At 40.4% G+C, this 120,814-nt stretch overlaps 2 protein-coding genes across 5 annotated transcripts; one reads left to right on the top strand and one right to left on the bottom strand.

Annotated features, from left to right (window-relative positions):
• Nucleotides 1-15,906: 15,906 nt before the first annotated feature.
• LOC139627587 (cortexin domain-containing 1 protein) lies at nt 15,907-16,349 on the bottom strand. The gene has a single exon (XM_071488470.1). It carries the CDS (start codon nt 16,285-16,287, stop codon nt 16,105-16,107), a length of 183 nt encoding a protein of 60 aa, XP_071344571.1. The 5' UTR covers nt 16,288-16,349; the 3' UTR covers nt 15,907-16,104.
• Nucleotides 16,350-46,545: 30,196 nt separating this feature from the next.
• Nucleotides 46,546-112,808, top strand: arnt2 (aryl-hydrocarbon receptor nuclear translocator 2). 4 transcript variants are annotated; one of them, XM_071489629.1, is made up of 20 exons: nt 46,561-46,875; nt 54,227-54,338; nt 58,721-58,768; nt 61,750-61,797; nt 62,997-63,210; nt 64,401-64,614; nt 70,837-70,939; nt 77,278-77,343; nt 79,145-79,230; nt 86,459-86,535; nt 87,000-87,134; nt 88,936-89,010; nt 90,701-90,852; nt 97,384-97,459; nt 97,882-98,005; nt 98,237-98,339; nt 98,619-98,757; nt 100,792-100,942; nt 109,471-109,616; nt 109,759-112,808. In XM_071489629.1, the coding sequence occupies exons 1-20, from the start codon at nt 46,845-46,847 to the stop codon at nt 109,855-109,857; spliced, it is 2,199 nt and encodes a 732-aa protein (XP_071345730.1). In that variant the 5' UTR covers nt 46,561-46,844; the 3' UTR covers nt 109,858-112,808. The 4 variants fall into 4 exon arrangements, with proteins under 4 accessions (XP_071345733.1, XP_071345734.1, XP_071345730.1 ...); XM_071489631.1 differs by having other exon boundaries at nt 46,566-46,629; XM_071489632.1 differs by lacking the exon at nt 61,750-61,797 and having other exon boundaries at nt 46,546-46,875.
• Nucleotides 112,809-120,814: the final 8,006 nt, after the last annotated feature.

The following is a 120,814-nucleotide window of genomic DNA, read 5'->3' as shown; positions in this document are numbered from 1 at the left end:
AATTTGATTCACATTTTTCTGTAAAACCCTTTTTTCACCAAAATTTGTGGGTATAAGCAGGTTTTTTTTTAAACCCACTAAAGATGCGATTAACACCTTTTACACTGCTAAGTTTGCTGGACTCTGCACACACAATGTCACCACATGCAGTTACAGAGCACACATGCAGAAACAGGGGAGAAAGAGTGAGCCACTAGCCACCATGCAAACTGGAAAAATGGATCCATCATGTATCATCCCCAGGTGCTCCGGCAAGTGTCAGAACCTCCATGTGAGAGGCTTCAGTAGGTGATTGAGTGTTACTTTGGGGCTGCAGCTCACTCCTTCATCCCTGAGTGCAGTGTAGATGCAGTGTGTGTCTGGTGTGACAGCAGCATGCTGGGCAGCTGACAGGTCAGCTTCAGGTCAGTGTCCGTGCTCTGAAACACCTCAGCACACAGGAAGGGAACAGGACTTAGCATGTTCACACAGGTGTTGTGTTTACATCAATTCTGATCAGAGCTGGAGCCAGTAAATACCCACCTCTACTGCAGAGTCCTGTACATTTGAACTATATTTAACAGGCAGAAACCTAAACAGACAGACTTACAACAGATGAGACAAACACAAAAGTAAAGAGACAAAAAAAGAGAGTGAGAGCAACATAAAGACTGAGAGGGATACTACAGCTAAACAAAATGGACATGGCTCTTGAAAGTGGGTTTGTTTTATTTTTTTTCTTTAAATACAAATATAAGGGATATTGAATTGTCACTTTTGGAGGACCTGTTGAGAGAAAAAAATGAATATTTAGACATAAACACTCTGTATTTTGCACCAGTTTTCTCTTCATCTCTGCTGCCAGATTGGGTGGTTTTCCACCATTCTGGCCCGATGATGGTTGTATTGTGCAGAGTAAAATGGGCTTGACCGGAGTTAGCAGCTACACAAAGAGTGAGATTCAGAAAAGGACAATACAGCAATAAATACAATATGAGGACATATATTAGTTTTTCTTCCTTCACTGAATCTTTCTGTGATAAAATCCTGTTGATCCAAGCTGATCACACAGACTTAGAGGACTTAAATTAATATATTATGTTACCCAGCATGCATCACTTCTACTGTCACCACAATTACAGACACAGATACAAAAGCTTATAAGCCTATTATCTGCAGCAATTGTGCCCAAGGGAGAAGATAATGCTTAAAGAAAATTATTTACTGTAACCTTTTCTATTGTCGCTATAATGTGGTTTCCAACAGGAGTCGGTCAGACTAATCTGCATGTTGAAAAATAACACTAAAGGGGTACCAAATGCATTAACAAGTGACGCCAAGGGCTCCAGACCAAGGAGTCTGCACTTGACAGAAAGTGAAACAAAAGTGTGACGTGAAGAGAAGGTACGAGTGCTATAAATGTAGCTTCAGCGTCCTGTTACCTGCTGGTCCAAGCCTAATCGATGGTGTGAGCGGTGGATTGAGGAGAAATCCAGAGTGAGGATTGCTTAGGGCGCAGATCTGCTGGTGTAGGAGCAACTTAAAAATGCCAACTAATTAGCAAATATTGATTTCCATTAATGTAACAGCAGAGACCTAGTGGTAAGTGAACTGTGACATATATACTGAATTATTCTAATCTACAGTACCAGTGTATATGGGCAGCAGCAGGATGGATTTAGATCACAGGTAGAAAACAGCATTTGTTTACTCTTGCTACTTTGTTACTTAAGGAAAAAAATGTATTGACTGAAAGCTGACATTAGCTCAAAGCTGACCTTTACTTTCAGAATGAAATATAAGTAAAGTATTAATGAATAAATTAACTAGAGAGCAGAGCGTTCATGTGTGTTTGTGTGAAAGTGTATTTTATCTGGAATCTATTGTTTTCATTGGGGGAAAATGAGGAGAGGGCAAATAGGACTGCCTGAATGCAATTCACACAACAAACTACTACACCACCTCAACTGAAGTCATGTGGTTTCCAAGAAAGTGACAGACTGCTGCAGAGAAATGAGCGACAGTAGAAATAGAGGCGTGGTGATTAGTTGAGGCTCTTTGATGAAAAATGAACCACAGCTGGTAGATTATTAATCAGTGGAAGCAGTTGATTCTCTAACCAGGCTGACAGTCTGTGGAAATTACACTTTCACTCAACAAAGCCTCATTTCCAAATGGTAGTGGCAGCTTTCTGTGCTGCTGTTTTTGATAGATCAGCCTAAAAGGCTTCAAATGAAACTTTCTCTCCTCTTTCTATATTATCACATTTTGTCTGCAGTTGTTTTGCACACCACACACTGCTGATATACTTCAGTGTTCATTCACGTTCTGCTGCTGTAATTACTACTTAAAGGCTGCATGAAAATTATGAGGGGGGAGATGGGGTAAGAAAAGGGGGGTGGTATTATAATCTTTATTTTGTCTGATGGTGAAGTAGTTTGACTCTTGGAGAGCAGAGAAGTTCTTTTTTTTTTTTTCCATCCTCTGTGTGTGTGTGTGTGTGTGTGTGTGTGTGGGTGGGTGGATGCAGCTTCTCATTCCTGGCTTCCCTCCACACCTGCAGCTAATGTTCTCACCAGGCTCCAGCTCAGGAACCCTGGCTACTCTCCACCCATCTCCAGATTGTTCAGTCCACTAAGCGGTAGCTCTGCTCTTGGCTGCTCTCGTCTCTTGAGTAAAACTTTGTGTTTATCAGTTGTTTACCTCAAGCTCATGTTCTACCCGGTGTCTCCTTGTGTCCAGAATACCAGTACCTGCCTTCAGTCAGGCTACGCTGCCAACACTGCTGCAGCTGCAAACCTCCCTGCCTTCATCTCCAGCTGGTCTCTACCCCCTCACCGCCTCTGTGAGCCACTCCAGCCACCAGCTTCCCCTTTGCCTTTTCACATTAAAATATACCTTAAACCATCTCCACCTTGTCTGTCTGCTTCTGGGTCCAAACTCTAAACTAACAGAATCGTAACACATCCCATAGTTTTACATTATTTTAGCCTCCTTTGGTCTGTAGTCAGTAGCTGCATAAATAGGTGCAAGGCACCTTTTACTTCACATAGGTGCACTTTTCCATATGCTGGACAACAGTCTCTACTGTCTCTATCAGGGTTTTGCTCATATGTATGATTCACTGGTGGTGCCGCTGTTTAAGATCTTATATGTGACTTATGTCCATGTAAAAGTTTTTCCTTAGTTGCTGTGATGCAATTCACACATATGAAGCATCATTCTCACAGTTCTCAAAACAGTTAATGCATTTTTCATAACACTAACTCCCCTGTGCAAAAGCCACTACAACAATCAAAACCTTATTCACATGTGTTAAAACAAAACAAGTCAGTCAATCACTTCAACATTTCATTCTGAGACAGGGAAAACTCTCTTGGCATGTTACACACAGGCCCGACAGGCTTCAGCTGTGATGTCCCCACAGCCAGCAACCAGTGCCTCCAGCAGTAACATCTGATTATGGGGCTGGTGATCGTACACCTTCCATCTCCAAGCAGAGAGGAATTCCTCAACTGGGTTGAGGAATGGTGAGTTGGTGGGTTTCAAACTGTTCCCTCACACGGTTGGAGTGGTGAAAACCTACACTGTCCCAAATCCCCACATTATATTGCTTGTTGGCCTTCACCCCCCCTTCATTCTCTGAAGTGAGGGCAGTGTAGAGCCAATCCAAGCGGTGAAGGAAGTCTGTGCTACCGACCTGTACATTCTGATTCCTTAGCTCTTCTCTTCGGTGTTCCTCCTAAATGGAACACAGCTGTTTTGTTGAAACACCATGCTTTTTCAGGACCCAGTTTATGGTGGAGAAACTCAAAATGACAAGGTTTTGAAAATTTTCATTGTCATCTACAACAACTCTCTGGATCTCTTTAGGTTATTATTTTCTAATCAATAATTATCTTATTATTTTATCTCACCATGTCCACAACTGCTATCTGCTGCACGTGTCAGAGGTGGGCCTGTCCCACCAGAATGAGGCAGTGGTGCTACTCTTGCAATACAAGAGTATGAAGTATGTCTATAATGTCTATAGTAGTGAACACAATGGCAGTTTGTACAAACATGATGAGAGATGCTGATGTATGTGGAGAAATGATGAACTAGTTTGAGAACTGCATTAATGTTGTAAGAATGAGGTTAAGAACTGCAAAGTGTCTAAAAATGACAAGACCTATATTATGTATGTTGTTGAGTTATGCTCTTACATTATGCCAAATTTTTCAAGCAATTTTCAAACCTAGAGAAATTAGTGATTTTATCCATTATAACTGTATGTTTCATTTCATTATGATGTTGGTGACATCATAGCACCTATGCACATGTGTTGGCTCACAATGGACTTTTATCGTTTTGATTGCGAGACACCTAGTGGCAGAAGTTACATACTGTGCATTTAAGGTTAAATTGGAGTACATGATCAAACCAGTTGTACCAGTTTAAAACATTGTTTATTGTGTTGTTTATTGTGACATGTTGTGGGAAGGGTGTTGTGTTTTTTTTTCTTACAGTAAGAGAAAGGTTTAAAGAAGACACTGATACCCCAGAGTCCTCCACATCACCCTAATCATTTTTGCTCAGTCTCCTAGATATATAGTTCAGCATTTTTCTTTACAAAATGAAGGTTAGAAGGTCAATACCACTCTCATGTCAGTGTGATAAGTACAGAGCTTGAGGCAGGACGTAGTCAGCTGAGGTTAGCATAAAGACTGGAAGTTTACTGTCTACAAACCCATGAAAATACCAAAATCAACAATGGCTAGTTCGCCTCTCAGTACTTTCTGACTTCTTTATGTCTGTGTCTCAAGCCCACTGGCTCCTACAGATTAGGAAGTAGGAGTGTAAATGTGTAAAAACTGATCACCAATATATTGTGTACATTTTAAGAAAGGCTCAGTGATTTCTAAAAGCAGTTGGTCACTGTAGATTTTAGCAAGCACTCATATTTGTTGAGTATTTTCTGTGGTGGACTATAACACGTGGAGCTCCGGCATGGACTCAAATTAGGGTCCAAAAGATTTTCAGCTTGCGAAGTGATGCTCAGAAATAATAAACATTATAATAATAAGAGTTTGTAGTTGTAAATCAAACTTTGTGAGCCTGTAAAATAAGGAGATATTGAAGTTCATACATATATAGAAAGATTAGTATTTGTAAATAAAAAAGAGACTGAATAAAATCTGTGAACTAATGATGTCAGTGTTGAGGTCACACTGTAAAACACTGTGAAATAAGAAGTGCCTTTGTCATATCCAGGCACAGATACAAAGGAGAAAACTGTGTGTAGTACTCAAAGTCCAATCAGAGTCCACTAAGAGGCATATGCCTCCCATACCTTCATCTCTGCTGGAGATCCTGAGAGAGGAAGGCTGACGGTGCAGCCTCTTCTGTGACCCAAGTGGGTTTGATACACACACAGCACATTAAATGGCTACCATTATTTTCGAGGAGCGCTGACTCTGTGGTGGGCACGGAGCTGATGCAGCAGAGAGACGGACCCTGGAGAAACTGCAGTCCATATAGGAGCACACCCACCACCCTCTGTACAACACTTTCACCAAGCACCAAGATTGACGGACTGACTGCCCTTTGCATTTATATCCATCCATGCACAAATGCACTATCTCTATGTGTGGTAGCACTTACTGCTGTGCAGTATATTTGTCTATTAAATTATTTACACCTACTTTTTACTGTGTTCCTTACCTCCTTATATTGTGTTTTCGTTCTATTTATGTGGTGGGTAGTACATTTTATATATGTCCAAGCTACTGGAATTTCCCTCAGGACTATCTTGTCTGTCTGTCTCTCTGTCTGTCTCACCCAAAGAGCCAGATATTTTACTCAGGGGTTGGTAGAAACCAAAAACTAGATAAAACAGAGTGACAGTAGATTTAGATACCACAGATGGACACTGATATAGCTACAAATGAATGATGATGTTGTTTCTAGTGGACAGAAGGCTGTGACCAGGTTTCACTTGTTTTGTGGTCAGATTGTGTCACAGGCTGTGGTTGTTCCTAGTGGTGACTAGAGGGGTGGAGTGGCACAGGAGAACACACACTAAATAAAAGTCCACCACACACACATCCTCCCTGACAGTTTCTGCAGGACAGAGTAAAGCCAATCCTCCTCTTCTTGGCTGCTGCTCTAGGTATAACTGCCCTGAGAGAAACACGCTGTTAACTGGACTTATGTTAGATGTGTAGTTAAGAATTATTTTTTATGCCCACATTTCATGTTTCTGTCTCTCCCAAATTGCCAATAAATGTGGAAGCTATGTGGAGCTCTCTACTCTCAGGAGGAAAACATGGTTAATGTGGTTGTTGATCAGAGGCCAGTCAGGTAAAACAGCCCATAATTGATCAACTCTTCAGATGAAATTAATTGATTTTGATGTTCTTCAGTTTAAATGATGTGTTACAATCTTCTCTATTAGTGTTGGCACAGACATCTTCGATTTCCTGTCTCAGCAACTTGACAGAAAAATGTGAAACAAAAAACTCATTTACTCACAAACAACAAAATGACTCTGAGACTATCAAACATTCTTACACAGGCTTCACAAGCAAAGAAAAACAGCAAAAACACAAATTGACTTAACTAAAACAACATCTTTCAGTGTGTGAATTATCAGAAATGATCTGAAATGTGTCAAAAAGAATAAGAGAGAGGAGAAAAGAGAAGCTGTAGTAGCAGGAATTTTCCTAAGTGACTCACCAAAAAGCTGGGGCTCTGCTGACTGCTGGTTAACCCTAACCCTGCTGACCATCACTGTCAGCTGTTATTGTGAACACTGGTAATGCAGCTGTGGTGCAACTGGTTCATTAGCATATATCTGAATCAGGCAGACACTGGTCACATCATCCACTGGGAAGCGACTCTGACCATTTTATTTTGTGGAACCACTTTTCTTCTGAAAATCTTGGTGTCATGATGTGTGCTTCCCGCCCACTGACACATCTGAACCCAGCTGTGTCATCATCTCAGTCTGCATATATACCCACTGTTGTCAGCAGTTCATTTTCAGTTGGTCTGTGTCTGTTCCCTCCTGTTTCTCAGTGGATTTGCCGCCTGTGTGTGGGTTATCTGTTTCTATCCCTTTCTGCACCTGAGTGCAGCTAGAGATGTTCTCATACCTTTTTTTTCTTACCAGTACTGATTCTGATATCTGAACTTAATCAGAATTAAAGCCTTGCATCCTGTATAGAATAAAAAAAAAGAAAAAAGAATGAATTAACAAAAACAACAATATATAAAAACAACAATCAGCGCAATACATACAGTACATACAACACATACACAAATAAACAAATGTACACAAGCTAACACTGCATCATTGTAGTTCTCAGGGAGCAGTGAAAGAACAGAAGCCAGAGGACACCTCATCACCTCCACAGCTACCTACAGGCAAAATCACATTTTGTTTTGAAAGCTGATGGAATAAAAGACTCATTGATCTGTTTGTCAGCACTCGAGAGGTAAAACTTTTGTAATTTAACTCACTCTATGAAGGTGCTGTGAAACCACAACAAAGACCAGTGCTGTCTATGTGGGTCTGATTTGATACAGATTGCAAAGATCATTTAAATTTACACCAGTGATGGAACATATTCACTTTTTTTTCATAATGCAGTTTTTATTTTTTGCTCTGAGATAAGCAAGACAGCAGATCATCACAGAAAATGTTAGAGCTGACTTACAGTAATTAAGGAAGTATAGGACACTTTCACAGAAGACTTGTCAACGTTAAATCTTCTGAGCTTCCTGAAGATGAACATCTCTTTGGTCTTGGACACATTCAGGCTTCACAGCAGCTGTCAGACTCCTCTACCACTGGGCCATGACTCTGGTGGCATTGTGCAGAAGGCTGATTATCACTGAGTCACCTACAAACCTAACATAACTTGATGGAAGGACACAGCCCTGAGTAGACCCTGTGGAAGCAGTCTTTAGAAAAAAGTTTATTTTGTTATAAAACTGAAACCTGAAATTAACTATTTTATTTTGAAAAGAAATAGGATAAAATAACATTTCATACTAAGCTGAGTTTTGTTTTGTTTTTTTCAATTAGTTGGATTATTCTACAAATTAACAACAGTTGTACTTATTCATATGATAATTATTTTACTAATGTCTTATTTGTTTGCTTAATGTTGAAAATTTCCCTGTACACTGTTGTCTAAAACACCTAAACTTTCAGCCAACCAGTATATATACCTAAAACTGAAAAAAAACTCTATATGACATGAACATGACAATGAGCTGTAGTTCCAACCAACAAAAAGTTAGTTAATACTCTGACAGTTGATTTGTTCCAAAACTGACAGTACATCATTTTTGACCTGTCCATGACTTTCTCCATAAATGTGAATACTTGATTTTTTAATACACTTGCAGTGTAGTAAGAGACAACAACAACAAGCAGGTACAAAGATTAGCACAAGGTGTGAAATACTCACTTGTGCAAAATTTGCAGCAAGATGTAAATGTCACTCACACAGCTAGACGCATACTGAATACTGGAAACGGTGCCCTGTCCCCCTGAAAGCATACTCAACATGAGGCAGGCCGACCTTTTCATAGAAACAGGGCTGAAGCAAACAGAGCACAAAGCCAAGGTTAAAGGCAGCAGAGACACAATTTAACAGCCAAAGCAAATTAAATCACTGTTTTACATTCTCATAATATAGTGCTGGCTTCATTATAATACTGTATGTATGTTGACCTTGACCTTCAAAGCCCTGTGGATGGTTGAATGTGCAGGATATACCCTTGACTCTAAGCTCAACTAGAGAGTTTCATCTCTGTACCATTTAGCCTATTACGTGAGACAGACGTTGATGAAATTGGCCTTGGGGCTGGCACATGGTCCCCCATGGATTAGCACTGAATGAAATTTCATCAGGCTTTTGGTGTGACCCAATTACATGTTCAAACTAATGTGAGATTAGTTTCATTTGTGTTCAATTAGAAAGCACACAAAAGACAGGTACTTTTGACAGTTCTGTCATTCACATTTGTCTTTATTGCACTGCAGTCCAGTCTTTTTTGAATATGAAGGACCTCAAGGATAAAAAAAAAAAAAAAAAAAAAATCACTCATTCACAGGAGGCTGCTTTGGGCTGCTATAGGCCTCACATCCACTGAATCCAGCTGTTTCATGGTTACAATGCAGTTACAACACGGCTATGATGCTGCTCAGTCATGGCTCCACTGTGGTCACTTAAAGTGCTTCAGGAAAGGAATGTTTGTTCATGTAGATGCTGTCTGGCTGTATTTTATTCAGTTTAACAACCTGACTTCCTTTAACAAAAAACACATTAGCTGTGTCCCAATTCAGAGGTCGCATCCTTTGGAGGCTGCATTTGAAGGCCAAGAAATGTGTCCTCCTTTTCTTATCCCTATCTATTTATCTACCTTTCCTATTCCTATCCTATCCCAAGATTTTTGCGCTCTGGTAATGAAAATAATATGGCAGCAAACAGTGGCAACAGAGAGCCTGAGGATTACACTATAAATGTAAGTATTGGGTTTCAGCTCTGTTTAACAGATAACGGCAACTGTTAAAAGGCAAAGGGCCTTAAAACCTCAAGCTTTTGTTAGAAAAAAAGTTACGTGTTATAAAGGTTGCTGGGCGACAGGAGTGACGCTTTGTAATGCAACGGTTAGAGTGGGCACAGCTAATGACGCAAAGCAGAAATCCTCCGTTGACCGACTCATTTTGGTTTGATCTTCACAGTCTGCGTTGGGTAGATCACGTCTCCTGAAGGATGTGGCACCTGAACTGAGACACAGCTATTGTGTGAGACGTGTTGCCCTGTATTAAATGCTGGCATCTCCTCTATCTTGTTTAATCAACCCTGACACCTGATACAGCACTCAGGATTTGGAGGTCTGCACGTTGCTACTGTTTTCTTTGTTTACTGCCACTGACTGAGTGGAAAAGTGTGAAGCCTCCAGCAGAGTATGAATGGAGCTGTTTGGGTGCCTGTATGTTCACCTCTGTGAAGGGACGTCCTTGTTGAAAACAGGGACCCACTCAAAAAAACATTGCTCCATAAGATAACTATTAGACAAATACTCCACATGGGACCTCTAAGAAGATCCTTTTGAGCCTCTAACTTTCTGTGACCACTCATTTTAAATGTCAATAAGCTACATTTACTTTGATTTTGTCAGCCAAGGTTGATATTAAACTAATGATCTGAGTCTGGAAGTGACTGTATTATGTAGTATTAAGGAACTGTGATCAAACTACTGGTTGAATTCCAAGATCTGAGATCAGAAACAGAAAAATGTGTAAAACTAAAACAACTAAATGGTGAGTTCAGCTGTATTCTAAACTCAGTGATGACACACAGTGAGCAGGGTATGACTGGTTTAATCAGCTGACATTCAGCAGACAAGGCTGGCTGTCTCACTCCTTACTACATGTTGGATATGATGCAATTTGTTTTTGTTTGACAAAGAAGAGGACAAAGAAATAAAGAACATGTAGGAGCAGGAAAACTGTTTCCCACCATCCCTCTTTTTTCCTTCTCTCTCTTCTCTCTTCTCCTCATCCCTCAGTAGTAGTAGCAGTACTAGTATACTGGTTTTACGGTATAGATGTCGAGACAAAGTCAGCAAAGGAAGTGCATCATATATTAATTGTAAGTCAACTGCCAGTAAATATGGGCATTCATGTACATTCACACTGAATTTCAGACTTTAGAGATTCAAGCTGCTCCAGAAAAAATACAACTGCAGCTTAAAAACAGTGGAGCGGCATAAGACGCCAGAAAATGATACAGCCATGTACAGTGGGCAATGGCCATTAATCCTCAGTCCTCTTCACTCCATGGTACTGCCTCATTGTTATACAGCATATTGAACAGAAGGTTATTTTATAACCTCCACTCAGTTTGTACATCCAGCTTGTCAGTAAACTGCTGACTTCCACACTGACCCCTGCCACCAACTTCAGAAGTAACCAGTGCAGCTCTTTAACCCTTATGCCTTAAGAGAAGCATAATGTGATTTCCCCCCTCCAAAAAAGTTTATTTGTCCAAGGAATCTCAGATAAAGGGACTAGGGAGCTGATGTAGAACCCAGTACTGTGCAAGATGGCTCTTGTGTGTGGTGTACTGTAAGCATAGGCACTTCATATCATGCAACTGACAGTCATTTCATAGATGATAAATGCTTTCTGTGCAGACACTTAAGTCAAAGACAAATTCAATTAACAGCAACAGGAACACCTCAGCTTGTTCTGTACTAATGGCTGAGACAGGCGAAGCAAACAAGGTGGATTTATGAACAGAAGCAGGGGTGTCTCGTTGTAATAGTTCATACTGCCTGTTTAGCAGCTTTGGAGAGGACATGCTGAGGCAATAACACATCATGACTGATGTAGCAGTCATGATGTGACTGCTACTGTAAAAACTAAATGGCTATAGTTTGTCTGAGCATTAATGCTCAGTAGATATACTCATACACTGAATCGCAAACAAATACAAGTCAATCCTGTACAAAAGTAACAATTCTTTAGAAAACATACAAAATCTGCTAGTGTGGCTTACAATAAAATCAATAGACAAAGGCCTCCCTCCAATTTATTGACATCTTGTTTGATTTAAAGGAAGGAACATTCCAGTGAGTTGGTATTTCATGTCAAGAAAGTTTGGGAATTTGCAAGAGACATGAAGAAATGAGAGAATGGCCAAGACTGAAGCAGCAGAGGCTCATATAGGTAAATCTCCAAAAACCCAGGATCCTACGCAGGTCACAGAAGTGGGCTGAAATGAGGTTCACACTGAAGAAGTGCAACATTACCTGACTCAGCATCATGTGGTGCAGTTCACTCAATGTGTCTAGACAGAGAAGGTAATTATTTATAAAAAATAAAACATACAGCCTGTGCCTGTGCGTTAAGTAAACAAAAGACTAATTATGATTCATAGAACAGTACATCATCAAACAGACTTTGAATTGCTCTGTTTCTTATTATTATTAAATCATTAGAATTTCTGATGGAACAAGAGCAGAAGACGAAGCTATACAATATCCTGTTCAGACTGGTTCTATTTTATACTTCGCTATTGATTTAACCCCTTCGTGGCTCCGCCTTGGGGGCGTTTGCAGCCGCGAGTACAGCTGTCAGAGATGGTTTGGGCTGCTTTTTAGCCAGGAGACATCATAGGTTTAACATGTTCTGCAGAGGGTGCACAGAGCAAGTTCCACTGAGGACCCACTGCAGACAGAGTTTGATGTTCTGTCCTCTGAGCCACTGGAGGAGGCAGACCTGGATTTAGTGACGAGGGCAAATATGCTAATTGGATTTTCAATCCACAGGAGCTATGAGGCTATGGCTCAAATCCCCCAGTGGGCCAGTGGGGGTCAAGGCCTTGTTTAGGGGAGTGTCAGTACAGGATTTTGAGGAGTTTGGCTGCTTCTTGGTCTTCCTCTTCTAACTTTGTGCAGTCATAGCTCAGGGACGTGTGTCTCATTGAATGCTTGGGGTGCTGTCTGAGGGGGGATTATGCTCTGCCTGGTGTAACAGGTGAGGTGTGCTCAGGATCCCTAGACGGGTGGTGTCTGAGCTGGAGAACCAGGCTGCTTTTATTTTTTCGTTTTTTTTTTCAACACGGTCATGGGTTGACATTAATGTCAGGGTGGGGGGGGTACATCAATCCCTGCTGTCCCTCGCCTTCAGTGTGAACCAATAATGAAACTCATTAGAGGGTGGCGCACATACTCATAGAGATACATCCAGTAACTACTATATTCCTGCTGTCTTGCGCCTACCACTTATTCAACGCAGTCAGAGCACGTCCAGGAACACAAAATGAAATTACTGATTTCATGTACCTGGACACTTCTTTGAGACAATGAAGCAGCGACATTCATTAACAGCTGCAAAGTGCTTCAGGTTGGGGTGGAAGGTTGAAGAAGGTCCACACCAGAGGTGTAACAAAAGCATTAGGAAAGATGTGGTTTTAGTTAAATATAAATAAACACTTTTTCTTCAGTTAATTTTGAACTTTTTTGTTTTAAAGCAGACCACAACCTTTTACCTGACTTTAACTATGTGCTAAGTGCCTAAACATAACTATTAAATGTCATTTCTGTTGCAAAAACAATGGCACAGTCAGGGCGGCCCGATGGCGGAGTGGTTAGGGCGTGTACTACATGAGCGGATGCTCTTAACAGGTGTGGGCTGGTTTGACTCCTGACTGGCCCGACTCTTTCCTCCGGTCATTCCCCCTCTCTCTCTACCCCTTTTCTGTCACTCTCTACTGTCCTGTCAATAAAGGCAAAAAATGCCCCAAAATATCTTGGAAAACAATGGAAAAGTCCTGTAAATGTACAGGATCCACAAAATGAAATTTGTAGTGCTTAACTCGTGCTGACTGTCAAGAAAGAAATGTCTGTGTACAAAAACCAATCAATTACATTTTGTGTAACTGGACACAAACTGACATTAGACAGCCTCACAGAACCACAGTGAGCCATGCAGCCTGATCTACTGGGCCGCATTATGGCTCTCTGTTCCTCTCACTCCGACATTCAGCATTATTGTTAAAGGATTAACATTAATATTATCCACCTTCTTCTCTGAGGGGAAAAGCCAACAATATCCTTCCTCCTGCACATCATGATCATGTTTTGATTCAGAGTGTGCACAGAGAAGAGGGGCTGTTCACAGCATGGAGTCATCGATGGCCCATTGCCAATTTGTTTGTGTGTGTGAAAGAGAGAGAGTGCAATATCTGACTATCTAAGGCCACATCCACACTACTGTGTTTTCGCTTTAAAATTGCATTTTAAAATGAAAATGATCCACGTCCAGAGGAGCGTTTTATCTCATTATCAGAAACGATTTGTGTCCATACTAACACATCTGAAAACACATAAGTATGTGGCCATTCATGGACACTGGGCATGTGTGCACTAGTGTAAACAGGAAGCTGACTGTCTACTCTCAGGTGTACTCAACTGATTAGTTGCAGAAAATACCATAAACGAGGAAAGCAAAGGCAGTTGTAGTGTTAACATGTGGGATTTCAATGAACAACAGCTGCAACAAGACCTGTAAAACTTGTAATTCATGTTTTCACTACTGGTAGCCGAGGCTGATAAGACCCAGTCAGGGAGCAACAGAACCCCAGAGTTAAATCAGGGCCAGCAGCGTTTCCAAAAGGCTCTGTTTTTGAGACTTGTAAACTCCAGAGTAGTATGGACAGAGGGTGAAAACAAAATACATGTGCTTTAAAATGAAAACGTAGTAGTGTGGACGTAGCCTAAGCCACTGCACCATTTTCACAAAAGCAGCGGGGGGGTAGGGTATCACATGACAAGATGTTTTCAACTCATGTCTATATATAATATACATTTTATTACCAGTGATATAAGTCTGTAAGTGAATTGTTGAAGGGTCAAATATAAAGCTTTGCATGACCTTTGCATCGACCCACCCCCCCCCCAAGGGCCTCGGGCGGTTTTGTTGCCCAGAGTGAGCTGCTCTGCCGTCGCCATCTTGGCAGTGTCTGACTCTGCCTAACTACCATCTAATCCAAAAAATGGGCAAAGATGCAGGGCATGTATGGAAGCTGAGACTTCAGTGCATATCGGTTTGTAGCAAGCATCTGCTCACTCACCTGTCACTCAAAGCAGCCATGCCCCCAATTAAGCAAAGGCGTTACTAAAATATAAACAGGTGAGTTATATAAAAATTAATTATTAATATTATTTTCCATTATAGGATGATTCTGGTTTATCACAACTTGGGTCATATTTTCATAGTGTTTGCCACAATTTCTATTGGTAATCATAACAGTAGCTGAGATCTGGGAACACAACAACACAACAAAGTCTAACTTGACAATAACATGACAAACATGAGCAGTCAGGTTTTAAACAGGCGAAGCAGTTTTAGGCAGTTTCAGCCAGATTATCTAAACCACTAAGGTGAATACAGTAGTATAGGTCAAAGCCAAATCAGTCTGTCAATGGGTGTTTATACTTGCTGACAGTTACAGACATTTGAGGGATAATTCAGTTTATTCTTTTTTGTGATTTGCAATATTCTCAGACCTCAGTACTTTACCTGGTGACTATGCTAATATCACCAAGCAGAATGACAAAACTACAAAGATATAATTGTAATGAACTGGAATTAGACTTCAAGTTAATATACTAACTGATGCCAACAATCTGAGACTGTGGATGAGATATTTCTCTTAAACTTTTTTTTTTCATGAGAGGTTTTCTCAATATGGAACATTGGTACTTTTTGTTCATTTTACAGTCTTGTGCAAGTTATAAAAGCAAATCCTGATTCTACTGCCCCAAAACTTCTCTTCTTCATGTTCATCCTCTGCTAATTTGTCATTGCAGTCTGCAGATATAAAGGGAAAGTGCGGTCAGTCAAGGATGGCATCCATTCGCCATTACTGATTGTTAGTCCAACAGGAATGTAAGGCAGCCCTTGGGCTCCTGAGGACATCTCTAGGTAGATAGAAAAAGCCAAGCTTATGTGCTTTACTCTGTAGTTGTAATAGTGTCACTCCATCAGCAGTTTAGTGGGCAGACAGAATCCCAGCAGCTCCATATTCAGACCTGAATTCTATGTATTTCTCTACTGTGAACAAAAAAATACCACAGAGGGTTTTTCTGCCTTTACCATGGCAGAATGCTCTTGGGTCATATCAAGAAGAACCATATCAATCTGGAAGACATAAAACCATTTCAGAAAGTATCAGACATGGTTCTTCAGACTTGTACTATTGCTGAGCCATTTTATAACGTGTATTCAAACTAAAGACGTTCTATACCAGAGAAGACATGCACTCTTAAGTGCTTCTTCATCATTTTAGAATTATTGAAATGGTCCAAGGTGGTACTATTAAAGACAAATATTAAATATGTATTTTGATTTACCAGGTTGTTTGCTTGTTTGTCTTTTTTCATTTTGGAAACAAAATAGATTGTGGAGTCATTAAGGTTTCATACAGCATCACTGCCTCACTACAGACCCATTGAAGAACCATCCTTTTTCTGGGTGGAGACTTTGGCTGTTCTGTTGTGTATGGTTGCCTGGAGGAGTACACATATACATGGTATGCATATGTACGTTTGGGTATGTCAGTCGTCCAGGTGCTGTTCTTCCCATGTGGAGGTTGGGATTGCACTGTAGGGGTCCATGATCACCTTGGCACAGCGGATGATCATGGCCACCAGCAGCAGGCAGAGGAAGGCGATGCAGGCCAGAGTCAGGCCCTGGTCCACGTCCACGAAGGCTGGCTCCGCTGTGCCCTCCACCTCCATAACTTCTGTTGTCTGCTGCTGCTGTCCTCAGACACACCCACACACCTTGCGATCATCCTGAAGATCCTACTGGAGATACACAGAGAGAGGAAGAGGAGGGATGGTTTAAGTCATATATAAAAGAGAGAGATGTGACAGGACAGGGATTAAAGCCATGACATGAAATTTCCAAAATGCCCGAGGCCACATTCACATCAGCAACTTGTTTGTTGTTTTTCTGTTCCCTCTACTATGACTAATGGTTTCCAATCAGAGTGTGTGAGAGGAACAGCAGCCTTCTGTAATCAATCTGCTTCCACCATTCTGGGCTCTGTATTTGCTGTTTCCCACATCCTGAAAAATATGTTAGAATGAAATGTTTTTTCTTCTTAGCATGAGAGTGAGGAGATGTACTGCAAAGTCAAATTTAGCAGCAAAATAAATGCATACAATATGCTAGTAGCACTTACAGGTGTCCCACCCTACCTGGCACACCTTCAGTCTCACTGCAGTGTGTTTGTGCAGTGTGACAGTATAATGTTGGTAGAAAGCGCTCAGCTAACACAGAGCTTTCCAAAGATAAACCCACTACACCACTGTGCTCCTTGTAGGAGTCGCAGTATTTTTGATTGAATCACACCAACAGGGCCAGCCCTGGTCTGTCACTGGGTGTGTCACTGGCTGACTCACTGATCAATTTACAGTACGGGTCAACTGAAGGCCATGAGACTGATTAATGAAGTTATTCCATTGGTTGGCCTGTTGAGAGTTGGAGTTTTTCCATAGGTCATTCCTCTTCAAAATGATTTGGTGTGATCCTTAGGACAAACCTAGCTATTTTCCATAGAGGAGAAGAGTCGCCAGCATCACCCATGTGTTTGAGGACACGCCTTTCCTCCACAGACACACCTCTTTATGCTGACCACATGGCAGCAGCTTGGTAGTGGCTGCTGGTTAACGTAGTTTTAATGGGCCACGTTTCAGTCACTTTTTTTTACTTGTTTCGTTGTATGACAACAGAAACAGCTTCATTGGGAATTCAGTCGTATTTAAATACTGTATGTGTGAGCACAAAGAGCAGGAGAGATGCAAAAGACTGAGACCAGCTGACACTAAAGGCTGAATGTAAATAGCCCATGAATGGATGGGAGAAGAATATAGAAGCAGGCAGGGATTAACCTGAGAGGTTCTCTGAATTCCAATACATTTCCATTTGAATAAAAATGCTTTTTTTGGAACCATAACATGCTAATTTGATCTGGTTGTTAACTGTATTTAAAATTACTGACAGAAAAAGATAAATGTGACACTTACTGAACCATGTACACTTAGACAAAATATCTAATTAAGCATGTCCTTGAAATAGCGGTGTGACTTAACAATCCCAACTCAAGAGTCACTTTTTGTGTCACCTTCAACCATATCACATGGTCTGAAAGCCTCAGGAAGACTACGTGTGTGTGCTGTTATCCCCATTTAACCCAAAGCTACAAAGACAAAAAATTCTTGGAGAGAGGGGGAAATGGGATGTAGTAAAGAGGAAGCCAAAATAAAATGAAACAGTCTTCACAACTGAGTTGCCAAGGCTAGAAGTATGGGCTGACAGGGCCTCAGAGAGGGGCAGCTAGAGGAGAACGATCAGGCCAGTTCTCTACACCCAGCTGTCTGCCTCTCCTTTCTGCCCCTCCTCTAAGTACAGCCATTCAGAGTACCTGCTATGAATATATATATATACATATATATATATATGTATATATATATAGTGAAATAATCAGTCAACACCATGACTGAGTGTTTCCACCTTGAACTGCAGTGAACCAATGACAGTCTCATAAAAACTGATTCAGACAGCCAGGGATTCATACCTCATAGAACCTAAGGAACCAATCCTGTCAACTTGTGAAGATGGGGGGTGGGGCTAAATAAACCTGAAACCTTCTCAGTACAGAGAGTGAGAGTCTGAATTAGCACAACCACTAACAAAGAGCAAAAACAAATAAAAGATGCTAACTACGCTAACCGCTCTGATCTCTCTGATGTTTCCTCCTCTAACCATCTTCATACTCTCTGCTCGTTCACCTGTCAACCCAGCAGTGGTGGGCGGGGTCTGATCCAGATTTCTCAGTGAGGAAGTAAATGTAGCATACAGCCCCAGTTTCATCTTTTATGTGAGTAAACCATGTTGGACAAAATATCAATCATAGAGTATTTTTATATAGTTTAAAATATGGCTGGAAGTTTAATGTGTTGTTAAATGTTGCTCTCATACATTTATTTAACCCATGAAAAGCACTTTGAATTGCATCTGTGTTGGAAAGATGTTACATGCAATTAAATGTGTTTTACCTCGGGAGGTGAAACTCAGAGCCAGGGGCTGGATGTCCCTTGGTCTTCTTCTTACTTCTGCCACTAATCAACTAGGTTTTCTTCCCCTCAACTGTCCCCTCTGTTAATGGTGGAGATGATAGTGGGAGAGTAGGGTTGGTGGTGGGTGGCACAGGAGGTGCTTAAAACTCCAGAAGCCTCATTTATCAAAACACACACGGAGCAAATTCTAAATCTGTGTGTAGGAACAAGTCGATTGGTATTTCTCAAGATTTTGCACAATGATCAGTCTTACCTGCTCTATCTGCTCTGCATGTATTAGCTGATTTACACAGCAAAACACATTGTTAATGCGAAACATGGAAAACCACACATCTCTGAAAGTCCTTGATGTGCAGTTATTTGTTATAGACAAAGATAGCAGACAAGTTAAGGTTGAGATACTACAGCATAAGGAAAGATCCAACAGTGTTCTCAGATGTTGGGAAGTTTCCCAGCATGCACTAGACTTATGTATATGCGCAAAGTGTTTTCCTGCATCATTACTGGCAGAATTATTTCCTCCACTTCCACACTTCGTTAGTTGCCATACAAGTGGATACTGCGAGGGAATGTGGTGAGACTCACAAGTGGGGTTGCCACCTTCTACGAGAAGACATTTTTCACAGCACACAGAGCTTGTTGGTCTACTGCTCATTGATAAACTTCTCCAATCCAGTTGTAGGTTATGATTAGTTTGGTTTTACTTGACATTACATTATTCACAGCAGGGGATATGGGACAAATTATCTTCAAATACAGGATGTGTGGCTCCCTACTGTGCTGTTGTGCCTGTTTGAAAGAGATGAAGTTGAGAAGGTTGTTAGCACTCTAAAATATAGAGTAATGCCAAACTATCCTCTTGTCCAGTGGCTGATAACCTGAGATCACCTCAGTAACATATAAAAATCAGTTCAGCTTAGGTGGTTACTGTTGGACACATACACAGTGTTTTGTCCAAAGATAAATATAGATACAGTATAGGGACTGATGATTGACAGGTTAATCAAATAAAAGATTTGCAATTGACATAATAAATATCTGGCACAGTATCACTTCAATACAATGCACTGATTACAAATTACTTCTTATTTGCTTTTTAATGTTTAACTTTATAACAGTTTAAAATTAAAAGAAAATATATGATAGATATATTTATTATTATTTATGAATCAATTTATGTGTCATTAATACCTAAACATAACAATGCAGATACTTACTCAACTAAATGTTAAAGACAGATCTGCAACACAAACTTACTGATCCATTACTTGGGAAACAACAAAAAATAAAGGGCATGAATTTTTTTCCAAATAACAACAGTTGACAGTAGAGTTGGAGTTTGTGTGTCTACCACTGGGACATACCTCATCAGGAGGGGCTCTGTGTAAATGTATGGTTCCTGAGTGCAGAAATGAGAGTCCACATGGATTAAGCATGAACCTGTGTGTTTTGGTGGTGTTGGTGGTAGGACTGGAGGAGACTGTAGAGGACTGCAGAAGAAGAATGGTAACATCCATTAAGTCAGCAAATGCCCCAATCAACATGTGTTTACATTTAACTGATGAAGTCCTCTAGTGGCCAATCAGTCCACACTTAGTGACCAATGATGAAAATGGGGCGGGACATATTTTTTAAATTTTTCTTACAGATTTATGAAAAATCAAAAAGTGAAATATGTTGTTTATAAAAGTATGCAGACACTGAATCCTGTGAATTTCAGTGGCACCTCAGTAAACTGGCGTCTTCAGGTCTCTCTACAGATGTCCCACAGGTTTTAAGTCTGACTGTGCGTAAGGGGCCCAGCCAAGCCAAAGCCCAGAGACTTGTCCTGGAGCTGCTCCAGTGATATCTTGGCTGTTTGCATCAGGTAATTGTTGTGCTGCAGGGTGAACCATCAATCACCATGTATATTTACAAGTCAATATGATGATGTTGAGAAATGCGATGCATTTATAATTAATTTTATACAATCATGTGGTTAAATTAAACTTCACTTTCACCTGCTACAACATTAAAATGCTGGTTACACATCAGTGCATCAGTGATCATTCATTTATCACTGTAATATATAATAATGTATCACTGACAGGAGTTATGGTGCTGAATAAAGAATAAATGACTTTTGATACTTTTAGTAAATTTTGTGATGATACTTTTCTGTGTGTGGACCTGGATTAAGTAGTGAATACTTCTTTAGCATAGGAACAAATAGGAACAATATATATGCATTATGTCTCAATAACCTACAGTATCATGGCTATAGCAATCATGGGCCCTCTTAGTGAGGGGGACAGGCATTTGCGGCCTGACATCATCTCATCTAACTCTGGATAAGATAATAATATTTCTAGTTATTGAGTTCAGTTTCAATTTTCAGTTTTACTTGTACAGCGTCAAATCATACAATACATTATCTCAATGCACTTTACAGAGTAAGGTTAAGACCTCACAATATTGCAGAGAGAAACAGCTCCCACAATGAACAGCACTTGGCAGCCGTGGGGAGGAAAACTGAACAGCTCCATTACAATAATTTTTGCTTCTTATTGTGTCATATTTTACTGTGCCTCAAGCTGTTTGAATACAAAATTACACTTCAGTAACTTAGAAGCAGATGCAGTTGAGAGCACCCCTTGCTTTTTGAAGTTATAGTTGGCCTAGTTCAGAGGCTACAGCACAAGCAAAATGTGATTCAGTGTCAGCATACGATTGACAGCCTTGTAAATGTGCTGATGCATGAATCCAAACTGAGGTGAAGTGGAAAGTCAGTTTGTTGGTGAAAGCTGGAGAGGAATGAGAGAGAGAAGTGGTGACGTTGTGTGTGTTGTCACTTCAGTTGCAATATATGGTGACACCCAACCAATAGCTTCCTATAATTGACTGGAGTGATTAATAAGCTGCAATCATGGTGAGTGCTTTACCTGACACACACACACACACACACACACACAGATTCAGTGATAAAGCCCCTTCCAAGTGGAGGATGGAAAGTGTGTCAGATAGACAGAGGGACATGACTTGAAATAAAGGCTGACTTTGGGAATGCACAGCTGTGGAACTGTTTGTCAAATCAAGCCTATAGAAGCTGAAAGAGAATTCACATTCTGGACTAATTCAAGTAACAAAAAGCACTTGTTATACTGTTTATAATATTATTGTCTTATCTCTTTAATGCATTAAAGCTCCTCTCCAGACATGTAAAAATACTCTGCTATGATTAATTTTTTTTTTTTTGGAGCTGGAAGAACATCCGCTCTTATTTCCTATTTGAGAAATCTGGATCGGGCCTTGTCGCTGCTCGCTCCAGGTTGACCGGTGAAAGAGCAGAGAGAATCAAAATAGGAGAAAACATCAGAGACTAATTTACTTGTTTGAGCCTCAGTCAGGCCCAGAGTCAGATGTTTGTGTGTGTGTGTTGTGTCCAAAATTTGTTTGTTATGTTGTAACTGGCAGTGGCTGACACAGTGTTAGTGGTTATGGTAATGCAAATTCTGACTCTCTGTACTGACAAGGTTTTGGGTTTATTTTGCCCCACCCTCCATCCCCAAAAGTTGATTGGTGGATTGGTTCCTAATGTTATATGACATATGAATCCCTGGGTGACTGAAAATGTTTTTATGAGAGACTGCAGGTCCAAGGTGGAAATGCTCAGTCATGGTGTTATGAGTATGAAATAGCTGTTATTTATATTGTATTATAAAAACATCATGTGGACATGTTAACAAGGTTAAACACTTGATTTGCATGGGGGGGGGGGGGGGGGGGGGGGGGGCTTCAACATGTAGCAGAGTGTAATTTTAGCTGGTCAAGCTGAAGTTACTTTTCTGCTTCACAAGCTGTGGTTGCTTATAGGCAATCAACCAAACCAAACCATTACAAACAAGGACAGACTTTTAAATTAAATTTAAATTATATACAATAACTGAAATAAACCAAATAAATAAAAATGTATTCAAATAAAATAATAAAACTAAACTAAATAAGTAAGTAAATATTTCTATTCAACTATTTACACATTCAGACCTACAGGAAAGTAGTTCCCAGTTTACTTAAGCTGTAAAGCGTTTGTTCTATGAGGTGACAGTGTCAGCTACTTGGTCGTTGTACAATCCCAATATCATTTCTGGTGTCATTGGTATACATTTATATATTTATATTATCTTATTTATATATAATATGGTTCACTGTGGAGCACAGTGCCGCACCTCCCTGAAGCTAGACACTGTTCAGTGTCTAGACTGTTTGCAAAGTAGTTTGACAAATGTTTCTGTTCTGTTCTATGAAAAACTAAAAGCAGAAAATGCCCAGTTCTGCAAAAGTGTTGAGGGTTTGGAATGGACCTTATATAACATGAACTCTAGTCTGGAGAAATGCAAACTGGATAGTGAGTGGGATGGAAGTCCACCACAGTCAGACTCCTGTGGGTGCTGCAGTAATCTGCCCCCTCCCCCCTCTGGTTCTCTTGCGATCCACAGGGGTGAAAATTTGTGGTGAGCACTCCCATTCATCACAGCCCATCTGCCAGCCCCAGGAGAGGGGAGGAAATAAAGGGGAGGAAGAAATCAGGGAGATGCACATGGCAGAAAGGCTTAGAGGGGAAAGATTGAAAAATAAGTGAAAAGCAATGGAAAGTGAAATGTGGAACTATTCCCCCCTCTGCCTTAGACTACTGATGAGAACAGAGGGGGAACTGAGGAGAGTAAGACTGACAACAGCTGACCTGATGGTCCTGGGTTTATATAGCAGCAAAGTCTTAATGAACCCAAATAAAAACATGAATCTAATAGAAACTATACATAAACAGAACATCAGTGTTTCTCTTTTGTTATATGTGGTAGTTTTCTTACTTTGCAGTATTTTTCTAAATGCTGTAAATGTGCTGTGTTCTCTTCAATGATTTGTGTTTTTTGTCTTTTGCATGTGTTCTCAGTGCCACTGCAAAAAAAAAAAAAAAAAAGTTACAGTGCAGTTCTTGGTCTGTTGCATGAATGTGTCACACCAATCCACCACCGGCCCCTCCACACCTTTAATTTCCTCCTCCCCCTCTATGTGGGGTAAAGGTACTTTTCACCAGCATTAACGCAGGATGTAAATCGCTGGGTGCTGAATCATCCAATATAAATGCCTGGATACTGGTTACTAATGCTATATTAGATCATACATGGGTATACATGGCTGTTTCTTTGTCATCACAGTATTTAGAATGCAAAAATTTGCTTTCTTCATGTGTTTTCTTCTTGAATTCTTTTGAATTACCAGCATCAAGGAATAACAGCTCTCAGTTGTGCAAATGGAGATCTTTGGCTCTTCGGTTTTGGTGTTGGGATTTGTTGGCAATACGAAACATGTTGGATATGTAACATGACATCTGGCAACCGATTTCAGAGAGTGTGTCAGAGTTTATGTTTTCTAAGAGGCAAGATGTGAGATGGAGTTGCTGCCATGGGGTGGAGTTGGATTTTCAGCCTGCATTGGAAAATGAGGAGTGACCCCTCAGTCCTGACTCCTATCCTTTAGCTTTTGTTACTTACATTGACTGATTTTATTTTGTTCAAGGCCTAATGTCATTTAATGCACTCAAATCCTTATTCAAAAGTCTGAAACCAATTTTCAAGTGGTCTATAAGTTGCAGCAGTTAATCAGAGCATTACTGTGATTTTACTACTTTACTATTTTACTATAAGTATGGTGGGACATGTGTGAATGTGAATAATATAGTAGGAGGCGCAGTGGTGAGAGCCCACATCTGCTGTATTTGCCACATTCACTGACTCTTCATTGTGTTGAGTCGAGGCAGATGGGAGAAAGGGAGGAGAGAAAAGCCCTAAGCAGAACTGGTGTCACTGTCCCTGTGCCCCCCTTTCTTGCCCACACTGTGTTTGCTCTGCACTCCAGGGATCGTCAGAGCCGGCCTTTAGCTCTCTCACTATTTTCCATAGGCTGAGTACAGCTGAAGTGGGAGCTGGGGAAGAAAATGACAAAGCCAGCCCTGTGATTCCCACAAATGAGTCTTCAGTGGAAAGGCTACAGTACTTCAGTCCAGCAGGAGTTCAGAGTAGATAATAGACCTACAGGGAGGTCTGCAGCTCTACAGCCTCCCACTGCCTCAGGCTCTGATAAGTTTCATTAAAATCACAGGTACCGATCCCCACTGGAATAAATGGAATAATAATAATAATAATAATAATGATCCAATCTTGCAGGATTTGGTTTCTCATAAAACAGTCAGCCAATTAGAAGAGAGACTCAGCCTCTCTTCTAAAATATGGGACCTTTAATAGGAAATTCCTGTTCATTAAAACTTGGGTCTTTTTCTTGCAGTTCTGGCCATCGATCAAGTTGGTAATAATCATACACATACACAGAGTTAATAGCTGAGATCTGGGAACATGGTGAGTCTGATGTGTCCTGAAACAAACAGCCAGATGATCAGATAGACTGGAAACAAAGCTCCAGGTTAATCAAACTCATTTGAAAGAGACAACAAAGGTAAATAGTAAAATTATAGTAAAATTATTGGCAGAAATTGGTGTATTATGTTCTATTAGATCTGGCTGCTGTGGACAACAAATTTAATTTGTTTTCCCAAAATATCCTCTCATAGTAACTAGACCCTAATCGATTTTTAGTTTTTGTAAACACTCAACATTATGAACGGATGTTTTTTCTTCAATATGAGAAATATATTATTCACTCCTACTAGGGTCTGCAGGATGTTAGCACTGGGTTGCAGTAGAGGAGGATGTTCCTAACATTTGGTTCAACAGTAATCTAGCCAGCACTGGAGTGGGGCGTACTCTTCTCTACTTCCATCACTGTCACATTTACAGTGATGGAAATAGCTCTGTGGGCCAAGGAAAAAATAGTGCAGTGATTCACCTGACAAAATGTGAGTAGTCTCGAGGTCTTCTCAACTGATGACTCATATTTATTCATTGCTGTTGACTAAAAGTCATCAAATTGATAAATACTCCCTCTAAAAATACTGAGATTAGCTTGAAAACATCCACCATCCACCAAATATTTTCATTTCAGTGAAAAGTGGACAAATTTTCCCATGAAAGCAGAAAACTGGATGGCAGTGTGAAGTTGTATGGTGTTGTCAGGACAGTGTGGATGAAACTGTTGCACAGTCTGGGTGGATCTTTGCACACTGAAGGAGCTGACTCAGAAGATTTCTTTCCAAATTGCATTTAAATTGATTTTTTGGTCTTGAAGGAAGGTGTGACTGAACAATAGTTAATAAGGGCACAAAAACCCATTTGTTGCTTTGTAACAGGTCTATGGCCATGGCTAAAACCAGAGACAGCTCAGCCAGTGGAGTGTTCAGTCAGTCTGGTGTGACTGTCAATCACTTACTGCCTGACTGAAATTACATTTTTGCAAGCAGCAACCTATGGGGCTGAAAAATGAAGCCAACATTGAAGTGACAAAGGCTGCAGTTCCTCTAATGACCACCAGAGTCAACAGTGAGTCAGTCCCCATAGACTCCCATGTTCAAATGTCCAACTTTACAGCAGAAATAAACATGTTAACAGCCTGGGACAAAAACTGGTTTGGTCTCTAGAGCTAATTTCCTCCTTCATGACAACTGTATGGCATGAATTTTATATATCGCACCTGTTTACATTTTATTAAGGCTTCTGCATAATTGAGGGTGGGGTGCTTTGAGTGACAGGTGGGAGAGCATATGTTTGCCTGTCTCTGCTCTCTTTGCCCATTTTTGGATTAGTCAGGTGCTTCAAAACTGCTCTGCAGAACCTTGTGGGTGACGTCACAGAGGCTACGTCCATCTTTATTTACAGTCTATGTATTTTAGCCTCTGTCATGGTTGGTCAGGCCCGTGAAGAATGTCATGTCAAGACTATGTATTATGAGGAGGTTACAGCTAAAATGTCTCCAAAACTAATTTCACACCTGTTTGGTTTTTGGAGGAATCTGGGTCAAACATCACTGATATCTGAGAGCAGAGGGGTAGAGTGGTGTGTGTGTGTGTGTGTGTGTGTGTGTGTGTGTGTGTGCGTGTGTGTGTGCAGTTCCTGATAATCCTGATGCTTCGGTCTGTCGAGTTTGATATGAGAGTTGTTCATCTGTAAAAGTCCTCTGTGTGTGTGTGTGTGTGTTTGTGTGTGTGTGTGTGTGTGTGTGTGTATGTGTGTGTGTGTGTGTAATGCAACCTAATTTCCTTTTTTTAATTATTGCAAAACATCACATAATATATATATATATATATAAATTGACATTAAAAAATGTTAGACTTTAAAAAGATGAGGAAGTCAGATCATGTCAAAGAAAATGTAATAAGTCTAGCATGACGTTTATGTAACTCAGTATGGGTCAAGAAGAGAAAAAAAAGATGGGTGGGGCCTTAGAAAAATTAAAAATTAGTAATATTAATAGTAATATTTGCCTTTATCAAATTGTAGGCATATAAATAACTATAATATAAATTGTAGGAAACAATAGATGAGTAAATAAGAATGAACAGGTTTATCAGTCAGGTCCTAAACCAGCTGCTGGGGGAACCAGAGTACAGTTCCTACTGTCAGAGCTAGTTCATAAGTTGTCTGACCACATAAAAAATGAAAATTGTGTATCGTTATTTTGAATGGCCACACAGATGAAATGAAAAGCTGGCCATCATAGAGAAAGGGGAGCTGCAGGATGATTTGAATACTGGGACGATGGCACATTTTCACCTGGAAGACATTCTGTGCTGCTCTTAGCTGTTCAAATGAAAAGGGAAACAAATGGTTATGTAACACGTGAAAAAGGAGAGTTAGAGAAAGCTGTTCAGATCAAGCTTACCTTCTCACCTCCACGCAGCTAGCCTGTCACGATGTGAAGTGGGTGTGAATGTCAGACTGTCAGTTATAAAAAGTTAAACAGATGGTTGGACAGAAAAGTGAGGAGGGAAGGGCTTGCAGACGCTGGTAGCCAGCAGCAGCTCCCTCTGGGCAGGTCAAAAATAAACTGCTGCCACCTTGTGCTCCAGGACATGGCCCAGTTTGAACAAAGATCTATGTGGTGCAACAGCAGCGTGGAGGACTGCTGAGCTACTTAGACTGGACCAGTCCAACTCCTGCAACCAACAAACACACGGAGCAGTTTGAGAGAGAGAGAGAGAGAGAGAGAGAGAGAGAGAGCACAGCCTGGCCACTGAGACTGGTTGGTGGCACAATCTTCCCCACACATAGTCATACAGTGCTTACTTCTACTCAAAGAGGCAATTTATGGTTCAGTCCTGCACAAGGACACTTGAACATGAACCCCCGACCTTCTGATTAGTGGGTGACTCGCTCTACCTCCTGAGCCACAGCTGCCCCACCATGTGTGTAAACCAGATACAACCTGCTGCTAAACACAAGGCTGTGAAATAAAAGTGAACACATACCTGCTCTTAGAGGAGGCCACATTCATGTCTGTATATGCTATAATTACAATTTCATATTTAGAGTCTTACCCTTTCTTGGAGGAACGCAGTGACTGAGAAGGAGCATAAGGCTGAATGATTGAGTCCAAGTAGACAGACAGTTTGCAAGATTAGGCCATATCTAGGAAGAGAAGGGGTGGTCAACACTGATGTTCTACAAAGTGATCGGGTCTTAGCGAGCACTGATGCAAGACCCCTAAACAAATACCAGGACAGCAGTGTTCACTTGTGCCATGATCACTGATTTGTTGTTTTGGACTCTGTAGCAATTTAATAACTTTGCCTTCTACCTTTTTACCCATAAGATAAAACGTGAACCACCCATGTCAGCAGTACACAGGGCAACAGACATAACGGGCACATAACAGGCTACAACCTCCATCACTGCCAGACTCATGGGAGGATGCTGCATTACATGGGTGATATGGAGTCAGGTCAAAAAGCGTGTTAGTGTGAAACTGAGTCATGTTTCCAAATTTCCTGCAGTAGTTTAACATGGATTCAAATATTATTGGAACTTCATGACTCAGAAAATGTAAAGTGCCTCACTGCAACAACATAGATTTATACAGAGCTTAAGTCCTGCAATGTTCATGACAAAACAATGATATTTATGAGTCCATATGATTTTCCCTCTATTCAGTTCCACTGCATCAGTGCACAAAAAGACTTGACTGTCTTTCAAAAAGTGCTTTTACATCCAGAGGACACACAAAAATACACACGCACACACACACACACACACACACACACACACAGTACAGCACAGTGTTGTGTGCATACAGAGAGACATTGTGACATGCAGCGTAAACAGTGGGTACTGTCACTAAACTTTGATCTTGATTTGGTCAGAATGACTCATCCAGTGACACACACACACACACACACACACACACACACATACCCACACACACACACACACAGACGGTGGGGTAGAACACTGACCACATACGCCCTTCATCAGGTCAAACCTGCAGGAACAATTTAAGCATTTCCAGTAAAACCTTGATAAAATAATCCTCTGTATGATTAAATACAAGCGGTGAATGTAATAAATATGTGGTACAGTTTTCTCTAACATGGTCAGAACTCCTCACACAGTCAGACAGAAGGCTGACTGTGACTACATCCACACCACTACATTTTTCAAGCCCAAGTGTTACTGACCTTGTTGTCTTTGCTAGTAGCTGTTGTGCAGTTAAATCCTGCATTTTAATGCTATAACTTTCTTCACTCTTCTTCGTTCGTAGTAATTCTGCAACTGCAGTGTAGACAATCTGCTTCCTGTGTACACCAGCTTGTGCATGGTACGTGATGGTCATGTATGTGTGTGTTTTCAGGTGTGTTCATATGGACGGAGATCGTTTCTGATACGGAGCTGAAACAGTCGCCTGTGAGTCATTTTTCACATAAAATTACAGCAGCCTGGAGAGCTCAACACATTGCAAACAATCACAACACGACAGAAGTGTTTGCAGAGGGGGGCACCTCTGGAAACCAACCACTGGTTTGAGTCTGTGTGTGGCTCTTTGCAGCCTGTCATCCTCTCTCTCCCTGACTTCCCTGTCACTATCAGAATAAATACCTTTTAAAAAGTGATGAACCTGTATAGGCCGAGGAATTAACTTCAAATGGCACAAATCATTGTTTATTTCGTTGTGTTGTGAGTATTTGCAGTGTGTTTGTGTACTTGGTTGTGTTGTGAGTATGTTCAAATGCTGAGACACTGTTTTCAAAACTGTTAGAAACAATAATTAGAATTCCAAACACAGCTGAAGCTGAAGGCCTACTTTTCTCAGTTGTCCTGTGTTTAGTCACTTTACCAGACAAAGGGAGGCGGCATCAAAATATTTGTTTGGATTTATATAGCAGTCTTACCTGTAATTTTAAATATTACAGTATATTTCTCATATTCATGCTTGGAAGAATCTTTTTCAGACCCCCCCTAAAGTGGACCATACCATTTCTTAACCTTGACCTTAGTTGAATGTCTCCTCTACCTGCCCCACTCCATCAGTGGCTAACAGGGCTTAAATTAGTCATAGTTGAGCTCTGTCTCCTCGAACATCATACCATCATATCACACTGTATAATAGTATATGAGCTCTAACAGTGTCAACAGCACCATGTGACACTCAGTCAAATCAACCCTGATCGGTTTAATGTCACTGACAGCGCACAGACAGACAGGCAGACAGGCAGACAGACAGACAGACACACAGATAGACAGACAGACAGACAGACAGACAGGCAGAGAGGCAGACAGACAGGCACAGACACAGACAAACACACAGACAGACACACACACACACACAGGCAGACAGACAGACAGACACAGACACAGACAAACACACAGACAGACAGACAGACAGGCAGACAGACAGGCAGGCAAACACAGACACAGACACAGACACAGACACAGACACAGACACAGACACAGACACAGACACAGACAGACAGACAGACAGACAGACAGACACAGACACAGACACAGACAAACACACAGACAGACACAGACAGACAGACAGACAGACAAACACAGACAGGCAGACAGACAGGCACAGACACAGACAAACACAGACAGACAGACAGACAGGCAGACAGACAGAGACAGGCAAACAGGCAAACACAGAATGGCAGACAGACAGACAGACAGACACAGACACAGACACAGACACAGACACAGACACAGACAGGCACAGGCACAGGCACAGGCACAAGCACACAGACAGACAGACAGACAGACAGACAGAGCAGCAGCAAGTTCTTCAGACCATCAGAGCAAAGTGAGAAATATCCACAGATCTGTTGTTGTCATTTATTCCCATGATGCTCCTCTTACATCGTGCACAACAGGCAGGTGTGTGAGTGAGTTACTATGGTTACACCAACACTCGGTGTCTCTGTCGCTGTTTGTATACGTTTACAAAAGTCATGATACATTGTGCCTCTGTAAAATGATATCACTGAAATCTAGTTATATAATGTTAGATTTGTATTATATCAAAATTACATTAATTAAATTAAAACCCTGTTGACCCTCCTTATTGTTGTTGTATAATTCGCACTCTGATCAATGGCACACATTTCCTTATCATCCCTTAGTGATAATTACATTGAAAAACTCAGCATTTTGAAATATATTGATTGTTATGTGTTTTACATTGGGATCCAAAGGTTCCCTCCCACATCGGGGAGAGGAGGAATATTTTCTAATGTGCAGGAAATTGCCATTGTAGACATGGTTATTAGCAACAATGCACTAAAATGCAGGAAACTGAAGACAGAGTGTTGGCAGGCAAGATCACTTTTGGGAACGTGAACACAGAGAGAGAGTCAGAGAGCCAGAGCCCTACAGAAACATGAACTAAGGATTAAAACAGTTGTACACTGTACTCTTTGAGAGTGAAAGATGTCCAGGTCACAAAATACCCAAACAACCAACCAGCTGGAACATACACAGCTATGCATAACATGAAGTACTGTAAAACTGTGGATTTCGTGTCTGTTAGAGAGTCATGGAGATGGAGCCAGACACACTGCACAAACAGTCATCTTTGTGAATGAAGCTGGATTCAACCTGGGAAAGACACACCACAGGGGAAGAAATGTGATTGGACAGAGAACAACTGTGGATGTCCCAGCCCAGAGAGGAGCTAACATCACAATACGAACAACATTGTCCAGTGATGGTTTGCTGCTACATAAACCACTCACTGGCTCCTGCAACACAGAGAGGCTCTTTTCTTGTCTGGCTGCCCTGTGCCAGCAGAGAAGTTGAGGGGCAAGAGACTCCCCTACCATCGTCACTGTGTGGGATGATGCTCCATCACTCAGCTGCAGTCACACACTGGTTTGCTGCACGTCCCAGTACTTTTCCTGCCTCCATACTCTCTCTTCCTAAACCTTCCAGGTGGGAGGTTTATGTGTTTTCACACTGGTCTCAATGCCTTGTCCACTTTTTCAAAACAATTAACACATTCACCATATCAGTAGACTCTGTAAACTAAAGTGTGTATACTTTTGCATTGCTTTGATACAAAGGGCTTTTAATATAATAATTCATGAATACCTCTCTCAGTCACCACCAGCAAAATCCTGTACCGCCACAGCAGACCCTGAACAAAATGGTTCACTTTCTGTTCTAAACCAAACAAACTGGGAACATGCTGCATTTTGAAAGTCCAATGAAACCAAGATCCAACATGCGGATGGTGGTCCACTGTGGTGACCCCTCTCAGGAGCAGCCAAAAGATAACACTTTGTTAATAAATGTCTGATTCAGAAACGTGAGTGAGTTGACCTGCATCAACTGTCAATGGCTCATAAATTCAGGAAGCTGATAAAAAAGTGTGATTTCATACTTCATTTGTTCTAAAGGGCACCTTTGACAGCTAAATCAATCAAAGTACATTTAATTTACCCTCTTAAACACATTTATAATATTTAACATCAGCACAGTGTGATTCCAAACCACAATATTTATATTTATTTTATAAGATATTTATAAGAACAATGCTCTGATCCTAGTCAGCTCTTGGTCTTCCTCTCCTTTGCAAAACATGTGTGTCTAGATGACTTTGCAGTTTGGAGTCAGTGTGCAGCCATTACTCTTATCATCAGTCCTTTTTTCCAATATAATGACCTATTGCACTTTTTAGCCATAGGCGAGCTAAGCAGCTGCCCAGATTGCCACTGTGTGGAAAGATGCCAAAGGCCTCAGTTATACTCAGCTGCAGATGTGTACACAGACAGCTGCATGCACCACAGATGTGTAGCTCCACTCCAAAGTGGGTGAGTTTTCTGTATGAATGTTTATGGGTGAGAAAACCATAGACCTCAGTTGAAATCAAACTGTGTGGAAATGTGGAGCTGCAGAATTTCAAATATACTGTCTATGTTAATAAATAATTTAAAATAAACTGACCACACTGTGTAGGTTTGCAGTGATTTTGACTTAAAGCTGGGGTAGGCAATAAAAAATTTGCATCATCACCTTTCAGCAAATTGTGATTCAAATGGTCTGAGAACAAACTGCATGTCTGCAACTGCTCTTGGCTCTTAATTTTAAAATTCTAGAAAATCTAGCTTTTGATGAGAGACAGATGCAGATGATTGTGCAGGTCCCTTCAGCTGGACTTGTGGACAGGAAACAGGCTGCTCACTTCCTGTAATATCTCAATGTGTTGTAGGTAGATTGACCATGAAAGCAGGCAATGAGTGGCTGTGTTGAATGTTGCTAATAGTTTAGCTTACTGCTAACCGTAGCCAAAGGGTCACGCCTGCAGCTGTGTTGCCTATGTATATAAGTTGCGTACATATGAGGGGAGAGCTGCAGGAGGCCAGGTGATTTTCAAGTTCTGGCTTGTTTTTGTTTTTTTTTATTTCTGACTACAGGTAACACTGCCTCTTCTGCAACTTACTCTGCAACACCACTGCTGCTGTTATAGTACTTGTGTTATATTCATACATATATTTATACACACATCAGAGGAAGAGACAGCACTCAGTTTTACACTTCAAATTCATTCATTCAAATTCATTTCTATGCTAATGTAGTCTAATCTTTTAGTCAGTGCACAGCAGGTCAGCTTCACTTGGGTTAACATTAACAGAGCCTTTTTTACCAAATTACACACCGTTCTCTTTTGGAAACTTTCAAGGAATTAAAAGGAAATAACAGACCCATAAAACTAGAAGAGCACTCAGGGAATGCAGACTTCCACCAATGTCCGCCAATGTCAAACAACATACTCCAGGCTTCAGAGAAGAAAATTCTATTTATATTAAATGATCTGGAGCTGTCTTCAGTTGATTAGTTTCTTCTCCTCCACCACGTTTGGTGCATATTGGTTGAGTACTTTTTGCATAATCCTGCTGACAAATAAACAGATGAGCAAAAACCTCCTTGGTGGATATCCTGCACAGCCTCTCCACAGTGTAACAGTTTTGTCTTCATTTGCACAGTTTTGCACACACTGTATATTGAGGTATTTTGTTTTACCTTCTTATTCATTGTGTTATGGGATTTGTATCAATAAAATGTCTATCTATCTGTCTATCTATCTATCTATCTATCTATCTATCTATCTGTCTGTCTGTCTGTCTGTCTGTCTGTCTGTCTGTCTGTCTGTCTGTCTGTCTGTCTGTCTGTCCGTCCGTCTGTCTGTCTGAAGTCAAATGTTATTGATGGCGTCCAAGAAGAAAGCTATTGCCAAAGAACATGAAACGAAGCCTGATGAAGACTGACAGCACAGTGTTTGGATCAGATGGGGTCCATCATGTTTAGTGTGGACCAGGCCAGAACTACAGTACCACAGTGCCAACTGTGAAACATGAACAAGGTTGGAGTTTACTGATATGAGCTGCATGAGTGCAACAGTTATAAGGGAGATTATATTTATAGATGACACTATGAGTGCAAGTTTGTTTACCCAATTACTGAATGAACATGTGACTCCGAGTGTGAAGAAGCTTGGCAGGAGAGGAATTTTCCAACACAACAATGATCCCAAACAAAGAAGAAAAAAGAGAAAACTATAACCTGTCCCCACACAGAAATCTAAAATTGCACCTTTGGACAAGTGGAAGACTGGTATCATCCACATACAGGACGACTGAATCTGTCATCCAAAGCAAATATACAAAACATTTTTTTTTTTTTAATAAAATAAAACAAAAGACAGTAGTCTCACTTATGAAGGGTGTGCTGACATTTGTTTCATTTTGCTCTTTAATAATAATATATTAATATATTATATTAACACTCAGGCATATGTATCAAGTGTGAAATGAAGGTAAGACTATGCATTCCTCCACTCCAGCTTGTTGTGTATGCACATCTCTAATGTTTTTAGGGAACTGACAACACACAGTGTGAAACTAACATTCAGACACATTTACTCCTATGACTGTTTTGCACAGCACAAACAAACAGGCCTTATTGGAAACACTAACATATTCACATGTAAGCAATTAAATAAGTGGGAATAAAAGTATGTGCATAAGGATGCAAGGCACACCCTAATAACGATGGCTGCTTTGACCTTATTAGAGGACACAGCAAATGACAGAAGTAGAGGGAAACAGATATTTACAGACCACACCAATTTTTCAGCCGACAATGATGACTGACTTATCAGCCACTTGGAACTGCCCGCTGAGTTGGTCAAGCTTTGGAGTGAGTCACGGTGTGGAGTCATGTAGCGTCTGTTCCCTTATAAGTGCAGACCACGTTGGGATTCACGGCAACAAGGGCATTTCAGACAGAACTGGCAGACCGGCCAGGTCTTTCTCAGTAACCCATGAGCTGCACAGGACCATCCGTAAGTCAGCCAGGTATATAAAGTTCCATACCACATGGTTGACCAGGCTATTGACTGCACACACACTGTTGTAAATCAAAGTCACTCCCAGACTGTGTACATTTTTTTTAAATACAGGAGAGCAAGTGGTATTTGTAACATTACTGAACAAAATGCTAATAAAGGGATAAAAGGAAATGTATTTCTATTGTATTTCTGTTGGGATTAAATTATGCTAATACATTTTAAAATTTGTAATTCACTTTTGGTTTGCAAAAGAATTATCTGCAAAGCTATCATTGAGAGGTAAAAATATGAGTTCCTTTTCTTGAATAATGGAAGAATGCTAATTATGAATAAGTAATTTGCTTTTGGTTTTCAAAAGAGTGGTCTGCAGAGCTATTTCTGAGGGTTAAGTATGAAGATTTTTTTTTCCTTTTGATGAGTAGCCTAAATTGATAAGAATGTAGGTCTGTTCAGTCAGTCACTACTTAATACATAGAATGTTGACAGTTTTTTTGTTTGTTTGTTTGTTTTTTGCTGTCTATATTGTTTATATTTATTATATTATGTGTGATGACTTAATAAAAGATACTTCAACAAAAATGCATCTCAGTGGACACAAGGAAAGAGGAACTGGAGCCGTAGCTTTTTTCATCATGTAGCAACACGCCTTCCATTTCCACTGTTGTGGAAGCAGGTTTCCTGTTGTATTAATAATACTGTATGATTTGTGACACTGAAGATTATGCAAACTACCTGTGGAAACAGAGATGGCACCAACAGCAGCTCTAAAATTATTGTTTATTGAAAGTATTATGTGTGTAGAATCTCAATCATATATGAATCATTGTGAACACTCTTTGTAATGTCATTTATTTTTTCTTTGTAAGCCAAAAGGCTTTTCATCCTTTACTCTTTACTCCTGATTGTAAAGTGGCACATTCTGAAATTAACAGCAACATTTCACATTTACCTGCAAACAATGTTAAAAAAAAAAGTTGTGTAAAATTTTTCCAGATTTATAGTAATATTTCTGAATGTTGTCATACTTATTTTTCATTAGAAATAATAATAATACTTTAATGTTAATGTTAAATCTGAATATTTAACATACATCTAAATGTTAAATATAAATGTTGAATCTAAATCTTAGATCTAAATGCAGATATAAATACTGAATTTAAATTAAGTGTTATATATTAAATCTAAATGTTAAATATAAATCTAGCTAATATGCAAATGCACACTGCCAGTCAGTGGAAGTACCAAAATGAAAACTTGATCCAGCACCAGCACGGTCAATCCAGGCTCACATCACTTTACAAAGTATGTCATCATTGCTCCCATTAAGAATGATATTTACTGGTTAAAAATCACTGCAGGGACATAGAGTGAATCCATGTGGTCTCTAGGAAAAGTTAGGATGTGTCAGCTTTAGGAGGTTTCTCTGATCACTTCATTATCTCCTCTCATTTGTCTCTTCACTTGGAGCCCATCTGACAAAGGCCCTGCTACAGAATGTGCATTTAGTTAAATTTACTGAGTATCCATCCACAGCCAGCCTGGGGTTTCAGATAAGTCACCACACTGTGTGAAAACCAGCAGAGACAAAGTGCACTGAGATAAGAATCTGAAAATAAAACTGCTGGATTTGTTGAGGTGGTTCTTGGACAATAAAAAATAGATGAATAATGACAATGTAAAGATTCTCTGCAAAAACTTTAAAGAATAGTTCAGGATTAATTGTTTTCCTGTCATCACCAGATTAATTGCTGAGATCTGGGAAAACAATAACATAGTCCAACAGGTAAAGACACGTGAGCAGTCAGACAGTCAGACAGGTTGAAAACAAACCTCAAGGTCAGGCAGACTTACAACAAAGAGAAAACAAAGTAAATTGTAACAGTATTATCCAAACTGTCTGCTGCAAACTCACCTCCTGCTCCAACTTTGACCAACTAATAGCTGAATTTTGAACAAAATTTATGCTGATCTCAAGATGAAGAAATGCCAGAATTTGGACATACAGCCACCATCCTGCACAGGGCTTCATACATGCATGCAACATAGCCAACAAAGGTGCAGCTGTGAGCCTTTGGCTACAGTTAGCAGTAAGGGACATGCACACACATCTGCATTTGTAGAACAGCCAATAGGGATGCTCTCTCTTTCTCTTTGATTGGTCAGAGTTTCCTGTTACAGGCTAGATTTTCTATAGCCCGAAAACAGAGGAGGTGCAGACGTCCAGTTTGCTCTCAGACCACTTGAATACAATATACTAAAATGTGATTATGGAATTTTTGCCCACTGACACAAAAACATGACTGTCTAACTCAGCTATGGTTTAGTTCCTCTTGACTAACATGCTGTATATAAAACCTTTTGGTGCATATTTCTTTACTGTATTCATCCATTCAGTTAAAATGAATTACATTTTTTAACTAAGGAGAGGTTGTTGGTCAGTGGTTGTTTAGGTTTGTTTTGTTTTTTTTCCTTTGCCCTGGCCACACCATGGGAGACAGTAGTCTTTATACACTGATCTGTGAATAAGCTCCTCAGCAACCTCCGATTGGCTCTTTCACTGTTCCCTAGTTTTTATGTTAATACATAGGATGATGCAGATTGAGATTCATATATTGCAGTGATCTCAGGAGGCAGTACAAGATGCTCATCCTATATCCCTCCACATTGTTTTACCTAATCCTGCTGCAGTCTTTACGTTAATTTGATAGCATTTGTGCCATATTCAAAATGCTACACAAATGTTATTTGTTATGTTATTTATAGTTACCGGTAAGAATGTTGTATGTAAACGTGACCAGGGTGCTTATTCAGACATAAGACTGACATGTTGACCCTAATCTGAAGTGTGTTATAAGTATTATGAATTGTCACATAGTGGAGTGGTAGTAATTTGCGCTGTCGCCTCACAGGGAGAAGGTTCTGGCTGTGAACCTGCCGGCTGCCTGGTGCCTTTGTGTGTGGAGTTTGTATGTTCTCCTTGTGCCTGTGTGGGTTTCCTCTGGGTACTCTGACTTGATCCCACAATTCAAAGACTTGCAGGTTAGGTTAATAAGCGTATGAATGTGAACATGTTGTTTGTCTCTCTATGTCAGACATGTGATAGACTAGCGTCCTGTCCCTCCCTGTCCCTCGACCCATGTCAGCTGGAAATGGTTCGTAACCATAAAGGATTAAGCAGTATAACAAATTAATAAATGGTACCGAGCCACTAGGAGAGCATAATATAAAGAAAACTATCCATTCTGACTCCCAGTCTCTTTCTACCTTTCTAACCTGCCTGCTGAAACCAGAAAGTTTCCTTTAAGAAAGGTTTGACTGAAGCAGATCATTTTTGAAGTGTAAAAAGATATTTAATGATGCTGCACAGAGAGGAAAATTTAAGTGCAGACACTGCACTGATAAAACTGCAGGATTCAAACTCTCCCATTCAGAATGGATTGTGCCTGTTTTTACATTTGCTTCAGTCATCTTTTTCTCTAAGCTGTCCCATGGAAGGTAAGTGAAGTTCAGCTCTGCTCTGCATCACATCAGAAATCTGCTCTTTGTCTGCTGGATGTCTCAACTGTTTGCTAATATGTGAACCATAACAATTTTATAAGATAATAATATGGCAATACTGCCCCACATAATGGGCCTATAAATACACTTTTAAAAATCATATCTTTTTTAAATTAATCTAATTTTAAGCAAAGGGAGTCAGATTAGAGAACCATGGGTTGTTTTGGAAGGTGGTGACGGCATCTTTTCATTTAGTTTGGAGGATTTGTTGATTTTCTGTATCGGCTGAAGGTGATGCTGCAACAATTAGCTTTTTTTACTGGCTTTTTAAGAAGCAGAACCCCCGCAAAGCAGCCGGTCCTGACTCTGTCTCTCCATCATCCCTGAAGCACTGTGCTGATCAGCTGTCTCCAGTGTTCACAGACATCTTCAACACCTCACTGGAGACCTGCCACGTGCCAGCCTGCTTCAAATCCTCCACCATCATCCCTGTCCCCAAAAAACCAAGGCCCACAGGACTAAATGACTATAGACCCATTGCCCTGACCTCTGTGGTCATGAAATCATTTGAGCGCCTTGTCCTGTCCCATCTCAAATCCATCACTGACCCACTCCTGGACCCCCTGCAGTTCGCCTACAGAGCCAACAGGTCTGTAGATGACGCCGTCAACATGGCTCTCCACTTCATCCTCCAGCACCTGGACTCCTCAGGGACCTATGCCAGGATCCTGTTTGTGGACTTCAGCTCTGCCTTCAACACCATCATCCCGGCTCTGCTGCAGGACAAGCTCTCCCAGCTGAGCGTGCCTGACTCCACCTGCAGGTGGATCACCGACTTCCTGTCTGACAGGAGGCAGCACGTGAAGCTAGGAAAGCACGTGTCTGACTCCCAGACCATCAGCACTGGAGCCCCGCAAGGCTGCGTTCTTTCTCCTCTGCTCTTCTCCCTGTACACCAACACCTGCACCTCCAGCCATCAGTCTGTCATGCTCCTGAAGTTTGCAGACGACACCACTCTCATTGGACTCATCTCTGATGGCGATGAGTCTGCCTACAGGTGGGAGACTGAGCGTCTGGTGACCTGGTGCAGGCAGAACAACCTAGAGCTAAACGCTCTGAAGACAGTGGAAATGATAGTGGACTTCAGGAAGAGAGCAGCCCCACCCACCCCCATCTCCCTGTGTGACTCCCCCGTGGCTACCGTGGAGCATTTTCGCTTCTTGGGAAGTACTCAAGTAGTCAATTACAGACAGATAATTAAATGTCAGCCATTTTGATAACTGGTGAATTGATCAAGTCATTTATCAAAGGCAAATGCCAATGCTCCTTTCAGCTTCTCCAGTGTGAGAATATTTTGTTTGTCTCTGTTAGTGAATATTTGGAGGGGTTGGACTGGTCAGACAAAACAAGACAAGTGAACACATCACCAGGGCTCCAGGACATTGTAATGGGCATATTGTGACATATATCTGACACCCTTTAGAATAAATCAACTAATGTATAATGAAAACAATCATTAGCTACAGCTCTAAACGGATGTATAACATCCTTTTTATTACTATATAAACTAATCACTCTCCTTAGAGAATATAATGTGTTTCTGATGTCCCAGTGGTGCTGCGCAATCACACGAGGTTGCCTGTGAAACCACCTCCCTGTGTTCCACAGTCTTGGAACATTTGACTGATCCAATCTGGGATTTAATGTTGTCTCTGGCACAAGTAAACTCAGCCCAGAAAAATCACTTACAGTTCGTATCTATGCAACTGATTCCACACTCCACTGCACAAATTTAATTACCTCAGAACACAACTGAACCTTATACACACTTGTCAAACCTCTTAGATGTCTGCTGGAAAATACTCACACAGACACTTCAGAACATTACTGACTGTTATCATTCAGCACAGCCTGTATCACGTCATCCACTAACAAATGGAAAACTGTTGCCTGTGTAATGCAGAGAAAGACAAAGAGCCAGCAGCCAGAGAGAGGAATCTGAGGGCTTCTTACCTGCTTCCCTTACATCCTGCGCGGCTGCTGAAGGTTGGACAGCTCTCGGTCTGCACTGAGGAACCGCTACGAAATAGAGGGAGGAGAGGGAGAGGGAGGGAGAGAGGTGAGGAGTCGAGGGAGCGTGGTCAGTTAATGGAAAGGCTGGATAGAGGGGAGGCAGATGGGAAGAAGGGGGCAGATGGATGGAGAGCGGAGGGGAAAGAGTCACTGCTGCCTGCTGCATCCCCTCTTGCATACTGAGCCCCACAAACTAAGCAGAGCAGAGTGCTGCACTCATCCCTGCTCCTGCTCCACTCTCACTCCCTGTGTGTGCAGCTGACTGTGTATTTTATGGGAAAGATGCAGCAAGTGTGTATGGCATCATATCTGCTGAACTGTTAACTGGGGCTGTGAGATACCCCAGTTAAGGATGTGTGTGTGGGCTTGTGTCTTTGTAGCATAGAGAGATATTCAAACCAGATGTCGTGCACCATTGCTTCTACAAGGATGTATTTGGCATTTCAGTTTTGGATAAAGGTTAGAATTAAGATTGGGCTTGGTCAGGGGAGAAATTAATAAACATAAAGGAATAAAGTCTGGTGATATTCTACCTTTTTTCTTATTGTCAACAAATCCCATAAAAAGACCAAAACCAAAAATGAATGGATCCCACTAACAAGGTTTTTGTTTGTGAATGTGATATATCTCATTCTTCTGTGCCACAACACTGTTGCACTGGGCGACACGTTCTTTCATTATCATGAACACACACACTGTCGTTGATTTTGGGTCAAACCTCAAACAGAACCAGAGCTGCTTCAGCTCAGACATGTTCTCAGGTTGTCTGGTGTGAGCTGGTTAATGGCGTACACATATGTAATCTATGTACATATATTGAATCTCCATGTATGGAATATATGTACATATGAAATAAAAACGTAAAAATGTAATGTAAAAATATGTATAATATATAAAAACCAGAAAAATCTGAAATTGGAACAATTTCATATACTGACATATATTTCGTGTCCATACAAATATCTATGTTTATGTATGTATGTTCATATTGTAGATATATGTTACATAAATACATATCCATCGCCTGTCAATATACTTTATATTGATATAATTTACAGTACAGTCCAAAAGTCTGAGACCACTTTCCCAGTAATTTTTTAAAATTGGAAAAACATATATAAGCATACAGAATTTTTATATGTATGTTGTTTTAATAAACATAGTATATATAAATTAAATATATATCATTAACATATATGGTTGCAACATGTTGTAACATAAAACAATTCATCATATAAATATTTTTCAACATATGTTCATATACAAATTTTACTATGGGTATTTCATATATGTAACAAACATATATCTTCATATATCCAGAAGATGTATATATGTGATAATAATATATCCCCTTACATGTGACATTTATGGAAACTTCACGATATATGGACATTTTGATATATGGACATTTATATCATATAATAGATTTCTGTACTTCTTCTGGCCTCTGACTGTGTCACTCCACAAGGTGGATTTTCTTTGTCTGAAGTCAGTCTGTAGTAGATTTACTTTGATGTTTAGGGTCATTATCCTGCTGCATCAGCCAACTTCTACAGAGTTCAGCAGGTGGAGGCACCCTGTGAGAGACCTTGATAAACTTGAGAATGAATTTCCCCTTCAGTGACGTTGAGCTGTCCAGGCCCAGATGCGGGAAAAGCCCCAAATCATGTTGCCCTCCACAGAACTTCACCATTTGGTTTACTTTTTCATGCTGGTATGCACAGAAGCACTCTGTCCGGAGAGGCAAACCAGAAAAATGCTTGGGGTCCAAAGGGGAAAATTTGCCCCTTATATTGGCACATTTTGCAATGACAATTACATACACCCTCAAACCTCCCATAAAAATACCAGACAGTGCACTGCTGTTGCCTCAAAACCTCCCTAAGTAGAGGCCTAATGACGTGTGCTGTAGCTAGCGTCTTTCCATTGTATGTGATGCTTTCAGAGAACATCTGTAAATTGTCTTAAGGCGTCTGCATACTGGGGTCAGGGGTGGGGTTCAGGGGTCTTTGGGACTTTTTTGCCTGGGGCCCCACAGAGTATTGGATTGCCACTGGGTATGCAGTGTCTTTGTTTACACCATACATAGTGCTGCATGTTCTCTCTAAACAATTCAAGCTTAGTTTCATTAATACACAAACTTTTTTCCAGTAGCGGGTTAACAGAAAACTACCATATAAACTCTATAAGGATAAGCGGTATGGCCAATGGATGGATGGATGGATTTTGATGAATAAAAAAATGAAAATGGCATGAACACGCAAGACACATTTATACACAAATGCAGGATATACCAAAGAGTTCACAGCTGCCTCTGTATCTGTATTAAATCCAAAACGTTTTACCATATTATGCAATTAGCCATTTCACCATTTAACCAATTCCATAAGGGTGATAACCAACCACAAACCTTTATAACACACCACAAACTTCAGCCTCTATGTAGAACCAAATCGGCTCTCCTACATGTCCTTTTATATTTTACACAGGCAGCCCATACATATCATTTAAAATGGGGGGAGCAAAGCTTCCTTTCTTTGTGTCATCTTGTACAGAAAACTTATTACTAAACAATGCTGTGAGTTCCTCTACAGAAAATATTGAATGAGAATCTCTTAAATAATAAGACTATTTAACTATGAATGCCGGCATTTTCTTTATCAAAATAAAATCTTGAATGATTGACATTTTTTGTGTTATTTTTTAATGTGATCAGATCATGTTTGTGAGAGGAAACCGGAGTACAGGGAGTAAAAAAAAAGACAGACATGGGGAGAACAGACAAACTCACAGAAAGAAGAGAGGAAGAAGTTGCTGGTTTCTTCTTTCTGTGAGGTTGCAGTCCTGAGCCCCTGTGTTGCCCTGAAGGGGGGGAGGGGACGGGAGAAGAGTGGGGGCAGAGGGTGAGGATGTTAGGGAGGATAAGGAGAGAGGAGAGAGAGAACAGGAGGAAGGAGAACATGGGGGTTAGGAGCAGAGGTACAAGTTACCTTGGGAGGTCGGAGGGAGAGCTGCTCCCGCCAGTTCTCCCAAAGAGCTGGAGGATTCATCTTCATGAAGATTTCCTCTTAGGTTTCTTTGAGCCTCCTTCACCTGCTTTTCCACATCCATAAATCTGCAGCCTTCAGGTGGGAGGTTTCCTACCTGTGCTCAGCCAGGAGACAAGATCAGTGCTCCTCCCGCTGGTGACGTGACAGTTTCAGGTTGTATTCAGCCTGGGCCAGCGTGAGCTGGACCCTCCCTAGCGAGGCAGGTCTCAGCCTCCTCCATCTTCTGGGTTTCAGCTCTGAGAGCTTCCTCCAGCTCTTGTATTTTTCTGGCAGCGTTTTTTTTTAGTTGGACAGCTCATCGTCGACGAACGACCCCCTCAGTTATTTCACATTTCACCTGGTAAATCTCCTGGATGGGAACACTGTTCTTCCTCCAGAGCTGATATTTTCTTGTCCTTCTCACCCATGGTCCGAGCTCTCAGGTATCTGAAGAGAGCTTGTTCGGTCATATCCAAATCCATACCAGGTTGTATTCTTCTTTCTGTGAGGCTGAAGGATTGGGTCTGACCTCAGTCTGGTCTTCACTTGTATCTCTCTTGCTCTTCTCCTGTCCCTCTTCTTTTGCTCTGTTAATGGAGCACTCTGGGTTGCAGAAAAATTGAGCTGCAGTCAGGGTGCAGATTTTTTTGGTTGCATTAGTGGTAGTAACATATCGTGAACATATAGTATAGGTTTATAATGAATACTGCCCTGTGTAATTTCATGAATATTTATACTGTACCTCAGGTTCTGTGCAAAGGCACTGGTCTTAACTGGAATAAATCAGACATAAGACCATATTGTAAGCGGTCACTGCCCACCCTCCACCCTTGCAGGATTTGGTTTCTCTAAATGTTTACCTGATATCTGCTATACATTTTTTTGACCACTCAGAAATCCAATCAGGGGAGAGGCTCAAAGCCTCTCTACTGATTGGTTCACTGACCTGTTGTTACTAGAGCTCCTGAGAGAAGCCTGAGAGAGGGGACGTAAAACTACACTGAGATGGTTTTTGGGTCTTAAAACCACAAATGTATCATCTGATGGAGATCAACACAACACACAAATAAAATACAGAAGAAGTGTGAAGTACGGGACCTTTAAAACATAAGCCTAACAAGTGTCAGTTGTAACTCTTTCTAAATAATCTAATAAAATTCTTCACAAAACCTTTCATGTGTTTCAAAGAGGAAACTCTGTTCAATAGAATCAAAGACTTTGGCTTCATCCAACAAAAAACCTATTGTTTGATAAACTGAGTCAAATACAAAGTATTTCCTAAAGTATCACCTAATATTATCAGAGCTGTAACGATTTGGGTTAAAGATGGACTGGTTCATGTGGATTATGCTTCTAATGATCTTTGTCATACAGTTTGCAAGAACCCTTGCCACAAACTTTTGGTCACATTTAAGAAGAGAAATAGTCTGATTACCAGTAGGATCCAACGCATCTTTCCCTTTTTTACAGATGAACGATATAACCACAGTGTGCCTTGAATGCCATAAGGACCCAGTTTTAAATGCACCATTACACCTCAAGCAATAAAGAGCTTCCAATAATATCTTCAGATGTTTTCTGAAAATTGTCTAACCCAGTGGCATGCTTTCAGTCACCCAAGAGATCTTGTTTCTTTTTTTCTATTGGTGCCTCCAAGAGGTCTCTATCACCGTTGGAGAGTTGATGAAGTTTAAAATCAGCAAATAAAGCTGTCAAACACAGGAGTGCTATAGAATGATCAAAACCTTTACTTATCTGACCTGGTTTTTTTTGCCCGTTTCCTGGTATGTTAAAGTAGTTCAAAATGGGTCACACTCTGCTTTCTTATGAGACAATTTATTTAGTTGGTAATGATCTTATTCGGCATGGACCTGGCTTTTATTTGAAAGTATAAAGTTTCATCTATTTTAATTTTGTTGTGTCATTTAGCTGATTTCTAATTAGCTGGATTCATCTTAAGTATATTTGAGTAAATCTACAGTGTTGGAGCATGATCCGAGATCTATCTATATTTCCTCCAGGATATTGTGGCAGACAGAATAATCCAGTAATGATGGAGCAATAATTGAATCCATGTCTGGATTAAAAAGAAGGTTCTTGTGTAACCACTATTGGTTATGTATAAACAGGAGTTTGGTCTGGTTCGTGATATGATTATGTTGATTATTTTATCGTTGAGTATGTTTCACATTCATCAGACTTTGCCATAATAGAATTCTAGCCCTATTTTCTAATAAATCACCCTTTATAAAGGGCAAATTGTAAGTTTTTTTTTTTTTTTTTTTGGGGGGGGGGGGGGGGGGGCAGCTCACCAGCAGAGGACAAGAGAGTGGTCCACAACTGGACAGCTCGGTGGAAGGGGGAGGTGTGCAGTGGATTGAGAAGAGTATTATAAAGTTATATCGAAACACAAACAACTTAGAAAGCAACGTTAACTTTAAACACTGTGCAGCGTTACATTCAAAACGCCACAAATATTTGCATTACATTCATCAACGCACCAGTCGCCCTGTACAACATTAATTTATTCAAGCGACCCTAAAATCTCGCGGTGCTACCATTCAGACATCTTGCATTTTATTAAGTCTGGTCTTGGTGAAAATCTCCTTAAACATACATTATATACATATATGTGAGTATATACATATATTCCACACAGAAACAGCCTTTACTGTTGTTTTTTAATCCAGATTATTTGGAACTCTGCGTGAACGGATGTGAGGCGGTTGGACCGAGCCTTGCGTGCCAATCCCGCGGAGTTTACACGGTCTCTCACGGGGGCTCTGTAGCCGTATTGTGCGTCATCTCCATCGCTGCCGTTCTGTTATTTTTCTCCGCTGAGGCAATATGGCAACTCCCGCCGCGGTCAACCCGTCCGGTAAGTCAGTATGCAGTCTGCTGGTGGGGACAGAACCTGTACTAATGCTGCCTAGAAAACAGAAAAAGAGAAGCGGGTTTTTGTTTAGACCGATGCTGAAGAGGGTTGAAGCGCCGACAGGCCGCCGGAGCCTGGCTCAAGCATCCATCCCCCTTCCCCCACAGAGCCGCCGTTGACAACACGGCTATTTTTCCCGGCTTGTGTAGTTGTACTTATGTGGCTGAATGTCAAAACGACTTGATTGTTGTGTAATTTTGTGCATTTATGCCCCTTTGCGGCTGCATTTTTGTTTCTGTTGTTCTTAGTAAAGCTAGGCTAATGTGTTCGTTTCGCCGACCCGTTGCTTTCCTCTCCCTGATACAAAAGGTTATTTTGCATATCCTTGCTCTACCGCATCGCCCTTCATTTATGTGTTACATCGGAGACATTTCAACATCAGATGTCCTAACAGGGAAGCAAGCTGACGGCGTCGCTTATATCTGTATTTCTCTGTTCACCGCCTGTTGATTCTTTACTGCATAGAAAGGGTTTAACGCGTTATATTCGCCATGGTGTGTACCGCTTTCATGGACGGAGCCAAATGCCAAACCATATTTAAAATCTAGCAGTGTGATTTGGCATGTCCTGTTGACTTGACGTGCGTATCATAACAAAATAACAAACATTTCACGTTTCGTTTGAAGTCATTTTGAGATCCTGCGTCTAGCCACACTGACACGTGTTTAATAATATCTAAACTTTGAGAATTGATGGACCTGCTGTGGACAGAATCCTTCCAGTGGGGAATTGTGGGAATCAGTTATAAAAGTTTGGATTGAACTGAAATTCTTGCTGGTTCACGTGTACGTGGATTTACTTGAAATCGATGTCAATATTTAACAAAGGAGGTCTAGTGCCATGTCCATTACCCAGCAAACACAGAAAGTATGAACTGTTAAATGCTTAAATGGAGTCTGGCTAACCAGGTGATAATGGTGAGGATTGTGATTTCGCTCATGTGAATTTACTGGTATGGGCTTGTAGAGGGAAAAGCACACTCAACTTCTCTTATTTCCAGATACTCTGTAACCATCTTGCTATCATTACATTGTTTCCAATGAGCTTGACAATTAGGCAGCATTCAAAGAATGCAGTTAATAATTTTACTATGGACCCAGTGAACTGCCAGGGCAATAAATTAAGTGAATTACAAATGAATGAAGTAATTGTACAAAATGTACTGTACATTTCTCTGTCTGTGAACAAGCCTTAAAAAATTATTGTTCAACAATATTACCTAGCTTTATCAGCTATTATTAACAGGCCTTGATAAATATTTGGGTAAAAGAAAATAACACCTAAAGGATCAGTCCACACTGGGAAAGAGTGGCAAAGTAATTATTCTTGTGTAGAGGACAGAGTGTCAGAGTTTCAGGGACCTCCATATGAAAACAGGTCAACCGTACTCACGCTCTGTGTCACTTCATTGGCAATGTAAATGAAATTTGAATATAAATAAAGAATTTGCTGGTTATTAGCACCTTTGTTGCATACAGAGTGTTTAGATGAGGTGCTGTTAGAATGAACAATGAACAGATGAGAAAATTACCCCCTCAGATAACAGAAGGGCACAGTGAGAAGACGGAACATAATCCTGCCTCCTTCTCTTGTTGAAAGATAAGGTGGTCTGTCAGTCCTTGCAGATGAGATGAGAAAGCAGCACCATACCTTCCAGGCCGGGGACAAGCCTGTTACTTTAACTATTATTTCTTGCATGTTATTGCTTGTTGTAATGTAGTGACCCACTCAGATGTTTGGCAGAAGCGTGCAGTGAGAGCTACGTGCAGCTCTTCTATCCAGTGATGACACCCAGTCTGAATTAACTCATGCCTAATGCTGCTGTAGCCAGAGGAGGACAAAGTTAGCCTGATCTGTGATCAGCCTTGCTGTTTCCGCTGGAGTGGTAATGCAATCAGGTGTGTTGGCCTCAGACCAGATTCCCAGGGTTGTGGGATCGCTGTGTCATTGAAGGATTATCTCCAGCTGGTTGTCACCCAGATCCAATTGCTGTAAGAGCATGTAAAACTTGACAAGTGAAATGATCTAATGAGCGTTGCGTGTTTAGAGAGGAAAAAGATGATTTCAGGTTCATGAAATAAACAGATCAAACTGCAGTATGAAGAGAAAATTAAAGGTACGGAAAGCCAGCAGAAAATGCTTGCTCAGATTCTTTGTCTTGTTTCTTCTCTGATCAGAATGTTCCTGATGTAAATTATAGTGTATTCTTAGTGTCAAAATGATTTTGCCATTGATCAGTTTGTCAGTCAACAGAAAATGAATAAAGAAATATATTGATAATTGATTCATTATTGAAGTAATTTTGATTTGCTGCCTTTTGCTGAATACCTTTGACTTAGATACTCATGATCGCCAGACAGTTGAAATTGTGATGGTCATCTCTCACTATTTTCTGACATTTTCTAATCAATTTATGAATTAGAGAAAAAAAATGAACAGATTAATGGACAATAAAAATAGTTAATTCATTGTCACTTTCAGCATAATCAATTTCAGATTGTATTTTCTTTACACGAAGCTCAGGTTTGTGCATTTTCACCAATCAAAGGTTGGAATAAAAAACAAAAAAACTAAACAAAATAAAACAAACAAGAAAAAAACGTTTTGATACAGTAAAGAAAGACTTTTTCTAAATGACTCAACTATATCTTTGGCATTTCTGTACTGAAGGTTTTGTTACTTTACTGGCCGACATACCAATATTAATAAATATCTTTGACAAACTAAAATTGGCTGATGTATCCAGTTACATACAGTTTATTAGGCAAAAAAAGGTCCCATATTGTATAGAGGTAGATGTCCATGTGTTTTTGATTATAAAGCAGGTCTAAGTTCTATATTAATACTGTGAAAGTATCAAAGCCTCAGTCCACAGAGAAATGCACACAGCCTGTATTCAGAAACTGAGCCTTAAAACCAGCCGTCAGGATTTCTGTAATTTTGTGATGTCACAACAAAACAGTCACCGCCAGTTAGGAGAGGCAGCAAAGAGCACTGGTGCCCCAGCAGGATGATGTGCTGCTGTGGATGGGGTCAGCAGAAAAAATGTATTTTAGACACTTTTAAAAGACACCCACCAAAAAGAACCAATATCTGTTTAAATGTAGGCTTACATTTATCTTCCCGCCAAAACAGCACTTTCCTTTAGTGCTACTGAACTACCGCTGCAGCCACAGGTAATTGTTAAACAGGTAATAGTAATATATGCAGTGGTGACATGTTGCATCCAGTTCTAGTAGTTTGCGCTCAGTTGGTTGTTGATTGGTTGGATGCTTTTTTTTTTTTTTTTTTTTTTAAATGTAAATTTTTTTTTAAATTTATGTCATAAAGAAACTAGTCAGAGAGTATGTCACAGTGTGTGTTTTTGTGTGTATTCCTTTTGGAGTATTAATTGTCCTTTTTGAAAGATAAACGTCCTAAGGCTGTTTGATAGACCTGGTGTTTGGGGAAAGACATCTGGAGAGAAGACGGAAAGAAAGACAGGGAAGAGAGACTAGAAATAACCTTGTCTGAGGGAGAGCAGTGATTGAAAAGGAGAAAGTATGCAACATCCCCCCTGGTCTCCCAACAGGCTTATTAATGCATTTGACCTCAGGGCTTTTCAGCTTTTGGCTGTCTGAATAATGTATGTGACTAAGTTAAAACCAGGCTTGTGATCAACTGTAGATGTGTGTCTTTAAGACGCTGCACAAAAGAAAGCCTGAAACACTTGCTATGCATGTTTAGAAATACAGGGACTGTGAATTTAAGCAGTTATAGGCAACTGGAAGACTATTGGCTCTGGTGCTCCATGCTTTCACGTCAGCATCATTATGCTGAGTGAGAGTGACACTAGGCAGCTTTCTTGGTACTGACAGCAAGCAGCGAGTATCTGAAACTGTCAGTGAGGTAGCCCTCATGCACAGGTGAGGTCAGCAAGACCAACCTGTAACAAACGAGCCCATAGGTCGTCTGCAGCAGGTTATTATGACCCATAGTTAGGTTTTGTTGCTAGGTGACATCTAGTGGTTGTATTAATGATGGAGGAGCAAAGGGAAAAGAATGATGATGTAGTTTATAGAGCGACAAATTCCACGTCAGGAGGAGGTTGGGGTGGATGGATGGGTCAGCAAAACACAGGAATATGTCACAGGAGAGCAGTGTTTGATTCCCATGTGGAAGTAGCAGTTTATGTTGTTTATATTATCATAGAAAAACATTAGAAGAAAAAGTGGAAGAAAGAGAAGGCATTGACATATAATTGAAACATGTGCAAAACAGTTAACACGGGGACATGGGATAAAAATTTGGAAGTTGTATTTTTTTGCCTGGACTGTAGCAGCGGGGCCAAAACTATAAATGTATCAGTGACTGAGTGATGAAGTTACACCACTGGTTAGACAGCCGAGTGTTGGAGTTTCCCCATTGGCTGCTGCTCTTTCAAAAATGAGCTGGTGCAAACTATTACATCACCAGGAGGCGTTCACAGGCACTGTTGCCAACGTAGTGCCTTTATTGCTAGATTTACCAGTTTTTCAGACCCTAGTGACACACCCAGCAATGTTTTTGGACTAACTTTAGCTGCTTTCTGTAAAAGAGAGCTGCTACTTTAGTCCTGTGAAGACAGGGTTGGGCACACCTCTCTATGCCTTTCATTCAATGGACTTATTATTTAGGCTGTGTGTGTGTGCTGTTCCTGTCAGGCTGAAAGACCACACTTATTGTCAGATGAAGCTGTCCCTTCATCAAATGATGCTAGTTTAGAGCCATGTGTTACTCATACCCACTTCATGAATGAATGATGGAACACTGCTTCTTAGAAGGCCCTGCTCTGCAGTGTGTGTTTCTCTGGAAGCAAAGGCGAAGGGGGAAATGCATACTGTATCAAATATTAACTAAGTTACGTGGTGCACTGGGGCATACTCAAGGGTTTGTTTGGCCTATCCATTGCATCTGGCTGAATGAGTGAGTGAGTGAATAGAGTGGAGAGATGGAGGGGAAAACAGCAAGGCAAATAGAATGGATTTGTGGACGAGCGAGGAGAAAAATAATGCAGTGGCAGTGAGAGAGAGAGGGAAATATGAGTGGAAGATGGAGGCTGAATTGGCAAGCAGTGTAATTCCTCTCAGTCATAATGACACAGAGCATAGAGGCTTTAGATTGAATGGAACAGCGAGCACATATTTTACCACCTTCAGAACAGAATAAAAGCTGATAAAAGGGCCTGTGCAAGAAAATGTGTGTGTGTTTCTAAAACATCATCTGAAAGAATTTCCAGGCCACTAACTACAGTGGAGCCTCTGGATTCTCTATGTACTAAGAAGGTGGGGAAAAATCACTTAAGTATTGCAATTCTTTTTTTGACAATTTTTTAATTACCACACTGATTTCCAAATTGATACTTATTGTAATATTTGTACTGAGCTAGCTAGTTAGCCTGATAGCATTGGTGTGTGAACCAGAGAGCTGTTTGTTGGTTGAGATGGCAGCTGGAGCTGAAATAAAATTCTGAAAGATGTGTATGATTCAACTTTTTCTTATGCCTGTAGTGTTAAATAAGTAAATAAATTGGCGGCCTGATAGCGGAGGGGTTAGGGCACGTACCACATGAGCTGATGCTCTTAGCAGGTGAGTGCTGGTTCGACTCCCGACCGGCCTGACTCTTTTCTGTGTGTCGTTCCCCCTCTCTCTCTACCCCTTTCCTGTCACTCTCTACTGTCCTCCCAAAAATATCTTAAATAAGTAAATAAAAAATGCAATAAATCAAATGTCTAATTGCAATATGTAAAAAACACAATACATATCAAATTGGGACCCAAGTATCATAATAGTATTGAATTGGGAGATAAGCATATTGACCCAGCCCTAAGACTGTGTACAATGGTGATATAAAGCTCATTAGTAAATTTCTCTGGTTCCCTGTATCATGGTTCAGCACATTCAGCTGCCTGTCCGCTTTGTTGACGTCAAGTAAAGATTATGTGGTATTGACAAGATCATTCACTCCCACAAACACACAAACAATGACGCCAGAACCAGATAAATTATAGGCAGTTATTCATAAAATATAAAATATGTGATCTCATGGTGTGTACAGTCAGGAGTGAGTGGCACACAGTTTTTTTTTTTGTTCATGATTTTCCCTAAAAAACTTGTGGAGAGGCCTTAATGTTGAGCCCTGAAGACTATGCAACTCTAGCTGAGCCGCAGCAACTGCAGCCTCTGCTTCTGTAAGTGATAATTACAGGACGCTGGCACATTCAGTTCTGTTAGGCTCCAAGTCAGAGTGGTTAAGGCTACTGGAAGCAGCGAACCTCTAGAAGCTAACGGCTCTTACACAGAAAATTAAATCAATTACTCAGGCAACAAACACAAAATCATCATCCTAGGTCAAATCACGCTGTCTGCTCATATCAAGCCAGTGTTCGGCTAATCTAGAGAAAACAAGAAGAGGCATTCAGGTGACAGAGTGGGAATGAAAGAGGAGGTCAGTGTACCATCAAAATTATTTTAACCCATTGAAATGTTTGTTAGATCTCAGGTCTTGGTGAATGTTGAACATAAAGTTCTTGAACATCGGAACATAAAGAACTTGTTTAAGAAACCTTCACAGGGTACCTTATAATTAAAATAGTGATTGTGGGTCACAGTTTATTTTGACTGGTTTGCAATTCCGCATTTCTTTGTGTTTTTATTAATAAAATAAATGAATAAAATAAAAAATAAAAATAACCATTCGGTTTGCATGTTTTTTCCCTTGTTTTGGCCCTAAATGTGTCAGCTACATAAGCCTGTTGCTGTAGCCTAGACTGATTTTGAATTATCAGCTGTTTCATTGCCCAGCTGTACTTGTGCATCTGTATCCATGTGGGCAGGCAGGAGATGAAAACAGCTCATGAGATGACCAGCTCATCAAATCTCCACTCTGCAAGATGAAAATTTAACTTACTCCATTTAAAACAGGAGAACTGTGAATCATGATATCTCTCAATATAATTTTCATTGATTGTCATTAGTGATGTAACCTGCCTCTGTGGAGCACGAGTTAAAAAAACTACAGCAGCAGTAGCAGTGACAGTATCGATGTTGACAGAGAGCTTCATAGAGTCAAGTGAAGTTTGGTTGAAACCTGCATTTGAACTGTGACAGACAGCTGTCTGTACAAAGACAGAAAACAAAACAATGTAAAACTAAAATCTAAAATTATTTATAATAATGCTACAAATGGGAAACAGTCAAAGTTTTATGGTAGCCCTGTGTGACAGATACTACTACTAACCCTGTGCTGGTCCACTGTTATTGTTGTGTCCTCCAGAGATGGGCAGTGAGTTGCCAGGGACAGTGGGGATGCCTGGAGCAGTCGGTGCTGGCCAGGTGAGGATGGGAGGAGCTGTGCCAGGGCGCGGGGGCAAGAGGAGATCAGGAGGGTGAGTATTGTCACTGCTGACCTGCAGTGGGAACTACCCACCATAAATATACTTCCTGCAGCAAGGGCTCAACAGCTTTTTATAGCACGGTCTGAAAATAACACCCAACAGTCCCTAGAAGCTGATGCAGTTTTGTTTTGGGTCACCTGTTACATTATACACAGTTTTTCTTACAGAATTATTACAGTGTTGGAGGGAACAAAATGTTAGCCGTTCATATCATCCTGATGTGTGTGAAGCATCTTGAGAGTTTCAGACTTACTATCGGACTTGATCACAAATATAAAACAATAATAAGGAGCATTGCTTTTCTTGTAGCTAAAAACAAATACTCCTGGTTGTGTAATGTGTTGTGCCTGAATTTGTTACTGAACTAGTTATACAGCCAATCAAACATGGGTCTCAACGTGTCACATTGAGGTCATTGTGACCTGGTTGTATTTAAGGCGATATGAAATGTCCCAGAAGCTGTATTTGGTGGTTTCAGTTTTACCTCATGTTCTTTCTCTGTTCAGGTAATTACTGGGGTCTTATACCTATTCTGGAAAGGACTCATAGTATTTGCTTGCTGCATCCTATTGTGACTAAAATATTTGGCAACAGAAATATACCTGTAATGTCTAAATCTGCTTGTTCAGGATGTTCCACAATGATCAGTTTCCAAATTCTGGTTCTTGGAAATGAGCTTCTAAAAGTCTTGTAAACACTGATGCTGGATAACAGGCATTGTGGCACAGGTTATTTATTAACGATCTGGCAGTGTTCCTTTATTCAGTAATCGCAGACTGGTGGTACCACTGCCTGGTACCACTAGACAGAAACATACTGTAAACCATCACACAGGAGCTCAGTGGAATCAACTGATCTCTTCTCAGTGACTCAATGTAAATATGTAAGTTTTGGTAATTTCAAGTTTATTGAAATTCTAGTTTCAATTTTCAGATTTTGGAAATATAAACATGAAATGTTCTAACTTGAGGTATTATGACTTGAAATGATGAGTTAAATGAATGAAATGCTGAAAGTTCACTTAACTCATTATTTTGTGTTTTAAACAAATACAAATAGCATATTAACAGACATCCCATCATGTCTTGTTTGGGAGTTAAAACTCTAGAGATCATTTGTAGTTTGAGGAACCCATTCGTTTGCTGTGTCTGTAATACGTGTTAAATGAAGTCATGCTTGTTTATTGTCATAATAATAAAAACTAACCACGATAAAAGTTAGTACTGCATTCAGTCCTGACCTGTAAACAAAGTCACATGCTGCAGGTGATGATGTTTTCTTCTTTCTCTCAACATCTTTCCCTCTGTTGTGCTTGCTTTAACTTTCTAATGCAAGTGAAATCCTGTGCAGAAGTGTTATAAACAATTAAATATTAATCAATATGAAATCAGTCAGGTAACATGGGCATCACAAACACCAGGCTCTCTCTCTCTCTCTCTCTCTCTCTCTCTCTCTCTCTCTCTCTCTCTCTCTCTCTGTCTGTCTGTCTGTCTGTCTGTCTGTCTGTCTGTCTGTCTGTCTGTCTGTCTGTCTGTCTGTCTGTCTGTCTCTGCTTCTTTATTTCTGTTCACTCTCATCATTCAGTGCTTACACTGGTCTGCAGTGGACACTTTGGGACTGATATTGGAAGCTACCAGTGATTGTTGTTAGCTTCCTTTTTTCAAGTTTCAGGAACTGCAACTCGAGTCCACCAGCCAGGTATTGGCTGTTGGGGGATTTCACTGTACTATCCATTGAAAAAGTGCAGGCAAAGGCTGGTCCCCAACTATGTGCAATGTATCACGTACCAGTCCACATGAAGTTCTGGACAATCACATAATGTTCATCTTGACAAGGGCTGTAACTAATGATTATTTTCATTCAATAATCTATTCCCTATAATTATTTCTTGATGAACTGATTAATTGTTTGGTCTATTAAACTTTGGAAAAAAATCCCTGTAACAATTTTGGAGCCCAAGGTTCAGTCCTGCCAACAGAGCAAACTCAAAGATGTTTACTTTGTTAAAAACAAAAAACAAGTCATGCATGGTCATTTACTGAAACAATAAATCAGTTAAAATAGTTTCATATTGCTTTTCTGTTGGATAAATTGTTGCAGCTCTAATCTTGACGGTATTTTTTTCTACTACCAAGCAACTGGGGGAACAGATCCCAATAATCTGTCTCCTCTAAAATCAGTGGGGATGGTTTTAACTGCTCATCTCATGAAGTTATGGTTTTAATGCACTTTTCCTCTCATCACGAGTGGAAAAAGAAAGTAAAATAATAACAAGAAATAAATAAGATAATATTGTTTTGGTGTTTCAGTTTGGATGCAGAGCAGAGAAGATGATCTCAAAATCTTAATTCTGCATTTGTGTGGATAAATATAAATAAATGAATGAGGTGGAAAGACCGGGGGGGCTGCTTTAGACTCAGTATGTGTGTTCATCTATGTATGGGGAGCACTGTATGTGAGTTAAGTACCTTGTAAATCAGGGGCCAGAGGACTGCACTTAACCCATGCACAGGCATTAGGCCTACATAAACATGAATAAATAATCCAGACCTGCATATGTAGGCAGCTTGGCAAATAAACGTGGCACAGGGAGGCAACAGGAACTGCTCATGTCTATGCCATTGTTGCTTTACTTATTTATGTGTGTATGTGTCCATGTCTTTCTATGGTTGTGGGAACAAAGTTTAGTTTTTAACCATCGTTGTGAGGACATTTTAATCAGTCCTCACAACTTCAAAGAGCTGTTTGAGGGTCGTGTGTGTGTGTGTGTGTGTTGTTGAGTATGAGACAAGACAACAACAGACACTCCTCTCCTGACAGTGTTGCTACCAAGGTGCATAAAGCTGTCAGGTAGGTCATGCAGACAGGGTGTTCTGCTTGAGCTCTCTGCACAAGATTTAGTCAAGTTAGCTTGGTTTCTAGTTTCATTTGTTCATGCTGTGAAATCATTTGGTGATGGGCACAGTGATGCAGTGTATTTGCATGCACTTACTGTAAATGTAGTCTGTGTTCTTTAGTCAGCTGATTTAGGAGAGTTTTACCCAGCCATTCCAATGTCTTTCCCATATATATAGGTAATTGGGTTTCTAATCAGCTTTTGTATACATGTGCACGACAGAATGTTGCAGACAAAGTAAAAGCTGAACGAAGGATGAAATCATCATTGCGCAGAACGAAGGGTCCTTGTATTTAACATGACTCCATCCAAAGCCCAACTGAAGCTGAAGCTAACACTAAGTAGCTTCTACAAGTCTAAATAACTGAAGGTATAAGATTCCACTGATGAACACTTGACTGCTGTAAAATTCAGACAGATTCTGGATGTGAGACAAGGCTCGGCTCTGTTCTCACTGAATGTGAGTCTGTTGTGTCCATTTATTTGATGTGGACATTGTAGTTCACTTGTTCCAGCTGGAGCAGTGATGGTGTTACTGCTGTGAGATGTGGCAGAACCATAGACTGTATATTAAGATGGACGTAGTCTCCGTGACCTCACCCCTAGATTTCTGAGGAGCGGTTCTGAAGCTCAGAGTGAGCTGCTCCACCGTCACCATCTTGGCAGTGCCTGACTACAACACAGACAGTTGATTTCAAACCTTGTTCGATTGCAGTGGTTCCCAACCTTTTCTAACTCATGGACCAGCAGAAAATCACAAAGATGTTGGTGGCCCACATCTGACAATACAGAGGCCAAATAATGCCTTCTCACATTTTATTTTAGTGATAGTGATCGAATGTTCAGGATTGAACTGAAAGCAGGGGAGTTTGACGGGGAGAGGTCATTTCACCATCTGTCTCTTGACTCTGTGTCCTTTTAATTCTCTTGTTGCTAACCTTCCATCCCTTTTGATGCTCCAGTTTTTGCCATTGAAGTAATCTTTTAGCATGCAATCAGACTGAGATAGTCAGTATACAATGTGGCCTGGTGGCAAAGTGGTTCAGCCAGCGACAACATAAAATTAATTTATCTGCTGGTCACGGTGATAGGCTATGATAAAAAAACAAAACAATGGCAGGAGTTTTTAAACATTTTAATGTTTTTAAAGATTTCATTTTAAAACATTTAAAAACATTACTTACTGTACTTATAATTTGTCGGCTCACTCACACTTATACCACAGGTTGGGAACCTTTGGTCTATTGGTTTATTTGTCAGCAGACACAACTTTGTCACTTTGCAGCAGCAGAACTACATGAGGAAGGACTTTACTGCTCCAAACTGATGTGTGCCATCCACTGGTTCTATCACTGTGAATGTACATACAGTTTTATAGATATGTTCCACCAGAAAACACAGGGACTGCAGTCATGAAAGAGCACTATCAGCTCTCAGTCTAATAGAAGTAACTGTGTTTCCTGTGGTTGTTTCTCAGAATGGACTTTGATGACGAAGACGGAGAGGGACCTAGCAAATTTTCAAGGTGAGAACAATGAAAGCAGGTAGCACCGACCCTGTCTGACATCTCTTAGAACTAGTTCCCAAAGATCATACAGTTCCTGTTTCAGGGTATCCGCGGGTATGAAAAATCAAATGTGTTGAAATGAACATATTAAAATTTTTGGATCTTATTTCTACTGCACTCTGAATTCAAAAATGGGTTTATAGTACAGTATGTTTGGCTTTATTATTTGTTTCATGTTGCATTAAAAAGGTCTAAACAAGTCCCGAAATTGTTTTGAGAGCCCAGCAGATACCCTATGTGTGTAACATCGACTCATGACGAACTTTTTATTTCCCTCCATCAAAAAGTCAATGCTCTGTTATGTTTCTTTTTTTTTTTAAGAGATACTCAAGTCTATCTCTGTCACTACATCGCAAGTGTCCTCACATTTAATTTCTCTCAACTTCTTTTCCTTTTCTTCCTTCTCATATTGTGGAGTGAGTGTGTACGTATGTAGGATGTACAGTAAGTGCTTTATTTTTGAGCTGACAACATGGCAGCAGATTTGTTTCCGCTAACTTGAGTGGTGACAGTTTGGAGGAGGAGCTGCTCTCTGCTGAACACAGGAGGAACTGCACTCTTAATAATGGACAGCAGCATTACATGTATGGTTTATTTGGCTACAGGAAAGCTTTGTGTTCATGCTGTGAAAGGGTTTACACTTACATACACTTTGTACACAAGTTATTCCTATAAACCTACCAACCATTCACTTCTGTCTCCCTTAGCCAGGAGCTTTAGTTCACCCTGCTGTTCAGTATGTGACATACAGTAGAGGAAATAATTATTTGATCCCTCGCTGATTTTGTAAATTTGCCCACTGACAAAGAAACAAACAGTCTATAATTTTAATGGTAGGGTTATTCAAATAGTGAGAGATAGAATATTAAAAAGAAAATCCAGGAAATCACTTTAAATAAAAGACAAACAGACTTGCATTTTATCGAGTGAAATAAGTATTTGATCCCCTGGCAAAACATGGCTTAGTACTTGGTGGCAAAACCCTTGTTGGCAAGCACAGAGGTCAGACGTTTCTTGTAGTTAATTACCATGTTTGTGCACATATCAGGAGGAATCTTGGTGCACTCCTCTTTGCAAATCATCTCCAAATCCTTAAGGTTTCGAGGCTGTCGCTTCGCAACTCAAAGCTTCAGCTCCCTCCACAGATGTTCTATGGGATTAAGGTCCGGAGACTGGCTAGGCCACTCCATTACCTTAATATGCTTCTTTTTGAGCCATTCCTTTGTTGTCTTGGCCGTATGTTTTTGGTCATTGTTGTGCTGGAAGACCCATCCACGACCCATTTTCAGTGCCCTGGCGGAGGGAAGAAGGTTGTCACTCAGGATTTTACGGTACATGGCCCCGTCCATCTTTTCATCTATGCGGTGAAGTCGTCCTGTCCCATTAGCAGAGAAACACCTCCAAAACATAATGTTTCCACCTCCATGCTTGACGGTGGGGACGGTGTTCTTGGGGTCATAGTCAGTATTTTTCTTCCTTCAAACATGGCGAGTCGAGTTGATGCCAAAGAGCTCGATTTTGGTTTCATCTGACCACAGCACTTTCTCCCAAGACTTCTCTGAATCTTTCAGGTGATCATTGGCAAACTTCAGACGGGCCTGTACATGTGCCTTCTTGAGCAGGGGGACCTTGCGGGCACTGCAGGATTTTAATCCATTGCGGTGTAGTGTGTTACCAATGGTTTTCTTGGTGACTGCGGTCCCAGCTGCCTTGAGATCATTAGCAAGCTCCTCCTGTGTAGTTCTTGGCTGATTTCTCACCTTCCTCATGATCAGTGATACGCCACGAGGTGAGATCTTGCGTGTAGCCCCAGAACGAGGTCGATTGACGGTCATTTTGTGTTTATTCCATTTTCGAATAATTGCACCAACAGTTGTCTCTTTCTCACCCAGCTTCTTGCCTATGGTCTTGTAGCCCAATCTAGCCTTGTGCAGGTCTACAATCTTGTCCCTGATGTCCTTAGACAGCTCTTTGGTCTTGCCCATGGTGGAGAGGTTGGAGTCTGATTGATTGCATGGACAGGTATCTTTTATACAGGTGACTGGTTGACACAGGTGTCTTTGCTGCAGGTAAAAGTTTTTTTTCGGTGTGGGAGTCTGTGGGATCCAGAATTGTTAATGGTTGGCAGGGGATCAAATACTTATTTCACTAAATGAAATGCAAATCAATTTATATCTTTTATATAATGTGGTTTTCTGAATTTTCTTTTTGATATTCTGTCTCTCGTTGTAAAAAGGAACCTACTTTTAAAATTATAGACTGTTCGCTTCTATGTCAGTGGGCAAACTTACAAAATTAGTGAGGGATCAAATAATTATTTCCTCTACTGTACAAGTGACGAACAGCAGTGGAGACTAAACTGGAAAAGAAGAAAGGGTTTACCCAGTCCACAGTGTGATAGGGGTGTTTATGGACCTGTGGTGCATTTTAATGAATGTAACATCAGCAAAGTATGAAGACAGCTGAGGTGGAGAAGTTCAGACACAACAGGACTCTTCTGTTCACTGACCGTGTGAAAATTCAAGTGTCCAGCATTGAAAGAAACATATATTACTCCAATTCTGATCTGATTCTGATTAAATCCATACATCAAGAGACAGATCATTTTAGTTTGTACATCTGGACTATCAAGGAAGAAAAATCACCTCAGTCATACGTCTGTTCTGTCACAGTTTTGGTGTCGGAATTGAAGCAGTCCAGTTTAAGCAACCAGATTTTTTTTTTCATGTCTCACTCAGAGTAGAACAGGGCACTGTTATCATTGACACCAGCCTGTTTTGTACAGTTTGCCCATTTTGTTACCATCACACTTTGACCCATCTACTGTCATGCATTAATATGTGACAGCTATTGCATGTGGAGGGTGAAGCTGCTCTGTGATGCTTTTTATCTGTATATATGTACATGGCTTTACATGCTGCGTCCTCTCTGCTCTGCAGGTATGATGATGATCAGATTCCTGGTGGGGATAAGGAGAGATACGCCAGGTAGGCCTAGCCAACTGGGGCCACAGAGGATTTTCCATTGACTCAGGGACCAACAGGCTGTGCAACCCGCACGCTTCACACCTGTTCTGATCTGTGCAAAGAGAGATACTAACAAGTGAATAAAAAAAATCAGGATAATATATGCATATGCATATGTCATTGCAATCCATAATATATTGGTAGATTAGAAATATTTTATTTGCAATATGAAAGTTATTATCAAACCACATAAACCATTGCACTGTTTAGTCCACAGGTAAAAAAAATGTCAGCTGTAAATTGCATGACAGTGTATGTACAACAAATTACATTACAGACATGCAGCTATTTTTGACCGATTATATGGCAGTCCTTTACGAATGGCCCATTTTCCAAAATAGGTACAGTAGAGTTGTTTGAGTTAGCTGAACTCACTAGATGATGTTGTTTTGGTGTCATGTGTCAGGAGAATTGAGCACAGCACAGGGAAATTCTGTGTTGACAGAAACGACAGCTGTGAAACCTGCAGCTGAACCTGCTGCATCCTGCCTGATGGAGCTGGTAACAACTAGAGGAGTGTTCTTTAGAGTTTTCTCCTTGATGATGATTATATTTGAGGAGAAACACACTTTCTGGGCATTTAATTTATTTGGCATGAAAATTACTTAGAATGTTTAGATATTGGAACAATATCAGCTTTAGACATCAGTGAAAAGTGTCAGTTTGTAAATTATCTGCAGCTTTTGTCTCAGAGTGAGACAAATTGATGCAGTTGAGTACAGTATGTCTAGGAGTCTCTAAAAGCCCTTTTTTAGCATGTGTCCCGTCTGAATAAAGTAAAGTCAAAATTGTCATAAAGACCTTGCAGACTGACCTGCGTTGTTGTAACATGTAATTTTCCCTCAGAGGAAAACTCAAACACAGAAATGCATCTCAGTATGAAAATGGGCAGTTTAATTCAAGCTGTACAGCATCACCTGTCTCTAGTGTTGATCCTGACAGTTAATTACAGATTCCAGACAATATACTGTCACCTGTAAAGAATGAGATGTAACAGTTAACAAAACCTATTACCTGTTGAAACCTGTTGAATTATGACACTAGAGACAAATTATGATCAGATGCGTCATAGCTGTTGATCAATTGTTCAATTGAGGCGGGCTGGTGGTTACCAGTCTGTACCCTCTGCAGGCGCCTAACTGCTCTTCTCTCTGTTGCAGAGAGAACCACAGTGAGATTGAGCGACGCCGGCGCAACAAAATGACCCAGTACATCACGGAGCTTTCAGACATGGTCCCTACCTGCAGCGCTCTCGCCCGGAAACCTGATAAGCTGACCATCCTGCGTATGGCTGTGTCCCATATGAAATCCATGAGGGGCACTGGCAACACGTCCACTGATGGGGCCTATAAGCCCTCCTTCCTCACTGAGCAGGTACTGTACCGTCAGAAACTCATAACATAGAGGACATTTGATAGAAAACATATTCAGTGTCCTTGCACTTTTTCTTGTTTTAGTTCTTTTTTGAAAAATACTACAAATTGATCAACAAAAAAATAATTGTGGAAACGCTCAGTTTGGAGGACCACATGAACCTTTTATATGGATCCCCTCATAAAACTGGGACTCATACCTGTCATGGTTGTCCTGAAAGCACTATTTGAGTTTATGTTTGGATTATTCTTAATTTCCTGTTTTAGTTTGAAATTACTTATCTTGTGTGTCCATTGTTATTTTACTTCTGGTCCTTGTCTAGTTTTCCCTCCATTGTAATTGTTTGCCCCACCCTAATATGTCACCTGTGTCTTGTTACCTCAGGATTACCTCAGTTCAGTTTGCTTCTGTTTGGTTTCTCTCATGATTCCTCGTGTTTCCTTTAGTTTCCTCTTTTATGTTCCTGAGTTTTTAACCTTAGTTTTTGGTCCTTGGTTTCCTTCCCACCCCAGATTGGGTTATTGTTTCATCTGCTAAGGAAGAATTGTGTGGTTTTTTTATCCATTAAATCTTCAAACAGTACCAGCTCCGCTCTGTTGTCTGCATTTCCTGCAAGTCCTAAATTGTGACATTATCCTTGTTTTTCAAAGCAAGACGTTATGTTTAAATGCACAATTGATCAACAGAAGACTCCAAAAGGCAATCATAACCTGGACACTAGTGTATGTAGAATTGTTTGATGTTTGAGAATAAGAATGCAATCAAAATAGAAATAGTACATAAATACCTTGTTTGAAACCTTTCACAATGTGACCTAAATGTTCTCTTGAGGAAGTTTTTTTTTCCAGTATGTGTTCTTTCTCTACATGCTTGACCATCTGAGGTTACACTCACACATTTTCTGTTCTTCAGGCTCTGAGCTTCAACACATTCAATCTGAAATAAAAGAATGGAAGCTGAATTAAAGTGCCATGTCTCAGCTTTAATTTGAGTAGGAAAGAACAGCCCTTTAAACACATCAAGTCAAACAAAAATATTGACTATTTTGAGGAAATTGTTTTGCAGTCAATGACTTAATTAATCAATGACTTAATTGATGAATGTAATACAATGTACAGTTGACTATAAACACAGGCTACCTCCTTGGGGTGTGCCCATATGTAGCTCAAGTACCTTTCTGCTCCCTGTAGGAACTGAAGCATCTGATTTTGGAGGCGGCTGACGGCTTCCTGTTTGTGGTTGCTGCGGAAACGGGTCGGGTGATCTACGTGTCGGACTCGGTGACGCCGGTGCTGAACCATCCCCAGTCAGAGTGGTTTGGCAGCACTCTCTATGAACAGGTCCACCCTGACGATGTGGACAAGCTGAGGGAACAGCTCAGCACCTCAGAAAACTCCATGACAGGTACAGAAAGAACAATTATCTTCCAGCTGAATGTTTTCCTTCCCTCTGCTACTTTACTGATTCATTTACAAAGGGAAAAAGGAGAAAAAAAAACAAAATAACAAACCCTTTCCTTCTCTCTGGTGTAACCATTCTTAGTCAGTTGCCTTTTGTATGTCTATGTTGAGCATCATGCTCTACCTGTGCAGCTGTTTTATCAGTGTGCTACTCAAGTTCAAGCTCAAGACTTTCACGTTGTATTTTAGTACATAAAATACATCAGCAAATACCCCCGTCGTGATTTTTTTTTTTGGCTTTTATAGGTTGTTGGTTGGTTATAGGTTTACAGGTTGTCGGGATGTTAAACATCATCAAGCCGCAGATGAAAACAGATCAACAGTCCACATTTACAGCCTCGTTGTGTTTATACTCACACTTTTGTGAACTATTACTAATGTTTTAAGAGGAAATGCTTTTGTAGAAGAGGTCAGAGCTAAATCAAACCACAAGTTTGAAGTTTAGTGGTGGTGTTGTTGAAGTCATGTGACTGGTGTAGTTTGTTCATAGCCTAACATTAGATTTGTACTTCTGGTAATTGTATTTAGGCTTCAAACATGATAAAAGGGGTTTTCTTTCTTGAAAACTTCACAGGACTTATTTTCTGCAATAATCCAAAAGCCAATGGAAAAATCCTATTGACTTTTTGTTGATGGAAGTGATAATAATAATAATAATAATAATGATAATAATCTTTATCTATATAGCACTTAACCTACACAGGATGCAGCCCAAAGTGCTTTGACAAATATAAAAGGAGAAAGGGAGTCAAGACTCTCTATAGACCTTCTTCACGGCAGACATTTTTAGATCTCATACCAGGAAAACCACAGGGCGAAACACATTTTATTAATGATGGTTTAATTCTATCAAGTGTCCCTGTAAACTATATAATGTGCCAGGAAGGACCCTGGAACTAGCTCACTTGAAAGGAATGCAGTTGTATTTAGTTTTAATGTTACACTTGTGCTTTTCCTGCTCAGACAGAATGTTTGCTGTGAGAGAGATCTGCTACTGTCAAAACTACTGTATGGTTTCAGAAAGTAAACTCTAAGGTAGTTGGTGTGAAGTGGTGGAGTGAAATGTGTAACACTGAATAATCATAATCTGTGAACCAGTTGTAGCTTCCTAGTACTTGTAATTCCTTTCATGGTGGCAGCTCGGCTCCTCTGTGGTGCAAAAGCTGTTGAGTTGAAGTGAGTTGCAGAAGCAAAGCAGAATGGTTTTCACATGGTTTGACATTCATCAAAGAGTTTTTGGTGTCATCACCCATTGTAACAGATGTTCATTCACACTGATTTGAACAGATTCGCTTGTGATGTGACCCTCCACCTTTTTTAATGCTTAAAGAGTCTACTTTTTTCCCTCTCTGGAGCACATAGTGAAGCTGATTAAACCACACAAAGCCTCTTCTGTCTTTATGTTGTGAACTTGAAGACGGTTGGAATGTTCAGTCTTTGTTGAAAGTGTTTTACAGAGGTGCTGAGGACAGATAATAGTTGGAGCTTTCATTTCTTTATGTCTCTTTTAAGTTGCATTGTCAGTGTTATTTGCCAGTAATCAGACAATCAACTCTCCTGTAGCCATTCATTCATATACACATACTTGCCCTGTTTTGAAAATTTCTGAAACTGCATTTTAGAAAGTTGAAGATCCAGTGTTTTTGAAGGGGTTTTTGGAGTCAGGATATCTCAGCCAGGGTAAGGTCATACCAGATTATAAACGTAGTCTTCTTATCAAGTGACTTCTCCTCTGTGTTTAATCTCCTTCTCTATACATTGTATCTTTAATGTTACATGGTAATTTTAGATGCACCAGGTTATCGTGTTAAATGGCACTGAGTTGGAGAGTGAGATTTCAAATGCAAAACTTTGAGACATGCTCATTGTGCTCACTAGAGGGCAACACTGTTTCATTAAACTCTTCCTCTCCATGGTACTCTGGAGGCTCCACAGTATCTCAGTGGAGTTTGTATTTGTCTGTCAGTCTGTCCATCTGACACCAAAGGCCCTTTGAACCTCACTGAATACCCAGCAGGTCCATGAAATCAACATAACACAGTAATCTCCATGTAGAGCTGTGACAGATAAAAACACACTCTTGAGCATGCACCCATACACAAGCCCTTGATGAAGCCTTTGAAGTCCCAGCACTTCTCAGAGTTAGGTTACATTCAGTGGAACCAAAGCAGTATGTTGTGGAGACTCTGTCTGCTTCTTCTGCTGTTCACTGTTTGAACTTTGTTGGTTGCCTGTTGTGGGACTGCGTGTTTTTCCAGCTTTCTGGTGTGGAAGAACTGAACAACATCAATGAGCAACAAATGGAACAACTGATTGTTTCCTGCATAGCAGTTGTTGCTGTCTGTAATTCACTCTGGGGAAAATAAGTGATTTACTGTTTTGGAATATTTCTGATGGCACGAATGGTGTGGTGATCTTTGCATACCTTAGCCAGTATTTGATATTTGTTTTTAATATCTGTAGGACTCAGATAGGTCCCATTCAAAGTTCAGTGGGAAAAGTCTGTGAAGTACAGTTTTGATTACATTATTTTGGTGACTTAGCAGCTCTTTCAGCAAGTTTGGCTGGCTTGAAAGCAGGTTAGTAGATACTAAAATGTCATCACACCAAACCACTGACAGATAGAGAGAGAGGTGGTCAAGAGCGGGAGCACTGATGGACTGATGTACAGCGGTTAGTGTGGTTCTGTGTCTCATCAGTGAAGTGTTTGAAGTCACACAGCAGGCTTGAGTTTCTCCTTACAGTAGGTTCCATTAACCTGCTTAGTGTGCAAGTTGAAATTGTGAACTTAAAAATGAGTCATGGAAACACATGAATTTTGAAAAAACTCTCAAATGTCATAAAACAATTTACACGCTTGCATGAGTTGTTTTTCAGTCACAGCAATATTTTGCAAAACTGAAATGGAAGTTGTGGCACCTGCCATATCAAGCCCCAGGGAGCCAGTTCCAACCGAGGGGGAGACTGCTGGAAATCTGTCATCTCGAGAGAAACACAGCTTTATTCACATAACATAACTTAGTTGAAACAAAGACCATTTCGCAATTATTTTTTGCCAACTTATCTAAATAAATTGCTTCTTTTTTGCAATGGAAACCTGGCTTGTGAGAAGGAAGGTGACAGCTGTCTCATGAATGGGTCCAATGCAGGCCCAAACCGGGTTGGGTCTGAAAACGGTGCAGCACTTCGGGTCTCAGATGTGCGGAGAAGTCAGGGGTCTGGCCACAGGTGCACCACCAGTCTCCTGCAGGTGTGTTTGGGGTGCTCAGAGACAGGGTTAATAGGGTAACGTCAGTGTCAGCTGTTGCCCACAGTCTTCCCTCTCAACTTTTTTTGTTGTATTTCTTCTTATAATACTCATACGTGTTTGACTGTGTGAATCCCTCACATCTCACAGTTACCTCTGGTGCTTCAGACATACTCACTGTATTGATCAGCCTCGGTCCCAGACATTGCAAATTTCTCAAAGAACTTCAGTTCAAAGTCTGGCATTGTAAGATGAACACAGCAAGCTAGTGAAGCAGTATAAACAAAACCTTGTTCCTCACCTTTGTCTTGGCCTCTGTCTTACAGGTATCACTTTTCAGGGGCCAGAAATGATCAGAGTTATTCATCGGTGGAGCTGTTTCTAAATTAATATTCTTCATAATGAGGAAACATGTTCAAGTGCAACACTTGAATCTGCAGTAAAATTCATTTATTGTAAGTTTTGCTATTGCTATATAGCCAACATTAGCATTAACAGCTTTTCCCTTACCATTCTTACAAAGAATTTCAGCCATTGTTGTATTTACAAGAAAAGAGGTTATACGTCCTCTGAACATCGTTACTTTTTCAGGATAGCCAGTGACTCAGTATCAGAAAGTGACAAGATGGTCTGGCCAGACTAGAGCAAGCTGGTTAGCATACTAACTTCAATAGAAACAAAGAAGTGACAGAAATAGAAACAAAACAAGAGGGTTTCTTTCTACCACTGGAGACAGCAGAATCATTTTGAACACACAACGTTTCTTCTAGACTGTTAAAAGCTGTTAATGCTAACGTCGGCTATGTGGCAGTAGAAAATCTTAAAAATAACTCCTTTAAAGTGAACTCACCAAAAAATATCACTCCTAATAGTGATGCCAGGCTTTGGACTGAGGAGGTTTTTTTCAGGTTAGTTTTAAATCTTGGAGCAGAGATTTGATGTACATGATGGATGTGACTCAGTTATTCTTGACCTCACTCTGCGCCTGTTTGGTGTTTTCTCATGTGAAACTGATCATCACTTTGGCATTGCGAAAATCTTGACTTTCCCAAAATCCTGTAGAACTGTGCCAGTGGGAGCTGCTGATGGAGACTTCAGAGAGCATCATCATTGCATTTCAGAAAGTTCTGCCGTACTTCCTCTTGGACTCCTTCCACATAAACAGATAACATAAACATGAGTGTTGCTGACAGACAGACTGCTAAAGTTACACTGCTGGACAGCTGGCTGAGTGTTTGAGTTTCCCCATTGACTGTTTCTGTGTCAAAATCAACTGGCACAAACAGTTTTTACGTCACTGGGGATGTTTATAGGCAGTGTTGCCAACTTAGCACCTTTATTGCTAGATTTACTGTTGTTGTTGCTGCTACACTGAATTTTCAGACCCCTTTAACAACTTATTTTTTCAAGTGACTTTTTGGACAAACAAGCAAATGAGAAAAACACCCAGCATACATATATCTATGCAATAAAATAGCTTCAGTGAAAAGAGTAGAATGTGCTTGTTGTTGATGATGTAATCTGGTCTGGTCTTATGTGTTTACCATGGTCAATAGCCTTCTTTTCTCTAGCTGAATCTGCTTCATTACAGTTGTCTATTTGCATGCAAAGTTCCCTTCAGCTTCATATTTGTGAGATGCTGAGAATTCCTTTTCCATCTGGAAAGGATCATTCCTGTTTTACTGATGATGGAGACTGATTGTGCAGGTTATAGCACCAAAGCCAAGCTGCTCACCTTTTTTTGTTCTCCATCCTGCACAAACTCAACCTCAACATAGGTTGATTAGGGTCAAGGCAAGGGACACAAAGATGCTCAGGGATCCTTATAGAGGGTCTGCTGGGTTTTGCCTTGCTTAGGCAAAATGAGAAAGAGTTTAGCTCTGCTGAAATTCACATGAAGTCCCAGTTACACAATGATTGAGGATTGTTGTGAATTAAGTTTCACTTTTACCACCTTCATAAAACAATATTGACAGTTTTAAGGCTCATTCTGAACTGTCTGTTGTTGAGACCTCAGTAGCTTTTCTCTGGCAGCTGCAGATATCAGCTGTTTCTTTGGGCCTTAACAGGAATTTCTCTTTTCATCTCTGTTTCAATGCCAGTAAATATGAGGAAATTACTGTGCACTTACATCACACAAAAGGCAGTTTTGATGTTAGTCACAGTCTAATAAATGGTGTCCATCAGGGCCTTTTATTTAAAGTTCATCCAAACACTGCTTGATGTGATATCATATCATAGAATAATACTGATATGTGAAGGAACACATGACCCTGGAATGAAATGTTTTATTTCATTTAATTTCTTTGGTTATAGCTGAAAATGCTCGTATTGTTTAGACTGATGTGACTTTGTTCTTCCTGCTGACTAGAGTGTCACTCTTAGCTGTGCGAGAAGTTAATACCACACATTTGCTCCAGTTGTGATCATAAATAATTAAACACCTAGATAAACTAATAAGTAGCTGTTATGTATGTTGTGTTGTTCTTTATTATAAGACTAAGGAGATCCAGAGCTCTGTGTGCACTTTCTTTACACCTCATGTTTCTAATGATTTCCAACTGCCTCATCATATCAGGTGCTGACAGACTCACACAATAATGATCAGACAATCTGACAATACAGGGCACAGGACAAAAGCAAAGGTGTAACACTACACAGCTTTAGTCTTGTCTCTTGCTGGACCTGACAGTGTTTTCTCCTCATTTCATCCAGAGATGATCATAGATTGACTTTTTCCTCTCAGTTTAGTGAACACATGCAACACAATTTCCTCCCTCTTCAGTTTTGCTAATAAGAACAAAGGTTATAAATAGTAAAAAGTAACAGGCTGTTTGTTGTGAATGAGTGTTTATTGGTCTACATGATGATGTTGTCTGTGCCTTGTTCTAATCTGAGCTACTGTTTGTATGTTAACAGGACGGATCCTGGACCTGAAGACGGGAACAGTGAAGAAGGAGGGACAGCAGTCCTCCATGAGAATGTGCATGGGCTCCCGGCGCTCCTTCATCTGCCGCATGAGGTGTGTGTGACACTGTAACTAAGTGTGTCTGTTTTTATTTCTGCATGTTGACTTTGTGTTTATATTTTTTTAACAGACCCATGCTCTTGAGCAGTTCATCCAGTCCTGAGCTGTCTCCAGTCATGTCACATTATCTTGTGTTTTTGAGCATGAGGCAGTAGATTTACAAAACACTTCAAAATGTTACAGTGCTGTGTTTAAGTAATTTAATCTTAAAATGCCTTTTTTACACAAGAAATCCTGAACTTTTTGGGTCCCCAGTCACACATTTAATTATAGTAGTGTTACACTAGTTTTAATTTCAGACAGATGTTGTTTGTGAAACTGGTTTAATTTGTCTTGGTAAGCATTACAATTCCTTCAAATCCATGTGTCTTCGTAAATCTTGCAGAAATTATCAGTATACTCTAGAGATGTAATTTTTCAGTGTTAATTATGAATCATTGTGTCAGTAATAGATTTAGATAATGACTCAGTGAAATTAATTAGATAGGGGTAAACTGAATATTGTTGAAAACAAATGGAGCCTCAAACATAAGGTCACCTCTGCTCTGTAACTGTACATGGGAATTAATTGCCATGCAAGGAAGTGGAAATGGTACACAGTGGTTTACAGCAGGGGTTCATGTAATGTGACAGGCAGTCAACAGTATGTAGCTCAGAAAGTGACAGCCATTAGACATTCACAAAGACAGCAATGACACTTTTCTTTCTTTTAGCTACTGCCTACACGGAACATTGAAGAGTCCTGCTGAGCTGTTTCTCATTACCCCCACAGACGCTTCTACAACAGTGTTTCATATGTGATTGATTGTGCTGTTCAGGCTATTATTCATGCAATTAATCATCATGTGCAGGCATACGCAGGGTGATTCACAGGCAGAGGAGGAAACTAAATGGAAGATACCAACAGAGGTGAAAAGTAGGGTTGAACAATAGAATTGAAAATGAAATTACAATATTAATAAGAATATATTAGTGATAACAAAATGACAAATTTAGCAACGTCAAGATTGACTTCCCTGGGCCCCATTACATGATGTCACGATCATGATGTCCTTTAATATTGGATATCTGCTGATAATGAGCCCAATCCAGTACAATAGTTCATTTAAATGTTGATTAAAACAATGAAATACCAGAACTGACACAACTTATTTTTCAGCAGCTGCTTCAATACTGGACATCCTTGTTCAGAAATATTAAGTTTATAAGCTTAATTTATTGATTTGATAATGATCAAAGATAAACTGAGAGAATAAGACTCCTGCAATTGACATGAAATGACCTGTTATGGAGAGAAAACCTGTCACTATTGGAGTTCTGGGAACTACAAAAACACAGACGACACTGTCATGGTGGCGCAATAAGCAGTGCAAGCATTATCGTCCTGACCTCTGAAATAGGTTTGCCTGTCTGTGTTGTATTTTGTGCCAAATGGAGGAAGAATGGTGCAGGTGGGAGGAGAGGCATGAACAGGTGGTAAGGTTCGTTTAAATGAGGCAAAGTAAATTGTTGGTAATTGGTGGAACTGGGTCTTACATCATGTCTACACAGGAGGTGTTGCATGAGTAGCATATTAGCAGAGCAGCACCAGCAGCCCCAGTACTCCTGCCATGTCTACACAGGATGTGTTCAGGCACAGTGCTGAGTTATAGGTCACCCCCTGTTTTGGAGTCCAACATGCTATCACTGTAGTTGCAGATCTAGAACAGCTGAACATAGACTTATAAAAAACACTCAGGGTTGCATTTACAAGAGTGTTGTGCAAATAAATCTCAACCTTATGATGCCCGTGTAGGTAGGTTGGTTGTTGAGAATAGGTCTGTATCTGTTCCAGTGGACGCACATGAGGCAGATGACTGAAATGTTTTGAGCTGAAAATAGAAGTCTTAGAATCACATTTGTTTCTGGTTCAGCTTCACTTTGCTGCCAGTCTAGTGATATTATCAACAAGAAGAAACTCAATACTTGGAGCAAATGCACAGAAATGATGGAATAATGCTTAAGGTGTAAATAGACCATTTCAATTAATCTCTGTCCAACCAGTAGATTCAATGTTTAATGTGGTTGAAGCAGGGATGCTTTCAGTCCCTGTGACTGACACGGGCTGTGATGTGACTAGCTGTTTATTCCCCTTAAACCGAAATAGCAGGTGCTACATAAACTGAAATAACAGATGCACTTTCAGACGCCCACATACTACATGCTCCTAAGACATAGCACTTTGCATTGTTGATATCCTTGCCCAATTAAAATAGGGCCCTTAGTCCAGTTGTACATTGATGTTACAAATTGGTGGCACCTCTCTCCTAAAGGATCTTTGGCTGATTAAAGACATTGGCTTGCAGAGAGCATGAGATGTTTTAGTTTGGCTTGGTATCAAGATATTGATTGAATTACTGTTCATTAGCTGCAGGTGACATTTGTAATTTTAACTGGTAAAAGTCATGGTCTGTGTACCTTAGAGTACACTTACATATCGGACCTCACGGATAAATAACAGCGCTGTCCAAATAAATACTACACATGAACTAAGAAGCATCAACGAATCACAACTTTCCAGTCATGACTTTCACAATAAAATCAGAGTGGAAACAGAATGCAGATTGTGATTCAGATCTTGGATTACGATTCTACTCAAAAAGATTGTCGCCCACCCCTACATGGTATTGATTCATAAACAGTATCTTATCAAATCTGTCCACAAGATACTCTGTCCCCACAGTGGAGTGCTTACTAACATTCAATCAAAACATTCAGTAGTCAAGAACACTTTTGATATTTTTGTTGAAATGGAGAAATCAAACTAAATTATTCTAAACTTCACATCTCAAAAAGTTGAAACTTCACAGCACTTTATTTCACGTGTACATAGATTTGCAACACAAGCTCATCTTTTTTAGCAGCTTCTGATTATGTGCGGAGGCGGCTTTTGAGTTGAACTAAAAAAGTAAAGGATGCCAACCACTGAAAAACAGTACATTTCTCAGATCTCAGCTGATAGAACTGCTCCAGACCGGCACCTTGATTAAGCCTGCTCATATCTGTTTGGTAGATTACATCTGTGTATTGCGCATCAATGCCCAACAACAAAACCAATGTGATTAAATACTGTCGACCAGATGAGATGAATACATGTCAACATGGCACTCATCACATCACCCAGCTGGGCGGCTCTAGCACTCAGTGCTTCCTCATGTTTAATACAGCACAATTTCATGACCTGTGCTCCGGACTTTTAACTTTCCTGCACACAGGGGATGCTGTTCACCTGTCATCTGTCACAGCTGGATGGCCATCAATTGTAACCCCACACAATTCTGCCCATGAGAGATTTACTTCATTCATGACATCTCTGACCTTTCCTGTTGTCTTGTCTGTGAGGCTTTTTAGATCAAGGAGCTCTTTTGAAATGGAAAAATTGTTATCAAGTCCTCACAAAACAAAAAGTAACAGTGCTGTCACTATATTCAATTGAAAATGAGTCAAATGCACATGCTTTGCCTGAAGCTTGGTCCCCCTGATTTCTTGCCAAATTTCAGCAAGGCATCCATGTTCCTTGCAAGACTGACATTGTTAACTTCTTGCTGGGCAGATTACAGCAATTCTTTAGTGAAACACTCCTTTAGTAAGTCACTGTCTCCAGTGGGTAGTTCTCATTTTGTCTGGGATCTCTCCTTTGGTACAGAAAAAGGGCACAGACAGTCTACACATTTTGATCATATCATGCAATCTTCCTCTGCAAATGGAGTTTTCTTAGTTGTCCTGAAATTGCAGTTCAAATTTCAATTTTTCTGAGTACTTAATTTTTTTTTTTTAATTGTTCATCTCGACATTGCTTCACTTTTAAAGTTGATAGGGCTGACTTGATCACAAACAGCTGCTTTCACCACATTCAGACAGGGGAAAAAAAGCAGCCCTCTCATTCATTAGAATGGAGCCAGCACGGTGGTCCGGTGGGGATGACAATGCATGGTGCTCTAGCAAAACAACGTGGGGTTAGCCAGAAAACAGAAAAGTTAAGTAACTGTTAAAAATAGTAATCTGATAATTTTCCAGATCCTGTCTGTGAGGATTAAGAAACTGTTGTGTCTCTGTGTTTGATAAGCATTTAAATGTCACAGTCAGTCACTCCAACTGGACGTCCTGGATCATGGCTCTAATTACACATTCAGCACACACAGACCAACATGAGCCATGGTGAGGGTGAGTCCAGTATGCACTCTCTTTTAGCTCTGTCTTTGGTCTCTATCATCTCCTAAGGGAAACATCTGGCTGTTAAGCTGCTTAATGCATTTGTCCATCAGGTAGTTGTTAATGATGTCTGCTGTTTGGTGCGGAGCAGATGTCTTTTTTTCATTGAAAAAACAAGAACTAGAATTGATAGAGTTCAAATGTGCTTGACATCAGAACTGTTGCTCTGTAACAGTGGCTTTTAACCTGGACCTGGGCGATGTATGACGATAACATGACTGCTGTTTGAATTGAGATGTTCATGGGGCCATAACACATTTCACACTACATGAACCTCCAGCCATATGCTTTCTGTCCTAACATAATAATATTAATAGTTTTGCTCCTCAGAGGTTGTTGGTTAAATGACTGATGTCTCCATACACTCATTAATTAGACTTAGCAAGCTTGCTATGGTTATTGTAATAATTGTTTCCATATGTTGGACATCACTCCATCTCCATTCCATAGCTTCTGACCCTTTACAAACCCGGTTTCCTGCTAAATCTTCTTTGTTTCCTTGTGCTCTATGTCACAATATCATGCAGTTTGCCCCACAACCCTGATTACTCATTTGCTACAAGCTACATTAAAGCAGTTTTGAATGTTTCAAGTGCTTATAAAAGCTCATATTTGGTTTAACAGAGTAACACACCTTTTCCACTTTCTTTCGGACACACCATGGTTTCATTCACACCAGAGTGTGTAGAAGCATCAAGAGCTGCTGTAGCCTTGTTTTGTCTGGATCTGTCACAAAGGCCTGCAAGACACACAAGAGCCAATCTGTGTAATGTTGTTAAGAATTTGTTGGACTGGCATGTCCTTTTGTTCTGTTGCTATTCCAGGCCCTGAATAATTCAAACAACATGCTGCTGGCACATTCTGAAAGAGACTGAAGGCAAGTGGTGAAACGCAACCACTTCTGTGACACATACATAAAGACTGGCCGAGGGGAACACAGCATGATCAGGAGGATAACATTTCAGGGAAGCCATTATTAGATCCAGGCAGGCTTATGTAATGTTCAGACACAAGACTGGCCCTTCCACAGAAAAACACCACAGGCCTCAAGGAAACACAGCTCGAGGCAGTAACTGCCTTCAGTGTTCAAACTCTATTATTTGGTGTTGTAACTGTCTCTACTACTATACAAACCTACTCAACAAGCACTTTATTAGGAGCACAACGCTGACACTGGGTAGGAACTGTCTTTGCTCTCAAGCAGCCTCAGGTCTTCATGTCACTGATTCAACAAGATGTTGGAAACTTTCCTCTGAGAGTCTGTTCCATGTTGACATAACTGCATCCAATCATTCATGCAGATTTGGCAGCTGCACATTCAAGAGTGTTCTACTGGATTCAGGTCTGGAGACTGAGTAGGCCACTGAGGTTCACTGAGCTCAGTGTCATGTTGATGAGACCTCTTTGAGACAACTTTTGCTTTGTGACATGGAGCATTATCCTGCTGGAGGTAGACATTGGAAAATGCTAAACTGTGGCCATGATGAATATGGTCAGGAACAGTACTCAAACTGTAATATTCAAATCATGTTTGATTTAAGGCTCAAAGTGTGTTAAGAAAACATTCCCTACATGATAACACCACCACCAGCCTGGACTGTTGACACGTGGTTTCAAGAACCAGCCCGATTTCTATGTGGTGTTTTGACATTAACAAAACAATATCACACTATATTTGGGATCCTAGTTTAATTCATGTAAACTGCAACACCATCAGAGAACAGGGCAGCCGCCACTGGCATCGACATTGCAGTGTGTGTTTCTTGGATTGGGTGGGAAAATTGTAGTAATGTAACAGAAAACAAAGTTGCTGCACAAAGAAAAGGAAATGGAAAGACTGTCCCTTTCATACAAATGGAACCAATAAGATCTGCTGACAATTTTAAGAAAGTGCAACAGTGCAAAATTTGGCAAACTTCTCAATGAAGTGGGGCTCATCTGACAGTACATGGAGGATATTGTTTGTCAAGCAGTTGTACAGTATGTGAACTGCCTCCTACTGTGATTAGCAGACACTGGCTGGGATCATGTACCACTAAGTGTAATGTATGCTGTTGTCTCTGTTTTGTATTTGTGTGCAGGTGCGGCAGTGCTCCTCTGGATCACATCTCCCTAAACCGTCTATCTAACATGAGGAAGAGATACAGGTACAGCAGCTTCCTTATCTAACCGCAGTTGAGATCCACTATAGTGTCTTTCTGCCTCATCCTACCTGTATGTCTCCTATTCACCTCATGGCATTTTATCCTCCTGCATCCTCCTTATCCCCCTCCTCCTTAATTATTAACTGTGCTCATGGCAAATAAGCTTTACAGTGAGCAGGAATTGCTTTGATGCTTTTTCTGCCCTGGGTTTGGCCTCTCAGGTAGCAACTGGCTGCACTAATCATCTTATTTGTGCAGGTTTTAGGACCATATGCAACTTGACAGGAATATCTACACAAACTATTAAGGATTTGAAAAATATGTGTGGAAAGTAAATCATTCAATGTGCCTACAGATAGACATACGGTCTGATGATGTTGTGGAGAGGATGGTTGGTATTGTCCAAGATGTTCTGTGTCTTACAGTACATGCTTCTCGCCACAACAGTCCTCAGTAAGTCCAGACTCCTGCTAAGCACAGACTCAGCCTTTTAACCAGCTGGTCCAGTCTTCTTGTGTTCTGGTCTGACCTGCTGCTGCCCCAGCAGACCACAGTAGAGAAGAGGACACTCTCCACCACTGACTGATAAAACATGTGCAGCATTTCACTGCAGACGTCGAAGGACCTGAGCTTCCTGAGGAAAAAGAGCCGACTCTGTCCCTTCCCGTAGATGGCATCTGTGTTCAGGGACCAGTCCAGTTTACTGTCCAGGTGCACACCTGGGTATTTATAAGTGTTTATAGGTGTGCACCACCTCAGTGTCCTTCCCTTGAACACTGACTGGTTGAGGTATGGGTCTAGACCTGAGAAAGTCGACGACCATCTCCCTGGTCTTGAAGGTGTGTGTTCAGAAGGAGGCAGTTTGTGTACGACCCCACTGTATGTACAGGGATAATCCGAACCCTAACCCTAACCATTTTGGAACGAAACTTCATAAAAGCCCCAGATGTCGTTCGTTATATTAATTCTTTTGTACCTTGAAACATAACATGTCCAACACAAATTAATGTAATGTCTTCAGCAGTACAGGGTTAAACACACAGAGCGTTATTTAATTATTGCACTGTTATGTACAAAGACAATGAAATCAGTTTAATAAACCACAAAACTCTGTGAGACCATTTGGTTTTGTACAGATGACTCTTGTCATGTTGGATCAGCTTTTGCAATGAGATCCATGAATTGAATATTATGTTCAATAACTTTCTCATTTTTCATTGTAGCCACCAACTTTTCATTCATCCCTCCCCTCTAACATTATGTACTCAACGTCCCGTTTTTAAAGAAAAATCATGTAATATGGCCAAATACACGGCTATATCAACATTTGGATGCACGATTACAGAAAAAGTTAGAGCTGTCAGGAAGTTATCTTTTTAACTTTGCTGCCTAGGCTTTAGACACACATACATACACACCAAGTTACTCTTCCAAGTGACAGCCACTTATATCTCCGTTCAATGCTGCTCTTCTTCCACATCTATCCAAATTCATGGTATAGTTTTTCTGATTTATGTATTATTTTTGTTTCTGTCGACAGACAACAACTGCTAGTATATTACAAAATTGATGTATTATCCAGCAGTCATTCGAAAACTGCTGAGCTGTGTTGATAAAATCATTTTTTCATTACCGTGACCTTGTATGAACATATAATCCAGTGATACTGACAGCAGCTCTCTGCTCTGTCTCCCTCTGCTACATTAACATTTCAAATTCATTCATTCATTTCTTTTAAGCCCTTCCACAGCTGAATCTGAGTACCTAACATGCTGCTGTGTCTGTGTCTGTGTTTGATCAATAGGAATGGCCTTGGACCCTCAAAAGAAGGAGAAGCTCAGTACTCTGTGGTGCATTGCACTGGCTACATCAAAGCCTGGCCCCCTGCAGGTTTGTACACATCCTTAACTTGATGCTCTTGTCTCTATCCCTGCTTAACCCAAACTTCACCTCACTGCATGAGTCCCAGAGCAAGTGTGGTGGGCTGGTCTAACCTAAAGCAGCTGTGGGATCTGCGTAGCTCTGCATCAGAACCACACAAGCTGTTCAATCACAACAGGTTCTGCTAAACCCCATCTAGGGTGTGTGAGTGGAGCGGCATGTTTCAGAGTGGCTGTAAAATGATAATGATGAAGTATTATTTTGCTCCTTTACCATGGACAGCAGCTGTGGTCAGAATACAGATACAGTGCATTCCAATACCAACACTGTTTTACTGTGATAAAAAGATAAGCGGTAAAAAGATATTTCTTAAACCTCACCTGAACCCAGTCCAACCACTCTGCAGACAGACATCTAAACCTAAATGGTTTGCAATCTCCCAACTGAAGCCCTGGACAAAACAGCAAGTTTCCAGTTTATTTTAACTTGATTTTCACTCCTTAATTACTTTTTTTGCTGTTATGCGGTTGAATGAATCTAACTCTAACAAATTCAAGTGAAGTCAATTTGTGTGGAATCTCCTTGAAGACCTTGAAGACTAACCACAAATCATGTAAAAAGATTTAAACTAACAGTAAACTGATCCCACTAACAAGTATTGTGTGTATTCATAGTAGGGTTGTGAACGATAAGCCGATGCAACTGGATATTCGGTTCAACAAATGAGAGATACGGCTGCATCTGTAGCAGCCTCCTCAATCGATATGAGTTATCAATGAATTCCTAGATGAATCGGTTATAGAGTCATGGATCGGGTATCGTGAGACTTTGAATCGGTTGGCGGCATTACACACGTGCCAGGTCTCTAAAACAACACGAGAGCTGAGGCTGCCCGCGAAACGCCGTAGCTGCCTAGCTGGTATTAGCATGAGTGATAAACAAGGGACGACACGGAAAATGAAGGAGGTGGAGAACGAAAGCATCACCTTGATTGAAGGTGATAATGCACCGAGAAAGATTTTCAACGCATCGGGGAAACAAAAATCCAAGGTGTGGACCGTTTTTGGGTTTTATAAGAAGGAAGGGAAGCTCGAACAAAGTTTGTTGTTACTATTCTGTGCTACTTTTACCTCTGGAGTTCCCATCCAACGATTCAGCCAGACTTTTTTTTGGTCCATGTCTAAAAATAAATACATTGACATGTGATTTTGTTGTTCTGTTTTTTTTTTTTTTGCCAGTGCCAGTCTTTTACATATTTAAAAAGAAACTATTGTACTGTCACTTTCATAGACTTGGCTTCTTTATTATATAAAATATCTACAACAAATATTAACCATAGAATCGAATCGTATCGTTCTTACACTGTATGAAATCGATTCGTATTGAATCGGTCTGTAATAAAAGGAGATCGTTTTTGAATCGAATCATAACCTGTGTATCTAGATGCATATCGAATCGTTTATCACAGAGAGATGTGCAACCCTAATTCATAGCCTGATATATCTCATTCCTCTGTGCCATAGAGCTCCACTGTTGTCCAAGAGCTATAGAAGAAGAACTATAAAAAAAACTGACATTCACACACATGTCATGCTGTGATTGGCCAGCTGTGCAGCAGTGCGAGAGGAGCCAGTCATTGCACAGTCTACCTGGGCAGACTGTCTCAAAATATGCACCATTCCCCCTGCTCTTAGACAACAGGGTCTCCCTCCTCTCTGTCATGACCAGTATTTCACCTTCCAGTGTGCTGTTAGGAACAAGTATTAACACATTTCTCTAAAAAGTCAGGACTCTCCCTCCACCCTACATGTTCCATATGTGCAGGGCCTGACGCCCATGGGGGCAGCTGACGTGGATACTCTTTAAGACACATCACCTGTGGTGGCTAGCAGCACCTGGTTATATAAGCACCACACAAGCATGGCCTCTTTGATCCCTTGAATCTTTCAGTCACACAGTCAGATGTGTGTGTGTATTGATGTTTGAGCTATGAATTTTTTAGCATGTGTGTGACATCAGCGTTGGCCGATTACCTTTTGAGTAGTAGAGTTGGTCTATGGGCTCTCCTTTGGATCGCTGCTAAGCCATTGTCCCACGTGAAATCCAACCTAGTCAGAGGAAATGGCGATGCGTGCATCCCAGCTGATCACTATTCCACCATGGCTGAAGTGTGGCTTGTGTTTATTGAAGCAGCGCCATCTAATGTCTACAGCTGTAGTCGCTCCTGGAACCTGACCTTGGAGGACACGACCACCAGACACAAACCTCTCAGCCCTTATCTTCCTCTGTTAATGGCCCATCACTCTTCATGTTACTCTCATTCACTTCTCTCCATCCTCCGGTCAATAGCCCACCACCTCCCTCACTCACCCTTCTAGCTGAGTGCAAGGTTCTAAAAAGTGTAACGGTAGTAGTCCCTCCACACGTCTATCTTAGTCTCCCTAGGTCAAGGATGCATCTTCTCTCTTATTTACCCCTTTCACCGAGAAGGATAATGAATCAGAAGGTTGGTGGTTTGATCCCTGGCTCCTCTGATCATCATCCCCTGATTGGCTGTTCTATTAGTGTATGGGTGTGATGTATGAATGTGTGAGTAAATGAGTTAATGTGATGCATATTGTTAAGAGCTTTGAGTGGTGGATAAGACTAGAAAAGTGCAAAAGAAGTGCATTCAATTTATTTTTTATGATAGAGAACAGGTGGTTACATGTGTAACCCACGTTCTCTGAGCAAAGAGACTATCTCTCCAGCTGAAAGCCAGTTTGGGTGGTCAGTCCCCGTACATATGGAATACGTAGGGTAAAGAGAGTCTCTCGACTCAGAGAACCAGAGTTACATATTCAACCTTCTGATTTCTGATGTAGCCAGACAGAACATCTTTAGAACTAGTTCTGGGAAACCATAAACCAATCTTAACATCTTCAGTATGATCCAGGGGCTTGGGCTTGAGAGTCCCAGACAAGGTAAAGAAGTCACAAAGTATTAAGAGATGGACAAACACCATTGTTGGTTTTGGTTTTTTCATGACCTTAAGAAAAACTAGAATACATGAAATATTTTTTAAATTTTAGAAGAACTTGTTTTAGAGGTTCCATACTGTATTAAGATTGAGATTAAGATGTATTACACTGAGATTTTGGTTTTAAAACCACAAATTTTATGGATGTCAACACTTCAAATAAAACAGAAAAGTGTAAAATAGGGTACCTTGAAGAAGAATTTCAGAAGAATCTGCTGATTCTTTAACATTACTTTTAACTTTCAGTTGTCGTCTTTTACCTGTTATATACTGTATGCTAATATACGGGAAATCTCAGCCTCACACTGTGTATCAGTATAACAGAAGTATCCAGTGGATCTGAGGCACACCACTTCTGAGAACACAAAGCCTCAGATGCACTCTCTGACACTGTGCAGTGTTTACAGAGACAATGATTGGAATGCACCCCCTCGGTCTCAGACCAGGTGTCTACGTGGCTGATGTGGTAAAGTTGAGTGGTGGAAATGAACCACATGAAGTGAAACACAACTAAATCCCCTCTCAGAACTTTGAGGTCACGCTGGACTATTTCCAGGAATAACACAAACACACACACACACACACACACACACACACATATTTGTACTTCTATCTTTGTGAGGACACTCATTGACATAATGCATTCCCTAGCCCCTTACCCTAACCTTAACCATCACAACTGAGTGCCTAACACTAACCCTGACCCTAACCTTAACCTAAACCTAATTCTAACCATAACTCTAAAACCAAGTCTTAACCCTCAAAATGTGATTTGAAGGTGTCTCAAAAAGTGAGGACCGGCCAAAATGTCCTCACTTTCCCAAAATGTCCTCACTCTGTTAGTAAAATACTTTTTTTGGTCCTTACTATGTAGCAAGTACAAGCACACACACACACACACACAAACACCATATGTATTTTGAAATCATTGACACATGGTTCATTTCCTTACACTAAATACTGCTGTGGAATATTTTGGACACACTGCTGGCAAACAATCATCAGGCGAGACACACGCACGTACACTCATAAATCGCAGATGGATAGCAGAGAGACAGACGTTACATATTCGGCACCAATACAATGGCCGCCGACTGAACTGTGTTAGAGAAGAGGAATGTAGCCACAAGTGAGGACAGAGTCATGGTTTTGTTTTTATGCTGAGAAGAGCTGAGGGAGGCTCATCTATTTCAACCTTGTGAGGAACTCCTGTTTCCAACTGCAGAGGAATTTCAGCAGAATAAAATGCAGAAATTATTTCATATTAAAAAGCACAAGGTCAATCTGGATGTGATCACAAACCTTTTGTACCTTTCTATCTTTGTATCTAATAGACTCTTTTATAGACTGTGGATGTTGCTTGGTATCTCTGAGAGGCATTAGTATATGGGTTTTCAAAAGTCATTGTAACAATGTTAAAATCTGGGTTAAAACAAAAAAAAAACCCCAAAAAAAAACATCATTACAGAATATTAAGGATAACGTTAAAATGCTGTGAAAATCAGGAACTAATACTACTCCTCAGGGTTTTCCATGAGTGCACGTTTATTGTTGAGATGTTGGGTGGTGCTATTGGGCACTGCAGTCGTAAATAAAAGATTCCTTTCTGGTCTGTTTCTGATGTCCTGTTTTGTGTAAGTTGTGTTCTTTGGCCTGAAGAGAAAGCACACGCATGTAATTATGCAAATCCTCTGTAGTAAGGGTAAAAGTTGTTCTACAGAAAGTAGACACAAGGATAGGGACTGTAAATCTTGTCATATTTTGGTTATTGTCCTTTCTATGTAAACATTTTACAGTCAAAGCCAGTTTGGCAGAGTTGTCTTCTGACACTACAGCAATATCAGACCTTCTGGGCCTTGCAGTAAGTTACTACTTTTTTAACACGGTTTGATGGTCATAGTTTCTTCATCTAAAACAACAGCATATACCAGGCACGTAAAGTTCTTTAGTATTGCACTTCAAAAAAGTTGTTGAATTTGTGAGATAAAGCTTTAAAAAAGAATTGAAACTGCAGAAGGTGAGATGTGCTGCCAGTGGATGTATGTGTGAGGTTGGTTTAAAATGAAACTTTTCTCTGGAAGGCTTTTACTTTGAAAGGCAGTAATAGTTTTGAGTTTGCATTACCATGTAATGCAATTGAAAAGGGCTCTGTGGGGTTTTCTTGTTAACAAAGTTATATTCACATTCAGTGTTGCTCACCAAAATTTAGTGTGAGTATCCTTTATCCCTGATCCTATTACAAACATACTGTATAAAGTGAAAATGTCCACTGATCCATCTCCAGATGAAGACAGGTTCATGCAAGATGTATGATGGGATACTTCTCCATCCTAAGTTCATAAGGTTGGCTCCCAAATAACCTTTAATGATCCCAAATTGCAAAAAAAGGTAGATGTTTTTTTTATTGTAAAGCAGGTTAGGTTCTATATTAATACTGTAAAAGTATCAAAGCCTCAGTCCACAGAGAAATGCACACAGCCTGTATGTCATCAAAACTGTTTGAGATACACTACGTTTGATTTAACGTGACTTTATATTTGATTTAGTACTAAGAAGAGAGGAGCAAGTTTGAATATTTGCCTGAATGAAATATGTCAGCAGAGTGGCTGAAAACATTCTTACAGTGTGGAGGCTTGATGGTGAAAACATGACATATAAATCATTGTAAAGGAGCAGTGGCCGTGTCAGCCAGTAGATTACCTCTCACTGCAGCAAAGGTTAAGTAGCAAATGGAGAAATAAGTGTTCACACTTAATGAGAAATGCCTGTTGAGAGGCACTCAGGGCACTTTGTTTCACACCTTTCCTTCTCGCACTCTCTCGATTTTCAATTCAGTTTAATATGCTTTATAGGCATGAAGGTCAGGCGAACAGTACTGTGTGTGTGTGTGTTCCATATGTATAATAGGCTATGTGAAGATACTTATTTGTCACATGCAGTGCTTTCGTTTTAATTATGTGTTTTTTATCAGTTTTCGCAGCTAAGTGTGCTGCATGTCTGTCTTCTAACAGAATCTGTTGCTTTTTCTTGTCATTGAGCTCTGTTAAGTACAGGATTAACAAAGCAAATTTCTTAAAACATTTTGTCACATTTTAAGAGGAATTGCATCTTTGTTTCTACCTCGCCTGTTGTTCAGTGACCACAGACTCTTTCCTCTGTTTTGTAGCCAGGACTTGTGCTGTCCTTTTTCTATAATTAGACTGTGGTCACTGAGTCTGTATCTGGTCAGGATCTGGCTCTGCTTTGTATCTCTGAAAATAAAGAGATACTCTGCCATTTCTTAGTCAGTTATGTTTGTTTTGAATTTTGGTTTGATTCATCCGATGTTCCAGATGGGTGGTATTTTTTGTTAATTTAATAATTTGACTAGTGGCTGGAGAGCAGTACTGGTCTTATTTGATCACTAAGTCTCTGGACCAGCTGACAGCAGGGACTCTTTTGGGGGTTCAGTTGTTGGGTTTGGTGCCTGAAATCTCAGTATGTCTTTGGGGCCCAATTTGAAATCTAACCAAAATTTTAAAAGTGTCTAATGAATGGGTAATGCCCTGCATGCAATGGTTGGTGTTTTTCTTTGGATGTCGAATGTGGACCTGCAGAATTCTGCATGCAGGGCCTCTATGGGAGTGGATGTCAAACTTCATTACCATAAGAGGCTATTGGTTGGATTATACTTTCAAATATTCTAGTCCAAATTCTGATGGGTATGTGTATTTTGCTTTTACTGCCAGACAAAACTGACCTGAGGTGCTGTTTTTAGCCCATATAATCATAAGATTTGGTGCGATCTAGATAGGTCCTAATTTGAACTGACATTTGGTCTGAGATCTGGGCTCCTTTTGGAAGATCAGGATTTTAGATTTGTGAAAGTTGACTGTCATAGCCTAATTCTGACAGTACTGCTCCATGAGGTTCAGGTACTGCTGATGTCCTTGTGAGGGTGACAGCAACACTAGGTCATCAGGATAGAGCAGGACTTTATCTTCCTTACTGTTCCGGGATAAGCCAGGGGTTCAAGTCATTAAAGTGGATGTTAAATAGAGTTGGAGACTGTTGCCCTGAAATACACCTCTCCCTTGAGTAAAGAGATCTTAAGTTTTAGAAAATAATTGCTCAATGAATTCTTCAGTTTCTGATCATTATGTTTTCTTGCGTCTTCTCGCTGTTTCAACATGATTTTATCTCAGGTCTGTGTTTTGTGGCTGTGTCTCATTTTCTCAGGTATGACTATACCAGAAGAAGACACAGAGGCAGGTCAGACTGGAAAATACTGCCTAGTGGCCATCGGAAGACTGCAGGTGTGTATGGGGGCACAGTCAAAAGTGTGTGTGTTTTGTCTGAAGTGAAAATCAGTGCAGGAAAGCTAATATGAAGAGTTAATGTTTTCTCTGTATTTGTTTTCTTTATTTTTGATGGATAAACACTATTATGAACTGGGGAAAAAATAAGAATCATGAATGCTATTCCACTGTTGATTAAACAGAAATGTTTTGTTCTTAATCTCAGTCTGCCACAGTCGGCCTCTGTTAGCTGGCACTGTGCCATTCTTGACAGTCACTGCTCAAACAGATGGAACATTTTCAGTCTGTTCTCTTACAGAGTCTTGGACTGAGTGTGGATAGTTGTGATGCCAGCAGCAAACAGTGTTAACAGTACCTTAGTGTGTCAAACACTGCTGTAGTTGTATTTGTGCTCCAACTCTACATTTCCCTTCTTAAACATTTCTTCATATGCCTGAATGACGTGTCTGTGCCTCTCTCAGGTGACCAGCTCTCCGGTGTCCATGGATCTGAACGGCCTGTCGGTGCCGACAGAGTTCCTGTCACGTCACAACTCGGATGGTGTCATCACTTTTGTCGACCCGCGCTGTATCAACGTCATTGGTTATCAGCCTCAGGTTAGCTGAGAGGATTAAAAGGACTTTGCAATGCCATGAAAGTTCATAATCCTGTTCAAGTTTCATTGCAGATGAAATTTTTCTTTTTAACTGAGCTCTTACTTCTGCTGCAGCCGGTCTTCATTTGAAACAAGCTTACATTAGAATAGATTATACCTTATATTGACAGCTTTCATGGTTTTTACTGTTTCTGTGATTTTTACTTTACAAACTGTTGGCTTTATAAATAGTTCAGACTAGCTCCACCTCCATCATCTACAACAGTAACATGCTGCTGTACACACACTGATGCTTCAGTATTAATCATGTAGTCCTGTCTTATATAATACTAGATCAGTCAGAGGGACCAAACAAGTGCGTACTTTAAATACATTTTGCTGTTAATACTTATGTACTTTTACCTAAGTAGGATTTTTCACACAGGATTTTTACTTGTCATGAAGTATTTTTACGTTGCTATACTAGATTGGTTCTTATATTTAAGTAAGGGATCTGAATGAGATGTGAGCTCCCAGGGTGCAGGTAATTCTCCTCCGCCTTAATGTTTCTTGCCTGTTATTACCTTTTATTAGTGACCAGTTATTTAATTATTAATGGACATCATTTCCATGCAGGATGTTATTTAAGAATTAACAGTTTGATAATGATAGTAATCAGTATTGAATGATCAGACTAGCTCCAAAATATATTAACAAAGATTTTAAAAATTTAAGAAAAGTGTCTGGTTCCCTTACATGGCCACCTGCCAGACCACATTCCAAAGGCTTCCTTTGTGAATTACAAACACTTGTTTTACTCACTTTGACCTATAACCTTAAAATAACTCTCTGCTGGTTTCATGATCTCTTGTTGACGCTCTGTTGCAATACTCCAGTCACGCTATGTTCTCAGATGAACTCCTTATGTTGTGCATGACAAACTCATTCCATGACTTAGCAGAATTTTGCATCATTAGCTATGCACATGAGTGACTGTGCTGACAGTGGAAATAAGCAGAACAAGATGAAAACATTTGCTGCCTATACCGGTACGTTAAACACATTCCTGTGGCCAGTCAGCACGAGTCTCTGAGTACAGCCATTACTTAACAGGATAGAATCACTGAATCAAAAAGTTACACAACTGTTTTTTTTATCATTCATAACTAATACATGTGCATCATGTTAGGAAGGGGTGCTAAAACTGTTCTGTTAAATTCCTCAAGATCCTTTTTTTCTTTTATTGCAACACATTTATCAGACATTTCAAATTATCAACATCATTAATATCTGGCTTTTCATTTATTAGGTCACCTACAGTATAACATCTGCAGTTACCTTTCACCTTTGAAGCAAACATCTGCCGTCAGTGCTTTATCACTTTCTCACCAAAGCTAATGTATTTAATAGCTTGAAGAATGATTCATTTCAAAATCAGAGGAAAATATAGAAATACTGAGTTGGAACTCATAGTGGTTAATTTACCATAAAATGACATTGAGATCTAAAGTCGACAAAACAATGCAGCATCATCTGTTAACAACATCAGTTTGTCACTCTAGTTGCATCTGTGAGTCAGAGGTTATTCAGTGTACAATGTACTATTTCTTCATTTCTTCAATAACATCCTTACTATCAGACAGAACATCTGTTGTTGTCTGCCACTTAATCAAACAGACATTAACATGAAACAAATATTTGGACTTTGTTCTTCTGCTGTAGGATGCTGTATGTAGTAAGATATATGTTTATTTTTTGTGTATTTATTTGATTAAAACAACCTTTTATTCACAAATATGAACTGACTGTTCCCCATCCTGTAGGACCTGCTGGGAAAAGATATTCTGGAGTTCTGCCATCCTGAGGACCAGAGTCACCTTCGAGAAGGTTTCCAACAGGTAGGACTGGACTGTAGCAGATAACTGGACCTAGAGGGGTTTTGGGTTTTTTTTTTTTTTTTTTTTTTTTTTTTGTATGTGTGTCAGATGAAAAGAAAAACAGCATCAATTGAGGGGTTAAAATCCGAGAAATGGGAAAGTTATTTGCTGCACAAACTACTTTTAAATTCTCTAAGTACATAAATGTTAACAAAACCAGGGTTACAAAGTTCTACACTGTAACAAAAAAGAGGAATGCAGGTTTCAGACAAACTTAAACTTTTCATGCTAGGGGCCACATGGAGGAAACAAAATGTCAATGTTTTTATCACTTAATTTTCACTCAGCTGTAAATATCACTCCTAATGGGAACAGTAATGATGGGCCTTTAACTAAAGAATTATCTCCAAGTCAGGTGGAGATTCAGAGTGCATCATGGGGGTGACTGTCTGTTATCTTGGACATCAGTCTCTCAGCAAACCAACATCCATCCAGCATGTTTCAGTCTGCTTTGACCGACTGGAGCTCTGGCAGGGTGATTGATATGGTCACTGATTATACTGTTTGCACATGTCAGCAAGTATTTAGCTAATCAGTTGCCATAGATTCTGATCATACGTTGGTCAGCTCCAATTCTCACATGTCACAGAACTTGTGTATTACTCACAACTTTATTAAGTGATTAAAAGAAGAGTTCACAGACTCTACAGCCAGATCAACTTCTTCTCTTTTGTGTTTCTGTCGGCCAGTTGCTCCTTATTAAGATCACAAAAATATGAAATTGAAATGGGAAATGGGAAGAACCCATTACATTTTGGTCCACTACAAGAGCACTCTCTGATTCCTCTGTGGTGGCCCTCTAGTTAAATTTGAGTATCTTGAGTATTTGATATGCTAGTTACTTTATATAATCTGGATATCTCATTTTTTTAATCTGGTTATCTATTTCATTTGATCTGATTATTTTCAGGCTGGTTGTCTGTTACTTAATCAAAGAAAACTCCAGTTTCTGTCCCATTTATTAGCAAAGCAGCATCATTTTAACTGTATTGTTCATTGCTGAATTATTAGAGGATCATTTTCCTTTCTTCTCCTTCCTCCCCCTCTCTTTGTGTTCTGCCCTCTGTGTGGACTGAAGTTCCCCATATTTGCGATCAGCTGCTCTGGTCACAGTTCATTTCAGAGTCATTTTAGATCCATTTCACACTTGGAGGAGACTGACAGTCAGTAGAGTGATTGGCTCAGGGGGAGATGATCAGGAGCGCAGTATTTGCTAGCAGCCTGCCACAGAGAGCACATCATACAGCAGACACCATGACTGTAACAGCTCAATTCAAAACTTAGAAACCAGAGCTTTTACAATGTGTCCTCAGACAGCTGCTAATTAAACTCTTAAACATCCTCCCTCCTGGTGAAAGTTGTCAAATGGGTTCCCCCTCTGTTCTTGGCTAAGTGAAGACTGCTCTGCTAAAATGATTTAATGTTGACTTGATAACATGGTCATGGCTAATTGAATGTTTCACTCTCCTGATGAGAGTGTTCACTCCCAGATGAACACACTGGAAAACTACAAATCTGAAGAAAATACATTTTGATGAAAAATATATAAAGCTGATATCTCAGTCTCAGCTTCCCTTTTTGTCTCCAGGCCCTGCTGGATAATTAAGACCTGATGGAAACAATGTTAATGAGTGATTTTCTCCCTCTGCAGGTGGTGAAGTTGAAGGGTCAGGTTCTGTCAGTGATGTATCGTTTTCGAATGAAGAACAGGGAGTGGATGTTGATCCGAACAAGCAGCTTCACCTTCCAAAACCCATACTCTGATGAGATAGAGTACATCATCTGCACCAACACCAATGTCAAGTAGGTTTTTCATGCACGTCCACGCCCACACACACATACACACAAAAAAATCAACCCTGCACCAAATGGCAGCCACAAGACAATTAGTGAGGTCACCCCCTGATGTTGGGTTACGGTCATGGTTGTTAGCATTAAGGTCTCCAACAACTAAAACTACACAAAGTTTTACTTTTTCACTGACCTCTGGCTGTGTATTTTAATTCAATGTTGTTCTTGACAATAGTCTGATAGACTCTAATAGTTTCCCTTTGGGGACAAAGTCACCAATGCTGCTGGGTTGTTTTATGGCACAAAGGACGAGGAAAATTTTCACAATAGCAGACACACACTGTGTAAGAAGCTAGATAGATGAATCAAACCCAGGCCTCAGACCTTTCATCATGTAACTTTCAATAAACATCACTGAGATTTATTGGTAACATCAGTTAAAAGGGCAACAGTGTTTGAGATGAGGTAACATTTCTCTTAAGAAGGGACCATCATTTTATTTCAGTTTACTTTATGAGCCATAGAGTTGTAGAAATAAATACAGTTGGAAAACAGACTCCACAGGTTAATAACTGAACTATATATATATGTGTGTGTGTGTGTGTGTGTGTGTGTGTGTGTGTGTGTGTGTGTGTGTGTGTGTATGTAGCAGTGAATATATGATATATGGATCTGCGGGAAGCAGGGAATTTAAATAAGAAAGGGAATTTGCAATACCACAAGCATGGAATGAACTGTACCAGTTGTTATTACCGTAGTATCATTTGTTCATAACATGGCATATTTTGAGTGTAATTCAGTTTGTCCTTGGGTAGAGGATGAGGTTTTCCACTGCTCTGGTTCGATCAGAAATGTCAGTGAGTGACATCATTCACCTCATCTTTCCAGCTGAGTCAGAAATAATACTGATACTGTCCAGACCTTTGGAAAGAAACCGTGTCTGTCCTCAGACTATTCAAGACACCAGGGATAATATTTACCTACTTTTATTGACCTCCATGTTGTTAACAGTGTGTTGAATGAAAAGTGCTGAGTCTCAGTCGCCTGCTCTGCTCCGCTGAGCTGCCTCTTATTTGTATTCGGTGAGTCTTCAGCTCTGAAATACAAGTTTAAAGACAAGGCAGCAGACAATTACACTGTTTCCAGAACACAAGATAAATGATTATGATGAGCGATAAGCACCCTGCAATGTAAGAACCCAAAGAAACCGACACAACAACAAATGTCAAATGAAAGATTTAAATAGCTTTCCCTAAATTTCAGGCAATAACATTTATAAATGAGCAATCAAATATATATCAAAATAAATAGTACAAAGTAATATTCACTGAAATAGATGAACTGTTTATTATTATAAATTATCATTCCATGTTTTAATATACAGTAAATCTATTTCAGGATGTTTTTTAATTTCACTGCAAATGTTTCTTCTGCACTCTTTTCTTCATTTAGTGCAGAGACAAGTTTGTCTGCCACATTTCATTAGATTGATGAATTGATGAATTAATGAATCAATACGAGTGTAATGTTGACATTTGCACAGAAGTTTCTGTTGTCATTTTGCAACAGTCTAATCTAGGTTGCATAAAATGTAACCAGTAGATATGCCACATGTAATTGTGACAAATCACTCCTGAGATAGACTGAACAGAAACCTGCTGCTATTGGAAAAGAGACTCACCACAGTGAAGGAAAGGCCATTAGTCTAGACCAGGGTTATTCAAATACAAATCTTCAAGGGCCACAAAGATGATTTTTAGTGACTCAAAGGTCCATTTATTGAGGTCGGTCAGGCCAGTTTACCATTAAGTTTAACAAAAATAAATCAGCACCTCCATAGAGTCGTAACAGGTAACAAACAAACATATCAAGATCTCAGGAATCAAATATAATGAAAAACTATTTTACATGAAACACAGCTTAATGAGAGAAATGGCATTTTGTGTCTTTTGCCAGTCTTTGGAACTTTGGCTCAAATGGTGTGATGGCCAGGCGAACACACTGTTGCAAGTGTTCATTTGTGAGTGCACTGCGGTACTGGTTCTTCACCACGTTCATTGTTGAGAACGCAGATTCACAGCAGTAGGTTGATGATAATTTGCAACACGCCATTTTCGTGCAACCTTTTTTTTTCATGCGCAATCTAGGCTCCCTCCCCTGCTCTCTGGCAAAGTGACAATGCGAACGGCTTCAAAAGCAAAAGTGAAACTTAAAAATGCTGTCTGTGTATCGTTGGCATGGAGACAAGTCTTGATAGGTATACGTGTCGACCCAACCAAAACACATACTGAAGAAATAACAGTTCGGGGGCCACAAACAGGTGGCCGGATGCCTATTGAGTACCGCTGGGTCTAGACTTCCTCCTAACGTTATTGACTACAGAGCTGATAATTGCCAGTCAAAAAGAAAAATGTTTTTTGTCTGCATGATTATAATTGTCTGATGTTAGGGAGGTTTATATGTGTGATTTCACCAGATATAATGACCAAAATACTAGAAGCGCTCTGAGCAGTTAACCTCCTCTGAGCAGGTGGGCAGCAGACCACGCACAACATGCCTTTCCTCCCACCAAGGCACCAAAATACCAAGCTGGCACAGTGGAGGAAATAAGCTCAGTGTCTGACAGGAAAATACCAGTTCACTCATGCGTCGCTGCTTTTCTCACCGTCAGTAGGCGTCAGAATAGAGCCCTTCATGTCCTGTTCGTCCTGCATGTGCATTTGGCTGTCATCGCCAGAGGAGGACTGCCATGAGCCAAACCAATTGATAATGTAAACACGCAGCTAATAGTTTTCAGTCACATGTGTGTATATACATGCATGTGTGTTATCAGGCATGAATCACTGCCAACAGTTCCCTCAGGCTGAGGTGGCAGAGCATTAACAGAGTATGTGTTAGATTTATGAGGTCGCTATAAAAAAAAAACACAACTCGTTTATCAGAAAGCTACAAAGTTCAGAGGCAGGTGGCCTTCTGCAGCAACTCACAGCAAGATTAATATCTGTGTCTCGCCTCTCTGCATGTGTGCACATGTTAAGTAATGTGTGTTTTTTTAAGTGGGAGCATGGTACGGCACTTGCCTTAGACTGTTGACAGTGCACATTAATGAGCTGTCTGTTGAATTTGTGCAAAAACAGCTCAGTATGCAGAGTGAATGTGTGTACTCAGGTGCTGCATGTTTGGACAGTGCAGTGTAAGTGGTCCTCTGGTTATATGCTGTCTGCTCACTGTGGGACAGAGCTAGGTAGCACATATTTGTTGAGGAAGTGTTCATCTGGTTCACAAAACATGTGTGGACCACTGATGTGTTCCTACCAAGTGGAAATCTTTGTCAGACTGGATTATTCCTCAGTTTGGTACTTGGAGATGAGCACACACATCAATAATAAAGTTAACACTGAATTAATTCACTCTGCACCATTTGTGTGGAAGTGAAAACAGAAGCACTGATGTAATTCCTGGAGCTCAGTGGAAACAGCGCTCTGTGACAATCCTATGTGATAAATAGTGATAGTAATGATAATGGCGATGAGGGATGAGCTTGTCCCTGGAATTGTGTTATCATTTAATTATTGCCAAATATGATGCTGGCAATGATGATGGTGTATTAATTATTAGAATCTGACTCATAGAAGTTACATTATGTCTGTAAATTGTTGACACAGTAGTGGTGATAATAACCCACAGTTTTTGTTCATGGAATTGTGATTTATAATTATTTTAGATTACTCTTCTCATCTTAAGAACCAAACAGTTTTGTGCATATGGTTGGGGAATGACAGTATAATTGGCAAATTGTGTCACATTTTGTTTCATTCCATTTGCTGTAATAATAAATACAGTTTTAAGATCTCGTGCATTATCCTAAATTTCCCTGAAATTTTTCATTTGGTCTTTCAAGTTAAAATGTTGTAATTTATCAACTTATTATGATTGTTGCTGGCACAATTGTTACTTTAACTGCTTATCAGTGAGTAGACAGAGAAGATTTCTAGCCTCTTAGATTTCTTCTTTCCCATTGTCTTTGTCAAAATGGTACAATTTGGTTGTCAAATGTAATTTTAGGTGTTGATTTGAAAGCTTGGAATCATGGATAAATAGTGCTGCTGATGTGTCCCATTTTATCTCTGTGCAGCAGCAGACCACGGCTCTGTGACACTAACGTAACGCTTAGCAGAAGCTAATTTCTCAGCTTATTTTGCTGCAATGAATGTGAGGAGGCTGTGGAGAGAGAGAGTTGATTTACTCCAAAGCACTCCCTGCTTTTTGTCAGGCCACATCTATGCGTAAATGTGTACTGTATGTGATGGAAGAAGTGAGGCCTACACAGGGCACAAGAGAGTAAGAGAAAAACAGAAATATTATTTATTATTTTATTATTATTGATAACACTATTACCTATCGGTATTACTATTATTATTTTCACTTTTCAACAGAATGCAGCTGTTGATTGTTACAGCTGTATCCCTCTCCACCCCCCACCCCCTCTCTCTCCACTCAACCCAACCGGTCGAGGCAGATGGCCGCCCACCCTCAGTCTGGTTCTGTTGGAGGTTTCTTCCTGTTAAAAGGGAGTGTTCCTCCCCACTGTTGCAGTACTGCTCTTTGTGAGAGCTGTTGGGTTTCGCTCTATAATATTGTAAGGTCTTGATCTTACCCTGCAAAGTCCCTTGAGGTAAAGTATGATTTGGTGCTAAACAAATAAAATTGAATTGAATAAAAAAAAATATATTTTTGTAATATTTTCCCTAAGGTCAGGTGATGCTGAGTGTGTTTCCTACATTGTGGTTTATGTTCAAATGGAAATACAGCAGCTAACTAAATACCCACAAACTCCATTAAAATGTTTGAGGCTGTTCAGGCTCAGGTAAAACCACTTATACCTGTAAGAATTTTTAGATTTGAATTAGAAATATGTGCTCACAAATTAATTTTTTATACCACTGACATCTGCCTGGGTTTGTAAACATTTTATCAAGGCCAAAGATTTATGAGCTGCAAATACAGCTGTTCAGTAATATACTGTCTGGTTTATCGTTCATCATGTTTGTCACTTCAGAGATGGACTTTCTGAGGACCTCATTTTACACAGCACACATTCACTCATTAAATACACTCCTCCATCCATCATGTCCTGTCTCTCTCTTCATTTGCTTCTGATGAGATGTAGGGATTTGATTTCAGTGAACCCTTTGAATGTCTATATCATCTGTTGTGCTTCAACTTTCCCATTCTCTTCGTAGCCTTGTGTTTTATAAAAGCATAAATTCGTCAGAGCTCAAAAAATTTTCTTGAACTTTTCACTCGTGTAGCTTTTGTTGTAATCTTTCACACCTCAGTGGCATCCTGAGTTTAAGCATCAGAAAGGTTCACAACTGTTTGTTGAAATTGTTGCAGGCGTGGCCGTATGTGTGCACTCTCTGTTCCCATGGTTGGGGGTGGTGAGTATCACAGCAGGGTTAATTTAGATGATGAAAAATATTCATTGCCGACCTATTTTTCAAAAACAAAAATGAGATTTAAACTAAATAAACAGTAAACTTTGAAAATGACAACTATGACAAAAATAAACACTAATGTGGACATGCTTTAATGCAAAGTCTTATTCAGCCTCCGGCATACATCTGTGGGAGAACACACTGCGTCTCCTGATCAGTGAAACAGTTTCCTCTGCTGTTCAGAAAGTGATCTAGCTGCTTGACCTGTTGCTGCTTTACTGTTTATAAGAAACAGCTTGCCATGTGTCGGTCAGTAATGTTATCACGTTAAATGTTCTTGCCAGAAACAGATTTATGGACTAAACTCATGCGCAGTCCACTGAGAATTATGACTGACCTTTATGATAAGGTAACACATCTAGGTATTGGGTACAGTATTTAGCCTGCTGGTCCTACAACCCAGACTCAGATAAATGAATAGACTAACAAATAGATCTGATGCAGTTATGGACCACATGGAAATCCTCAGCTACTAACCACCTGTAGCCTCAAGCCCTGATCACAAATGTCTTACTGGATCTTTGCTTGTTATTAGGATTATATGACAGTCCAATACTAGTTATTGATCAAGCCACATTGTATGTATGTAGAGGACACATTTTACAACTTCTATCCTGTCAAATGCCAGAGAATGATTCAACTTAACTGTACAGTCAAATGTGTCACACATGAGCGAAGCTAAACCTGACACAAAAAATCACAGATCCACTAACAGAGACAGTCTCCTTCAGTTGACCGTTTACACAAATGGCCATAATGGTGGTGGTAACATGTTTGTCGAGGAAGTTTTGACCTGATAACAATTTAACTTGGAGAGCAGATAAATTATCAGTTAAAGGTCCCATATTTCACAGTTTTGTACACTTGTATTCCAGTGTCTCCGATAACCACTTATCATCTACAGGAATGTTACTAAATATTTATCACCTTACTTATCAAATGATATTACATTTAAAATGAAGGTAGGTAATTCAGTAATGCATAGTATGTGTTGGTTTGGAGTGTGAGATGATGATGGTGTACGTGGTGTGTTGTGTTGTTGCAGGCAGCTACAGCAGCAGCAGCAGGCAGAACTGGAGGTTCACCAGAGAGATGGACTGACTGCCTACGATCTTTCCCAGGTAACCCTTTGCTTCGGAACTACCTCACGACCCCACTTAGCTGGTGCAAGACGCCTCCAGATTCTGTCTAATTTTAGGTAAAATAAGTGGATATAATGACTAAATAATGTAATTTTGAAGGCAATGTAGTATACACCGTCATTTGGAGACAGTGATGTGCCTTGTATTCAAAACAAACTAGAATTGTCCTTTAATCACAGCTTCAGTAGAGCAGACCAGAAAACAATCAATGTTTGATGATGGGAACATCAGAAGTAGGAGTACAACAAGATCTTCTTTTCTTTTCCTTCTTACTTTTGTCTGTATATTTGTGTGGATTGTTAGTGTTATTTCTTTATGACCTAAATCAAATCATCCCAACCAACTCTGATGCCCTCGTCCCTCCTGCCCCTCCTGCCTCCCATTATGTGCTCCACCCTCAGGTGCCTGTGGCCAGTGTCAGCAGTGGAGTCCATGAGGCAGGGAAAAGCATCGACAAGACAGAAGCCCTGTTCTCCCAGGAGAGAGACCCACGCTTTGCTGAGATGTACACCGGCATCTCTGGATGTATGACACACACACACACACACACACACACACAGAATCACACTGTATACACCTCATACACACATCCTCATGATTTTTGGTTTGGCTTTGTATTCCTGTTCATTACCTGTGCTCTCTCCTCTGTTATTTCTATAATGCTAACCCTGCTGTGTGTGTGTGTGTGTGTGTGTGTGTGTGTGTGTGTGTGTGTGTGTGTGTGTGTGTGTGTGTGTGTGTGTGTGTGTGTGTTAGCGGGAGATAAGAAGATGATGGTCCCCTCCTCTACAGCTGGAGGACAGCAGCTCTACTCCCAGAGCTCTCCTTTCCAACAGGGGCACTCTGGCAAAAGCTTCAGGTGCGTGCCAGTGATGTGTGTTGTTCAGAAGGCTGCATCCATAACTCAGTGGGTTGACATTTGTTGTGATAGCAGTGTGTCTCTCTGGATAAAAGTGCAGCCTGACTTAGCGTCATATTTCACAGTTTTTTTTGTTTGTGTGTGTGTGTGTGTGTGTGTGTGTGTGTGTGTGTGTGTGTGTGTGTGTGTGTGTGTGTGTGTGTGTGTGTGTGTGTGTGTGTGTGTGTGTGTGTGTGTGTGTGTGTGTGTGTGTGTGTGTGTGTGTTGTTGTGCACACAGTTCCTCTGTGATCCACGTCCCTGGTGTGAATGACATTCAGCCATCAGGCTCGTCTAACCAAAATCTAGCTCAGATTTCCAGACAGCTCAACCCAGGCCAGGTGGCATGGTCAGGCAACCGACCCCCTTTCTCTGGACAGGTAACACACACACACAAATACTTGCACAAACAGTGTCTATTGCTGGAGTGAAACCTTGTCTCAATAATAATAAAGTCAGCAATCTCCATGGTTGCCTTGATTGCCAAACTCATTTCCTCTGCTCCCCATGTACCCTAGACTCCCATCCCTAATGCCTGTTAACAGATGGACTTGTCTTATTGCCATATTTTGTGTGTATATGTGTGTGTATATGTGTGTTTCACAATCTTGCTGAGGGAATGTGCTCAGGATATGTTTCTTAACAGGCTCGTCTGTCTTCCACACACACTGCTGCACTAGTCAGTTCATTCCACTGCACTAACTCTAAATGCATCAGGACAACAGGAGCCAGATGATGTGAGGGATGAGCAGACATGAAGAGCTAACCTGTTATTCTTCAGTGCAGTTGCTTAATATTGGAGAAGCCCATGTGCTCAAACTATTCTCGAAAACAATGAGTGGTGCTGGAAGAATTTTAACTGTGCCACAAAATCATCTGGTTGTTCTGGAAGCAGTACAAGCCTCCATTTTGTGTTTTGGTCTGACATTCTTACAGCAGCTGGGTGTTTGAATTACAGGAGCAAAGACAAATCAGTCTGTAGGTCACTGGAAAAATATTTGTTTAATAGCAACAACCCTGCCTGCACATTAACCACTGAAATCCTCTAAATTCAGCTGATTCTGACATGTTTGGCTGTTTGAAGCTACTCCTGTTGTAAACTTAACTGCGTTCCTCCAAGGAGTATCTTCTGGCAATGTCATCCCTGCACACAAGCCAATCACAGTCCAGTTCCAGTCTGTGGCTCCCTGACCTACAACATCCTAACTAACACTTACTTTGCACTTTTGTCGAACTTCTTTACCTGATTTTCCTTTTATTGAATAGATGTAGTAGTTAGTCCTTACACCAAGGTCTCCTACTGCACTATAGCTTTAGTGATGTCCCGTACTTGTAAGTCGCTTTGGATAAAAGCACCTGACACTGAGTAAATGTAAACTTGGTCAACAGAGCTGTCTTCAGCTCTTGTCTTCTTCTTCATCTTCATGAAGCACACAGATGTGCTTCATTTTTGCGTTTTTGTTTGATTAAATGAGAAAAGTTTAAATAACAAATAGTAATAATACTATTTGTAATTACACCGTTTAATAATAGTTGGAATTTTGCAACACAATAATCAACCAAAATACTTTACTTTACTTTATGAATGGAATGCAGTTTTAAGTTTGTTTTATCTAAGTCGATTCTAATTCTCATATTGCACACTGACACAATTTGTTGTGACACAAACAGAACAGCAACAAGTGAAATTTGAATGGGACTACTGTGTTGACTCATTGGGGGTCCTAATGCAGGGTCAGGCAGAAAACAGGATTGTCCCATGAAATAGTTGAACTTAGCTCAGTTTTTGCCACGAGTCAGTCCAGGGTCATCCAGCAAATCAAATACAGGCAACCATACATGCCTGGTAGGTTACTGTGTAATGTAAACACTATATTACTACTGTTTACCTTGCCATTTCTGCAATGAAAGATAACACAAGTGCTGACACATTAACTTTCCAAGGTTGTAAAGTCCTTCCTCTTAGTCTTATAGACTGCTGCTATGGTGTGAAACAGCTCCTTTTGTTGTGTTAACATAAGCTTGTTTTCAGTGTGAACTCCAGCTTATGGGTCATGTTGACTCCTTTACAAATATAGTAGCTGGATCAAGCTCATTTAGCACATTTATTAATCAGCAAATAGTGTCACAGTGTCAGATCATTTCTCATGGGTATAAAATCAATATTAACACATTAACCTTAATTACAAAGAATGTTCAACCTTGAAAATCAATGTTTTGCACATTTCATATCTAATGGAGGCATGAATAAGTAATCATGCTTTTCTTTGTGTGGAATCTTGGTTAAAAAGATTGAAGACACTGACCTATGAACCCTGGATCTTGTATTATATCTTTACCTTTATCTTTTTTCTTATTCTGTATAGTTACAACCCTGATCTGCTGTGTATTTAACTAATATCTGTGCTCCCCAGTCCAGTAAAGCCCAGTCCAGTCCATTTGGTATTGGTTCTGGCCACAGCTACCAGACCGACCCAGCCTCCTACAGTCCCCTGTCATCGCCAGCCACTTCCTCTCCCAGCGGCAACGCCTACTCAGGACTGACAAACCGCAGCACAGCTTTTGGTGAGTCTTCGGCTTTTATCCTCATTTATTTCTGGGTGATCTGTTATGTTGTCCCACCTGTGTGGTATGTGGTGTAGGACATTGATTTGTTGTGGAACTTCTTCGTGTTTGTGTCTCTGTCTGCAAACAGAATCTTGTGAATATAGTAACTGAGCAGTAGAAACATGCAGTACCTACAGCAGAGTTCCTGTGCTGTAGAAGATCTTATAAGGTCAGACAGAAACTTTCAAATCAATATCACCATATTAATAATGGTCAACATGGCAGCGTGTGCAGATGCGGCAGCCTCTCACAGACCAAATATTTCAGCTCTTGACATTGGGAGTTGAAACTGAAAGTTGTTGGAGCAATAACATGCAGCTGAGGTTGTTTCGAGACAGGCTCGAATCTTGATGTAGAAGCCTGTGCATGGTGGAAACAAAGCAAGAACAAATTGCAGAGGTTGTAGTGCTTCTTTTTGACAGGTCATATTCTCACAAATGATGAAGGAAGCAGCTTCTCAATTATTTTGTTATCAACTCACTGTGTAGTTGTTAGTCAGGGCAGCTGTAATAGTACAGCCCAGCTAACATGGCTTTTCTTAACCAGACCAGTCATGATCTAGCGATCTTTAAAACCAGATTTTGTTGAAAACTATTTGTTTTTTTAGATCAAAGTCTGACTGTATTCTCTGCATTTAGCAAGTTCTACATGATCTCATGCTCATATTTCTTGGCATAAGATGAAAGTAAAATCCTTTACAAACACTTAGGTGTTATTGCACAGCTTGATAAGTGAGAGGTCTCCACAGTAATGGTGGCTTATTTACTTCCTCCTATCACCTGGATTAGTCTACAGAACTTGTGCCAGAAAATATATTTTACACATTGGGCTGACTGTAAACTTTTACATGTGGTCGCATCACAGCAACAACCTGAGACATCATCACAATCGTTTCCTTGACCTCTCTCCACTGTAGTGTGGCATCACGTGGAAGAGTCAACTGCAAATGAGCTTCACCCTTTTAAATATCAGTCAGTGTATGTCACAAGTTGTAACCTCTGTACTGTCAGAAATGTTTCCTCTTCTCATGTGAAGGCACCTTAATGCTTCTTCATGAAGCAGTGCTTAGGTGGTTGTAAAAGCAGAAAGAACCTGTTGGCAGGTATGTTGGTACCTGTTTCAGATGCCAAAGATATTCAAGAAGTGATAAAATCCCCTGCATCAACACCTTAGTGTGCTGCTAGTCCTTCAGTGTCAGTAGTTTAAGCACAACGGTAATATGATTCATTTTGTTTTGTACAAATGATATCCATATACTAAATGGATGACATGATGAATAACCATTACACCTTACCAAAGGGAGAAGAGAGAGAAGATTGGTGGTATTTTCAGACCTTAACTGAGACCAGGTTACAGTCACTATGCATTCAAATCAATTAAAAAAGCTATTTCCTTGCTTTCAAGTCTTACTGGCTTATTTTTGTCCTGGTACAGAGGTGATAACATGGGACGGGGAGAAAAGCAGACAGAGCCACTCAGTCCAGAGTCACTCATTAACTGTTCCATCCACCATTAGTATAAATTATTCAGCATGGCCTTCAAAGCTTTTTTCTCACCTCACACTGTGTTAACAGCTCACACACACCAGCCTTTTTATGAGAGCCATGAATAACACAGCAAGGTCGCATCTGATAAGTGCTCCACTGACAGACTGGCACAAGTAAAGTTGTGGGTGATGGTCTGCATTGAGTTGTTAGCCTGCTTAGACATCCAATAGCGGTGTTTAACAGTGGCTTTAGAATGTGTCTGTTTCAGCTTCAAGCCGGATGCATGTCAACAGAGGTTCATTTCCCTCAGGGAAACCCAGACATCACACACTTGAGTCACAAACTGACTTCTAATTAGGGAATTATCTTAACCGCTGGTTTCAAACACCTGTTTGATTTACCTATAGTAAAATACTAAAATAAATAGATAGCCCAAACAGTTTTCTATATGACACATATACTGGTGACTTCTAGATTCAAACTCCTGTTAACAATTATGAAGATATTATAGAAAGAAAATATTAAAAATATATAACTGTAGAAGTTTTTTGTCGCTCAATAAATAAATGTGCGTCTCATTGTTTGACCAAAAATTTTAACAGAATGACTGAGACTGTGAAGGTCGAAAGATGTTTTCATTTACCAGGCAAGCTGGGCCTAATGAAGAGATGAGCGACTCATACTAGGGACTGAGAGTCAGGATATCTTTGCATCTGGTGCTTTGATTCTGACTGTTCTAACAACAGATTGTAAAATGATATTGGCCATTCCAGAGGACATTTATAGACTGCAAAACTTCTTTCAAGGACTTTTGGAACTTGCTAAAACAAACTGGTGTGGTACAGTTGAATAAAATATATTTTCTGTGCCACTTTGTAATGTTATTCAAGGATATTGACAGCAAATCACATAGTATAATATATTTAATAGAATATGATAGATAGATAGATAGATAGATAGATAGATAGATAGATAGATAGATAGATAGATATACTAATGTCTACTAATGTATGCAGTGTAGAATAATAGTCCAGGTCATGATCCACTGCCTTTCTCTGAGGTGTAGAACAGTCTGATGGCAGTGTGAAGGATTTCCTGAACCTCTCATTCCTGCAGCGCAGAGAGATGAGATGCTGGCTGCTGTTGTAGCTGCTTCTCTGACCTGCCAGAATGTTGTGGAGAGAGTGGTTGGTGTTAGTGCTCCTGCTAAGCACAGACTCAGCCTTTTAACCAGCTGGTCCAGTCTTCTTGTGTTCTGGTCTGACCTGCTGCTGCCCCAGCAGACCACAGCAGAGAAGAGGACACTCTCCACCACTGACTGATAAAACATGTGCAGCATTTCACTGCAGACGTCGAAGGACCTGAGCTTCCTGAGGAAAAAGAGCCGACTCTGTCCCTTCCCGTAGATGGCATCTGTGTTCAGGGACCAGTCCAGTTTACTGTCCAGGTGCACACCTGGGTATTTATAAGTGTGCTCCACCTCAATTTCCTTCCCTTGAACACTGACTGGTTGAAGTGTGGGTCTAGACCTGTGACAGTCAACGACCATCTCCTTGGTCATGGAGGTGTGTGTCCAGAAGGAGGCAGTTCTTGTTGCTCCATTCACTGAAGGCCATCATCAGATCCCTGTACTCTCCTTCCTGTTCATTCCTGATACACACCACAATAGCTGTGTCATCTGAGTATTTCTGGATGTGGCAAGACTCAGAGTTGTGTTTAACGTGACAAAATCAAATATTGGTTAAAAAATGAAGAAAAACATGAATATTATAGTGTAATCTGCACCATATACTGCTTCAGACACATCACTTATTTAGAATGGTTGTGGTACAGGAGTAGTTTACACCAGTTTTCCCCATTCTTTTTCGTTCTATTAAAAGGTGCTCTTTGTTGCTCTGTGTTCTGTTACAAATAGAACAGGATAATGAGACTAACAGAACACAATGACTCATTCCATTATTTTATGTACGAATAAAAGAGGAATCCTTTATATGCAGATTGCTATAAAATTGACCACAGTACTATAACACTACTGTTACAAACAAGATTGCACAGGGTAACTAAAATTGTGTTAAAACTTTTTTTGTTTTGAATTATAAAATAATAGTATAGCAGCAGGTCATTTATCATTTACTTGGCTATTTAGTTTATTCAAAATTACCTCATATACCTCTTAGCTTTGTTGTTTTACTCTTTGGGGGTGGAAAGAGTATCAGTTCTTCATCTTCCACTGTCCCACTGTGCAGCCAGCAGCCAGTGTCTTCACACTGTGTGTGTCGCTGCTACTGCAGCTCTATCTGTCTACATAGAGTTTGCAGGATACTTGAATGTTGGATTTCTAATCATTAGAAATTAATTATGATTTATTTTTGACAGAAAATACCACTGTCTCCACATGCAGCTGCTAAAATGGTTAAAAAATATATTTCTTCATGTCTATGACATGTTCAGATTCAGCCACAGACAACTGTAGTGGAAGGTGTCAGTTTTGTGTAATATTGCTGGTATGATGTCAATATGACATCAACAGGTCTTTTCTCTCTCTATTGTTGCCGGGAGACACACCAAACTTCTTGATCACACCTGCACCCCTGGTTGTTGATGCAGTTATCTGCTAGCCAATCAGCCAATCATGTGACAGCACTTCATTGCATGAAATCTTAGATCACAGATACAGGTCAGGAGTTTCAGACAGTGTTCACATCAAACATCAGAGTGACTTTGACTGTCACATGATTGTTGGTGTCAGACAGTTTGAGCATTTCTGAAACTGCTGATCTCAGATTTTCACAACAGTCTCACAATCAGATTTACTCAGTATGGAGTCAAAATCATTAATCGTCCATTTCCAGTGATGAGGGAGGTTGGAGGGAATGGTCAGACTGGTTCAAGCTACAACAGCAGAAGACCATGCCAGGTGTCTTATCAGCCAAGAACAGAGGCAGCAGATAGTAGGGTCTGAATCCTGAGTCAGCATCACAAATCCATGGTTTCTATCAGAGTACTGTTGTTGACCATGTTCATCCCTTCATGGCCACAGTTTACCATCTTCTACTGGCTACATCCTGCAGGATATGCTTCATGTCACAAAGCTAAAGTCATCTCAAACTGATTTCATTAACATGACAGTGAGTTCAGTGACCTTCAGTGCCCTCCCCCCACAGTCTCCAGACCTGAATCCAGTTCAACACCTTTGGGATGTGGTAGAACAGGAGATTGGCAGCTTAAATGTTTAGTTGACAAATCTGCAGAAATGATGTGATGCAGTCAGGTCAACGTGGAGCAGAGTTTCAGAGGAAAGTTTCCAACATGTTATGGAAGCAGTGACATGAAGACCTGAGGCTGCTTTGGACCAAAGCTCACCACTGGACCACCCTGCACCCCAGTTTAGATAGTGAAATAGCCAATAGCAAACCAATAGCTAGGAGTCTTTCTCCAGTGTGTCTCTCTCATAGATGTGATTGTCAGAGTAAGCCAGAGCCAGCTAGACACCAGGAATCATGGCAGTCAAAGTATTCAAGTTACTTTTGTGACCCGAGACAGGATATATAGGACACTATCATATGTGTTACTTTTTAATTTAACATAACTATTTGTTGCATGCATGTTTATAATAACTCAGTTTCCATGATGCAAACACTGCACAGTCTAGTTAGATTAATTTTTTCAATCACCAGGCCCAACCTAAACTTGCCCTGTAGAGACTATTGATGCCTGCACCAATTTCATGGAGTTAATCCAATAGTTGTGGTGACCAAAGCTTAAACAGAAATTTAACAATTTTGATGACACCAGAAATGTATTCTGCTTCTTCGTCTTCTGGTAAACATCTGTCTTAGTCTGACAAAACAAACAGAAATTAATCAATAATGAAAATAATTTATGCAATTATCACTGAAAATGAAGGTGGCGTGCTAGTCCAGGCATTGCCATTTTGTGGTGGACCAACATTTCTTATTCCAGAGCCATTGTGGCTAAAAATTGGACCGTAGAACACAAAAGGTTGAGAAAGCTTTTGTGTGTTCAGCTGCTCAGGGCTCAGGACTTGTTGTTTGTTGAAAACTTAATAAATAAAGCACCAGCTGATGGCCTTTTAATAGAAACACACATTAGCCAGATGCATTATCTCTCTCTCTAGTGGTTTATTCATTTGTTCTTTATTTCCTCTCTTTTCTTCCTCCTCGAAGGCTGATTTTTTTTTTTTAACTCAGATTTTTATGAGCCATGTATTTTTACTCTCTCATTGTTCTCTCCCTCCTGCCAGACCATTTGAAGGATGGAGTCAGTTACAGCCATTCATTTGCTGTTTCCAGTATTCATTAATAATGAGGTGTTGTTTACCCTTATCCTCTCTGCTTTCCATTTCATGTATGCTCAACTCTCCTCTGCTGTGGTTCCTCTTTTTTATCAGCAACTCAGCATCTTGCTTCTGCATTCTGTTTGTTATTCTGAAACAACTAGAGGGTTCCTGTGCAGAGGGAGGCTGACAGCTTATCAGTCTGCTTTGCTTAAATGTACTCAGTAGGCTATAAAACAGCCATGAATGTCTGTGACTGACTGAGAAACTAAGCGATAGAGTTGCGTGATGAAGTTACACCATTGGTCGGACAAGACTATGACTTTTCCCATTGGCTGTTGTTCTTTAAAAATGATTTGGTGTAAACAGTTTCTATTGCATTATCAGGGGGTGTTTACAGCAGAACAACAGTTTTCAACTACTGTACTTCCTTAAATAGTGACCGGGGATTTTATTTACCTTAACTGCCAGCAAGTTGAGCTCAATGAAGACCTAAACTGGTCTTTTTTTGAGACAGGCTTATATTAGAGGCCAGTCTTTATTTCTATTTCCCTCTGTTTGATACCATACTGGTATTTTAGTACAATGTCATTTAAGTTAGTACAAACTCACCACTTTGTAAAACTGTCTCAAAATAAAAGCCCTCTAGTGGTCTGTCCTCTAGTCGACAGAAACCCTTTATGGGTTCAGGGCTTTTTGTTGTGCTGATGTGCTGCAGTGAGGGTAATGTCTGATTTCTGGCATGAGAGCAACAGCAACCAGTGTCAGTGCATCACGTATTAGACGAAGAGCAAGGCAAAGAGCATGAAAGAGAATTCTCATCCTTCTCATACAACTGTTAGCGTGTCAGTGTGGGAGAAAACTACTTTTAACTTGTCTATTCACTGTAAAACTAACTACCTCTTACCTCTGTGTTGTGTTCAAGTTCAACATCCCCTGTTTATCTTGGAGGATGTGAACAGGGACAGTTTGATAGAGTTCCACCAACACTTTTTGTGTAGATGGAAGGTTTACTGCAGTTGTATATAGTTTTAAGTCAGGGGTCGGCAAGTAAGTTTGGCCTAACCCATTACATGTTGGGCCAGAACATAATCAAAGGCTAATTTGAAAAAAAACTGATTGATAAAAATGCAACTTAAATTAACTTTATTGTGTGGCCACAGTCATATATAGGTTTGACTGATTCATTGAACTGGTGTTATTGTTTCATATCCCATGATATATTCGCTATTTAAGAGGTCCATCAAGCAAGCAACAGAACCTTTGGAACTTCCTGTCAGAACTTTTCATAATAAAAGCTAAAAGCTTGTTTGAACTATAGAATTGCAGAAAAAAAAAAGAAACATTCTTGCGCTTTTTTTTTTTTTTTTTTTTTTGACAAAATTGCTAAAGAGGAAGTGATCCTGTGGGTAACTGTTACTGCTCTGATGGAGATCTATTGTAGAACAAGGCGCTGTTCCCTGCTCCTCATGTGACACGGTTGTGTCTGTCATTCACTCTCAACGTGGATAAAAGTATAACAAGCATCTTCAGGTGGGAGGAGATTCTCTACTTCAACATTAACTACATCTTAGTGTGAGACTGTCAGTTTGATATTGTAAGATTAAAGAAAATCATTATCAAAATAATCTGCCGGGTCAGATATCATTGCTGGTGGGCCAGTTTTGCCAGTGGGCCACCAGTTGCCAACCACTGTTATAAACATTAGCACCTTAGTCAACATGAATGTATGCTCCATAAATATCTGAAGGGTTAAGTTCCTGACTTACAGTTTCCTCTACAAATAATTAGGGCTGTCACAATGAATTTGTCTTTTTTTTTTTTTTCAAACATTCCATTTATCATTTAGATTGGAGAGTGACAGAAAATCGTGAAAAATTGACGAACATCCCATAATAATTAGTTTTGCCTGACCAGCCATCCATTACAATAAACAATATCACCAACAAGTGAATGTTTGGCATTGATACTTTATAATTGACTTCAATTCTTTGTCATAATTGTTGATGATTATTTTTGTGTTGAACTGTTTAATTAACTAATCGTTATGCACTAATTGGGATTATCTTAATTATTTTAGTTTAATGTTTTGTTTTGAAAAACAGGCAACAAAAGTGAAACAGTAAATACAGTAAACCTCCCCCAGATTAAGAATTTTAAAGAGGGGGAGTGATGCAGCATCAATCAGCTGACAGTGGCCATATACTGTGGAAAAGGAAAGAATACAAGGAAAAGACTTGAAGAAAGGAGGATAAAGCAACACTTAATGTAATTACCAATTGACAGACAAGATTAATTAGACATCATCAGTCAAACAGAGTGACAACTTCTTTTTTAAATTTGAAGTGATAGCAAGCTGCATTACTTATCTGTGCACCACTGCAGCTCAGGGAATAATGGTCATGATGATAATGGATTTACAAAGAGGATGATGAAGACGGTCGACCTGTCTGGTATCTATGACTGAGGATTCAAATTAAGTTTGAAGAAGCTGCATAAATGATGAAGTTAATACCTAATGAGGCAAAAGGAAATATCATTTAAGTCTGACTGGACTTTATGTAAGAATGTAACCCTGTGTGTGTGTGTGTGTGTGTGTGTGTGTGTGTGTGTGTGTGTGTGTGTGTGTGTGTGTGTGTGTGTGTGTGTGTGTGTGTGTGTGTGTGTGTGTGTGTGTGTGTGTGTGTGTGTGTGTGTTCCAGATGTGTCAGGGGAAAGCAGTCAGAGTGGAGCCCAGTTCCAGGGTCGCCCCAGTGAGGTCTGGTCCCAGTGGCAGAACCAACATCACTCCCAGCAGGCCGGGGAACAGCACACACACCCCAACCCCAGCCAGACAGAAGTCTTCCAGGTAACACACACTCACTCACAGCAGTGTGTCTCCAGCTGCTGGCCACTGACCACTGTACACAGATATGTGATATGTCTGATAAGAGCTGCCTGTCCTCAGCACACCCCTCACCTCTGAGCCCCCCCTCCCTGTGTCTCTGCAGGACATGTTACCCATGGCTGGAGATCCCACCCAGGGAACAGCCAACTACAACATCGAGGACTTCGCTGACCTCGGCATGTTCCCACCCTTCTCTGAGTAAAACCCCCTGCTCTCCATTACACTCCCTCTCAGAACTGGACTGATGTTTGCATTCATCTCTGTGTTCTCATGTTCTGTCTCATTTTTCTACACCAGTGCTTAAAAGTTTTAGAACACCTCAATTTTTCCAGTTTCTATATATATAATATGCAGCAGTTCAGGTCCAGTGAATAACCTCAAATGCCATAAAGGTCAGCTGTAAACAGTCCGAGGTAAAAAAAAAAAAAAAAATGGAAAATGAAGTAAATCTCATAGAAAAACAGTGATAAACAAACTGGTTCATTTCCAACTCTCCTGCAGCACTGGAAGCAAATGATGCTTTGGAAGTTAATGCAAAAAAAATGGTACAGTTTGATGACTTACAAACCCTCTGCCTGTACAAAGGCAGTATTGGAACAAACTGTTCTGCTACACCCTCTGTTGCATTATTAGGACAGTACTGTGCTGCAGGATGTAGGACTGTGTACTGCTGTGAGAGTGCTGAGAAACAGACCAGTAGCAAAGGAAGGCAGGGCTTCATCCTGCTGCAAGATAATGAGCCACAACATTAGAGGAACAGAAGCAAACAGAGGCTTCACATGATGGAAGATCAGCACAGTCTCCAGACTCTAAAGCTCATGGAGCTGATTTGTTATGAACTGGACAGAAGGTCAAAGCAAGGCAAACTACAAGTGGGAACTGCAACAGTGTTTCATTTCCATTTAAGAAAGAAGCCCACGAGTGTGTTCAGCTGCTGAATCAATCAGAAATTTAGGATTTCAGATTCCCTGATCCTTTTTTTTCAAATCTCTATTATTTATTTGTTTGATGCTTTAATTTCAGAAACACTGTAAATTTCAGTAACTGGATAAATGCAGGTGTTGTAAACCTTCTGAGCGGTAGTGTAACCCGCTGGATCACCAACACACGGCTGATGTGCAGCACAGTGAATGTCTCGGTGCACTTGTCATTCACACACATACAAACAAGTCCACAAGTGTTAAGGCTGCAAGACCCGCAGTATGTATCTGTGAAAATACACATACCTCATCGCTGTAAAGAGGAGCACTGCTGTCAGATGGAAGGAACATCGGTCAACCTGCATCAGCTCTTTGTCTGTTGTCAGAGTCTCCAGCTCTTTGAACTGTCTCAGTGTGACCAGAGGAGGTCAGTCAAGAGGTCAGAGACGATAAGTGAAGTCCAATTCTCCACTAAAAATCTATGTCCACATGTGACATCATGTTTGTCAGCTGTTCATGTCTGCAAGTGTCCACAGTTCATGACTGTGAAAGCTACACATCCACTGCGCCCAGATATATATCTGTGTGTGTCTGCTGCTGTCTGCATCCACATCTTTCTCATAGTGAATCTGAGGTGATTTTCAAGATGCAATAATTACATCTGAGGAAAAAAAACATTTACATACAACAATAACAAGAAAGGGAGAAGCTCTGTCATGTTCAAACACACAGTGTGATAATATCACAAATTTACATTGCTCCTAAAAACGAATGGTTGTTTCTGGACAACTGTTTATGGACCTAACAGGGCATATGTGATTAGACCATCACCTCAGTCTTGGTGATGGTGTTTATGGAGAGCTAACAGTACCATGGTAATTCATCATTACTTATCTGTTGAGGAAATTAGGTCTGTAATACTCCTGAAAAGTTTCCCAAGATTATGAGAGTTCTTGCTCAAACGGGTAGTGACTGAGGAGGAAATCTAAAACGCATGCTATCTCTGTGCACAGTGAGCACTGTTTCTTTTTCCACTTCTTGTAAAGACATGGGCACTGGCAGTCTCTCTGGCACACAGGTTAATACATGGTCACCACACGGTGCATACAGCAGTGTGGCACTAACACACAGGGTCACACATTAGATGTGCTGGTATCATCAGTCAGTACGTGTCACGGCTCGTTGGATATTCAACTCCATCTTGTTCATTACGAGTCCACAATAATTGTGTTATTGTGCTTTCTGCGTTCTCACACTGACTTCTTACACTGACTGAGAAAACATGAGTCAGCTGATGACTGTGTGTGTCTGGACGCTGGTGTCAGTCACTTACCTCACAGTACAAAACAACCAGTAGACTATCAACTCCTTTGTTAATACCTGCAGTGAGTGTAGAAAGCATGAGCTGACAGCACGTCAGTTGCCAGGACGTCACACAAAGACACAAAGTGAGTGTTGACGATGTTCACCTCCATCTGCCTCGTGCAGCCTCTTCACTGCCTCTGCCTCAGCAGCAGCAGAGGAGAAGCTGCTGCTGTCCTCGCTCTCTCCATCAACCTTATTGTGTAAACTATATGTAGTGATGTCCAGAACTCTAGAGAAAAACCTGAGGCCAGTACAGAAGGATTCTATGTGTAAATCAAACAAAAGTAAACAAGAAAAGAAAAAATCAACTCATCGCAGACAGTGCTGAACTAAGGCTTAAAGTGCACTTCATGAAGCTAACTGCTAATCTCACCAGCCTGCTTTAAAAGGGAAAAACCGCCATACCGTCGAAGCAAAGCGCAGTATTTACTAGTGTATTTGGTGTTCTTCAGCTCTCGCTACTTGACTTAATTACTTAATAATCTTTTCAACTATTAAGAGATTGAATAATACTTTCTAGTAGGGGAGCTTTTACATGATAGATTGTATAATGTCTCTGACAGACGGTTGGGAGAACCTCGAGCAGACATCGAGTCCTTTTGCTAAAGATCTCAAATTGATGTTTTTTTTTGTAAATAATGTGATTTTTATGTCGACTCGTGTTACTTTCACACAGTACATGTTTTTTTGTGTAGGTTTTAATGATATGTGTGCAATGTGAGTACATATTTAACTATTGGTATTTAGTTAGTCTGTCAGTCTGTACATTGAGTTCTAGACCTGTACAAATTGTGTAAATGTGAACCATTATTTTTGTGTAACAAATTGTGCTTGTGACAATAAATTCTCATTGGTTACGTGGCTTCCATTCAAAGTTTTAGTCTCCAATTGTTCAGGCTTACTTAACATTCAGACCTGGGTTTGTGAAGCGTGAAGTCTTTCATTCTGATTTTCTTCAGATTTCAAAAATAGTCACAACAAGTCTAACTACTGAGAGGAACACAAAAGCTGTCACTACACCGCTGTGGCAGCAGTCTGTCCCCGAGGTGCAGTGATATTTCTTTAAGGCGCACCTATGACACGTGCACAGCTAGGTTGTGGCTGATTCTGAAGGATATGTGGATATGGATATACAGTGGAAAGTTCACATCATTAGTCAACTATAAGTGAGCACATGATCACAGTTTCATCATGCTGACAGTGTCACATGCTTATAGTACCACTCAAACCAAAAAGAAAGGAACTAGAAGATGATGAAACAAAGAGAAAAGGCCTGGAATGGACTCAATCTTATAAGATCTTATGTGGGGAGCGGGAAAAATAAGATGCCTCACTTACTAATAGTGTATCTTTTCCTCATGACCTGAATCATTCTTATTCTACATTTGATAATCCCTTATCTTGATTTTAAAGAGAATGGTAATTTTGACATACTCACTAACACTGTGGACCACTCCATATTTGCACTGACAGAGGCAGAAGAATCAGCTCGAATCAAACTCAGTAAAGGACCTGGAGGTGGTGGTTTAAGGTGGAGGGTGATTACATTGTGTAGATTTCAGCTCTCAGTGGTTTAAAGTGTCACATCCCCCATCGCTGATGGATGTGGTTGTAAATGTTGTCAGAACTGAGCTCTGCTGCACCTGTAACCAGACTCAACACTGATGTCATGGGTACCCACAATACATCTGTGCATCACTGCAGCAAGGTGAGGAGTTAAATCAGTCAGTAAAAACAAGACTTTGAAGGAGTCTTAAAGCACTGTTCCACTGCAGGGTCCCGGCTTCACTCCACTCTACTCCCCTTTTTGGTTTCGCCTCCGCTGAGGCTCCAAGCGAGCTGAGACACCAGAAGGTGATATGAAAACTCTGCAAACTATGGACTGGAATCAACTCTACTGTGTTATCATTGTGTGAAACAGACGTTCTGAACATTTTTAAACAGCCATGCTAACATAAAAACATTTCTGTTTGTTACTGTTCTTAACAGCAACCTGCAAACCCCAAAACCACATCGTGGTCAAATGAGGAGGTGAAGATGTTTGGTATCACTTCAATATCTTCCACATTTCCATCTTTTATGGAAAATGCAACTGTCACGTCATGGTACTAGTAAACATTCAGAGTCCTAAAACATATGGATAAACAAGTAACTGACAGTGAAGATAGTAAGGAGGTGAAACTAAACCTGAGCAGGGTCTGGATGTTAGTTCAGCTGAACAGAATCAGTGATTTCCTGAAATCAGAGCTCGTATACTTTAAATGTCCTGTAGCATTTTATCTTCCCACTCAGCCTACATCAGCTCCACGTATGCCATGAAAACTTTTCTGAAGCCTGTCAAATGTTAGTGGAATGCCAAAGCGCAGATCTGTTTTTCTCATAAACACAGACTGTCAGCTCCTGGCATCTCTCCTGCTTGGCACTTTAACACCTTTCCTCAGTCTCGGCTCTTGAACAAACTGGTAGGTGATTTGAAAATAAATAGTTTCCCACATTCCTTCCTGACATGACATGCTCTCCGATTAGCCTCTTAAATTCCCCTTTGACATTTGTTAAGCTCTGCAGCATTTGTGATGAACTGGGAGGGAGGGGAGCGAGGGGAACATTTAATTCTCGGGATGTCTTCATTCTGCATCTACATGCTGCTTTCGTCTGGCTCCACTCCACATCTCCTGACTGAGTGTCATTAGATGATAACTGTAGAGATGGTGCTTATCTGAAAAAAAGCCCAACTCAAGTGTTGTAAATAGCGTTAAAATGGCATCTGGTCTCTTTGCAGAGCTTTGCCTCAGGCCCTGAAACCATCACCGAGACACTCTGCTGCGTGTGTAGTGTGCATGTGTGTGTGGGTGCGACAGTGTTCGATTTGCATAAGCCACTGAAATGTTCTGCAGTGTGTGTATGTGTGTGTGCATTGTGGTTGGCGGAGCAGAGCTGCATGCTTGTCTGCAGTCAGTGTGTCTCGGTGCTGACAGGTCTATCTTAAATCATGCTGAGAATCTCCTCCAAACACACTGACGACAGCATTCAAACCACAGAGAGAAAAAAAAACAGCCCACTGTGCCCATCAACATACTGCCTGTTTACCTGCAGTTACACACTCAACGCAAATGTATTATTTTCCACCCAGCTCCATCCTCCTGTCACATTCCCATCATGTTGGGGCAACGCTCCGTCTTCACAGTGTGCATAAGAGACTGGATAGGAAACCTCAGTGTGATCTGTCTGACCACAGGGCCACAGGTGCTTTGAGGAATGACACAGACCAGTATAGAGCACAGGTCCACTACAGAAACCACTGCAAAATGAACAAAGAGCAAATCTAGTCCAGAACAACAACATGTCATCCTGCTCCTCAAAGCACAGTTGTTGATACTGACTTCACGTAATAGCACATCCAAAATCTCTTTCCCAATGGGTGTCAGCCCAGCCGTGCAATGCACACAACAGTTCTGCATTGAATACAAACTAATGGATGTAAAGAGGGCGCGAAGAAACAACACTCAAACCAGTGAGACCTCACACACACAATCACACACTTTCTGTAACTAAGCTGGAGTTGTACTTTCCACCAGTATCACCTGCAAGTACACAAGTGAATGATGTCAGCATCAGAGGGTGTAGGTGAGGCCCCATGCAGATGCCTGTGTAGCCTCCAATCTGTCCTGTTTTTGTGAACTGGTCCACACCAACGCATGCAGCCATTATTCTGCAAGTGCACCAACTTCTCCAAGCAGATTAGAAATGTGAATTATAACAACTGTGTGCCCATGGTGTCTGCAGCTGTCTGTATGAAGCAGAGTTTTAGCTGCTCTCTTCCACAGTTTTGAAAATAAATGATTAAATTATGTCTAATACCTGTGTCATACATCTGTGTGTGGTACAGTAACCTTGTAGGACGTGCTCCACTGGTCTGGTCCAGCAGATGGTGACAATGAAACAAAAACAAAAGGTCAATAGCGATATGGCTGATATGCTGAGCACGCTCAATGCCGCTTTTTATTTACTGTTGCATATCTGTGTTGCTGTAGCTATCGCAGAATCAGTAGGCTTTAATTATTGTGCAGGAAAGCAAAATATGATGATATCAAGACAATATTTTATTATGTTTTAGAAAACGGAAAAAGGAAGAACATCCAGCATTTATGTTGAATTGAAATATTTATACTTTTTGAGCGTAACGTCACATGTAATTATCCTCCTTCATCTTTCTGTGGCCATCAACCTCCTGCTGGACTGGTCTCCACAGACGTGTCGCCTGTTTCCACTGTTCATTCAGTCTCTTCTCCAGTGGTCTTGTTATCTTCTTATTGACTGGTCTCCCACACATGATGACACCTGAGCTAGCTACATTCACTAATGAAGACTGTGAGGTGCACTTGAAAGTTCACAAAAACCTAGGAAGTGGACCTTGAGTTGAGATGATTTTCATACACATATTTTCCCCAAAGAGCGAATGTCAATATGCACACATAACACAGACTGATTTCTCTACTAGACAACTGAGAATTCTTGATTCCAGATGGCCAGCAGGGGTGCATTTATTTATTTATTTATAGTATAACTAAACACCTCCCACAAAGCTGTTTGCTCTTTAATACAGCAGTGTTAAAGGTTCCATATTCTACACTTCCGTGTTTTATCTGAAGTGTTGATCTCCATCAGAAGATCTACTTGTTGTTTTAAGACCCAAAACCATCTCAGTGTAGTTTTACATCTCCTCTCTCAGGCTTCTCTCTGGAGCTCCAGTAACGACAGATCAGTCAGCCAATCAGAAGAGAGGATCTCAGTCTCTCTTCTGATTGGCTGACTGTTTTCTGGGAGATCGAATAAGAAGATAACAGATTCCAGGTACACACTCAAGGTACAACAAATCCTGCAAGTCTGGACAGTGGGTGCAGGTGGGTTAGGCTTGGGGCGTGGCTGAGAGCGGTGACTGCTTTGTTGTGACCTCACAAAGTTCCAGAAGTCCAGACGGCTGGTTTTCAGGCTCAGTTTCTGAATACAGGCTGTGTGCATTTCTCTGTGGACTGAGGCTTTGATACTTTCACAGTATTAATATAGAACCTAGACCTGCTTTATAATCAAAAACACATGTAGAGCTTCAAAGTTTATTGTATTCATTTAGTATTTATTTTCACATTTAGTCACATCACAAGCATGACTAAATTATTCTTTTACCATTCAAGAAATATTGTTTATAGACGCTTTTTGATGGAATGTTTTTCTCTCCAGACTGTTAGTCAGTTACAGCTCATAAAGAAGGTAGCAGCATGTGTACTGACCAAAACCAGGCATTATCACAGAATAAAGTCTCTACAGTGACTACCTCTCTGTCCCAGAGTTGATCCATGAATGGATTCGCCCAGTCTCATGTAACTGACTTTGTTTTAATGTTTCACTGTTCTGTAAAATACTGTAGTTATTATTGTTGTTGTTATAAAGATGTGTACTGTATGGCTCCAGATGACAGTTTGTTTCACAATCATGGCAATTCAGGCAAATGACAACATGTTCATGTTTATTTAATGTAACCTCAGAGATCGTCTTGGTTTTATTGTGGAGGTTTGGAGGATGTTGGTTACTCTCAGTCGTCCACAGGCCTCACTGTCAACAGGTCTCAGTGTTTTCTGCCTGCAGCAGAAATGAGTCTTCAGTTAAATCAGTTAAATGAAAAGCCTGTGAGCCCTCTGTGATGGCATATGCAGGGTTTGACAGGCCTTGACTGACTGATAGCAATTATGCTATTACAGAGTTGAACTAATGTACTGCAGCAGCCGTCAGCCTGTAAACTGAGGCTCTTGTAAAACAGCATCAGTTGCCTGTTTCTCTCCATCCCCAGAGCTTAACAGGCCTCCATTCAGAGCACTGATCGAACAGCAACAAAGCCTCACCTGGCTCACCGTGTGCTGACACCTGCTTTAAACCTCCAGGATTCTTTTGTTCAGCTGACTGCTCCTCAGGCCTCCAGTTACACCACGTGTTACTGACTCCCATCATCAGCTTCATTACAGCATGGCTGTGTGGTGATGGCTTCCTGAGCCGAGAAATATGAGGCTGTCATGAGAACATTTTTTTCTTGTTTAGCTTTTGACACCCATTGAACCGGATCACTGTCACATGAGGCATCAGAAAAGTACAGATCAAGTAGTGGTTCCTGCTCAGCAGTCTCTCACCGTAGACACCAGCCGGAGGCAGAGGACCTGCCATGTGGGTTGGTACTTCAACCGTGCCCCCAACCACGTGTGTGTGTGTGTGTGTGTGTGTGTGTGTGTGTGTGTGCGTACGCCTCTGTCCAGGCCAATCAGGAACAGGAACATCTGGGAACAGATGTTTGAGCTGGCAGAACCAAAGGGAACCCAGTGGCCCTCTGTCCCTCAGCTTGAACCCTGTACACCCACGCTGCAGATGGTTCCTGAGGTTTTCTGAGCAGTGGAACATGTTTTTCCACTTGTCAGACATGAAAGCTCAATTTCACACTCATCAAATTGGTATTTGCTGAGTTGTGTTACTGTATTGTTATTTTATGTTCAGTGCTGTGTTTAGACTGTAGACTTTTACTGTATATTAAAATAAGAAGCTTTGCTAAGTATTTATGGGCCTTTTCCCCCCTAATTTACACTAGGACTCAGTCAGACATTACACCAGGCCACAAAGGCAGCACTTGTTCAGGCTGAAGCTGGATTTATACTTCTGCTGTAAGATGTTATGTTGTACTTATAGAGGCTGTGTACATTGACTGAGTGTGATGTGCACCTCCTCAAATACAGCTGTTACAGATAACCTATACAGTATGGGGATTGGTCAGCATGGTCTGCCTGTGTGTTCTGATGCTGTGTGCTCTGAGTGAAGACAACAAATTCAAATGATTTGACCAAATATCAGCATTCACACTGATCTACCAGATTTGTTAAAGGAATGCTTTGCTCTTTGAATCCCCACAGTGATCAATAGTGAATCAAAACTGTTCCTAAAACATGCAAAACAGTTAGAAACTAACACTAAGTGTTTGCAAATTGCTGTTTCCCAAAAAGTAGCTGCATTGTCTCAGTGGTAGGTGAAGCACAGGAGCATTATTATTTGTCTGTGTGTGTGTGTGTGTGTGTGTGTGTGTGTGTGTGTACATAAACATAAAGTGCCTTGATTCTTCAGGTCTCTGACTTCTGCTGGAGGCTGAACACCTTTCTTCCTATTTCCTCATGAGGTGTTTTGATGTTGGCGGTGCAGAGCGCTGTCTGACGCGTCGCTCCAAGACGTCCCACAGATGATCAACAGGGCTGAGATCTGGTGATGTGAAGGCCACAGCATAACATTCATATCGTTTTCATGCTCTGCTGACCTGTCAGTGACCCCCTGTGGTCACTCAGTTTTCAGGTTTTTCATTTAATTTGTCACATTGTGTTCTGCAGAAAACAATATAAAATCATTCTGAGGAATTTTTAACTTTCAGTCTTTGGCACTGCCCGGCGATGGTATTGAATTAGACACTTTGGCAGCAAGCAGCTGATGCTGTACTTAGGGTTAGACTGTGTCTATTTCCCATTCCTTGATTTTCTCCTGTTTTCCCTCCCTCATGTGTGTGTTTGCATAGCTGCAGTATTTATCCTCTGGCGCTTCACTCCACTCTTCACCAGATCGTTGAATCTACCAAGTAGTATACATGTTTATACCAACTTCAAGTCTCACAATTAATAGTTGAGTTCTTGCTGTAACCTTGAACTTCCTTGTGCTTCAGGTATGTTCGTTAGTTACAGAGCTTCCTGCCACGATCAGGATTCCTCATCTCTTGAGTCCTCATCGGTTCCTGGATTTCCTCGTCAACTCCAGTCACCACCAGGCTGCTCCAACACCATCCTCCATAGCAATACCCTTCAGGTATTCTAGAACTTGAGAACTTGGGTCCAACGAACATTGATCTTTTGGTACAATAAATTCTCACACCTGTCCAGCTGTTGTCCCTCGTCTGTTTTGCAGTTTGGGGTCCAAAAAAATAATTCAGTCAGTTTTACCAGGACTGAGTTTAACTCATCCAAGCAAATACAATGGCAAGAGAACCCCCTGAACCCTCTCTGAAACCACATTGAAAAACTATATTGTAGGGTATCACGCTCTGCAGAGACCCTCTTTATTCTGATAACACAAAAACTGTTTGTGTCAGGTCTTGTGTTGGTCATGGCTCATTAGTCACATTCATTATGTTTATGCTTTGTGCCCACACAGACATGAAAGTTTAGACTTAAGTTTAAAATTAAAGTTCACACCAACACGAAACTTTCATCATCATCCCGCTCCTCTCTGACCAGGACTGTACAGTACACGCTGTCTGATGGAGGGAATAGGCTTTCAGTGTAATTATAATTCAATCAGCTGTTACACTAAAAAGTGATCCCTTTTACTAGAGTTCTGGCTCCTGACACTTCCCACATGTGAATGCAGCTCTAATCTTTTATACTTACTTCAAACACAAATGACACTTAACTGCTTCTTCAAAAAACAGCCCAACAACTGAAAAAGCCATTTCATTTCCATTATATAACCCATCAGAAATTCAGAGGAGTTTAACAGTTATTTCATTTTTATTTTTGTTCTGTTTGAAAATAAAATCTTAAATGTAATAAATAATAATTGTGTGGCAGGAGTTGGACTAGATGCTACACAGAGTGATGACTGTAGATTTTGTTCCTCTTTTTTTTTTACATTTAAATCACTTTAAGAAGGGGCCTCCTCTCTGCCACTATGGACAAGAAGAACATTAACCAATAACAACCAATAACACTGTCAGTGTACATATGGACATACAGAAGTATTAGGAGAAATACTGAAGTAAAGTACAGATATGGAAGTTCATTGTTCTGCCTGGTGTCAGTATGCGTG

This window comes from Trachinotus anak, unplaced genomic scaffold, assembly GCF_046630095.1.
Source record: "Trachinotus anak isolate AG129_WGS33_773 ecotype Australia unplaced genomic scaffold, CSIRO_AGI_Tana_v1 ptg000011l, whole genome shotgun sequence".
In the NCBI taxonomy this organism is placed as follows: Eukaryota; Metazoa; Chordata; class Actinopteri; order Carangiformes; family Carangidae; genus Trachinotus; species Trachinotus anak.
The sequence above is the reverse complement of the archived record's forward strand: the minus strand, read 5'-3'. Positions and strand labels throughout refer to the sequence as shown.

Coding starts and splice junctions, on each gene's coding strand:
- LOC139627587 (XM_071488470.1), bottom strand. CDS start 16,287: ATGGAGGTGGAGGGCACAGCGGAGCCAGCCTTCGTGGACGTGGACCAG.
- arnt2 (XM_071489629.1), top strand. CDS start 46,845: ATGGCAACTCCCGCCGCGGTCAACCCGTCCG. Junction 54,339..58,720: donor GGCAAGAGGAGATCAGGAGG/GTGAGTATTGTC, acceptor GTTGTTTCTCAG/AATGGACTTTGATGACGAAG. Junction 109,617..109,758: donor GCCAGACAGAAGTCTTCCAG/GTAACACACACT, acceptor GTGTCTCTGCAG/GACATGTTACCCATGGCTGG.